Raw genomic sequence first — 144179 nt, 5'->3', positions numbered from 1 at the left:
TCTTATTCTTTGGGAACCAACTTTACATTCCAAATACATTTGGACTTAGGAGACACCTTTTGAAGGAGTGTCATGATCCTCCATGGGCTGGCCACCTAGGGCAGCGTCGTTCTTTGGCGTTATTGGAGAGAGGGTTCTTTTGGGAGAAGATGAAGGATGATGTAGAGGGGTATGTGCGCACATGTATTATTTGTCAGCAGGACAAATCGGACACCCAGAGACATGGAGGATTGTTGCAGCCTTTGTTGATTCCAGAGAGACCATGGATGAGTGTTTCGATGGACTTCATTACTCGGTTACCGCAAGTGCAGGGGTGTAACAGGATTATGGTCATGGTTGATCATTTTTCCAAGTATGTCATCTTCATTCCGACAAAGATACCTTGTGGAGCCAAGAAGACTACGAAGTTGTTATTCAAGAACATAGTGGAGTATTGGGAAATTCCATTGAGCATTGTGTCGGACCGAGATCTGCGTTTTACAAGCAGATTTTGGACCACTTTGTTCAAGTTAGTCAGGATAGATTTGTTGATTAGTTCAAGTTACCATTCGTATACAGATGGGTAGACTAAGCGAATCAACGCATTGCTAGAGGACTACTTGAGACATTATGTTACAGTTGATCAAAAGAACTGGCCTGAGCTCTTGGATGTAGCTCAGTTTAGCTACAACATGCATAAGAGTTCTGCAACAAGGTATAGTCCATTTGAGTTAGTGAATGGACAGTTGTCATTTTCTCCTCATACGATATTGACGAGAGGCCTCTTGAGGAGTCCACATGCGAAGAATTTTATGACAGCAGGGGAGGAGATCTTGGAGTTAGCATGATTGCGCTTGCACGAGGCTAGAAGGAGGATGAAGAAATGGGTAGATAAGGATAGGCGAGATGCACACTTTAGTGTGGGAGATATGGTTTTTCTTAGGATTACCAGAGATCAATTTCAACCACCAAAAAGGACTGCGAGATCTTTGACAAGGAAGTATGAGGGGCCATTTCGAGTGAAGAAGCGAGTGGGAGAAGTTTCATATGAGTTGGAGCTTCCGAACCACATGCATTTGAAACATCCTTTTTTCCATATTAGTTAGTTGAAGAAGTGTTGACTTGATGCAGACCATCCCGACAGGACAAAACCACTGAGAGGACCAACCATGATTGTTGACAGGCCGAACCTTATTTTGAAGAAGATCCTGGATCTTCGAATGACAGGTCTTGGGAGTAACATGCGACAGGAATTCCTCATTAGATGGAAGTATGCACTAGAGGAGGATAGCTAGGAACGGAGGACTCACTGTGGAGGGGGAAGGAGAAGATTGCGAATTATGACAGGAAGCTACGAAGGATAGCTAGATTTCCGAGGACGACAATGACTTCTAGTGGGGGAGGATGTAAGGCCCCTGGGTCATCATCGCACGCTGGCGAGTCAGGCACACATGATGGGTGCATTTAACCGACGAGTTGAGGATGAGTTGTCGGGGCGCACGGTGGGTGACACGAGACGGTCGCACAAAACTGGCAATTTGGCAACGAACGCGCCCGATTGACGAGTCGGGTCAACCAAACAAGCCAAGGGGTGCACCCACACGACAAGTTGGAAAAATGACTAAGTATGGGTGGAGCACATGTTGGTGAGTTTATAGGGGGGAGCAACTTAACATGGGCACCCCAAGTGGGTCAACTTGGTGGTGGCAAGCCCCCACGTATTGGTGGCAAGTCATATAAGTAAACGAGTAGAGAGGTGGCATAAGGCATCAAGCCACAACACAAAATACAAGTCCAATAGTGCATTGGGTGGACAAGTCCAAGCGGAGGGCGGATGCGCCTGGGGTGCAGGCGAAGCAAAAACCATAACAGTGTGAAGGGTGGAGCGGGTAGGCATGCCGTAGTTCAGGTGGAACAGTCACACCGCAGTGGGTAGGTGATCCGTAGGTCTACAGGTGGGTGGACACTTGATAGGCACATAAACTATGGGCAGTCAGAACGATGGGCAGGGCGCCCTGGTGCGAGCTGAACGAGTGGACCGGGTAAGGTGGTGCACCCAGGGCAAGCCGAGTAGGCGAACTGGGTGGGCACTGCACCCAAGACCAGCTGAATGGGCGACACATGGGTAGGGAAACCTGGGCAGCGGGAGGAGTATTGCACATCGCAGTAATTCGGTTAGCTAGGCAGGCCTGCACGTTGCAGCGGTCAAGTCGGGTAGACCGACCGAGCTGCATGGAGGCCATCCTTCTTTGTAAAATTTATAAAATCGGTTGAGTTTAACTCCCGAGGGAAATGTAAAATAGAAATATTATAAATATTATTGTTATACATGTGTTAATGTGTCTCTTGCATATGGTTAAATATTTATGTTTATTCCTGAATTTAATAAGTAAAGATGATGAAAGATGAATGTGTTAGGCGTAGTTCGGAAAATAACTTAGAAAGTAAAATGTTTAAGTGTTTAGTCGGTGCCACACATGGACTAACTTGTGAAAAAAGAGTTGGGGGCATGACAAGTGTTATCATGGTGCTGCACTTATGATCTGCTTTTGAGGTTGTAGCGGGTTTGGGGTTTATGCCATGTTTCCTTCTGCAGGCCTGTTCTGAGGCCTTTTGCTTCGGGTTACTGGATGGCCTATGCCTTGATTATACTCTGGATTTTGGTAGTTTTTCCTTGGCGGAGCATATGTGTTTGTGACATAGGTTTTTTGTCAGTTTTTGTTTTCCCTCTTTGGGGTTTTAGGCTCCTGTTCTATACAGGATTTGCTGGGGTTTTCAACCCATTTATTGTAATGATTCGAAGCCTATTTTTAGGGCTTTTGATGGGTACTCCTTTTGGAGTTTTGCACTGTAAGTGGCTTATGCCCACTATTCTACATATGTTATTAGCATCTACAACATGTAATTTTCTGATATTATCAATGAAAATTATGATTTTTCCATGTGAAAAAAAAAAAAAAAACATAATTTTATATAAAGAAAAATAAAATAAAAAAGAGTTACATTTTCACTTTCCATTATGAGGGAGATGTGTTATTTATGTCATTCCTAATATAGAGTTGATATGTTAACATTTAAAAAATATTAATAACAACAAAAAAAGTGTGAGTTATAAACCATATATTTCAATAATTTAACATCAAATATATAGAGAGAGAAAGAGAGAAAGAGTGAGAAAGTTATTATTCTATTAAGAGGTTATTTTTAATTCAAAATATGAGTGAGATTTGTAATTCCTTCAATTTTTAATTTGGACTTGACATGTAAAATTTTATAGTTAAAACATTTTATTAGTGTGTTGCTCAAAACCAACATTGATTCATATTAACTCCAAATCTACCATGAGATAAGAGGAATCAAATCTCTCAAGGTGAAAACATTTTCTCAAATTTCACATTAGAAAGGAAGTTTGCATTGTAAGAGATTTTATCTCTCTCGGTACCTTGGTAGATCTAGAGTAAAGATGAATATATGCTGATAAATATATGTAAAACTTTAATATTTTCTATAATTAAAATATAAATATAAATAAGATGGTGATGTTGCTTTAAAAAGATAATTTATGATACAAGGGAACCTAGAGGAGACATATTGCCTTCACCTCCACTTATAGGGTTTTGGAGTTCTTACAGGGGAATAAGTCCTTATTGGGTCTAGTAAGCCTATTGTGTGTTACACAAAAATCGTTCAGGCCTGTAACCTGACTCTAAAAATTCCATACTGGCAGCACGGTTCTTTGAGCCATGGATCCAAAAATCAGTAAAGGATTCACTCTTACATAGTGTGGAAAGTCCTGATAATTGGAGCAACTGAAGACAATGGAATCACATCTCGAGACTGAGTTACGTTTTGAGTTGGAGGATGAAGCTTTTTGGAGTGACCTATGTCTATTTAAAAATGATGAGGAATTTATGGAGATTGTTCTACATGATCACCTAAAAAGGGTTATGAAGTGTCGATGGGAAATATTTTTCATAATGATGTAAGCCCATGTCAACAAAATGTGTCAGAACTAGGTTATGATGTGAAAGAATGGAAAGAAGTGTGGTCATGTGAAAGGGTAGTTGTGGATCCTTAATCTCATAAGGGTTTTATGAAAAGCATTCATATGAAGTAAGTAAGATGTATATTGCAGAGGGATCAAACCCTAAGGTATAAGGAAATGCTCTAGAAGTGGATCCCAAGGAGAAATATTGAAACAAGAGAAAATATAAAAGTATTTGGGAAAAATTGGGGCAATTTGACTGTCTTCTAAGGTTTGATTTCAGCATATATTTCACAAAGATTCTTTTTAAAGTCAGAGTCATTGGTAGATTCCTAGATAAAAAATCTAATCGATCAAGCTTGAGTGATTGGATTTCAAATGTTTGGGGACCAAGGTTAGGATATACATCATGCTTTCATATCCTTGTAAAAGGTTGGATTATCTTTCAATTCAGATCAAAGGTGGATTCTGAAGCGATGTTAAAGGGGCTATAGTTATAGGGGGAATCAAGCCTTGTCCTCCATCAGTGGTATCTAAGCTTCGACCCAAGAAATGAAGCATTTTTAGTAGCATGTGTGGCTCCTAATTCTTGGACTCTTACCACATTTTTGGAACAAGAAAGATCTTGGTGCAATCAGGATGTAGTTGGAAAAACTCTATTGGTAAAGGAAGATCAACTAAGGCTAGAAGACTGGTGCATTGCAAGGGTTCTCATGGAAGTCAACATTAGCAAAGAGCTAGGGGAATTGGGTGTTCGACCTCAATAGTGAGGTCGACGACTGGAGCTGGGGGGTTAACTTTTGGCTTTTTGGTAGCCGGCTTTTTGACTTGGGGGGTATGGATAACTTGCTTCTTTTGCAGCTTGGGGATCGGCATTGGGGAGGGAGCCTGGGTTGCGCCCGCGGGAGGTGCCATTGAGAGAGGTGGCATTACAATAGGAAAAATCATGGTGGAACCTTGAAAGTGCTCGGGATAGTCACTCTCACCTGGCTCGAAGCTTGCAACTATCCTCCTTGCTTCGAACATTTTCTCTTCCATTTGGAGCAGCATCAGTTGGAGTACTTCATCTACTGCTCTCTTCTTGCTGCTTTCTACCCCATCTCCCTCTTGGTTCTGTGGCATCAGAGCTCTGAACAGGTATCTGGGCTTCCCTTCTCTCACCTCGTAGGCCACTCCCAGCCAGGACTCCACTTCTCTGCGTAAGGCTTCCTCCATCAGGCTAAACCTTTGTGGACTTAATTTGAATGTGGTGGGGTTGACACACCATGGTCATAGATAAGTGTGCGCGTGGGAGGCTCCAAACCAGAGCTTGCCTGAGAATTCATCCAAGAGAGTCCCAGGTATTCTCTCTGTGGATTGAATGGCGTCGACCATCTGTGTGTACTAGCTCTTGAAAGCTCTTTCGTTGATCTCCTTTGTGTTGGGATCCCCTGATGCCCTCCATGGTTCATACCTAAGGGCAATTGGTTGGTCTTCAACAATGGTTTCCATCTGCCTCTTTGGTGGTGGCCTCCATTTCCACATTGCCATCACCATTACCAAGTATCCGAACACAAAGCCATTGCTCCTTCGGTAGACATCCTCACATGCCTCAAATAGTTCGTTGAGCACGAAAGCTGACCAGTTGAGTATTTCTCCCTGGCACTAGTGTTTCGCTATTGAAACCGTGTCCAGGGTGCACTCGTTCCTCGTGAAATGCCTCATTGTCTTGCCTGAAATAAGGTAGCAGGTGAACCTAATGTTGTCTTTATTGATCTTATCCAGCTTCGCGCCCTTCCCCCCTCACTCTGTCCCATAGCAGGCGTAGAAGTTGTCTTCTGTCTGCTTCTTCCCCCACTTGACCCCAGCCTGGAATGTTGTGTTGACTGCATTCCCCACTTCTTCCAGCCCAGTTAGTCAATATATATCTTCGACATGAATAGGGTATTCCCTGTCCAACCATAGCGAACCTCCATGCATCCTTCTTGCTAGTAATTTGGTGCACTACATGGCAACAAATTGGGTGTTGAATACAAGAAAATTTCGCAGGTTGAATAGCGTGGACCTTTGTATCCCTCTGAAGTCCTCTGTGATTCTATAAGTCCTGGTGCCATTCTCCCTTTGAAATTCTTCTGCGTATACTTCCCTCTTCATCGCTGGAAATTGGAATCCGTCTATGAATTCGTTGTCGATGAGATTCGACCTATCATACTTCCTGTATATATCGTCCACTACTTCAATTCTTGCATCCAGAGTGGTTTGTGGGACTGATATGGTTCCTTTTGTCATTGCTTTTCTTCTACGGTAAACAATTTGTACTGGTAATCTCCTACTTCTCTTCTTCTGCTCCAGTTCTTCCGAGCAATCATGGAATTATTTTGTTGTTTGAAACTCTACCATTCCCTGCATCCTCCTACGATTTATGTAGCTGACTCTGACACGACATCCCCTAGTCGACGAGGCTTTAATCAACTAATTACTCTGGTGACCTTTCCATGTATTCTAGTTATATTTTACCGTCATCAATTGACTGGTACGTGTCAATTGTGATGTGGTTTGGAAGGTATAGAGTGGGCTGCATGGCATCTTTATTCTGTCTTGATGGGCTTATTTATTAACTAATTCTATTCTTAACGGGAAATATTTTGTGACCCTATCTTGACAGTTTCCTTATTGATTACTTAATCGGGAAATAACTACTGGTACGGTGGATGGGACGGGTACTTGTGCGGTCATCAATTCTGGAAAAGGTTCAGACCTACGTGTATTCTGCTGACGGGGTTGACATGCGTGGCTACTGTCCTTGTTGACTAGGCCTACCAATGCGATCTGACACTATATGGCCGTTGACACTACCCCCCCAACCACAAATGGGTTGCAGTATCCCAATCTTGGCCACAACCTTATTATTCGATTTTTTTTTCACTTGTGGAAGAGTTTCAGGCATGTGTCATTCACCCATCCCTGCAACAGGACTCCATCCAGTTATGCAAGTCTTATTGCACCTGACTCTTTTATTTCGGCTATTATGAATGGGCATAACCAGTGCATCTGTAATTTTCCTGGGAACTTGAGGAACTTGTTGTCATAGAGGAGCACTTGGTCGCCGACTTCAAACGATTTCTTCTTGATGTGCCTATCATGCCAAGCATTTTGTCTTCGTTGCTTGACTAATTGATGGAATTCTGCTAGGAACCAGGTTTCATCGAGTTCCAATAGCTAGCTCAATTTGTTTCGCAAGGCATTGTTATCCGTCATTCCTGTAGCCTCTGGGATTAACATGCTGGGCAGTATGAACTCCGCTAGCACCATCACCTCTCTATCGTAGATGAGCTGGAATGGAGTTTGTTTGTGGAATCTTTTAACTATTGTCCTATATTCCCACAGAGTCGCTGGAATTCTTTCATCCCAATCATCCTGATTGGCCGATACGATTTTTGTTAGCCCTTTTTCTAGTATTTTGTTAAATGCCTATACTGCACCATTGCTTGTGGATGATAAGGACTACTCTTGTTATGTTTTACCATAAAAATTTTTAGCAAAACTTCAATAGTTTTGTTCAGAAAGTGAGTGCCCTGGTCACTTGTGAGGCTCCTCGAGCATCTAAACCTTGAAATAATATTTTTAAAAATGAATCTTGTCATTGTTTCTGTCGTGCAGTCTTTCACTGGCGCAGCCTCTGCCCATCTTGTGATGAATTTTGTTGTCATGATTATGTATCGAGCTTGGGAGTGTCTTGCTGGTGGAGAAATTGGCCCGATGAAATATACTACCCACTTATCGAAGATCTGCACCGTATGGACCGGGTGTAGTGGTAGCTTATTGCATTGGCAAGGCTTACCGACCCTCTGAAAAACATCACATTAAACAAATTATTTCTGTAGAAATCGCATGAGAGTATTTGCTCTTTATTTAATCCTTTGCCATGGTTTGCCTCTTCATCTGGTCCTGATGATGAACCACACTTGTTGGTTCGAAACGCGTCGGCCAAAAAATTCTTTCATGTGATTTCTACCGAAATACTTTGTATAATTCATTATGGATCACAGAATCTTGAATACAGACATCACATTCTTTGGCAAACACTTTCGAATCCTTATGGATAGTGGGCCACCACAATCCTGCGTGTAGTATCTTCCTTGCGGTAGCTTTGCCTCCTACATGGCCTCTCGCGACCCCTGCGTGGCACTCCCATAGGACGACTTCTCTTTTGTGTTGTAGAACATAGCGTTTGAGTATTTGGTCCAAGCCCATTTTGTAGAGTTGTCCCGCTATGAGCTAGTAATCTGCTGCTCTGACCATTAAGTGCCTCCTCTATGTTGCCATGTATCCCTGTGGGCAACTGCATGTTGCTAGTAAAGTAGCAATCTCCTCTAGGTTATAAGCAACTGACCATCTATTGCTTCGTTATTCTCCCCTGTTTCCAGGCGAGACAGGTGATCTAGACCTACATTCAATCTATTTGGCTTAACAAGCACTTCAAACATGAATTCTTGAAATAGTAACAGCCACCTCCATATTATTCCTTCTAGTACTGGCTTGTTTACTAGGTACTTCAATGCAGAATGGTCTGTGAAGAATTTGAATGGGGCGCCTAGCAGTTAGTGCCTGAAATTTTGGAGAGAGTAGACCATTTCCAAAGCTTCCCATTCTGTTGTTGTGTAGTTCTTTTTTGTTGTGGAGAGATTTATTCTCACGTAGTATATTGGATGGTCCATCTTTTCTCCTGGTTGCACTAAGACTGCTCCTAGTGCTATTCCAAGCACATCGATGTGTACGTGGAACATTTTGTTCCAGTAGGGGTACACTAATATGGGGGCACTTACTAACCTTTCTTTAAGTTTGTTCAGTGTTGTTTGACAATCCTTGGTCCAGATGAATTCCTCCATCTTCCTTAGTAGTTTCTCCATTGGGGATGTTATGGTTGCATAGTTCCTGATGAACCTTTTGTAGTACCCCGTGTGGCCTAGAGTTGCTCTTAGTTGCTACACATTGGGTGGTGGTTCCATGTGGACAATTGCTACTATTTTGGCAGGGTCTACGCAGACTGCAGACAATATGGCCCAGTAAATTTCCAAAGGGAACTGCGAAAATGCATTTCTTCAAATTTAAAGAGATCTGCAACTGTCTGCATCTTTCAAACATCACTCTCAATAGGCTGGTATGCTTCTTCAGCAAGCTGTATACTATCCAGTCGTCCATGTAAACTTCTAGAAACTTATGAATGTAGTCCCAGAATGTGGCTATTACAATCCTTGAGAAGACTACTGGTGCATTCTTTAATCCGAATGGCATTACATTGTATGCGTACAACCCCCATTCCGTCGTGAAATTTGTTTTCCTTTTATCTTCTTCGGCTATCCGGACCTGGTGGTAGCCTAAGCCTTCATCTATGAATGAGTATGCCTCATTCCCTGCAACATTTCCTACGACTTCGTCACTGAAAGGCGTGGGGAATAGGTCATGCACGTATGCATTGTTCAGGCTTCTGTAGTCGACGCATACCCTGATTTCAATCGCATCCTTTTTGTTCTAAATAACTATGGGGCTTATCCAGTCAGCTTCATCTACCAGAAATATGATCCCTACATCCAACATTTTGTCAATCTCCCTTTTAACTTTCTCTTTTACCCTTGGTTTCAATCGGTATGGTCTGTGCTTTACTGGTCAGACACCTGGTTTTAGAACAATTTTCATCTCTCCCAGGTTACCTTTTATCCCCTTGAGTTTTTCCACTGAAGCTGGGAACAGGTCCTGGTATTCTTGTAATAAATCAAAAATTTATTTGGTGGTCTATTCATCCCAGTAGTCTCCCACTGATGTTATCTTGGGCTTATCTTCCATCCCTACATTCTATTTTCTTAGCTTCACTGGTAGGAGATGGGCACCTTCCGTTGAGGGGTTCTCCTGAATTCCTCTTTCTCCCTATGTTTCTTCAAAGGCTAGGTGTTTAAGCCCCTCCAATCCATCTTCTTCTAGTTCTACACCAATTTTGTCGCAGGTCACAAATCCTGGCGATTCCATATCATACAAGTACTACAGAAAGTTTTCTTCATGCTCCCCTTCAACTAGTGTCTCTAGGCTAAATAGAACCCCCTTTACCACCTAAAGTACCTCTGTCATTTGTGCTTCACTACTTTGGAATGAAAAATCGCCAATGAACTGTGCTTCCAAGGCATCCCAGCTAGCTGTTTGTCATCATAGCTCCTCCTAGATATACCAAGCCTAGGGGATGGTGCTGAGGGTATGCATAAAAGAATGTACCCATAGGTTCCTTGGCAGTCCCCGACTTTCCCAGTTGGTCGTGCAATATTTGATGTGCTCCTCAGGACTTGAATTCCCTGTGTATTCCTTTTCGTCTTGTGGTTGATCTTCTTTCTTGCTAAACCTCTCCTTCATTGCTGGCTTAGCATCCTTCCAGTGTTTTAGTACTTGGCAGTGTGACTTCCACCACCTTGTTGGCGTTGCCATGAGCGCAATGTCTAGCAAGGGAATTCTCTAGTCTTCCGGTACATCCTGGTCCACCCTGTCCAGGAACTGATCTATCGGTCCAGGCCACAGTACTTCGGGTTGTCGCCCCTTTCCATGTCTCCCCAGTTAACTCAGCTTATCATTGCACATCGTCAGGTTTTTAGTTCATATCCACCCTACTGCCATGCATCCCATGCAGCTTCTGAACCAACTTCTAAGCTTTGAATGCTTCTCCAGCTAATTGATCTTCTGGTTGTAGGATTTATGTAGTCCTCCCTTTCTCCTACCGTGAGTATATACTACTGATCTAACACACCTAGTTCCTCCCTGTCATCCGTTGGCTCTGTAAACCTGGGTCCTTGGTAGGGATCCAATGGCGGGATCACCCTTAGCCCTTCTGCTTTGAAAATCATCAGTTCCTTCTTCAAATCTATGACAGCATAGTTTTCGTATGCCCAGTCAATCCCCAAGAGTGTTGGATACGGGTCTTTATCCCCCATAATATCTATTACTTCAAACTCAATGCACGTTTTCACCCCTGCCACATCAAACTCTATGTTTTCCAATCTCCAAATAGGAAATATACAATACTGATTCACCATTCATAATTGAATTGGCGAGTACTTCAGCTAAGACTTCCCCATTGCCTCCCAGGTCTTCCTGGGTAGGATATTTACATCCGACCCTAAATCTAGCATGGTGTCCCTTATCTAGAATCCTACCACCTGCACATTGATTTGGAACTCCTTTCCACTTACTCTCCTGGAGGCTTTCTCTGACCAAGTTTCACATGGTTGTTTCGCGTCCTATTTTTCTATGGATACCGCAGCCTTTAAGCTTTTCTGCAATTCCTTTAGCATGGCGTCATCTTCAATAATTTTTAAGAACAATTTAAACCATTCCCCAATGAGTTGGGTGGGAGTGGGCCCATGGACTTTCGATCTTTAGGTGTCCCTATCTTCAGTCATTCCCTCAAATAATTTGGTTGCTTCTTGATAGTACTACTTTTGGCACTTAGGCTAATATGGCCTTCATGGTGACGCCACTTTAACGATCACAGAGGGTTCCTCGGCGTAGCGATCCTCCTCTGTCTTCTTCCCTCCTCAGGTGACTATATTAATATTTGTCACGGGGAAACCCTCGTCGGCCCGAGGCTCAAAAGTCACCAGGTTGGCCCCTCGTTGTCTGGCTCTCTCTTCCCATTTCACAATAAGCTCTGGGTAGTCCTTCATCGCATGGGTGTTAACTCTGCATTGTGAACACCATGGTCTTCTCGGGAGTGGGCATTCCCTTGCGACATGTCCCTTCTAATCACAGTTGTAGAACCTTAAGAGTCCTCTACCTCCCATTCTTCCTCCGCGTCCATTTCCTCCTCGGCCCCCTTGACTCGCTTCATTGACCCTGAACATGGATCTGTCCAGCCTTTTTGCTAGAGCATCCAGCGCTTGGCACTGATCGGTTTGATGAGTGGTCGATGCGTAAAACTTGCAGTAGTTTTTATTGGGGACATTATAATTCTTTTGTAGAATTGGACACATTCACGACAAGTGTCCATACGTTCTACAAATCTCACAGAAGTCTGTGTTATTCCTTCCTAGGAAGGGTTCCTACGCTCCAATTTCTACAACTCCTGCGGTGGGAGGGGTTCCTAACGACCCTGCCACCCCCCCTATTTGGTTAAGACCCCACAATCGTGGGCACTCCATCACAACATGCCCTTCCACCAGGCAATGGGTGCACCAAACATTGGGCCTGGCTAGTCATACAAGCTGGAGATCCCTCAGCTTCTCAATCGGATTCATGATCTGGCTTTGCAAGCTCGTGATCGTTGGATCTTGCGGACTCGTGCCTCCCCAGTATTCATGAGGATATCCTGTCATTGCTTCTATCCGAGAAGCTTGCTCTAATGCATCATGCAGGGTTCCTATCTTTTGTTGTGTCAGCGGTGTTCTGGTCAGTGGAAATAGTGCCTTGATGAACCAATCCCGCTGGTGGTTTGGGTCCAGGGTGTAACTTAGCTTGGGAATGGAATCCTTAAACCTTTGCATGAGCTCCCAAACCGTCTCACCCTCCCTCTGTTTAATTTCCCACAACTCTGATAACCCCCACTGATCTATCTGTGGTACCTTGAATTCCTGCACAAATCCCCTCTTAACATCATCTATGGTGGGGTTCTGGTTCTTCTCTACCCACTTTATGAATCAGCGTAGAGCCCGTTCCCTTAGCGTGGTCTGGAATTCCACTGTCCAAACGTTATCGGAGTCTGTCGGGCCCTTTAGATGGCTTTGCAAAGGTACCAATGTTGTTCCACACCCTCGTTCCCCTTTCCTGTAAATTTTGGGTATCTAGTAAATGATCCCGCCGTACTGCTCTGAGTATGGGATAACAGCACAAAAACTTTGCTTCACGGCTATAGGGATCCCTGTAGTCCCAAGTTACTGCTATAGCTGGTTCTTGTACTACTTCCAATATTGAGACCGGTCTTGTATTTCTCCCGCACATTGTATACTTGTGCCGCTTTGGCTAAGTTAATGATAAATTCTTCTAGTTTGTGATAAGGTACCAGGGGAAGGTCAAAAAATGCCACTTATATTTTGGGGTTGAGGCTACTGAATTTTGATGGATGCTTGTTCCTCGTCGAACAACCTTCTCATCTCATCGCCCACATTGTCATCATCTTCATGCCAACATGGGTGATGATCTTGCAATCCTACTTCTGAAACCTTCAGGGAGGATTCCCTGTCCATTCCCTAGTGCGATTCCAATTCTGCAACATTCTAAGACAATCCTCCTCCAGTTTCCTGTTGCGATCCTATTTCCACAACCTACAGGGAACATCTTTCCTCCTCTTCCTGATTCCAACATCCCTTCTTCCCACATTCGGGTTTCCTAGCATTGTCTTCTCCCTTCATCTCAACTCGAGGTTTTCCCATCACCACTCCCATTTGGTGAGACCCCCTCCTTCTTTTCCCTAGGGCCTAAGCTGCTTTCCTGCCACTTGTCTGCTAGCAGTGCCCTCCTTTGTGCTCTAACAACCCTATCTCTCTTCAATCCTTCTGCATCCATCCCCTCACAGCATCCCTATCCCCTGGTAGGCAGAATTTCCCCCTTTAACTCCTTCCCCCAATACTGGGGTTTTACACTTCCATCCTGGCAATGGATAAAGATAGCAGTCCTTCTTCTACCAAAAACATCTTAATCCATGTCGGGACTTCCCCTATCAATTCCCCCCTTAGCTCGGAGTTGAAAACCGCTTGTGCCTTTGAGTAGGAATGATAGCTCTCCGCAACGAACTTGACCACATACCCCTCTATCGTAGTCTTCACCCAGAAATCAACTGCTCTCGTCTGCTCATTATCCATCTATTGTAATAATGTAGTGTCAGACGAAGTCCAGCTATGGCGGACTGTCGCCAAGCCACTCGATGGACTTTTCCTCTTCAACTTCCTCAACCAATTGTATAGGTCCTCAGGGAACTTGCACCATAAAATTTCATACTGGTCATCTGAGCTATCAGTGTATAAAATCCCCTCATGTACCTTTCTAATCGGTTGATCCCTGTGAGCAGCTTTCTCTATCACAAATTGATCTACCTTGTTATTCCACCAGTCTCTAATCTCTCTTTTAAATACCCTCGACACCATATTTTGAACGAGTTCTCTTAACTTCGGGTCCCGACAACGGCACCATTTGTTGGCTCGAAAGATTCATCAGGGAAAATACCCTGGGTTCAGGCACAGGAGGCCAACAATGGTCTGTTGTATTCTAGGACAACTCTGGCATTTTCACCCCACCCCGAAGGGCAAGGAGTCTCACCCGAAGCATGCTGCGACCAAAAGGGAGAAGGGTTCAGCATGGGGTCAAGAAAATATCAATCAGGGACCAGCGATAACACATATATGCATCCATAATACATGAAACAAAGATAATAGTACCCATAACTCATACACATGGATCCATCATAAACAACACAGAACTAACAACATCCTTGCATCAATCTATGAATCACCATTTACATGAAACAGGTAGACTATTTAAAATTTTAATAGGCCCACAAAGCACGATGCACAATACATGAGAAGTCTCGACAACCATCAGCTCTGGTTATATTAACTTAACAGAACAGAATACATCATAATTCGACATTTCACCATAAACAATACATAGAATACCCGACCCAGTAGCTCGGGTCAGATCAGCTCCGCAACCCAGTTCCTCGGTTCCCAGCTCTTTCTGCTTCAGCTTCTTCACCTGTGTACCTCCTTGGCAACCAACTCTTCCTGCTTCTAGCAGGTTCAACAACAAGCTTCTTCCTTTCTGTTCTTCCCCTTTTATATCCCTCCTAGCTTCCTAGATTGCCAGTTCTCGCTCGGCTTCTTGCTCCCTTGGTTGCTTTTGCGCCTTCCCATCTCCTCAGCTACCTTTGCCTTCCGCTGCCACCTTTCCTCCACTCCTCTGTAATTGTTCGTTCCACCACCCAACCGTTGCTGCCATTTGTCCTTTCCCGCCCTTCGGTTAGTCAAAACTGGTCAAAATCATTCAAAATTAACGAAGGCTCCAACAGTGCTCCCACATTCTCTCTAGCATCATGCATCAATATGTTAGTTTCTCTGGATCACTTCCTTCCATCTCTGGAAGTATCTGCATGAGTGGGTTCTTCCACTCTGTGCTCCTCTGCATGTGGCTGCTCCACATCATCCTGAAGTTCTTCCTTGGGAGCTAAAAGCTCCTCATTTTCATGTAACTGAAGCTCCTTCTCAAGGGAACATATCATGGCCTACTCTTCATCGAACTTCACATCTCTACGAACCACTATCATCCTGTGAGATGGCAGGTACACCCAATAATTGTGACGAATATCAGTATACCCCACAAATATACCCAACTCAACTCTCGATTCTAGCTTTTTCCTTGCATCCTTGGTAACATGACCTCAAATTGATGAACCAAAGATCCTAAAGTGTGCCACATCTATTTTCTTACCTAAAAAAACTTATTCTAGTGCACTCATCCCAAGAAGCTGATGAAGACTCTTATTCTGCACATATACAGTTGTGTTGCATGCTTCAGCCCACAAGTGCAACGATAGGCCCTGTTCATGTAACATTTCCCATGTAGCTCCCACAATACTTATGTTCTTCCTTTTAGCCTCCCCATTCTTTTATGGGTTATGGGGTGCTATTAATTCTCGTAAAATTCCTTTTGATGCACAGAATTTCTTGAATTCATTTGACACATATTCTCCATCGTTATCGCTCTTAAGAGCCTTCACTTTCCTGTCAGTTTCTTTCTCAACAAGTGTTTTAAATTCAAAAAATTTAGAGAATGTATGATCTTTCTTCTACATGAAGAACATCCAGCACTTACATGATAAATCATCTACAAATATTACATAATACCTATGTGTGGTCGTGGAGGCTATTGAGAACGGTCCACACACATCTGAGTGAACTCTTTCAAGGATCGCTTGCACTCGACTGTCCTTATCATGAAAGGTGGCTTTGGTGTACTTCCCCAATGTAGACCCTTTGCATGTATCTCTCTTCTCTAATGCACCATTGGGAATTCTTGTAGAAATTTGTTGCATGATTTTAAATCTCCAAGGTGAAGATGGCCCAATCTTTTATGCCATAATTCACTGATGTCTTAGCTCTGCACCTTCTCTACTTTTGTGCTCAATGATTCACAATATTCTACAACCAATTTTTATAGGTTCTTTACCTGAACCTCAATCTGCTTCACCTGTCTTGAGGCTATGTGACGAAGGAAGGCCTTTCCTTTGCAAAATATCACCTCTTAGCCGTGGTCCTCCAACATAGAAACTGAAACTAAATTCTTCTTCAGACCCAAAACATACATGACATCTTTTAATATGAAAGGAGAAGCAGACTCCCTCTAAAAAGTAATAGTACTAATGTTAGTCGTGTTATACCTTCCATCATCTCCCATCTTGATGTGAATCTGGAGGTCCTTCTCCTCCAAGTCACTGAAAAAATATTTGTTTTCGGTCATATGGAATGAGGCTCCACTATCCAGATACCACACTACCCATTACCGATGTCACCATGAAAGAAATGAGGGTGAAATCCAACTCTAATTGTGAAGCAAGAGCTTCACCTGCCACTCCTCCTAAGGGCTTCTTGACGGCCTTCTTTGGAGGACACTTCGTGGCTTGGTGTCCTAGATGATGACAGTGAAAACATTTAATCTTCGATAAGTCCTTCTTCTTGCCACCCTAACTGGAATCTCCTTTGTATTGGAATTTATTTCCTTTCCCTTCCTTCACCTTTCCAACTAAGGCACAGTTCTTCTCATCAGCATGTTTGGATGAGGTTCCATGTGTGGTGCTCCGCCTTATCTCTTCTTGCACCAAGTTGGACCACAAATGCTCCCACTTTGGTTGATTCTCCCTCCCATTTTTCGAATCCTAGTAGTTTTGCTAGCTCTTGAGAAGGCCTATAAGTGCTAGGCTGACCAGATAATCTTATGCAATTGTAATATAGACGCTCCCAAGATAATCCCCACATTGGGTGAATCTGCTCAGTTATTCTGGCATTTTTTCGCCCTTCTCCATCTTAATATTCTAAAGATTTTCATTTAGTGCTAGCTTCCTGTGGTCATTGATGTTATGAAACAAGTCGATCAAGGCTTGCCACATTTCATATGGTGTATCCTTCCCATGGAAGTTCGATACAATATGATATCAAACTCCTTCTAGTATGGTCATTCTCACCTTTGCAGCACATTTCCTCCACTCTTCTAGATCTTGATCATTTGTTGTTGAAGGCTTAGGAATATCATTGTCTATGAATTCCTTCAGCCAATTGTCTTCTAACATTGCCTCTATCCTATCCTTCCAAGCAATATAGTTCAAGCTACCCCCAAGGGCATATTCAAGTCTCAATCCATACAACGACATCGTGATGGCTCTGAAGAATGATACTGCATATTCAATTTCACCTGCAAAAGAGAAAATGGTATTCTCCTCTTCTAGAGTGATTTTTTCTCTAACACCATGTAGAAATTCCTTACAGATTCAAACTGCTAATGTAATTTCCTAAAACAAAAGACTTGAATCTACTCTACTCATCAACGGAAATAATTAATTAATCAAGAAATCACAAAGCATACAAGAGAAAGAATTCAATTAACACATTACACAATGATTTCTTGCGGAAATCCATATCTAAAAACCCTTGCTATATGTATATTGTATTAGTCAGAAAATATGAGAATATTACAATGCTTTGCTAAGGCCTGAGCAACCTCTGCATTATCTCTATCTATCTCACAGATTCCTAGACAAGCCTAGGCCAATACTTAACCAGTTTTCTGCTTACCCAAGTCCATATTTCCTTGTGTTGGTTCCTTGGGAATTACCCCCCCATTAATTAGGGAAATTCATCAATATGAATTGTGCAATCCTGATAGGCCTTCCTCTGACTGCATGCACCACCTGTATAATTTGGATGATTATGCAACTAATATTACATTGCCCTTGAACTCCAATATCAACTTGGTAACTCTTAGATTTGGCATGCATGAGTTATTTATGAGTTAATCATCAATTAACTGGTTGAACACATAATGCAGCACCCCACTGTCTAACCTCCTACTAGTTCCTCCATCAGTTAGAACTAGTTTAACTGACTTTAACTCAGTTAAACTTAACTAATTAATTACAACTCAAAATAAACTCAACTAGGGCTCCTATAAAGTATGAGACACCCTACATGACTCAAGTTAGACGCTCAAATCAAATTAACTGAGCTACCCATGTCAAATTAACTTAGTTAACTCATACAAGTTGTCTTGTGATGTAGAATTACAATTTTATTCCTAATTTAATTCAAGGACACAATTAAATTCAGATTTTCTTGTTGCATTTTAAAAATCATGAGGGTGGAGGCCTCAAACCTCCCAACCTCTTGCTTTACTGCCTCCACCTCAACCTCAACCACAACCTCCTCACCAAAATCTACCTAAGAAATCTCAAATTCTACTCAACCCAATATGAACCCAAACAATAAGCAGGAACAACAGGTTTACAGTGGGGAGACATCTTACCCTGCTTATGTTGTGGAAATCTAAGAGATCAACCTTCGGTCTAGGAAGGTGCTCCTAGATCATCACCCCTAGGGTGGTTTCACGAGTCTGGGAAATCCGTCAGGTCTCACTGGTCCCACATCTGAAACATGATCAATATATTTTGTAAGTGTCTTGTCTCATCAAAACTATTTTTAAGTTCATTAAAAACCCAAAAAATCTTAAAAGGTAAAAAATTGTTACCTATGGCACCCCATGCTGCATTCGGTGGTAACACTAAATCTAGATCTCCTCAGAAATCCATCCCGGCATAGGGGTAGTCATCGACTATAATGACTTGTTGATCCCACCATGCGAAAAACTCGTCGTCAAAAGTCATCCTGGGCACATCGCCACCCCCAAGGCATTTCATTAGGTCAGCCCACCTACCCATTCATGGATCTCTAGGGTTGTTGATAGTCGATAATACCTTGGGTCAAAGCCTAGGTACTTTCTCAAAGAAGAATGAGCATAATATTGTGCCATATCTAAAATTCTTTGTTTGACCCTTCTGAATAGAGGTCAGTTGATTCTTCATATTGGTTAGTAGAGGTGTGCACCAATCAAACACTGTGGTGAGACATTCCACTGCTAGGCTCATAGATACTCGTGAGGCCTGATGTAAAGCAGCAGAGCCATTTACCCTGGCAATGGTAAATAGTAAAATCTTCAAGGACAAGCTCTCTATGTGTTTGATTGGAATCTGACTTCCAATCTTTTTAGGATGACTGGGACAGTATATGTGGACATAGTCTTCTACAGTAAGACTACCCCTCGTCCTGCCAGTCGAATGCACCACCTCTCCCCTTCGAGAAAGACTAGTAATAAAGTATATATCTTCGATCTCGATCCTTAGGGGCATCTGATCAATCATGAATGTGTCATCCTCTGCACTCCAGTAATGAATCAAAAGCTCAAGAAATCGTGTGTTGGCTTTCATATTTGGCATCTTAAAGAATTTTAGCAAGCCACAACCTCTTAAAGCATCCAAAGAATTTTGGTCCTCCATTACTTGATTATCTATAGCACTATGCTCTCTTTCTTGCCAAGTGATGGTCATCCTGCCCAAAAAAATGTTTCAAACCATTAGATTTATGTTTTAAAGTTTTTACTCGTGCACACACGGGTTTCCTTTTAACATAGTCGTGTGTAGGGCCCTCGTATATGTGGGTTACCTGTATTCAACCCGCGTGTACGCAGAGTTGAAATTTTTGACATATTTTCCTACGATCAAAACTTGAAAAAACATTTAAAAAGTATCACAAATAATTACAAGTAGGATATAAGGGTTACCTGGAAGTTTTGGAGCGATTTGAATGGTTCAATTGGTCAAAGGAAGCTTGTTTGGGTTTGTCTCCACAGCTCCTTGCTCAAAACACAAATGACAAAACTGTGAGTCCAAAAGTCCTTATATAAGTTGAAAAATAAAAATTATTTTTTCAAAAATTGATTTTTGTCTTATGGACTTTTTGACCTTGTGGCTTGGAGTGTCGAGAATGAGTTGTCTTTTCAGGAAATTTTGGATACTTCTTCGAGACATCATTTTGGTCCCATGACTGCAGACCCATCATGGCAGGTATCATTTTCTTACTGGCATATAGGTTAGAGAATACTACTTTCTGCTACATTTTGCATACTAGCCTCCATACTATGATACGTTAGTCATAGGTTCGACCCCATTGTATCTTGATTTTCAAACCATTTTCACCTGCCAACTTTAAAAATCATGATGTGATGGTAGACCCAATGTTTACATGGGCATCTTAGTTAGATCCTGGCTGACATTGGTTGGCCGTGCTGCTATATTGAGTAGGCTCGGGAGTCCTCTTTAGTCCTGCCATGACTTGTGCGTTGAAGACTCATTCTCATTCTTCTGTGCCACTTTCTGGCCTTATACCCTAGAGGCTCCTTTGTGTTGACTTGTATTGCTACATTGCAGATTGACTACTTGCACCTTTTGGCCTTGAGCCAGCTTCACTTGGACTCATGTTTAAGCCACTTATCGACCATGTATTATGCAAAATCAACCTTGCAATCACTTAGCCTCTGCAACTTGACACACCCTTATACCCTTGTGTTTGGCCAATTTAATGTCTTTAAATTGTCAATCATAATTGTCAACTAGGATGCGTGGACTGATGAAGTACAAGTGCACTATATGTGCTAGAAGTTATTCCTTATGGCATTATGTTCATGTTAGGGTCTAAACTTAAGATTAGTATGGAGATGGTGTCGTCGATTATATTAATGTCTCAATCCCTAAAGTTATTAGCTAATTTCTTAAGAGTTATCCTTTATTAGATTAGTTTATGGATGATATGAGAGTGGTTCTAACTTCTACTTGTGTTAGATTATTTTGGGATTTTTGTCTTAAGTCTTTAGGCTGCAGCTCTAATTCACTAAGTGCAAGAGAAATATATTCTATCAAACTGAAAAGAAGTATTGTCTGAATTCAATTGTTAAGAAAAAGGCTCTCACACTTTTACTTACTCAATCGTATTCAAACAAGATATTCTAAACAGCATCTATACGTATGGAGTAAACACAATTAGACTATTCTAGATAAAAAGCAAATGAAAAAACCATGTTGTACCAGGTAGAAAGCAATTCAAGTAGCAAATTAATCTACGTATAAAGCAGATGAAAGTACTCATGCATATAACGATTCACTAATGAACTCATCATACTGCATTTGTCACACAAAAACATAGTATTTAAAGGAATGAAAAGAAATCTAATTGCATTTAGTTAAATACCTGTCACTGTCGTAGGGGCCCTCGACAGATCAATCCATAATCTTCAATCAACGCAATGCATACACACACAAAACCAATTCTATTTCTTGTAAACGAAATTTAACAAACTGTCTCAAAAATTGATCGAGTTGACCCAGGGGGAGCTCTGATGGGTTTGGCGCGCTGCGTCCGCGTAGGTCAAGGCTAGCCTAGCCGCAGGAACCGCAGGATCATAGGCCACCTCACCTGATCGGCCAGCACAGTAGCAGTTTACGGTAATAGGTTTGGTTCAGGCTCCCGGAACGGTTATCGGCGGTTTGACCGGGATGGAGGACACCGGGTTCACGGACCTCGTGGACTACTCCGAGGATCCATTAGAAGGGCATAATATATTCGGAAACCCTAAGTTCCCGGGTTTCGATACAACAGTTGTTGAAGGGGAAACCACACAGAACATCATTCCTGAAGTCTCCCTGCCGGATCCACTCCCCTCAGCGCATGATCTGGATGCTCCACCACTCTCGCCTGGAACCGCTGCCCTTCTACTCTCCTCGCTTTCACCAGACTCCTTGGCACTCGACCCGCTACCATCTCCGCAATTCGATCCATCACAAGAACAAGCAGAGATTCGGGGGACCGCAGAAATACCCCAGCAAGAAGCAGGGATTCGGCCATCGGGTAGCTTCAGCACTCCGGCACTCAATGTTCAGCCTCCAAAACCCTCCCCCCCGGTTAGGGTTTCAAATCCCCTCATAGATCATCCGAAGGCACCTCGCACGAAGAAGCGGAAGACGAAGTGCATCAGAGCGACGGCAAAAGACATCACAGTAGCCTTCGGAGATCCCACCGACTTCGAAGATTCTATGGCACTGGCTCGAACGGTCCTGGTTGGACATGTGCGGGGGCGTACGTTTACGGCGGAAAGATTGACGCTATGGGTCAAAGAAATCTGGGGTGCTCTTCTCACGGAACTGCCAGAGGTTCAAGAGCTTCCGAGGGGATGGTTCTCACTCCATTTTGCAACCGAGGCATGCACGGACACAGTACTAGCTCAGTATTGGCACATTGAAATGGCACCTGTGCTATTGAAACGATGGAGCCCCCTATTCGATCCTGAGCGTGAACAGATTGGAGCAGGCCCACTGTGGGTGCGACTGCCAGGGCTTCCACTACAATATTGGACGGAGGAAGCTTTTATCAGAATTGGGAACGCGCTGGGCACATACTTGGACCATGATCGATCGTATAAGGATACAAAGAAAAGAACACTAGCAAGAATTCTGGTGCACCTGGATACACGGGAGGGATTGGAAGAAAAAATCACTCTAAAATGGGGGAGATTTAGCAGACTTCAGATCCTGGACTATGAAGGCGTACCCTTCTGCTGCAACCGGTGCCACCAAGTGGGTCATCTATTCAAGGATTGTCCATTGAATAAAAGTCAGGAAGGATCTCCAATCATCTCGCCCGCGGCATCCAGAGGTGTCTCCCCGACCATTCCCCGCCCTCCACAGAGCTGTGCGGCACCTCAAGGCGCTCCAGAGAAAGCAGAAGTGCACAAGACAGCCCCGCCCTCGCCTCCACTGACTAGGGCTAGGGCAGCAGCAGCGGCAGCACAAGCTCCGGGTACATCACTTATTCCTCCCTCTTACTCTCTCGATCTCTCATCTGTATATGTGAATTCAATTGCATGCACCATGGCACAGTGCTCTATCCCCCCGCCCCCTCTGATTCCATCCACTGCTCCGCCCTCATTGCCTCCCACATCTTCACCCTCCTCGATTTCATCCTCCAGATCGGCTCCATCCCATCCATACTCCCTGCGCCCTAGATCCTCCCAATTGGAGGCCTCTGAAACTCAATTCGGGTTGGGCTTGGTTCCACTCGGCCCTGGTTTCCTAACTACCCGGGGTCGCAAATCAAATCTCAACAAAGCCATCAGGCATGCTGGCGCGGAAGTGGCTGCTGGGCGCCAAGCCACCATCGATGGGGTCCTTAGAGCATCAAAACCCCCTAAGATTGGCCCCCCATGAAGTGCCTCTCATTTAATTGCAGGGGCTTGGCTAGTACCCCTAAAAAACTAGCCCTAAAACGACTTTTTGAGGTCGAATCTCCTGATATCATCCTCCTACAAGAAACCCTCGGCTCTGCAGAGTCCATCACACATGCCCTCTCCTCCCTATCGGCAAGATGGAATTTCCTTGCAACTGATGCATTTGGAAGATCGGGAGGGTTGGCGATAGGGTATAACCCCAAATCAATCAGATTGGATTCCTCTTGGGGAGGACAAGGCTTTATGGGTGCAGATATATTCTCTATAGACCTCGGTCTCACCCTTCGTATCATCAATATATATGGACCCTGCCATCAGCGGGAAAATTTCTGGAGTCACCTACTCGGCTGCGACCTAATGACTCTTGACAGTATCATTCTGGGTGGTGACATGAACTTTTCTCTGGGGTTCAGGGAATCATGGGGTTCAATGGCCCAAGTAGATCCTATCACAAACTTCATTAAGAGCTTATTGGAGCAGCATGACTTCACCGACATCCCTATGCAGAAGCCCCTTCCCACATGGAGAAATAGAAGGGTAGGGACCGCTGCTCTGGCCCGTAGACTGGATCGTTTCCTGATGAAAGGCCCGCTGATACAACAGCTTCACTACTATAAACAGCGGGTGGGTAATGGGGGCATATCCGACCACTCCCCAATTATATTGGAGATCCTGGGCACTCATCAGAAGCCAAAAGCGCCATTCAAGTTTAATCATACGTGGCTTCAGGACCAGAGCTTCACAAAATTGGTCTCGGACTACTGGAGAACACATCCCATTGACAGAGAACCATCGATGGCTAGAGGTTTTGTTAAAAACCTAACGGAACTTAAACACATTGTGATTAACTGGGCCAAAGATAAGAAGATAAGGGAAGATGTGCAGCTCACGACAGTGGAAGAAGAACTGCAAGCTCTTCTGGACGAGAGAAATCTGGGATTCATAGCACAAGAAGATAAGGCTCGGCTGGTGGAATTGGAAAATCAGAAGAATAACATACTTAAAAGTAGGGAGGAGTCGCTCAGACTGCGCAGTAGAGCTACTTGGCTTAAAGCCGGAGATGAAAATACAAGATTTTTCCACAATTACGCAAAAGGAAGGAAAGTGACGAACACCATTTGGAACCTCCCCCTACCTGAAGGTGGACTGGCGGATTCTTTTAACAAACTTTCTCAACTCGGGACTGCACACTTCAGGGGATTATACAAAAGCCCTGCTGGCACAAATCTGGCCGAAATCATCAATGTGGCCTCTCACTTCCCCAGATTTGTAGAGGAAGAGGATTCTGATGGTCTAACTGCTCCCGTCACTATGGAAGAACTGGAAAGTACACTCAAATGGTTTCAGAAGGAGAAAAGCCCTGGGCCGGATGGCTGGACAATAGAGTTCTACACCGCCTTTTTTGAACTTCTGGGAGGAGATATCCTTAAGGTGGTTGAGGAGAGCAGAACTTCGGGCAGTCTTTATAATGCCATCAACTCTACTTTCATCGCCCTCATCCCCAAATCTGATTCCCCTGCCTCCTTTGATGATTTCCGTCCCATATCTCTGTGTAATGTGCTCTATAAGATTATTTCGAAGATCATAGCCAATAGGATCAAGCCTATCCTATCTCGACACATCGCCCCCCAACAATTTGCCTTCCTGGAAGATAGACAGATCCATGAAGCTATTGGTTCCGCCCAAGAAGCGATTCATTCCATCTGGACCAAACACCTCAAGTGTATCCTTCTGAAGATAGACCTCTCCAAGGCCTTTGACCGAGTCAGCTGGCTCTTCATCAAAATGATTCTTATCCATATCGGTTTCCCCCTCGCCCTCATCAATTGGATCATGGCCTGCATCACATCTCCCACCTTCAGTATCTTGATCAATGGATCTGCTTCACACTTCTTCCACTCCGAAAGAGGGCTGCGACAGGGCTGTCCTCTCTCACCTCTCCTCTTCCTATTGGTCATGGAAGCTCTAAGCCGGCTAATCATCGCAGCTAAAAGGGATGGGTCAATCAGGGGCCTCAAAATCACTGATGAATGCTACCTCACTCACCTATTGTTTGTAGATGATGTCCTAATCTTATTGGATGGCAGCATACAGGACACATCTACTTTCATCCGCATTCTAGGTCTCTTCTCACAAGCAACAGGTATGGAAGTAAATCGGTTGAAATCCACTATCACTCTGGTGGGTACCTCAGCAAACGAAACCCATATGGCAAGGCAGGCATTTCCATACACTCCTCAGCCATTGGACAGGGGGCTAAAATATCTCGGATATTGGTTAAAGCCGACATGCCAAAAGATCGCAGACTGGGTTTGGCTGATAGCAAAAGTGGAAAAAAGATTAACATGCTGGAGCCACAGATACCTATCCAGGGCTGGGAGATTAACTCTGATCAAATCAGTTCTTGAAGCAACGCCGGTATTTTGGATGGCACTGGCTTGGATACCTCGAAACATCCTGGCAAAACTACAACAATTATGCAACCGATACTTATGGGCAGGCAACCAGGATAAGCGTATCTTTGCCTGGATAGGCTGGAATAAGATTGCTTTACCAAAGAAATGGGGAGGCTGGGGGTTAAAGGAGCTCCCTATATTTGCCAAAGCCCTGGCAGGGAAAATGGGCTGGGCCCTTCTGACGTCCCAAAGCTTATGGACCAGACTCACCTACCACAAATATATCTGGCCACTTAGCATCATCGATTGGGCTAGACTCCCAGCATGGAACAAAACAGGCATTTCATCTATATGGAAGGCCCTCTTACACTCACTGCCATTAATCAGAGATAACTTAGTATGGCGTATCAGAGATGGGAATAGGGCAAGGATTGGGCTCGATCCTTGGGCAGGCAGTGGTGGGAGACATATACTGCCCCGAGAGCTGGTGGAATACCTCTCAGCTCAAGAAATCAATGTAATGTCACAGATCGCGGATCGTGAACAATCTGATATATTCCACCAGGCATGGAAATCCGCACAGCAGCTAAACCTCCCCAGAAGATGGCACCCAGCTTGGAGAGCATACAGAGAAGCTCTGCATGAATCTCACATTCGAATTACAGAGGGGCAGGACGAACTCATTTGGAACTTGGCCGAATCCGGCCTTTACACCCCCAAGGCAGGCTACCTTCAGCTGATCTCTCACAAGAAGCCCGACACCACTGCTAGCTGGTGGCAGAATATCTGGAAATTAGATGCATCACCTCGATCAAAGCTCTTCACCTGGTGCATCCTACGGGATAAAATACCCACCGGAGAACATCTCATGAAAAGGGCACAGTATGGTCCTACCTGGTGCGTTCTTTGCAGAGAAGACTCTGAGTCTACAGAACACATTTTTCTGAGATGTCGGGCGACGCTGAACCTATGGAAAAACCTCAAGAACTTCACGCAATACTCGGGTGAATGGAATGGAACAGACCTCATAAACGCATGGACTGAATGGGATAAGAGAAACAAAGGTTCAAAAAATATTAATCTTCCCATCATCGTTAACTGGTCTATATGGAAAGCCAGAAACCGGTTAATATTTGAAGAAAAGCCGATACATTGGCCCTTGATGGAGGCTGGTATCATCACCGCCCTGAGTGAGCTACCAGACCCGCCCCCTCCAAAATCTCGACATCCCACCCCTCCTCCTCACATCGACCAATGCATCCCTTGGGCTTTTTTCGACGGAGCTGCAAATTCGCAGAGCTGTGGGGGCGGCATAATTATCCATCTATCCGAGCATCACCTTTATAAAATCAAGGCCGGACTGGGAGCCGGAACCAACAACTTCGCAGAACTCATCACACTGCGTCATTTACTCCATTTTGCTCTGAGCCACCAATGCAATAGTATCAACATCTTCGGGGATTCTCAGATCATCATTAATTGGATCAATGGCACATACACACACTCAGCATAATATTGAATGAAGTTCTCGAACTCAAAGCAGCATTTAACAATATCACTGTTTCACACGTCTACAGGGAACATAACAAAGACGCTGATAAATTATCCAAGGAGGCAGCGATGATGGACAGAGGCATGTGGGAGATCTCCGAGATCAAAGACCAACAGGAGCAAAAATTTTACCATCGTCCTTACATAGACCCGGAATATCCAACCACGGGTCACCATACAGCATAAAAGGAACATGCATGCACATGACAGCAGTATATATACAGCCATTTTTGTAATTTTGTGTTTATTTCCAGCTAGATAGATGCCGAAAAGGCATATTGTAAATAGCAACATACTGAATACCCTGCGAGGTAAATACTTACAGCAATCCAAAACTGATAAATTTTGGAAAAGAACAGATACAACAGATTGACTATGGCATATGCTTCATGCATCTACATATGTAAATTTTCATATTAATGAAATTTACGGATTTTTCCAGTGGAAAAAAACAAACTGTCTGAAAATTACATCATCTGACGCGCCCAAATCACAGTACGGCCATAGATTTTATAACAAGTCTTTGGCATCACAGTCATGAGTAATTTAAGCCTAGATATCTTTATTCTAACTAACTATATCGCCAAATCTTTGATTTGCTATTCCGAAATCAAATCAATAAGGCTTTGATGAAACTCGAATTTCATTCCAGTGACAATCCTGTGGTTGACTTGGGGTTTGACCATGATATCCTACGCTCATATTGATGAACTAGTTCATAGGAATAGGAAGGGATCCATGAGGGGACCATTCCTTATCCATCTATATACTTCGTCGCTGACCTGGAGCTTCTAAACCTTGCAAACAATGGAGACAATTGGAAAAATTTGGATTAGCTGCGGAAACGGACCAATTTTGTATCCAATTGCATTCTTTAACAAAACAATAGGGTGTATAGTCAAACATGAAGAAGAAGACATATTATTGCTTACCTTTATCAAAACCTAGTGGACATGGCACTATTTAGGTGGTAAATGTAGGAAGAGAGAGGAAACATAGGCAAAAAGGGGTGTCATGGTAAGACAATATTTGGACTCTACATTCCCCTAGGCTGGAGGTTTTGTATGACCTCATACACTTCATCCTTGTCAGTCACTTGTGTCTTCTGCTCATCACCTCCAAGTTTCATTGTTTTCTTCTTTTTGGAAGCTACTGTCATCCTAGGTTTTCTCATGAGAATTTTGTATTTTAAGTTGATAATGTCTCTTTGCATTATCTTGTTTTCCTTATTCAAATTTTTGTTCTTTTTATACAATAAGCTCAAATAAAGGATGAGATTGTCACTTTTTGCAATCTGGATCTCACTTTGTGCCTTCAATGCTTGATTCTCATTCTTGAGATACATGTTCAATGTTTTTAATTCCAAAATCTCCTGCTTTAAAATGTTTGTGGTTGAGTGTTCCCGTGGTTCATTTAACTGGTTGCTCCCTTCTCCAGGACTCTGATCATTTCCTTGTTTGTTGTGTCTTTTCTTTCCAATGACTCTATATAGTCATATATCTCCTGTTGGATAGGGTCAATACCCGGACTATGCACTGGGCTTCTCAGAAGTGAGTTGCGTAGGTTTTAACCTCATACAGAAATTACCTACGTACGAATTCTAAAACACAGAAAATAAACAATGTGAGAGCATCACACATAAAACACATATACACAAATATTTTCCCCTAGATCCCAAAACCCAGACTACCAGCTTGATTTTTCAGTATATTCCTTTCAATGTTACAATACATATTTATAAATGCCAAATCATCCAATACCATGGACCGAAAACCATCGCGTCCAAAACCATGGACTGAAAACCATAGGTAGGTCCGCCCAACCTAATATAGGGTCGAAAAAAAAAATTCCTGCGGCGTTGCCCCAGACCCAGTAGAGGGGGGCTACCCACCCCCCCTCTAACCTCCTGGTTCACTACGTAGGTTAGTCATGGAAAGAATATAACACAACCCAACATTCTCCCACTTGTTGTTTTGTTTCCACAGGGGGCCACAGGAGAGCTTACTCATTTTTCCAGCCATGAAACACCCATTGTTTCTCTACACCAAGAGAACTTCTCAGAGCTCATAGATTTTTTCAATGCATCTGCAGTATTCTTCAAAGTGTCCACCTTTACCAGCAACACCTTTTTGTCTTCTATCATATCCCTCACAAAGTGATACTAAACATCAATGTTCTTTGTCTTTGAATGATAAGCAGGGTTCTTTGCCAAGAAAATTGCACTTTGGTTGTCACAGTCCATCCTTATAGCTCCCTGTACTAACCCCATACTTGAACACAATCTCTGCAACCAAACTGCTTCCTTGCTTGCATGAGTGGCTGCCATGTATTTTGCCTCTATAGTTGATAGTGCCACTACAGATTGTTTCTTACTCATCTAACTGATTGCACCTCCAAATAGGTTAAACACATACCCACTTGTAGATCTTCTCTGATCCAAATCTCCAGCCTAGTCTACATCAACAAAGCCATGGATATCCAAAACTCTATCCAATCCTAGTCTTCCTTGGTAGCACAAACCATAATCACTAGTGCCACACAAATACCTGAAAACCCACTTCACTGTTGTCCAATGCTCCTTCCTTGGTTTTGACATAAACTTGCTCAATACTCCCACTGCATGTGCAATGTCTGGTCTAGTACAGACCATTGCATACATCAGGCTACCGACTGCACTTGCATATGGAACACAGGACATATCCTCTTCCTCTTCTTGTGTCTTGGGACACTATTCAACAGATAACTTTACACCTACAGGAATAGGAACCTTCACCTGTTTACTATCCTGCATATTAAACCTTTGCAGTATTGTCTCGACATACTTCCTCTAGTTTAACTAGAGCTTCCTCTTTGCCCGATCTCTTTTAATTTCCATGCCCAAAATATAGTTTACAGCACCAAGATCTTTCATGTTGAATTTGGAGGACAATTGGGTCTTCAAATCCTGGATAATTTCTTTGTCATTTCCAACCAGCAGCATATCATCCACATACAAGACCAGATAAATAACATGGCAACAATTAATTTAAAATACACACAGTGATCTTCTTTCTTCTAGTGAAGCTAAATCCCTGTATAAATGTATCAAATTTCTAATACCACATCCTTGGTGACTGTTTTAACCCATACACAGACTTCTTTAACTTTCATACCAGTTCTTTTTTACCCTTCACCGCGAAGCCTTCATGTTGCCTCATGTAGATATCCTCTTCCAGATCCCCGTGAAGAAATGTTGTCTTCACATCCATCTGTTCTACCTCAAAATCAAAAGTGGTAGCAACACATAAAAGTAATCTAATAGAATTTATCTTGGCAACAGGAGAAAAAATATCACCAAAATCAATTCTCAGCACCTGGGAATAACCTTTTGCTACCAACCAAGCTTTCTATTTCTCCACCTTTCCTTCTGCATTCGTCTTCTTCTTGAACACCCATTTTCTGCCAATGGGTTTCCTTCCAGCCGACAACTCCACCAGATCCCAAGCATCATTTTTGTGCAAAGATGCCATTTCATCAACCATGGCCTCTTTCCAGAATTTTCCATCCTCTGAATCTACTACTTCCTTCACAGTTTTGGGATCATCATCAGTAATAGATAAAGAAAATTTTAAACAGAAAGCAAATGGACTAAACCTTTCTCGCTGCCTTCTTTCTCGAACTGATCTTCTTACACCCGGAGTTTGTGGCTCTTCATCTTCTGATTCCTCCTCTACTGTAGAGTCTGGTTCTTCCTCCTTTAGCTCAAACTCTATCTTCTTAGGTTCCTTTGGTTGGACTTCATGTTTAATAACATCTTTCACCTCTCTCATAACCACATCTCGGCTGTACACAACCTTCCTTGTTGCAAGGTTCCAAAGCTTATAACCCTTTAAACCATCCTTATACCCAATAAAGATGCACTTTTCAAATTTATTGTCCAACTTGGTTCATTTCTCCTTTGGAACATATACATATGCATCACATCCAAATACCCTCAGATGTGAAAGAGAGGGTTTCTTACCAGTCCATACCCCTTGTGGGGTCTTATCCTCCAACACTAATGTAGGTGATCTGTTGACCAGGTAACATGCTGTCTCCACTGCCTCTGCCCAAAATTCTTGTCCTAACCCTGCACCACTAAGCATGCTTCTTGCCCTTTCCATCAACATCTTGTTCATTCTTTCTACAACTCCATTTTGATGAGGTGTATATGGAGTATTCTTCTGCTGTGCTATACCACACTTCTTACAGAATTCTTCAAATTCCTTACTGCAAAACTCTCCACTGTTATCTGTCCTCAACACCTTTATCTTCTTCTCTGTCTAGTTTTCTACCAAAGCCTTAAATTCTTTAAACTTGTCAAAGACTTCAAATTTCTTCTTAAGGAAATATATCCATGTATTCCTTGAGAAGTCATCTATAAATGATACATAGTACACAGACTTACCCAGTGATGGAACCTTCACAAGTCCAAACACATCATTGTGCACAAGTGATGAGCCCCAATTTTTGGTACAATTTGGGCTCATTTGGCCTACTTGCTTTGCTCAAACCATTTATCTTTTATTGCTTATGCATTCATTTCTTGGTTTATTCGTGTTGTTTGTAGGAAGAAGGGTAGGCATTCTATCTACGTGACTAATACATGATGATTTCAGGTTTTTGGCATTAAAAGGGAGCAAAGACCACGATAAAGGAGACAAGAAGACAGTAAGGTGGCACTGCTGGTTTTTAGGAGAGGATGTCCACAGTCTTGGGGACCTTCCTCGTGATTCCCACCATAGCTCCGAGCTCCAACCAATCTCCCCACCGAGCTTAGAGGCAGCCAACCGTTCTACAGGAACAGCAGTTACAACTGTTCTACAGGATCAGCAGTTTAACCTTCAGTTGGACAGCCGAGCTCCACAAATCAAGGAAACCTGTTGGATTATCATTTTGCATAAATACTGAGGCCGTAGCCTTTGATAGGGGCTTTTTGAACTTTTTCATTGCTCTTGTAATTTCGAAGTACGAGCTACAGCTCGGTGTTGGTTCTTTTTGTAAGCCAGTTTTGGCATGACATCAGATTTTTGGTTATGAATAAAGGCAGGCAGATTTTGATCTCATTCTGAGTTTCTAAGGGAGCTATATCTCTCAGGTTAGGGCCCAACCTGAGAGCAATAGAGCTCCTCTGTGTTGTAATGTTATTTGCCTTTCGTTCCAGCACTTCGTTTCTTTACTTTGACATGCAATTCGAATTTACAGTTTGCTGATTTAGTTTTTATGAGATTGAATAGGATTAGTTTATGGTGAATTTGCTTCCAGTTGCTTAGGTTAGAAGAGGATAGTTATAATTCATTGGAGCTCCAGAAAAAGGTTGTTAGATATCACTGCCATCTCTGCTTAGGGATTGGGGTGCAGTCCATATCAACCACCAAAAAGAAACGCAGTTCTTTTCACGTCCATGCAAGATGTAACAGTTACTTTAGTCCATGCACTTTGGTCTTGATCATTACTTCTTCATTCCACTTCCATGCACGAGTTTCTTTCACAAATTTCACTGCTGTTCATTGGTTCAAAATAGCACAGTTAACATAGGTTAAAGAGTTCTCGTTTTTGGTGACATTCATAGACAATTTGTTTCATCTACACTGCTCCACACCATTCCATTACCTTCCTCTTCTTGTCAACCACACCTGAAGCCACTCAACCGACCTCTGTTCAGCTCGTTTACCTTCCAGCTCTTCCATTACTCACGTAGCTCCATTTACTTGACCTTTCATTGATCCCATCCTTCCAGCCATCAACCCACCGCATACACTCTTTCTCCATCTGACTTCTCTGCTCCTGAGCCATCACCAGTTCCATCTCCATCTCACCTATCCTCCCACACCACTCCATCACTTCACCATCTCCCAAAACTCCCACGGTCGAACATCCTGTAGAATTTCACAGACTTCCTGTAGAACCCCTGAGTTTCCTGTAGGATCCCCTGCAGACTTCCTGTAGAAGCCTGCAAACTCGGTTGCTGAGCATCCGAACGTGGTAGACTTCTATGGACTGATGCTAGAGACCCTCTGGGACCTCCCCTAGCCATCCTGACCTTGCCCATGCTTTCCTTCCATTTGAACCGCTCCTGCACAGTCAAGCCCTAATCAAAAGCACCATCACAATAAATCCAACCACTTAATGACAAAATACAAAAACATGTCTTTTCAGATGCAAATAGCTTAGATTCATGTATTTCAACTCACTGCAAGTAATGGCATCATTGGTAGAAGTTTCATTCACATTTTTGCATTGTAAGGGTCAAGCTAGTTAAATTAGGGTTTATTAGGGTTTCCATGCTTTGTTGGCTTTCAAATTCATTTTTGCAAAGTAGGTTAGCTTCCTTCAAGATAGCTTTCGTCCATCACTCATAAAGCTTCTTCTGAGAGCATATAGAAGTTGGCTTGAGCCCTAGCAGACTTGTGCCAGCTGACCAAGTGACAGCTGCGACAAGAGCTAGTACTTGTGCATACAACATCGTCGCTTCCAAGTTTGTACGAACTACCGGGTTGATAAAATTAGAGATAGGAAGCTCCAGGAGTTGTAGCATTATTGCTACAATACTGGAGCCCACCATCTTTTTGGCGCCGTTGCCGGGGAAGCGTCAGAGTATTAGTAATTGTTGCTATTCTTCTATTTTCTACTACAACCTTCTACTAAGTAGTTTATTTCATTTCCATTATGCAATTTCATTTATGCAAAAGTAGATTAGCATTTCCTGCTTTCATAGATTAGCATTTCCTGCTTTCATAGATTAGCATTTCCTTTCTGCAAGCGTAGACTAGCATTTCCATTCTTGCAATTTCATTTGAGCAAAGTAGATTAGTTCTTTCCTGCTTTCAGTTTAATTCTGCATCTTTCATAGTTAGTTGTAGATCAATCTGTTTCAGTTTTGCAGGTACCAAAGGAAAAAAAAGCAAAAACAATCAAAAGAAAAAGAAAGTCTTTTCCATTTCATGCCTCGTAGGAACCGAGATAGATCAGGCAAATTCCTACCAAACACCCCTACCACATCACTGAGTCACCCTTCTCTCTTCTTTGGTGACAGTGACCCAGAAGAACCTATAGGTGAACATCCTGAGATATACAAAGATCCTATAGTAGAAGAAGAGTTAGAGACCACTCCATCTGAAGCTATGGCTGACAATAGAAGAGAAGATGAGAGAATAGAAGGTGCCTTCCCCATCCGAGAGACCAATGGAGAGATGAAAATGAAGAACATTAGCCCCTCCGCCTTACCTCACTTCCATGGGCTGACTACTAAAGATCCGGATACCTTCCTGTTTGAGTTTGTTGTCCTTTGTAGAACCTATGACTATACTGAAGATGAGCAAAAGCTGAAACTTTTCCCTTCCACTCTTAAGGATGCAGCATTACGCTGGTTCATGGGCTTACCTGGGAATAGTATCACCACTTGGGCTCAGATGCAGCAAGCTTTCAATACCAAGTACCGGGATTACTGTAGGTCCAAGGAAACAAAGGGGGAAATATTTCGGATGACCATGGGAAATGATGAGTCCTTAGAGGATTATGAGGAGAGGTTCCAACTAAGCTATAAGCGGGCCAGGTGCACACTTGACCCTGAATCCCTCAAGTTGGTCCTGCTCCGAGGAGTCCCTGAAGACCTCTTAGATACCCTTCACATGTTAGCTGGGGGGGACATTTACCAACTGCCTTATGAGGACATCAAGACTGTGTTTAGAAACCACTCCAGGGCAGCTCGGAAACGAGGTAGAGGAAACCTCCTCTCAACTAGTGTCCCTTTCTCCAAACATGAGCTTGCAAATCAATTAGAAGATCTTAAGAGTGAGGTGAGACAGACCATTGCCATGCAGCTTGACACATTCAGGATTCAGCAAAAGAAAGAAGAAGCTGAGAGAGCCTTGGCTGTCTTCTGCCCTAGGTGCACAAGGAGACACCCTAAGAACGAATGTCCATTGCATTCGGTTGAAGTGTGTTTCGTTTGTGAGGAGGACCATCCCACAAATCAGTGTCCCACCTTACCTGGGTTTAAAGCCATGTACCAAGGGACAGAAGCTCCCACTGAACCTCTCTATTACCTCAACCAAAGGAGGCCACAAGGATCTAGACCTTATCAGCAGGGGATGCAAGGGGCATCTCAAGCTTATTACAGCCCCAACCAATCGACTCCTATGCCTTCCTGGGGTCCCCCTGCTCATCCTTCATGGTCCATGCCTCCTCCATGGTCTTATCCACCTCAGTACCCCACTCAACCTACTTCTCATTCATATCACTCACATGCCCAGCCACAGCCTCAATGGAATGCACCTCAGTCGGGGTGGAGGCCCCAATACAACACTCCTCCTGCCATATTGCCTCCACCACCAGTTCAACCTCAGCCATTACCTCCTGCTCCTCCAAGGCAACCTCAAATGCCTGCTCAACCGAACCCGAACCCCAACAATAGACAGGCCCAGCAGGTATACACTGGGGAAACCTCATGCCCTACCTATGCTGTGGAGATCCAGGAGATCAATCTTCGATCTGGAAAGACTCTACCAGATCGCCAACCTCCTCCCCCAGAGGATGAGGAAGATAAACAGGAAAGTGAACCAAAGGCTATTCCACCCTTTCCTGAGAGACTAACAGCCACCACACAACCCAACCCAGAGGAGGATGAGCTTCTGGGTGAGCTCAAGCAGTTGTGTGTAAAAATACCACTTCTCCAAGCCATCAAGGATGTGCCAATATACAACAAACTGGTTAAGGAGAAGTGTTTCAAACACCCAGGCAGACGGAAGAAAGATGCTTCAACTATCAATGTCATAGGACAACTGTCTGACCTTATGTTAGGACAAGTCATCTGCCCAAAGTACCTAGATCCTGGAAGTCCTGTAGTAGATGTCCACATCAATGGCACCATTATACCTCACACCTTGATTGATCTGGGGGCTGCCATTAATGTGATGACCAGGGATACCATGCTTAAACTCAATCTTCAGGGTTCCTTGAGGAAGACCTCGACAGTACTGCAATTAGCAGATCGCTCCACCGTGACTCCCGAAGGGATTGTGGAGGATGTCTTGGTCTCTATTGACTCTTGGGAATACCCTGCAGACTTCCTGGTTCTGCAACCAAAGGAAAAGCTTACTGGATATCCTCTCATTTTGGGAAGGCCTTGGTTAGCTACTGCAGATGCTTACATAAGTTGTCGTGCAGGAAACATGACCATCAAAAATGGTCCCATGTCCAAGCAGCTAGTCCTATACCCTCCTGCCCAACCCTCCTTAGAGCATGACTTACCACTCTGGTTGGAAGAAGGAGAGGAAGACGAGGTGTACTCAGCACCTCTGTGCACCTTAGATACCACTAGAAGAGACCCCCCAACCGAGGATGACTTGATCGAGACCTTGATCCAGAATCCACCTTCCAGTGCACTACCCTTAGAGAAATTGGTGGAGGATGCCCAAGCTAGCACCTTAGTGGATCTTTGTACAACCAACCCTGTTACTCCCAGAGTCAAGAATGTGGAGTTCGGCCCTGAGAAAGCATTGAAGATCAGCTCCTCCCTATCTCCTTCCCAGGAAAAGGAGCTGTGTAGTCTGTTGGCCAACCACCTAGATGCTTTTGCTTGGAGCTATAAGGAAATGAAAGGAGTCCATCCTTCGGTCTGTACCCATCATATATACATCAAAGAGGATTGTAAACCGGTTAGGCAACCTCAGAGGAGAATGAATCCAGCCCTTAAGGACATTGTCAAGGAAGAATTGCAAAAACTGTTGGATGCCGGGTTCATCTACCCCATCTCAGATAGTGAATGGGTGTCCCCTCTAGTGTTGGTTCCCAAGAAAAATGGGAAATGGAGAATCTGTGTGGACTACCGAGAACTGAACAAAGCTACCAAGAAAGACCATTTCCCTCTACCTTTCATAGATCAAGTGTTGGATGGACTGGCAGGAAAGAAGTTCTTCTCTTTCCTGGATGGGTTTAGCGGGTACAACCAAATCCAAATCAGCCCGGAAGACCAAGATAAGACCACCTTCACTTGTCCTTGGGGTACCTTTGCCTACCGAGTCCTTCCCTTTGGGCTATGCAATGCTCCTGCTACCTTCCAGAGAGCTGTCTTGAGCATCTTCTCGGAGCTGGTCCATGATGCAGTAGAAATCTATATGGATGACTTTACTCCTTATGGGGCCAACTTCCAGGAAGCATTGTCCAACCTGGGAAAAGTCCTAACCAAATGCACCGAGATGAACTTGTCCCTTAGTCCTGAAAAATGTGAATTCCTAATGACTGAAGGGACCGTGCTAGGCCATACCATTTCTTGCCAAGGGTTGCAGGTGGATCCTAACAAAATTGCTCTCATCAAGAGGGTTCCACCTCCTCAAAAGGTAAGGGATGTCCGGAGTTTCTTGGGATTAGCAGGATACTACCGGAGATTCATTAAAGATTTCAGCAAGCTAGCCTCGCCATTGTTTGGTCTGTTGGCAAAAGATGTGGAGTTTAAATGGACTGACGATTGTCAGAGGGCTTTAAATGAATTGAAGGACAAGTTGGTGTCAGCCCCAATCCTGAGAGGTCCAAACTGGGCCCTACCTTTCCACATCCACACTGATGCCTCGAACAAAGCCATAGGTGCAGCTTTAGGACAAGTTGAGCAAAAACTTCCATATGCCATTTACTTTGTTAGCAAAAACTTGTCCAAAGCTGAGCTGAATTACACTGTAACCGAGAAAGAATTCTTGGCTGTGGTCCATGCACTGAACAAGTTCCGACATTATATTACTGGTTACCAGACCTTTGTACATACTGACCATGCTGCAATTAGATATTTAATGAATAAACCAGATGTGAATGCTCGTATTATTAGATGGTTACTTTTATTGCAGCAGTTTGATTTGACCATTGTTGACAAACCAGGTAGAGAAAATGTTGTTGCTGACTTTTTATCTAGATTGGATTTGTCTGCAGATGAGGATGGAACAGTGGATGACCAGATGCCCGATGAACATCTGTTTGCTATTTCAGTACTCTCTCCATGGTTTGCTGATATAGCAAACTATCTTGTTTCAGCACAGTTCCCTCCACACCTATCTTCCAGAGAGAAGAGCAGAATCATCAGAAAAAGTGCCTCATTTACTTGGATCGGGGGCAATCTGTTCAAGCTTGGCCCCGATCAGATCTTAAGGCGTTGTGTAAGGGAGGAGGAAGTCTTTGATATCCTCCTCACTTGTCATGATGGGCCTTGTGGAGGACATTTTGCAGCAAAGAGAACTGCCTTCAAAATCCTGCAGGCAGGCTACTATTGGCCCACACTTCATCAAGATGTCAGAAGATATGTCAGTCAGTGTGACCAATGCCAAAGAATGGGGAAACCGACCCAAAGGGATGAGATGCCTCTCCAACCTCAAGTGACTCTTGAGCCATTTGAGAAGTGGGGCATGGACTTTGTGGGCCCAATCAACCCCTCTTCGAGGCAAAGGTCTTACATCATTGTGTGTACTGACTATTTGACAAAGTGGGCAGAGACCAAAGCAATCAAAGCAGCAACAGAAGAAAAGGTGGCCGAGTTCCTAAGAGAAAACATCTTCTATAAGTTTGGCTATCCAAGAGAGCTGGTCACCGATCAAGGGAGCCAGTTCACCTCCAACCTGGTTGAAGATCTACTAGCTCATCACAAGATCAAGCATAGGACTTCCACCCCTTATCACCCTCAAGCAAATGGGCAGGTGGAAGTCACCAATAGAGCATTAGAAGGGATCTTGACTAAGGTGGTGAGCAGCAGCAGAAAGGACTGGGCAGATCGCCTGGTTGAAGCCACATGGGCTTACAACACCACTTGGAAGACCACAACCGGCTTCACACCGTATGAGCTGGTCTATGGGAAGAAAGCTTTGCTGTCCATTGAGTTTGAATACAACACTTTGAGGATGGCAGCTCAGCTGGACCTAGATCTCAGCCATGCACAACAAGAAAGGCTATTGCAGCTGAATGGCCTGGATGAGCACCGAATGCAGGCCCTCCTTCACTCAGAAGTGGTTCAACTTCAGAGAAAGGTGTGGCATGACCAACATCTCCATGACAAGCAATTTCAGCCGGGAGATTGGGCTTTGTTGTATGACTCCAGATACAAAGATTTCAAGGGGAAGCTGAGAACCAGATGGCTAGGACCATATGCAGTGGAAAAATGCCATGACAATGGATCTGTCCTTATTCGAACCATTGATGAGGAAGCCATTCCCATGCTTGTCAATGGGCATCGATTGAAGATCTACAGGAGACCTCTCTCAAGACAAGAGTTCATCAAAACTATGGAGAAATCTGTATTGGTCATAGAGAAGGGTTCTGCCTCTGCGTTTGGCATACCCTGAAGGATATAAAAAAAAAAAAAAGAGAGAGAGAAAAAATAATAAAGATCCTTGGGTGAAAACCTCTCTGAGGCGCCCAAGGCAGGTAGTAGGGGTGAAAACCTCATTGAGGCGCCCCTATTGTCTTTCAAAAAAAAAACAAAAAAAAAAGGGAAAAGGTTTGAAAAAGATCCTTGAGTGAAAACCTCTCTGAGGCGCTCAGGGCAGATGGCACGGGTGAAAACCTCTTTGAGGCACCCCTGTTATCTTTCAAAAAAGAGAAAAGAGAGAAAAAAGAAAAAAAAACAATAAGCAAAATATGGTAAAATTGCATGCAGGTTGCAGATGTTCTATGGAGGAGAGGAAGCCCTTCAACTCAAAGCCAAGGGTCCTTATCATGCTGTCAAGGGACCTCACCAGCACCTCCTCCAAGGATACCCATGTTTTTTCAAGGTATGTGCAATTTTATCATGGTTTGAATCTTCTACAGGAAGATGCAGTCTTTCTACAGGAAGACGCGGATTTTCTACAGGAAAGCGCAGACTTTCTACAGGAAGCTCTGTGTTCTACAGGAAACTTCCTGTAGAAGTTTGGGACGGCCCAGAATTCATTTTAAAAGGAGATCTAGCGACTACAGATCGGTTTGGACGCATGCAAGCCTCTGTTGGCACCTGTGCACATCGCTGTTACCTTGCTCCACCATCCTTGTCGACATGCAACCAAGTCCCCTGCACCAACAAAGCAGATCGATGAGTTCTCGCGGGAAAAGCCATTTTCAAAGATAAACAAGTGCTGAGATCTCATACCACAGGCATCAGAAGCTCCGGGAGCGTGATCGAAAGGCCAGATCCTCCGTCGTGCAGCATGCACCCAAGGAGGAAGAACTGTTACGAGACACCCCGCGGGAATCCTGTAACAGTTAAACCTGCTAGAGTGGATACCATTCACAACACCGCCATCTACAATGAAACGCGGGTGCAGGCAACCAAGGCATCCACTCCATCGTCGGCAGCCTGTAACCATGAGCCTCCGGGTCTGTGTAAGTTCGCATGCAGCAGGTAGATCCACTCACCATCGTCCAAAAACTGGAAAATCGTGTGCAGCCACGCAGGTAAGTGTCTCGACCCTTCCTTCCATCAAATCGCATGAATTTTACTTTGAATTGTTTGCAAAGCGTAAAAGTGAATGGTTGAGCGGCCGTATGGCCAGTCGACTGGCCACGTCGGCTAGTTATGGTATAGTTGGATGTTTGGGTGGCGGCCACGACAAAGAGAATGAGCAGCACGCACGTGAGAACACTCCCGTCGGAAGCAATGAGTTTAACAGAAAGAGGTGGCGGCAGATCTGTGGGAATGGATGCGGCAGCAAGTGAATACGCAGGCGAATGATGGATGACGTCGCCCAACGGTCCGGCGGGGACAGCTCACCCCCCGCGCCACGGATTGCGCCGATTCAAAATCTAATCAGCTAGATTGTGCGCATGCATTTATCAACCACCACTTCAAACTCGAGTGGCTATTCTGATCTCCTCTGCACTTTGATACGCCGAGCTTTTGGCTACCAGAACGCCGGTGAAGCACACCTCGAGCGCAGGCCAACTACAGTCCTCCCCGAAATTTGCGCACTGTTCCTACAGGAACACAGTTTCTACAGGAACGCAGTCTCTACAGGAACGCAGTCTTCTACAGGGAAGCGGGTGCCTCACGAAAAAGGTGGCCAATTAAAGAGGTAACCCTAAACTCTTCATGCAACTGGTTAGTAAGAGTGGCAAGATCATCGTCCACAGTCTGGTCATAAAGATATCAGTGAAATTGTTGTTTGTTGTGCCTATACTGTCGTTCTACAGGATGTCAGTATAATTAGACTGTGTTGAATCTTCTGGATTATGTGCATGCTCTATCTCAATAGACCAAATCTCTTTTGCATTTGCCACCTTTAGTTAAAACAACCGTGTTCATCATGCCGGGTGGGTTTATAAGACGGGAACCCACTGATTCAACCAAATTAAGGGAAAACCAGGAAGTGGTAGAGCTCTTCACACGAGCACAGTGGATATCTTTTTGTGATAAGCTGCAGGGTTACGATGATGAAGTGGCCGAAGAATTCTTGCAGGCTCTGAGGCCGAAATCCCAGACACTGGCCACAGTGAATTTCAGAGGTCTAAGCCTCAAGCTCACCCCGCAACATCTCAGTCGGATCACAGAACTTCCTATGGGTTTGCCATGGGATAAGGACGAAAGAAAGCTGAGCCAGCAGGCAAAGAAAGAATTCTTTCCACCTGAGGAGGAATTCTCGGAGGACAAAAATGGGGTGCGAAGAACGAGTCTGTTGCCACCATGGAATGAAGTCAGTTTGCAAATCATGAAATATATCACTTGTGAAGGCCGTTTTAGCATCGTGTATGCATATCACTTTCGGTTGCTCATTGAATTGAGGCACCGGATTGATCTTCCTGTAGAACAAAAACTGAGCATCCCCTATTTCCTATTGCAGTCTCTAATGGAGTGTGCCACAAAGCTAAGAGAGGGCATACCAGATCAGATAGCCCACCATGGGTTGATCAACCTTCTTGTGGAGGATGCGCTGCATTCATATAAGGTTCCCCTCTCATGGGAATCCTTCCGGAATTTGAAAAAAGATGGAGACATTAAGATGTTGATCGAAGAAACGGGTTCCTCCAGCAGTGAGGAACAAGAAGCAGTGGCCGAGGGACAGAGAGAAAAAGGCCAGAAGACCCCGACCACAGTGCAGAAGAAAGAACAAAAGAAGAAGCATGAGGAAAAGGAGGACAAAGAAAAAGGTGGCACACCTATCTTGTCAGCAAGAGAAAAGAGGCTGAAGAGCAGAATGGACAAAGCTGAGGTGGTCCACGTCAGCCCAAGTACCTCAACAGTACCTGCAACCAAAGAAAAAAGCAAAACTCAGGCAGGTAAGCAAGCAAAGGTGGAGACACCTGTGTCTACAGGAAAGCAGAAACAGGCTTCTACAGGAAGCCCGAAAATCATTGAGAAACAGGTTCCTACAGGAAGCCTGAAGACAGAGAAAGGGTCTTCTACAGGAAGCCCGAAGATTACCAAAGCAGGATCTTCTACAGGAGGCCCGGAAGTGGGCAAAGCAGGGTCTTCTACAGGAAGCCCGAAATCTGAAAAGGAGGGGCCCTCTACAAGGAGCTCTGAGAGAGCAAAACACAAGAAAGAGAAGGCTGGTATTCTCGAAAAGGAGGCAGCAGCAGCGCTGGCCGCCCTCAGTACACCTCCAAAGCCAAAGGAGAAGAGAGAGAGGGAGACCCCTCTACCATCTGAAGCCAGGAGAAGCAAGAGGATAAACACGGGCAAGCCACAACCTCCACCCAGCAGCCAAACCATTTTAGGGGATGTCCCTACTTCACCCAGTGCAAGAACCCCCTCTAAAACATCAGCCACCCCCGAGAGGGGAAGCCCAAAAATAACTTCCTGGACATGAAAAATAGGCCAATCGCCTTCCGAAGCCTGGCTCAAGGAAATGGAAAAGGGGGTAGAAGCGCCACCCTCGTCGCCACCAGGGGCAGAAAAGGCAGGGCCACCAAAAACAAGAAAGGAAGAGCATGCTCTGGGCTCTAGTTCTCGGCCAAAGACGAGGAGCCAGAGCAAAGTTGCTCAAGGATGAGCAAATACTTTAGCTGGGGGGTGATGATGAGCCCCAATTTTTGGTACAATTTGGGCTCATTTGGCCTACTTGCTTTGCTCAAACCATTCATCTTTTATTGCTTATGCATTCATTTCTTGGTTTATTCGTGTTGTTTGTAGGAAGAAGGGTAGGCATTCTATCTACGTGACTAATACATGATGATTTCAGGTTTTTGGCATTAAAAAGGAGCAAAGACCACGAGAAAGGAGACAAGGAGACAGTAAGGTGGCACTGCTGGTTTTTAGGAGAGGATGTCCATAGTCTTGGGGACCTTCCTCGTGATTCCCACCATAGCTCCGAGCTCCAACCAATCTCCCCACCGAGCTTAGAGGCAGCCAACCGTTCTACAGGAACATCAGTTACGACTGTTCTACAGGATCAGCAGTTTAACCTTCAGTTGGACAGCCGAGCTCCACAAATCAAGGAAACCTATTGGATTATCATTTTGCATAAATACTGAGGCCGTAGCCTTTGATAGGGGCTTTTTGAACTTTTTCATTGCTCTTGTAATTTCAAAGTACGAGCTACAGCTCGGTGTTGGTTCTTTTTGTAAGCCAGTTTTGGCATGACATCAGATTTTTGGTTATGAATAAAGGCAGGCAGATTTTGATCTCATTCTGAGTTTCTAAGGGAGCTATAGCTCTCAGGTTAGGGCCCAACCTGAGAGCAATAGAGCTCCTCTGTGTTGTAATGTTATTTGCCTTTCGTTCCAGCACTTCGTTTCTTTACTTTGACATGCAATTCGAATTTACAGTTTGCTGATTTAGTTTTTATGAGATTGAATAGGATTAGTTTATGGTGAATTTGCTTCCAGTTGCTTAGGTTAGAAGAGGATAGTTATAATTCATTGGAGCTCCAGAAAAAGGTTGTTAGAGATCACTGCCATCTCTGCTTAGGGATTGGGGTGCAGTCCATATCAACCACCAAAAAGAAACGCAGTTCTTTTCACGTCCATGCAAGCTGTAACAGTTACTTTAGTCGTAGATCCATCCATGCACTTTGGTCTTGATCATTACTTCTTCATTCCACTTCCATGCACGAGTTTCTTTCACAAATTTCACTGCTGTTCATTGGTTCAAAATATCACAGTTAACATAGGTTAAAGAGTTCTCGTTTTTGGTGACATTCATAGACAATTTGTTTCATCTACACTGCTCCACACCATTCCATTACCTTCCTCTTCTTGTCAACCACACCTGAAGCCACTCAACCGACCTCTGTTCAGCTCGTTTACCTTCCAGCTCTTCCATTACTCACGTAGCTCCATTTACTTGACCTTTCGTTGATCCCATCCTTCCAGCCATCAACCCACCGCATACACTCTTTCTCCATCTGACTTCTCTGCTCCTGAGCCATCACCAGTTCCATCTCCATCTCACCTATCCTCCCACACCACTCCATCACTTCACCATCTCCCAGAACTCCCACGGTCGAACATCCTGTAGAATTTCACAGACTTCCTGTAGAACCCCTGAGTTTCCTGTAGGATCCCCTACAGACTTCCTGTAGAAGCCTGCAAACTCGGTTGCTGAGCATCCGAACGTGGTATACTTCTATGGACTGATGCTAGAGACCCTCTGGGACCTCCCCTAGCCATCCTGACCTTGCCCATGCTTTCCTTCCATTTGAACCGCTCCTGCACAGTCAAGCCCTAATCAAAAGCACCATCACAATAAATCCAACCACTTAATGACAAAATACAAAAACATGTCTTTTCAGATGCAAATAGCTTAGATTCATGTATTTCAACTCACTGCAAGTAATGGCATCATTGGTAGAAGTTTCATTCACATTTTTGCATTGTAAGGGTCAAGCTAGTTAAATTAGGGTTTATTAGGGTTTCCATGCTTTGTTGGCTTTCAAATTCCTTTTTGCAAAGTAGGTTAGCTTCCTTCAAGATAGCTTTTGTCCATCACTCATAAAGCTTCTTCTGAGAGCATATAGAAGTTGGCTTGAGCCCTAGCGGACTTGTGCCAGCTGACCAAGTGACAGCTGCGACAAGAGCTAGTACTTGTGCATACAGCACTGTCGCTTCCAAGTTTGTACGAACTACCGGGTTGATAAAATTAGAGATAGGAAGCTCCAGGAGTTGTAGCATTATTGCTACAATACTGGAGCCCACCAACAAGCTCTAATATCTATTTCACCTTCTTACCACCAGAGGGGAAACTCACCTGATTCTGCTTCCCATATACACAATTTTCATAGACATCAAAATTCAGAGAGCTATTACTCATACCTTCTACCATACCTTTACCATGAAGTATTCTAAGGCCCTTGTCTCCAATATGTCCAAGCCTTTGATGCCACAACATGGTCTTCTCTCCAGAGACCACTAGATTTTCTGCTCCACTTTCAGGAACCACAGAACTGTTGCACCCATCAAAAACAGTGCTACCTTGCAGCTTGTACAGAGTTCCAGTCTGAACTCCCCACATCAATACCTGTGCTCCTCGAACCATCTTGCAGGTATCCTTCTCAAATACTATTTTTACACTTGCATCATCCATCTTGCTTATAGAAATCATATTTCTAGCTAATGCGGGAATATGCAGAACACCTGGAAGTGTTCTAACCCTTCCACCTTGCAACTTCAACTTTACTTTTCCACGACCAACGATTCTAGCCTTCCTATCATCCCCTAAGAAGACATCACCACCATCATATTTATCATACTCGCAGAACCACTCTCTATAGGCAGTGAAGTGAAAGGATGCACCTGATTTATCATCCCCTAAGAAGACATCACCACCATCATATTTATCATACTCGCAGAACCACTCTCTATGGGCAGTGAAGTGAAAGGATGCACCTGATCCAATCAATCATGCCTCATGATCTACATGTGTAATTGAAGAAGCCAAGTACACATCCCCACCTTCATCTGAGGTGGTTTTTGCCTCTGCAGAAGAAGCATCATCAGATCCCTTTCCTTTGTCAGGAGCTTTAGATTTACAATCCCTTTTGTAGTTCCCTTCCTTTCCACATTTCCAGCACACCACTTTTACAGGTTTTCCTGGAGATTTGGATCTCCCTCTAGATTTAGATCTCCCACTCGATGACTTATTTTTGTTTCTGTTCTGGGACTGTCCTCATACAAACAAGGCATCACCATTCTGGCTCTCCATATTTTTCTGTCTCATCTCCTCCATTAGCAAGGATGAGACTATTTCATCAAATTGCAAGGTAGTTGCATTGCTACCTATTGCAATAACCAGACTATCCCACGAATCTGGTAGAGAACACAACAAAATGATGCACTTATCTTCATCTAAAATTTTAATATCAACAAATAATAACTGACTTACCACTATATTAAATGTGTTCAGATGCTCTGTCACCGAGTCTCCATCTTTCATCCTCAGGTTATACAACGTTTTCTGTAGGAACAGTTTATTCACCAAAGACTTAGATTGGTACAAAGTCCCTAACTTGTCCCACAAAGCCTTCGTCGTAGCTTCCCCTGATACATTCAGCAATACTGAATCTGAGACACACAATCATATTGTGCTCTTAGCCTTCCGATCCAACTTCTTCCATTCTTCATCAGACACTCTCGTTGGTTTAGTACCCAGATCTACCACAATCCACTGATATTTATCCACCAATAGATCCCCCATCTTGATTTTCCACAACTCAAAACTCTGACCATTAAATTTCTTGATCTCTATCTTTCCATTGCTCGCCATCTTCTTTCAGCACCAAAATTGATCTCGCAGATCTCCCACTGAACAAGTTCTACCACAGGCCCGAGCAAAACCCCTCAGCAACAAAGGCTTCCCCTTGAAGCCAAAACAGCTCTGATACCAAATGTAGGTTTTAACCCCGTACAGAAATTACCTGCATACGAATTCTAAAACATAGAAAATAAACAATGCGAGAGCATAACACATAAAACACATATACACAGAGATTTTCCCCTGGATTCAAAAATCGGGACTACCAGCTTGATTTTTCATTATATTCCTTACAATGTTACAATACATATTTATACATGCTGAATCATCTAATATCATGGACTGAAAACCATCACGTTCAAAACCATGGACTGAAAACCATAGGTAGGTCCGCCCAACCTAAAATAGGGTCCAAAAAAAAATTCCCGGGGCGTTGCCCCGAACCCTATAGAGGGGGCCTACCCGCCCCCCTCAAACCCCCCTGTGACCCCCCCACTACGCAATCGGTGCAATGAAAGGGGGGCTACGCCCCCCATCTAACCCCCTGGTTCACTACGTAGGTTAGTCATGGAAAGAATATAACACAGCCCAACAAGCTACAAGGTGGTGGTGATACCCTTGGTGATGATTCTGGTGACCCTTTTGAAGGACTTTCATGGTTTTCAGTTGGCTCATTTTCCTCGAGATCAATGTACTTTGTGGCTTTCAAGATTGTCTATTGGAATGTGCTCAACCTTGTGCTCCTTCTTAGTCCTGAGGTTTGTAATCTCTAAACATTCTTTCTTTTAGTTTCTGAGTTTTCTTCTTGAGGAAGGGTCCTAGTTTGTGGTATTTCCTTTACTCTTTCGCTAACTTTATTCCTTTTAAAATTCCCCTTCTTCATTTTCTATAATATGTCTACTATGGGAAACTCTTCTTTTGATAATTCTGCATGAGTCTGGGGTTCCTGCTCTTTTACCCCTTCTATGGTTCTCTTCCTTCCTCTAAGGGTCCTACTGTTGCCAGCGTTTTCTGGGGATCTTTCTTCAAAATGGTTTCTAACCAAGAAACTCTCCCAGTTATCCCCTATACTTCGAAGATGGAACTCAACTAATATCTATATCAGGCCATGATGATACATGGTGTTTTCTATACCTGAATTTTCTTTTGAATGTTTGTAGACATTTTCTTGAGACTATTTAAGAGAAAGTAAGGAAGTTTCATCTAGTGATCTTCAAGAAAATGCATCATCATCCTAACATGGTAAAAATACATATACCCAAACCTACACTCACATGTGACAAATTTTTCAAGTATAAGCAATAAATTTCTCCATTTTCTTTTAAGGGTTGTGTTGGGAATACCTTTCCTGAAGACATTGGTGCCCATATTTGGATTTTTGAGGAAGACCTTCAAATCCTCTCCATTAATTCCCCTGTTATTGAACCATGTTTCGCCACTCGTTGGTAATTTCGTAGCCTCTGCTATCATGGATTCTGTTATGGTGATCTTAATATCTCCTATTTCGACTTCAGTTCCATCAAACGAATGTGCAAATGTCTTGGTCACTTCACTGTGAACACCGTTGAATTTTTTAGTGAACTGCAACCATTGTTTCTTTTGCAGCAACTCCTTGGTCTGAGGGTATCCCTCCAAGAATTTCTTCCCTACTGGCTTAGTTCAAACAATTATCCCCATTATGGAGGATACTTTGCCTCAAAGAATGGTTACCTTGACAGCATAATTATGTTGGTAGGGTTTTGCTAAGTGTCGTAAGGAAGGAGTGGCTATGAAAATTTAGAGGAGTGTAAGAACAGGTGGATTATAATAAGGGTTATAGGAATGAATTGGACCGTTAGGCGCATTTAAAATGATGATATGGTAATTACTTCGACAGATTTGGAATGAGGAGGTGACATGACTTTTTAAGTGGTGGCTTATGATATTTTGTCAGGTGGCCATCACCCTTAAGTTATAATGATTTCGTTTGAATCTTCGGTAGTACTATATCTTCTTAGTCATATATGCAATATATCAATCTCTATTGCTAAATTAAAGTAGCATATACCTTTGATCCACTTTTGCTAACCTTGTTTGTTGTTTTGAGATATCGTGCAGGTACTTTGCTTTGTCAGTTGTCCTTTAATTCAAATCACCAAGTGTCCTTGTAGGCTGAAAAATTATTGGGCTACAGAAACTTGTCATAGCTATGGAAACTTGTCCAAGCTACGGAAACTTGTCCAACTGCAGAAAGTTGTTGATTCTGCATCTGAGAAAGAAAAAAATAATAATAAAGGAACTTTATTATTTTCTTTTGGAAAGGAAAATTTGAAGTGCCAACAAAAATTGGTTTTCACTCTAAATTTTCTATATAAACCTACCAACAGCATGTTGGTATTCATGTTTATACTTTTCTTTTTTTTTTAGAGAGTAAACTAAGTAAAAATTTCTAAGGTGGAAAAGAAGAAGAATTATTCTTGATCATTTTCAGTTCTGAATTATCTTGGAACATTTTAACAAACTCCTCTTTTGTCAATGGCTTCTGGTACAATCTCAGTCGATGTCCATTTACTAATAGAGGAATTTTCCCTTCATCAAGAGTCCTGATTCTAACCACACCATTGTCAAAAACACTTTCAATTTCATAAGGTCCAAGCTAGTGGGTTTGGAATTTCCCTTGAAAATTATTGAACTTTGAATCAAAGAGTAATGCCCAATCTCCTGGATGAAATTTCCTTTCCTTAATGTACTTATCATGCCATCTAGATCTCTGTTGTTGAACTAGGCTAGTTCTCTGGAAGGTTTCTTGTCTAATTTCATCAAGTTCATTTATTTGTGTCATCGTTTGCTTCTGTGCTTCTGATAAGTCAAGATCTAATTGGGTTGTTGTCTTGTAGGTCTGGATCTAGAACTCTATCGGAAGTAAGACTTGCTTCCCATAAACAAGTTCATAAGGAGTATGTCCTATAGTATTTTTCCATGTAGTTTTGTAGGCCCATAAAGCTTCTGGAAGCTTTTCCACCCAATCCTTCCTATGTAGATGTGAAGTCTTGGTAAGGATAGCTTCAATCACCTTATTTGTGGACTCAACTTATCCATTGGCTTGTGGATAGTATGGATTGGACTTCTGATGTTTGATTTTGTATTGTTCCACAAGCTTCTACACTAATCTGGATGTGAACTGTGTTCCTTGATTTGTTACAATTTCTCTTGGAACACCAAAACGAGTAAAAGTATCCGCAAAAAGAAATGAAACTACAACATTTTTAGTAGTGAAAGGAAGTGCTTTAGCTTCTACCCATTTAGTGACATAATCAGTACATACCAGAATATACTTCTTTTTCTTTTAAGGTGGGTTGATTGGTCCAACAAAATCTAGTGCCCACTTCTCAAATGGTTTGATGAGTGCCTGTAGTTGCAGTGGCATTTCATTTGAAAGAGTGGGTTTGCCCATTCTTTGACAACTGTCACATATTTTAACATATTCTTTGGTTTCCCTGAAAATGGAAGGCCAATAATATCCTAAAATCAAGATTTTGTAAGCAGTCCTTCTGTCAAAAAAATGTCCCCCACATGGCTAATCGTGGCAAGGTTTAAGTATTTCTGGTATTTCATCCTCTCAAACACATCTTCTGATGATGAGATCTGGTCCTGTCTTGTATAACTCTTCATTTATCCATGAATAAGATGTGCTATTGTGGACTATTCTTCTCTTTTCTCTAGGAGATAAATGAAATGGCATTTTTCCTGTGGCTAAATAGTTAGCAATATCTGCATACCAAGGTGATTTAGTAGATACTGCAAAAAGATATTCATCGGGAAATTTATCCTCTACGGGTTGATCATTATTTTCATTTTGTATTTTATATAAAAAGTCAGCAATTGTATTCTGTTTTCCTAGCCTATCTAGAATGGTTATGTTGAATTCTTGTAACAGTAAGAGCCATCTGGTTATTCTTCCATTAGTGACTAGTTTATTCATTAGGTATCTAATGGCAGAATGGTCTGTGTGAACAAAAGTTTCATAGCCAGTTATGTAATATATGAACTTGTTAATGGCATGAACTACAGCTAAAAGCTCCTTTTCAGCTACAATATAATTTAACTCTTCAGGAGTTAAATTTTTACTGGTATAATCGATTTCATAAGGAGTAAGATCTTTTTGTCCTAACACAGCTCCTAAGGTTGAATCTGAAGCATCTGTTAAGATATGGAAAGGCAATTTCCAGTTAGGTCCTTTTAAGATAGGTGCTTCAAAAATTCTCTTTTTCAAAGTTTCAAAGGAAGCTTGACATTCAGAATCCCAATTGAATTCACAGTCCTTGGTGAGAAATTTAAAGAGTGGGGATGCAACTTTTGTGAAGTTTTCTATGAATCTTCTATAATATCCAGTAAAACCGAGAAAACTTCTAACATATTTTTGACAACTTGGCACTGATAATTGAGAAATGACTTCAACTTTAGATGAGTCTACCTTGATTCCATCTCCTGAAATATGATGACCTAAAACAATTCCTTTGTTAAACATCATGAAACATTTTTCATGGCTTAACGAGAGATTTGTTTCTTTACATCTTATTAATACCTTTTCCAAATTTTCCAGTGCTTCATTGAAAGAATCTCCATAAACTGTGAAATCATCCATGTTTACTTCCACACAATCATGAATAAGATCAAAGAAAATTCTGAGGACTGCTCCTTGGAATGTTGTTGGAGCATTGCATAATCCAAAGGGAAGTACTCGGTAAGAATAAGTTCCCCATGGACAATTGAATTTGGTTTTATCGTGATCTTCAGGGGCTACCTGAATCTGGTTATATCCAAAAAACCCATCCAAGAAGGAAAAAAAAAAATTCATGCTAGTGTGTCTAAGACCTGATCTATAAAAGGTAGTGGAAAGTGATCTTTTAATGTTGCTTTATTTAGTTCCCTGTAATCGATGCATACTCTCCATTTTCCATTTTTCTTAGGAACAATTACTAGGGGTGAAACCCACTGACTGTCAGATATTGGATAGATGAAATTTACATTTAACAATTTCTGCAATTCCTCCTTAACAATTTCTTTTAAAGTTGGGTTCATTCTCCGTTGAGATTGTCTAATCGGTCTTGCATTTTGTTCAATGTAGATATGATGTATGCAAGTTTTAGGATCAATCCCTCTCATGTCAATGTATTCCCATGCAAAAGTAGAAGAATGTTTCTGTAAAATTTCTATCAACTGATTCTTTTGCACTTCTTCCAGGTTTTCATTGACATTCAAGGTTTTTCCTGGAAAATTTTCTATCAAGGAATTCCCAAATTTTTCCATGGAGAGCAATGATACTTGTTTAGATGAGAGATACTCATTGCAACTACGATCATAATGTGAGGAAGACTCATTATTTTCTAGTAAATTTAGAATTTTGTCTTTCTCTTTTACTTGTTCAGTAGTAAAAATAGGTTGTATATCATCTTCATCTTCTATCGAGTCTTCAGTTTCTGTATCTATTGTTGTTCTTGCAGGAGGATATAATGTAAATTTCTTCGTAGAATTTCCATCTGAGATAAACATGTCACCTGATCTACAACCAATGAAAGCATCAGCTGTAGCTAATCAAGGTCTTCAAAGAATTAATGGATGTCCTCCTAAATTATTCTTGGGTGTTAAGACCATGAAATCAACAGGATATTCCCAAGAATCTAAGGATACACAAACATATTCCAACACACCATCAGGTTTAATCACAGACCTAATTGCAATAAGGTTGGTGTGTATTGAAGGTTAGGAAGCCTAAGTGTGTCCATAACTTGTTTGCTCATTATTTTTATGGTTGCTCCTAGATCAATCAGTGTGTTTGGTATTTCAGTTCCATTGATGTGAATTTTTACAATGGGGCTTTCGGGATCTAAATATTTTTGAATTGTCATCTTCCCCATCATAATATCTACAATTTTTCCAATTAATTGAATTCTTTTTATATCTTTTCTTTTTCTCCCTGATCTTTGTGTACTTAGTTCCTTAATTGGTTTTGCAAAAATTGGTATTACTTTTATGGCTTGTGGTAAAGGAATCTTAATACAAACATTTCTCAAGTCATCCATCATATTGTAATTAGGCAAGATAATTTGTTTTTCTACTCCATCCATTTTCAACCGTTCAAGGAAAGGTGGGCTAATTGATACCGAGGGTTGTTCTATGATGGGAGTGTTTATTGGAACTTCTTATATTTGTTTAATTTCCTTCTGAGGGAGAGAGGTATCCCCTTCTTCTCTTTGGTTTTTGTGTTTTTGAGGATCAAATCTTATTTCCTGAATGACAACAGGTAGTTTTCTTGGTAATACTTTTCCAGACCTTAATTGGACATTATCTAGGTCTAGTGAAGTTATTACATAAGTTTGAGGATTCTACCCCTCCATGTTGTATACCGGTTGTTGTGGTATTTTATTATTAGGATTCAGAAGTGGATGAGCGGGTAATTGATTTGGTTTTTGTGGAAATGGTAGGGAGAGTTGTGGGTTTTGATTTTGAACTGGAATTTGTGGTAATTGGTTAGCTTGGGAAATTTGATTAGATGGAGGTAGAAATTTTGGTGGAAGGTAAGATGGTGAGTATTGTTGATAATGAGCATAGGCTCCATAAGGATTTTTCCATCCTTGATTCAAAGGTTGTGACTGTGGTTGAGCCCAACGTTGCCAGGCTGAATTCCAATTATTTTGTGAAGACTGGGCAAATTGTTGTGGCCTAAATCCTTGTGATTGATTTGGTTGGGGATTTTTCCATGGTCTTTTAGCTATAAAGTAGAGAGGTTCTACTAGTTCTGATATTCCTTCATCATTAAATACAGCCTTAAGACCTGGTAAGGATGGACATTCCTTCGTATCATGATTATCTACACATATGACATAGGTTTCTATGGCTTTTGAATCTAAGGGACGCTCTCTTAGAGCGTGTTTCTTCTAACATTTGGGACAGAAGATAGATAATGCAGCATTTTCGAAATTTTGTTTGTTTTGTATTTTAAGCGTGTCTATCTGGTCACTTAGGCTCCCTAAAATATATGTTTTGAAGGTATCAAGTAAATTTCCTAATTCTGCCCTACTGATTGTCCCAGCTACGGATTTGTTATTTCTTGACAAGAGAGGGTCTTTAAGGCTCCTTCCAACTTGTGCTTTACCTCTTGAGATATGTATACATAAATCACAAATATCTGCAAATGGTAGTTGGGAAATATCTCCTTTCCCAGTTAGGTTAAGGAGATCGATCCACTCATCTTTAATAGCTCTGAGTAAGAGGGCTTTTAAGGTTTCTTCATCCAAATTATCCATTTTTTCTCTTTTTAACGTTGTAAACAAACCTTTCTGCTAAGTCCTCAAGATTTTCATCTTCTTTTTGTGTCATTTTGAAGACTTCATCTTTAAGGTTACTAGGCATACAATAATCTCTATATTTGCCTAAGAAAGCCTCTTTTATTTGTCCCGGGATGTTATAGAATGCACTCCTAGACTCATGAACCATTTTATGCTGAGTCTTTTAATGTGGCAGGGGAAAATTTTAACTTTTGAGCATCATGCAAATAGTCATACGATCTGCATAATACTTCAAATTCGAAGGGAAATGTCTCTGGATCTTCGTTTCTTTTTCCATGGAAATTAGGAAGAATTGAGGGTGATATATTTTTCATTGTGAGGGTTATATATTCATCAAGAATAGGGAATCCAGAAGGATCTTGGTTTCCTCTACCTATACCCCCTCCTCTATTCCTATCTCCACCTCTACCTCTACCTCTACCTCTTCCTCCAATCCTATTTTCTTCACCATGGACATTGTGTACTTCTCCTTCCCCTTATTTAGCCATGATAGATTCTTCAAAACTAATATAGTGTTCTTCTAATCTTTTTGGTTTCTCTATCAATGGTTGCTCAAAATAAGTTTCTGATTCCTCTTCTTCACTAGGAACTTCTAATTTTTCTCCCAAAATTTGCTCACCAGTGGAGGATAGATAAATTACTCCTGTAGCTGGGGATGTAGGATTTTCTTCAATTACAGCTTCAGTAAAGGGAGTGGGTGAAGTTCTGGATTGGATTTCTGATCTTGAGATTTCAGAAAGCCTTTGTCGACCTCTAAAAGGAATTCGGGTTTAAGTAGGTGGTGTGGATTCTCGAAGTCTAGGTGAAGTGAGTGGATTTGTGGGAATTAAACTTCTTCCTTGCCCTACAAAACTACCTCTAGAGTCTCTATCCCTATGCATATCATGTTTTGATTATTTTTTTCTTAAATTCTATTTGTACTTCCCCAACAATGACGCCAAACTGTTTGGCCAATTTAATGTCTTTAAATTGTCAATCATAAATTGTCAACCAGGGTGCGTGGACTGATGAAGTACAAGTGCACTATATGTGCTAGAAGTTATTCCTTATGTCATTATGTTCCTATTAGGGTCTAAACTTAAGATTAGTATGGATATGGTGTCATCGATTATATTAATGTCTCAATCCCTAAAGTTATCAGCTAATTTCTTAAGAGTTATCCTTTATTGGATTAGTTTATGGATGATATGAGAGTGATTCTAACTTCTACTTGTGTTAGATTATTTTGGGATTTTTGTCTTGAGTCTTTAGGCTGCAACTCTAATTCACTAAATGCAAGAGAAATCTATTCTATCAAACTGAAAAGAGGTACTCTATGAAGTAAATTGTTAAGAATAAGGCTCTCACACTTTTACTTAATCTTATTCAAACAAGATATTCTAGACAACATCTATACTTATGGAGTAAACACAATTAGACTATTCTAGATAAAAATAAAATGAAAGAACAATGTTGTACCAAGTAGAAAGAAATTCAAATAGCAAATTAATCTAGGTATAAAGCAGATGAAAGTACTCATGCATATAACGATTCACTGGTGAACTCATCATACTGCATTTCTCACACAAAAACAGAGTATTCAAAGGAACAAAAAGAAATATAATTGAATTTGGTTAAAGACATGTCACTGTTGTAGGGGCCCTCCATAGATCAGTCCATAATCTTCAATCAATGCAACACATACACACACAAAACCAATTCTATTGCTTTTAAACAAAATTTAACAAACTATCTCAAAATTACATCATCCGGTGTGCCCAAATCATAGTGCGGCCATAGTTTTTATAACAAGTCTTTGGCATAACAGTCATGAGTAATTTAAGCCTAGATATCTTTATTCTAACTAACTATATCGCTAAACCTTTGATTTTATATTCCGAAAGAAAATCAATAAGGTTTTGATGAAACTCAAATTTTGTTATGGCGACAATCATGTGGTTGACTTGGGGTTTGACCGTGATATCCTGCGCTAATCTTGATGAACTGGTTCAGAGGGATAGGAAGGGATACATGAGGGGACCATTCCTTATCCATCTGTATACTTAATCACTAACCTGGAGCTTTTGAACCTTGCAAACAATGGAGACCATTGCAGAAATCTGGATTAACTGCAAAAACGGACCAATTCTGTAGCCAATTTCATTCTTTAACAAAACAATAGGGTATATAATCAAACATGAAGAAGAAGACAGATTATTACTTACCTTTATCAAAACCTAGTTGATATGGCACTATTTAGGTGGTAAATGTAGGAAGAGAGAGGAAACATAGGAAAAAAGGGGTGTCATGGTAAGATAATATTTGGACTCTGCACCGTGGAAAGAACATCCCTTTGAGTGTCCTTGACTAGTTTCGTCACCTTGCATTGAGCATATGAATGTTCCCCTCCCAGGAACTAGAGAATCTGCTTTTTTGACACTCGTTCTTTCCACTGTACTATAGCATTCTTTTATTCTTTTTCAAGCTTCATATAAAAGAAAAATACAAAAAATTATATATTCCAAAAAAAAGAGCAGGAACAAGACATTATTTCTATATTTTGAAGGCAACTAGAGTCATTCGTGTCGCCCTTTGTTTCCAGGAAAACTAGTATCTATTCAGATCTGCTAGTCCCACTAAGACAGGTAGCTATCTTAGAAACAAACAATTTAAAATAACTTGTGTTTTCCTTTATGAGAGATAGATGAGAGAGAAGCAGAGAGCACCAACCACAGTCTTTCACTTGGCTCCTTTCTTGTTTCCTCTCTCCCTTGATAGATCTTTCGCCACTCATTTCTCACTTTTCCTGCTTCAAAGAACACCTGTAGAGTCAAGGCAGCAAAATACCATCAAAGCATAGAGATCTATAACCATAAACAATGTAGAATCAGATGTACATTAACCATACAAATTCATACACAAATACAAGATTCAGAAATATACAAGTATATGGAGGAAAACTCAAATAGCTTTATTGATAGAAGTAGTAGAAGAGAGGATTACAACCTAGCTGTCTGGTCCATTGCCATCCTCCCAACATGAAAGCCCTCTTCACATCATGAAAAGCTAGATCACCCAACAATACAATATCTCAAAGAGAAACCAACAACACTTCCTTACAAATTACAAAATTCCAGCCTCTGGATCTCTAGGATGAGGGATCCATATATATCTATTTGCAGGGGGGTGAGTCAGCTTCTGGGATTTTGATTAGTGTCATTTCACTGATAGTTCTTGGTTCCACTTGGAGATTTCATGATCTCTTACTCATCCATGGCCGAATTCAGAGAGGCAAGTGTCACATGAGTAGTTTCTAGAAGATTCTCTGGGTTTCCACCTAGCAAACTGCCTCTACCATTTGTCTTCTCTCGCTCATCACACCCTACAAAAGGGATTTTTAGTATGCATCGCACCCTTTGTGTGTCACAGGTGAGATGCATCACACCCTTAGCACTGAGCAGTCTGTATGGTCCAATTTTGACTAGTTCTGAGTAGTTTTTCAGGGAGAACTTCTGGGAAATGATGTAATCAGTTGACCTTGATCCTTTAGGGTATGAAACAACACTTTTAGGGGTTTATAAGCCCTTGTTTTATGGACATATGTGATTGGGGTTGCAGTGCCCAAATATGTCTATAACAGTTGCCCCCTAAAGCATGAGGTCGTAAATCTTCTGATGTCGGGTGAAATGCTTTATCATGAGGATCCGAGGTTTTTCGAACTGGAAGGTGACCTATAATAAGATACAATACAATACATTATCTTCATAATATTTTCATGATCTAGCTAAGGTGGGCATTCTCATGCTCGGCTTTATAAATTCATTTTCATGTACATAGGACAGACAATCGTCTGTGTGGCAGACTGATGATTCTGGTAGAGCCATCATCCTTTAGCCTAGATGATTATCTGTGCAGCTATGGAGTACATTTGATGTCTTTATTCTCCTGAATATATCGCAGCCTAGATGGATGAAACTAGATCTAGGGTCTTCAAACTCGTTCAATCTTCGCCCGAAGTACAAGTCGATCCATGTGAAAAGATGTTCTGATGTCGAACATGGAAAGACATTGCCTGATTACCAGCCAATGATGTGAGCTGTTAACAGGCGCGAGAGGAATCACTGATAATGATAATGACCCTCAAGGTACTACAGTACAATTCACATGGTGTGAATACATGAGTCGATGTCGAACACCACGCAAAATCTTTCGGTCGAAGGCCATTGATGTAAACCTATCGCCGGAAGTGAGAAACTTGCCATTGAGGCATGCAAGCTTCAAAGTACTGAAAGGGTTGTTCCTAAGTCAACTTCTTGGATAATGAGCTGATGTCGACAAGAAGTGACCTGACGTAGGAGGGCCTTAATGAATCCCACATCTACAACACGGAACGGAGAAAATGATTTTGTGGAGGTGAAAATGATCTGATGATACAAGGTTCAGGGTGGTAGTCATGAAAAATGGAGCGTGAAGGTATTACAGTGGATGAGGCGTTAGCTGGGTTGGTGAATTCTCTAAGCGACTTCTCTTGAACATATCGGCGACATTAAAATGGATTGGTAGTGTTAACCCCAAAAATGGATGGTACGGAGGACCAATGGTGATATGACCAGTGAACGGAATAACCCAACCCGACTCAATCATGATGATGGAGTGAAAGTGTCATGTTCAAGAGCGACCTGCTACCAATGAAGTTCTTCAAGTTTTCTTCCCTTTTTCCCCAGTCATTGCTGACCAGTACCTCTTTATTTTTGTCAAGCTTGAGGAGGATAACATATGCTTGTTCTATAATTTGCCCTTCGGGCAAACCTGTCGCTATGTTTTAGTGAGCCTAGCGACAGTGAAACTCGCTCTTGTCCGTATGGACAAGTTTTTCACTATTGTTTTAACGAGTTTAACGACAAAGATAACTCGGTCCTTTTCAGTTTTAGAGAGTCTGAAAAGAGACGGAAAGGAAACTCCAGTAGTCCTTTTTCGTAGTATAATCCCTTAAGTCCGAAAAAGTATAAAATAGTACAAAAGGGATGACTTTTCCGATCGCTTTAGCGAGCCGAAAACGACAAGCACTCAATATTTTTGTGTAATGATCCCTCAGGTCCAAAAAGATTAAAATATAGAGGAGGGATGGCACTTCCAATCACTTTAACAAGCTGGAGAGGCCAATTGCTCGACAATCTTTTTATATTTTACAAGTCTAAAAAGAGCTTAAAAGAGACTCATTTTTTGAGGAACGAGTGATGTTTTCAGGTACCAGCTGGTTCCAGGTAAGGTTTGGAACTTTTCAATCACAGAAGTGTAAAGAAGGTGGCTAACAGAATCACTCGTCGCAGTTGTTCCTCAAAAGGGTAAACAATCAAGTGGAAGTGTATGATCAGCTAAAAAGTGGAGGTGATGGTAAGAAGACGACCAAGGCTCAAAAGCTGATAGCAGTGCGATCACAAAGGTTATTTACCAAAGGTGGGTTCATTTTTTAATGAGCTTGAACTTTGGGGGAACATATGCTTATTGCTAGGTTTATTTTTTAACAAGCTTGAACTTCGCGTAAACCTACTCGTGATAATAGTCAGAGATGATCAATTCACCATTAACACTATGTTCTTTTGATGGTCGTACTACCTATTCAATTGCTCCATCAAATTGATTAGAAATGTAAATACATGCTTGAAAAATGAGTTAAAAACCAACATCTTACTTGAATTACGTGAACAGTAACAAAAAGTAGTTTTACCTCTCATTTTTACCATTTCATTCAAATTTGGGATTGTTGGAGCTTTGGAGGTGTTTTCCCCCTCGATTTTCATCAGCTGATTTCGGGAGATTTGGTGGGCTATTTTCAGCACCGTCTAGACCAGGTAGGAGCTAACCCTGAGCTCTTCAATTGCATTCTTTCCTTTTCTTATTCTGAGCATCTTTTCCTGTTCTTTTGGGCCTCTGGGGTTTGAACAATTCGTTCTCTCCCCATCACACCTAGTATACATCGAAAGGTGCGATGCATACTGGGCTGGCCATTAGCCAGTCAGTATGCATCCCACCCAGTACACAGCTAGTGTGCAATGGGCGCAAGGAGGAAAGTTTATGCACTATTTTTTCATGGAAATTTTGCCTGTTTTTGCCCAAATCAGGATCCTAATTCTTCTCTTGTTTGTTTTTCAGAGATTCATCGGATCAAGATCGTCGTTACATGGCATGAACATGAGCATGAAGAAGAGGACATGATTGCCTTACATGATCTGGGTATAGTTACTGCATTGCGAGACTGTGGCTTGCTCAAATTCTTCTGCATATCCAGCATGAGGCAACAAATCAATTTGTTGCAATATTTTCTCGATGCATGGGATCCTACCAACCAAGTGTTCCAAATTAGAGGTAAATCCATCCCTTTGACAGTTGAGGATATCTATTTCTTGACTGGGTTATCAAGGCGTGGTTCCCCTCTCTCACTATCAGGATCCGCTCGTGGGGGTGAATCCGTGAGGGATTACATTCGTCGATTCTGTAGAGATGGATCTCAGCTGAGCAAGGACGGAAAAATCAGTATTCGAGATGTCACTGACTGGTCCTTAAGGACTATCTTATTCACCTTTGCTAGATTGGCTGGTAGAGCGGCTCTTCATTTGGCCAACAAGTCCTATATGCAGTATGCCTTGGAATGCCTTGAACCAAAGGTATTCAACTGGTGTGATGAAGTACTTCCGGTTATAAAAGAGTAGCTTACCAAGGTGAAGAACAGAAGATCTAAGAACTTTGGTTATGGTTTTATTCTGACCTCTTTCACCTTGGAGTAGATACCATTGATGCAGCCATAGTACATTTCACTCAGACTGCCAGCGCCGAGAGAACCACGGATGTAGAGATGGGTTGATCTCATGGCTAGACATGCTGGTTAGACGTAGATTTCATTCTCTGATGCCTTCTTTGAGTGGTTCAACTATCAGGAGATGGTCTTCACCAAGTATCCATATGTTGGGATGGATTTCCGGGGTGACCCAGATCTGGTGCTGCCAGCTGGCGAGCAGTGGGGTGTTATAGGTAAAAAGATCTGACCATATCATTGTTTATTGATTTTATAATGTTCTTATGTTTTTTAAATGTTATCAAGACTAATCAAACCCATATATTTGTGTATATATTGGACCAGTGCGACCAGCAGTGCGCCCGAGGCTATCAGTTGTCGTTCCAATAGGAGAGGCTATAGGAAGCACTGTCCTTCATGATCTAGACGTAGCCGACACCCTTACAGTATTGCAGGATCAGATCGAGGGTCTCACCCTTGGTATCCAAGATGTGAGGACCGACGAGTTACCTCTGAGATTACACCACCATACCACTGGCATGCCGAGTCGATGGACTAGGCTCTTACGTATGATCACACAAGCGGATACTTGTTATCACCAACACCATTAGTCTAGGGTGCTTCCTGCATTTTTGAGTTTTTGGGTCGTATGACCGTTTTTGTCTTGGACACAGAACATTTTGTAAAAACTATAAACTGTTATATATATTTTTTATTTTTAGAGCTTTATTTTGGTTAAGTTATATGATCCTAATGCAAATGTTGGTTGAAATGCTTTTTCTTTTATAAATGATGCAAATGTCTATCTATTGTAGAAATTTTGAATAATTTAACACATATTCAACAGAGATTATCGTGATCATGTACTATTGCGGAATACATACACAATACATAAGCTCCTCTACGTTGATCATCAATATAGCAGCATCAATAACAATAAAACATCAAGAGCATTCACACATTAACACAGTATGTAACCCGGGGAAAGCATCTCGCTAAAAACCCCACACTATCTGTACATTAATGATTGAGACCATGTAACATTACAAAGTACAATGCTTATCACAAGCAATCCAGTACCAGCTCCACCTGTTACACACAATACAGCTAAGATCTGATCTCCAAATCTATTACACTGCTTGCCTACCTCCACTGCTCAATACCTGCTCAAGAATGAATGAGAATGGTCTACCAAAATCGTATTTCACCTCCAAAGAATCACTCACAATGTGTAAGACGTGAGCAGAAGCTACAAACTGGGAAAATACATGAGCAAACTCATTGGCATACTCAATCCCTTGATTGTGCAAGATCTGATGCACAACTATAGTCACAACTGATAGCAATCTGATTCTCTAACACCTGTCCCTGCTGAACTGAACATGCACTGACATGCAACTGAGTTAAATGATGTATTCTATAGTTGTATTATGAGTTAATAATTAGTTTAACAACTCATCATTAGTCTATTTGCAGTTAGACTAACTACAACTAGTTTAACCAAGTCAAACTGAACACAACTCCATCAACTCCACAATCAACTCCACCAAACTCAACTGATTGAGTTCTAACTGAACTCATGCATGAAACAACTCAACTGACTCATAAGAAAAGCGTACTTCCTTCTGACAGCTGCATTTGGCACATCTGTAGCTCAAACTGAAGTGCTCCAAGAGAATAAGATCAAGTTTATAGTCCAAATATTATTATGAGACAATAATATTTGACTTTTCTATTTTTGACAGCCAGTCTAAAAATAGAATTTGATCACCCACACTGTGGTCACCCACACTTTGGTCACCCACATTGTGATCACTCACACTGTGATCACCCACACTGTGATCACCCACACTGTGATCATCCACACTGTGATCAAAAATAGAACTTGCGCCATAATTTGCCTGCGGGCCCACTTAGTGAAGGTGACTCTTTTCACTAAGCTCCATCATCTTGTTGCAATCTCAACACTCCCTCTCGACAAGATATGGATTATCAGCAACCCTTATCCTACCTCGGTGGTACTCGAATTTTCTCCTGGTGAGAGCCTTCGTCAGAATATTAGCATCCTGATCCTCCGTTGGAATGTATGAAATCAACATGATCCTCCGCTGCACACAATCTCTCATATGATGGTACCTGATGTCAATATGCTTAGATCTATCATGAAATACAGGATTAGCCGAGATTTTAATGCAACTCTGGTTATAACAGTAAATCACAGTAGGATCCAAATGAGAACCGAACAAACCAACCAGGATCTTCCTCATCCATATAGCCTCGCATGCAGCCAAACTTGCTGCCATATACTCGGCCTCCGCTGAACTGAGTGCCACGGATCTCTGCTTCCTGCTGTACCAAGAAACTACTGTCGATCCAATACTGAAGACCCCTCCTGATGTTCTCTTTCTGTCCGTTGGGCTCCCTGCCCAATCTGCATCCGTGACGCCACATAACTTCACCTCATCCTCCTGTCTGTACCACAAACCATATCCCGATGTGCCTCTCAAGTAGCGCAATACATGCTTGCCCGCCTTCCAGAAGAGCTTGGTAGGCTTAAACATAGCTTGTGAAAGTTGGTTAACTGCATAGCATATATCAGGTCGTGTATTGACCAAATACATCAGCAACCCCACCAACTGTCGATAAACAATGGCATCCACTTCTTCTCCCGAAGTGGCATCCTCCTTCCTCCAACCTCCAGGAAGAGGAGTATCAACAGGCTTGCAGCCATGCATGTTGAACTTCTCCAGTATATCCCGAGCATACTTGCCCTGAGAAACAAACAGTCCACCACTGCGCTGCCATATTTCCAATCCTAGGAAATAGTGAAGGAGGCCCAAGTCCTTCATCTCAAACTCTGTAGCAAGATCCTTCTTGCATGACAGTATCAACAGCTCATCACCCGTTAGAATCAAATCATCAACATACAGTACAATGATAAGCAACTTACCCTCCACCACAATCTGGTATAGGTTAGGATCCGCCTCGCTCTTGGAGAATCCAAGTCCTGTGAAATAGCTGTCTATCCGTGTGTACCAAGCACGTGGTGCTTGCTTCAACCCATACAGCGCTCTCTTGAGCCTGCACACATGTGACTCGCTGCTGAAGACCTCAAAGCCTTCGGGCTGCTCAATGTACACCTCCTCCTCAATGACTCCATTGAGGAATGCAGTCTTCACATCTATCTGATGAATGTGCCATCCCATCTGCGCTGAGAGAGCAAGAATCGTCCGTATGGAAGAATACCTTGTGACAGGTGCAAAGGTCTCCTCATAATCGATCCCCTCTATCTGTGAAAAGCCTCGGGCAACAAATCTTGCCTTGTACTTCTCCACACTCCCGTCAGCTGCTTGCTTGACCTTGTAGATCCATCTCGAACCCACCACTGATTTCCCTTCCGGTCTAGGAACAATCTCCCATGCACTTTTTCTGATAATAGAATCATACTCTTCCACCATGGCGTCTACCCATGCGGGATCCTCCACAGCTTCCTCGAAAGAGGATGGCTCAGTCACAACACACTTGCTCATTAGAGCCATGTATCCAGTGTACCGATCAGGTGACTGTCTCTGCCTGCGTTGGGCTGTAGGTGGTCCTACAACTTTCTCTGCATCTTGAGCCAGTCGCTCATCTTCTGTCAAGCGCTTTCGCCCTCTGATGGTTGGCGCTGCATGAGTGGTCTCTTCCACTCCATGAACCTCATCCTGTGGCTGATCCACGTCCCGAAGTTCATCCTTAGGAACTAATAGCTCCTCATCTGCATGCAAGTGTAGCTCCCTCTCAAGCGAACACTTCATGGCTTTCTCCTCCTGAAATTTTATATCCCGTCGCACAACAGTTTTACCACTGTCTGGCAAATACACACGATAGTTGTGGGGCATATCAGTGTACCCCACAAATATCCCAACCTCTGCGGTCGGCTCCAACTTCTTCCTGGCATCCTTCGTCACATGCATGTAAACGTTAGCAACAAAAATCCTCAAATGAGAAAGATCAGGCTTCTTACCAGAATAAGTCTCCTCAGGTGTACTCATGCCAAGTATCCTATGAGGACAACGGTTTTTCACATAAACTTCTGTATTGCATGCTTCCACCCACAAGTGAAGGGGTAGGCCCTGATCATGCAACATTGCCCGTGCAGCACCCACAATCGTTCTGTTCTTCTGCTCAGCTACCCCGTTCTGTTGTGGGTTATGGGGAGCTATGAGCTCTCTACGAATCCCTTTTGCCTTGCAGAAATCCTTGAACTCGTCCGAGATGTATTCACCACCATTATCGCTCCTAAGAGCCTTCACCTTCTTCCCCGACTCCTTCTCGACCAGTGCTTTGAATTCACAGAACTTTGAATATGTCTCGCTCTTCTTCTGCATGAAGAAGATCCAGCACTTACGAGAGAAATCATCAACAAAAATCACATAATACCTGTGTTTTGCTGTCGAAGCAACTGAGAAAGGTCCACACACGTCTGTGTGAATTCTCTCAAGGATCGTCGTGGCGTGACTATCCTTCTCGTGAAAGGTGGCTTTCACAAACTTCCCCAAAGTACACCCCTTGCACTGATCTGACTGCGCAAGTGTGCCTTTAGGAAGCCCTGTAGTGATCTGCTGCAGCATCTTCAAGGCTCCATGGTGAAGGTGACCCAATCTCCTGTGCCACAACTCGCCATCATCCTGGCTCACCAATCCTTCTGCCTTGCCCGCCATTGCTGCGCATCCATCTACATGCAACTGATAAAGGTTCCTCACTCGAACCCCTATCTTCCAGGTCTCACCAGTTGTCTTGCTGCGCAGGAAAGCCTTTCCCTCACTGAAAACAACATCATACCCCTTGTCTTCTAAGATCGCCACTGAGATGAGATTCTTCGTCAATCCTGGAACATGCATGACTTCCTTCAGTACGAAGGGTTTACCAGACTCCCTCTCAAAGGAAATGGTATCGATACTGGTCGCACTGTATCTACCATCATCGCCCATCTCGATGTGCACTCCAAGATCTTTGTCCTCCAGATCAGAGAACAAATCTCTATCTCCCGTCATGTGAAAAGATGCACCACTGTCCAAGAACCACACTGATCCCATCACACTTGAAACCAAGCATGCGATCAATGAAAAATCAAGCTCAGACTGTGAGGCTAGAGCCTCTCCTGCTGAAGATCCAGTAGCCTGCTTGTTCTTCTTCTTCTGCGGACAATTAGTGGCATAGTGTCCGTGCTGGTGACAGTGAAAACACTTCACCTTGGACATATCCTGCTTCTTGCCTTTCGCACCAGACTGAGAAGCTTTCTTGCTCTTCCCTTTCTTTGCTTTGGTAGCCAAAGCGCAATTCTCTTCATCAGATACCTTTGATGAAGATCCATTCTCACCTTTATTGTTTCTGAGTTTATCCTTGAGCGTCAGGTCACTCTTGCTTTGGAATAACATTCGCAATCCGTTGAAAGACATTTCAACAACACTGCTGCAAATTCGAATTCCACCAGCAACCAACTCAACCGCCTCGGATCTAAGATTCGTGAGAACACAATATTTCTCGTACAGAGATTGACTGTATGGGCATTCACCGGATATCTCACCTTCCAAAGGAAGGATGAATCCAGAGGCTACCTGGCCCGATTACAGACTCTTCCTGAAGAAATAGAATGTAAACACTTCCTGAATAGTAGATCTGATGATCAACAGCTCTGATACCATGTAGAAATTTTGAATAATTTAACACATATTCAACAGATATTATCGTGATCATGTACTATTGCGGAATACATACACAATACATAAGCTCCTCTACGTTGATCATCAATATAGCAACATCAATAACAATAAAACATCAAGAGCATTCACACATTAACACAGTATGTAACCCGGGGAAAGCATCTCGCTAAAAACCCCACACTATCTGTATATTAATGATTAAGACCATGTAACATTACAAAGTACAATGCTTATCACAAGCAATCCAGTACCAGCTCCATTTGTTACACACAATACAGCTAAGATCTAATCTCCAAATCTATTCCACTGCTTGCCTGCCTCCACTGCTCAATACCTGCTCAAGAATGAATGAGAATGGTCTACCAAACTCGTATTTCACCTCCAAAGAATCACTCACAATGTGTAAGACGTGAGCAGAAGCTACAAACTGGGCAAATACATGAGCAAACTCATTGGCATACTCAATCCCTTGATTGTGCAAGATCTGATGCACAACTATAGTCACAACTGATAGCAATCTGATTCTCTAACACCTGTCCCTGCTGAACTGAACATGCACTGACATGCAACTGAGTTAACTGATGTATTCTATAGTTGTATTATGAGTTAATAATTAGTTTAACAACTCATCATTAGTCTATTTGCAGTTAGACTAACTACAACTAGTTTAACCAAGTCAAACTGAACACAACTCCATCAACTCCACAATCAACTCCACCAAACTCAACTGATTGAGTTCTAACTGAAGTCATGCATGCAACAACTCAACTGACTCATAAGAAAAGCATACTTCCTTCTGACAGCTGCATGGGCCACATCTGTAGCTCAAACTGAAGTGCTTCAAGAGAATAAGATCAAGTTTATAGTCCAAATATTATTATGAGACAATAATATTTGACTTTTCTATTTTTGACAGCCAGTCTAAAAATAGACTTTGATCACCCACACTGTGTTCACCCACACTTTGGTCACCCACATTGTGATCACTCACACTGTGATCACTCACACTGTGATCACCCACACTGTGATCATCCACACTGTGATCAAAAATAGAACTTGCGCCATAATTTGCCTACGGGCCCACTTAGTGAAGGCGACTCTTTTCACTAAGCTCCATCATCTTGTTGCAATCTCAACATCTATCACATAATTTGCTAATGAATTAGTTAATGTGTTTAATATTCTGGAAATGTGTTGATATTGAATAGAATCAAACTGCCTTTCCAAAATATTGACCCTTAGGAACATACGATAGATAGCTAGATTTCGAACAGAATAGATGCCAGTAAGTTGTAGGATGACGAGTTGCGAGTCTAGCCTGACAACAAGTCGGTATGCCATGTGCGATGGCATCAGAGAGAAGTTCTATCAATGTGCTGTACTCAGCGATGTTGTTCATTGATCGACCAATACATACCCCTCTAAAACTCACTAACTCGTCGCTTGGATCAAAAATGGTCGAGGTTGCAGAAGATAGGTTCTGCATACTACGACTGGCTCCGTCGGCGTATCCAACAAATGATTCCAATAGGTCCGACATCTGCAACAAATGAAAAAGTGGATTACCTAACCAAAACGATCACTCTTGACGAAAACAAAAACACAACAAAAGCATATGAGGAGATTACTACACTTAGTCAAGCATAGTAACGCTTAAGGTACAACTCGTTTCGAGGTTGCGACAATGGAATCCCATCGTAATCTACTAGCTCGTAGGTGCCTTTTGCTAATACTCGTTTAACAATGTAGGGACCCATTTACAATGATTAGAACTTAGCTGCTCCCAATTTATCGGATTCTTGATCGTAAAGTAAGACCAGATCACCCTCTGAGAAGACATGGGGTTTGACATTTTTGTCAAACTGCGCCTTGACTCGTTTCTTATGGGATTCGTTATCCAAGGCGGCGTCACGACGAGTTTCATCCAATTGGATTAGTTCCAAGAAACAAGCTTCTTCCTCTGAAGTTCCGGGGAGAAGGTCGACTGCGACTTGAGAGATGAAATTTCACACTGAACCGGCAAGATTGCTTCCAGGCCATACACCAGCTGAAAGGGTGTAAATCCGATTGCATTTCTCACCGATGTCCTATATGCCCACAAGGCTGAGTACAGGATTAGGTGCCAACTCCGTTTGTGGACTCCAATCATCCTTTGCAACATGCGCTTCAGGACTTTGTTGATGGCCTCAACTTGTCCATTAGCTTGCGAATAATACCGAGTAGAACTATCACGGGACATTCCTAATTTGGCAGCCAATTCAACCATCATGTGATTGTGGAAATGTGATCCATGATCTGTGACTATAGCCTATGGAATACCAAATCTAGAGACTACATGATTGAAAAAGAAAAGAACAGTCGTTTCACCGCTGTTGTTTAATGTAGGCATCGCCTCGGCCCATTCTGTAAAATAGTCAATTGCGACTATGATATACCCATGCCCCTCGGCCGAGGTGGGGTTACATGTCATGAAATCTATGCCCCATTTGGTGAATGGCCCAACAACAACTACTAGATGCAGAGGTGCGGGTGGTATTATGATTTTGCGGTCGAAGATTTGACAAGCATGGCAACTTCTGACTGCGATTATGCAATCTTTGAACATAGTAGGCCAGAAGTAACCTGCTCGTAAGATTTTTTGTGTCGTAGCGTAACTAGATTGATGCCCCCCACATGCGCCTAAATGGCAATCATTCAAGACTTTTTCAGCATCCTCATGGGTGAGGCACCTTCGCAGAACTGTATCGATACCACGACGGTAAAGGGTATCACCGATGATCATGTAGTCTTTTTCTTGGTATCGAGTACGTCGTTATTCAGAGCGAGAGGTATTAGGCTCGTATGTTTGGGTTTGGAGATAGATTATTATATCTCCGTACCATGGATCGCTCGACAATATCAGAAACAAAGATTCATCCATGATTGATGCTTTGGATGTTGAATCGTTGGACGACGATGGGAGGTCGCATAGTAACTCCGTGAAAACCAGAGATTTCTTTGATTTGGATTTTACGAATTCCAAATCAAACTCTTGCAAAATGGCTATCCATTTCAAATATTTTCCCCCAAGTAACTGACGCGATAGAATGTAAGTCATAGGGTTGCAATCTGACAAAATTGTAGTTTTGCGAAAGAGGATATAGTGTCGAAATCTCTGTATTGCTTGAACAGCTACAAGAGCCAGCTTTTCAACATAGGAGTACTTGCTTTCTATATCATTAAATTTTTGACTTAAATAATAGACAGGATGTTCGATTCCATTGTCTTCTTGAACTAAAACCATTGCAATGGTCGTATCTGTTGTAGCTAGATAGAGGTTAAAGTCTTTTTGATAGTCAGGAGCGTACATTAATGATGCTTTTATTAGGGATTCCTTTAGAGCATCAAAGGAAGCTTGTGCAACCTGATCCCAGTTAAAGGGTACTTCTTTTTTCAAAAGACGTGTATAACCTTTAGCAAGTTTGGCATAATTTTGGAATGAACCTCCTCAGAAAGTTTGCTTTCCCTTGGATTTTCTGAATCTGAAGCAAATTTGAAGGTGGAGGCATGTCGATGATTGCCTGAACCTTACATGTTTCGAGTCGAATCCCATCCTCAGAAACCATGAAACCAAGTAAACGACCATAACTGACACAAAACACACACTTATGTGGATTGAGTCGTATCTTGTAGTGTCGGCAATGTAGAAATATATCTCTCAATTGCTGCGGATGGTCAGTCCGCTTTTGCGAATGATCCGGTAGATCATTGAGATATGGTTGAACGATGTTCTTGATGTCATGGAAGGCATAGTTCATAGCCCTATGAAAAGTTGCCCCTGCGTTCTTCAAACCGAAAGGTAGTTTGCGATATGAAAATGTGCCCCACGGACATATAAATGCAGTCTTCGACTGGTCCTGTGGGCGGATATTTATTTGATTATACCTAGAAAATCCATCCATGAATGAAAAGATTTCACATCCGGTGCATTCATCAATTATCTGGTTGATGAAGGGTGTAGGGTAGTTGTCCTTTGGACAAGCTTGATTTACATCCCTATAATCAATGCACACTCTGATCGTTCCTTGCTTTTTCATCACAGGAACAATATTTGATACCCAATCAATTAGAGGAACTGGGTAAATGAAACCAGCATGTAAAAGTTTTTCAACTTCTGCCTTGATGGCAGCGGCTTTCTTCGGGTGTACCTGCCGAAGCCGTTGTCGTACCGGTTTGACATCTGGATACATCTTGATTTTGTGTTCAACTATGCTCGAGTCTATGCCTGTCATTTCTTCATATGACCATGCAAAGACATCTCTGAACTCATGAAAGAGAGTGCAATATATTTCCATTTTTGAAGAAGAGCAAGATTTGTCGACATGAATATTCTCTACAACATTTGGTTTGGTCAAGATATTTATGGCGATAGTTTCTTCAATATTGGACAGATTTCGCTCAGAATCCACCATATTTGCAGTATTTGATAGAAAATCAAAAATTGAAGGATGATTAAGGTCGCTAGAATAATCTTCGTTGTAATCCGGAAGATGGGAAAGATGGTGGTAATCTTCCCATGGTGCCTCTCCTATCATCATTGACTAAATTATTCCTTCGTCTGTAGAATGTACATGCGACCAAGGATCTGAAGAGGTTCCATATTCCTTAGACCTATCTATCCAAACACTTGATGAGCATTGATTCGGGTTTGCCGCCCATGCCAAGAAAATTGATTGCTACAAAATTTCTATTGGGCTTGGAGGCAAAACCTGGCGATGATCCATGCTAACAAAATGTTTGGAAATCTTCTGAATCTTTGTAGATATAGAAGATATCATATTACAGGTTTCCACCATGGCCACTTCCGCCAGATTACTCAGAGGCGGTAGGGAAAAAGTACCCACTAAGGTAGGGTATTTTAGGAGGCCTACTTCGATATTTTGAAGCGATGGAGAGCTTCCATGGATCATTGGAATGCTTCCCGTAACTTGTGAACTGTTGGGGAGGAAGGTTTGTTGGTCAACGATTGTAATTCCTCCTTGGAAGGGAAATGCAATATTTCTAAAATATGTTGACACAATAGCAACCATAGCATAAATCCAGGGCCATCCTAGTAGGATATTGTAATCGAGGTTTTCATCGATAACTTCCACGTCAATTTCTACTATCTTGCCCCCCAATTCAACTTGCAAGTTACTTAAAATCCAGTACGGGGTGTATGTTCGTCCATTGAATGCTTTTAATGTCATTGATGATCTTGACAAGGGTGGTGAGCCTAAAGTTTTCTAGCAACTCATTGACATAATGTAGGTAGTTGCCCCCTCATCAATGATTGTTCGATGAAAAGTTTTGTTGAGGGCTTTCACTTGTACGAGGAAAGCGAGTTGAGCTGGTAACTGAGGTTGATATCCTTTATGATTAAAGGCCGCAAGATTGGAATCCGCTGGGTCAATCCCACCTATTGCTGATAATAGAGCCTGCTTTTGGGAGGGGAAATTTTGCAGTACTTGTAGTGTCAACATAGCGGACAGCGATTGGGCCAGATCCTCTACTATATTATAATTCTGTGTTGCTCGAGCACAAGGATTAAACATCGATTTGTGTACTACTCCCTTTGGTGGCTTTATCGTTAGCTCAGGAATGATGGGTGGCACAACTTCAGTCGAAGTTGTTGTCGAACTACTAGGTTGATCAGTAGCCTTGTTTTTCGACAGCTGTGGATTCCCATAATCTTTATTCCTTGTCGATATCAAAGCATCATTTTGCTATTTTGAAATGGACAACATGAGCACTTGGGATGGGGAAGCATTGTTGCTAGCAACCAGATTGGTTTCTGGGTTTGGAAATGGATTAGTCAACACCTCTAAGGTATTTGAACTCTTAAAGAACTTCTTGATCTCAGCTTTATGCGAACAATCTTTCGTCCAATGGTCCTCATCACATATAAAACATGGATGACTAGGTTTCTTTTGCCCAGAAGGGTTTCCAGAAGATTTTTCAGGAGTCGAATAGTCCTGTTTCTTCTTTTTGTTTTTCCCTTTCTACTTGCCCCCTAGTTTCTTCAATTCTTTGCCTTTGTCAGTCAACAAGGCATTAACCTCTAAGGCAAGAAGTTTGTCATTTTCTTTTTTACTGGAAACTACGAGGGCTTTACTAGATGGGGCCTTTGCAGTTGCTGTACTTGAGGTGCCAATCATGCTGTTGCCAGCATGAGAGTCCATGTTTTATTTAGGAGGAGGAGGAACGGAAAACTCTGGTCAAGGAGCATCAAGAATTTTGTCATAGAGCATGCCAGACTGAGTATAGATCAAGTCTAGATATTGTGCACAAGCAATGACTTGCTCTTCAGTGACAACTCCTCCCTTGGCCATATCTTCTGTAATAGAAGGTAACAATGACTTAATAAACCATTCAGCTAGAAGCTAATCAAGAACATATGTCTTTACCATTCGACGACGACGTCGCCACTCATGAATATGATCAGATATGTGAGTGGTTGTTGTCTGTTTAAAATTGGTAAGGAGCTCTATTCCTATTTCGTACCTTATGGGTAACTGAAAATGGGTTAAAAAGGTGGTGGCGAGGGTGCTGAAGTTATCGAATGAAGTTCTAGGCAATTCGATGTACCATTTTGCTGCCGAACCAGTTAACATTCACTGAAAAAGGCGAAGCCTAATCGAATCATCGTTGAGGGTGTTGGACGAACACCACAGATGAAAATTCATCACATGATTCGATGGATCTTCACCCGGATTTCCATTGAATTTAGGAATATCTGACGGAAGTTTATGAGGAATCGCTGGCCACCAAGGGGCGTAAGCAATTGGATCATTTGTTAGCCAATTCAGATCTAGTAATTCTAAAGTTGCTATGAAGGGCAATTGTTGATTCAGGTTTGGCGAAGCATACCCAGGATAAGATGGGATCCCCTGAGCAGTGGGTCTTTGCATACTAGCATAATGTATTTGATGCTGATAAATTTGATAAGGTTTATGGGCATAACCATTATAATATGATTGTTGGTAACCATTTTAAATATACGGTTGCCCATTTCCCACAAAGCTTTGTTGCTCAGGTCCTTGGTAAGCTTGCTGGAATTGCAGTTGTTGATATTACACCAGCCATGGTTGTGAGACCATTTGCTGTTGTCCGATACTGGATGTTTGACCAAGATGAGGGGTGATAGTACCCGTTTGAGCCTGAGTCGCTTCAGTTAGGGAGCCACTAATCGGTGGCTGTGATTGAGTTGTGGATACAAGAGGCTGTTGTATGACGACCTGAGAGACTTGAGGTTGACATACAATAGGTAGCGCTTGTACTTGCGACACCGTCACAATAACCGGTGTAGTGGGAATGTTCGACATACAACTCTTGGCTGTTGAGGCAGTATTGGCACCCAACCACTGGATGTAATTCCATCTTGACCTGAATTTTGTTGTGAACTCTCATATGGTTGTTCTCCCGAAGGGAACAATGAAAAGGCATACTGCCCCCCATATGGCTGCAATCCAGTGTTCAAAGGGTAAATTGGTCTTTGGAGACTGGACTGCCCAAATTGATACTAATGTGAAGGATCAATTTGTTGAGTCTCAACATAAGAAATTCCAAATAAGATTCCGGATGAACAAATAGGAATATACCATGCTGTCGAAACAGTACCTGGGTGGACTCCATCTAGTGGTTGAGAACGACAGATGGTATACCAGTGAACATTGTTGGAGTAGCAGCGGGAAGTTTTGTTGCTGTTGTGTCAAATGACACAGTCCTAGATGTCGATGTTTGTTTAGACATATCGAGTCTATCCAAAAGATTGCCTAGCAATTCAACAGGAACTTGCGATGAAGGGTGATCAAAAGAACTAACTTCTGTAGTAGAAGGATATAGGTGGATCCCAGTTCCAAAATGCAATGGGGTACTAGATGGAAGATCCTCCGTAATCTCCTCTATAGCAATTAGTCCAGGTGGAAGAGGTAGACTGTCAGGTCCGTAAAATATCTCCGGTGCCAAAGAAGGTATAGACTCTGCAACGACAGATGTTGGAGGGGTGACACCTTCCGAATCAGCCCTAGATGGAGCTGGTTCAGGAATAGAAGTGTTTACTATTACACTAGGATCAGCTCTAATGTCCTCTTGTAACTGCAGAACTTCTTCTGTAGAGGTAGGGATACTAGAAATAGTCAGAGTAACCAGAGTCTCTGATGATGTTGAAACACAAGTTTCAAATAAACTAGGAGACTTTGATCCAATTAAGCGAGATCACTTGGCGCCAAGGGTTTCATTTCCGGAGTCAAAGACAGTTGACTCGTTAGTCTCCGCGAACGATGGGGTTTTGATTGACTTTCTTCCACGATTGCAGATTACTCAATCAACTCAAAATTAAAAGGGGAAAATCTTATTCCGATTTAAATGAATTTTATGACGCTGTGACACAACTTGCTTTTTCAATTTTTAAGAGTCGAGAAAAAGCTAAAGGTGACTCTAGTCACCTTCGATTTTTAATGAGCCTAAAGTGATAAGTGCTCAGATGGACCTTTTCTTTTAAGTAGTCTGAAAAGGAACAAAAGTGACTACTCTGGAAGTCTAAACAGAGGGATTACCAAACCAATCGCAAAACTGCAATACACACCTTGGTGGTAAATTATAGAGAAATTACCGAGGACTTTACGTACGGCAGTCAATCTTCTCGAATGCTATGTTTAGTGCATTATGATCGATAGGGTGACAGACATGGCTTCCTGAGGATAAAGGATATTAGCCTATTGTGGTCTCCCAATATATACTCAACAGTACGTGGGAGCACAAGTCCGTACTGGCACTTGTCGTATCAAAGAGTAGGAATCACCCAACCTACGATGAAAATGATAGTTACCAGGCTTTACGACGCCGGAATACGTCTCTAGCCTAGACTTCTAGATGTTGTGCGTTAGGTTCCAAAGAATTTTTATGTTCATTGAGGTTTATTTTACAGTTGATCTTTCTTAAGAATTTTGCCTTTCAAGGTTCATCGCTTGATGTAGATGTACAATTCCTAAATATGCAATCTAAGATGATAAACAATCGTTTATTTTATTTTAGCAATGAAAATCCTAGCTACTAAGGAAAGAAGAGTAAAATTCTTTCAACATAGAGCAGAGAGCACACACTAAATGCACTTTCCTAAATCAATTTCCGCATGCATTCTAAATGCAAATGCACATTCATGTATTTGTTTTTCCTCTTTCTTAATGTGAGAATGACAAAAAGAAAACTAAGTATAGATTTGAACTACTTTTCTTCAAAGTAACACTTTAGCAATTTCTTTTTAAAAACGAAAGGAAGACTAAGACGACACTTTCACTTTTGAATGGAAAACTATTTTCGACACTTTAAAGAATTGATAATTCAAATCAAATACAATGGCAAAAGTACAATCGACTATCTAAAAGAGGAAGACTTTACGACACTCTTTTTCTTGACTGAAAACAACAGTTGCGACACTTTCGAATCAAAATACGACAATTCGATTAAGATACTATTTGCAAAGGAGGACTGTAAATGATGAAAAATACATAAAAAAAAACATTCACAAGTCCTTATCAATGGAGGCTGAATAATGTAAAGGAAGAGAGTTTTAACAGTGATATACTTATCATAGAAGCAAAACTACTGAATAGAGTTGAAAACAATGAAGAAAAAACCATAATCTGGAGGCAGAAACAGTCTCACTCAATCATCGCACCTGTCCTTAAGGGAAACAGGGATGCATCTCACCTACAGCACATAGGAGGTGCAATGCATCCAGACTGCTAATGAGAGACAATGCGATGGTCCAGGGATGAGACTAAGCTTGGTTTTCACTCATAGTTTGCAGCTAAGTTCAGGGATTTTGGTTGAGCTTATGATAGGCAGTAAACTCAAAGTATAGGGGTTGATCTAATGAGGTTATTGAGCTACCACCATGGCTCTTAGGATGTTTTCAAGTCAATTGTTCAGTTCATAAACAAACCCGGAGATTGACTAAAGCAGCGTTGATCGACTTTGCACTTGCATAGCAAATGTAGTTCAAAGGCTAGCTGGCTTAACTTCAGGCTCTGTCTGTAGTTTATAAAGCAAACAAATAGAAACAAACAAACAAACTATTCGCTCCCCAGTGGAGTCACCATTTTGTTTCCAGGAAAACTAGTGTCTATTGAAATCTGTTAGTCCCACTAAGATGGGTAGCTATCTTAGAAACAAACAATTTAAAGTAACTTGTGTTTTCCTTTATGAGAGATAGATGAGAGAGATGCAGAGAGCACCAACCTCAATCTTTTGCTTGGCTCCTTGCTTGTTTCCTCTCTCCCTTGATAGAGCTTTCGCCACTCCTTTCTCACTTGTCCTACTTCAAAGAACATCGGTAGAGTCAACGCAACAAAATACCATCAAAGCATAGAGATCTATAACCATAAAAAATGTAGAATCGGATGTACATTAATCATACAAATGCATACACAAATACAAGATTCAGAAATATACAAGTATATGGAGGAAAACTCAAATAGCTTTATTGATAGAAGTAGTAGAAGAGAGGATTACAACCCAGCTATCTGATCCATTGCCATCCTCCCAGCATGAAAGCCCTCTTCACCTCATGAAAAGCTAGATCACCCAACAATACAATGTCTCAAAGAGAAACCAATAGCACTTCCTTAAAAATTACAAAATTCCAGCCTCTGGATCTCTAGGATGAGGGATCCATATATATATATATATTTGCAGGGGAGTGAGTCAGCTTCTGGGATTTTGATTAGTGTCATTTCACTGATAGTTCTTGGTTCCACTTGGAGATTTCATGATCTCTTACTCATCCCTGGGCGAATTCAGAGAGGCAAGTGTCACATGAGCAGTTTCTAGAAGATTCTCTGGGTTTCCACCTAGCAAACTGCCTCTGCCATTTGTCTACTCTTGCTCATCGCACCCTACAGAAGGGCTTTTCAATATGCATCACACACTTTGTGTGTCACAGGTGAGATGCATCGCACCCTTAGCACTGAGCAGTCTATATGGTCCAATTTTGACCAGTTCTGAGTAGTTTTTCAGGGAGAACTTCTGGGAAATGATGTAATCAGTTGACCTTGATCCTTTAGGGTATGAAACAACACTTTTAGGGGTTTAGAAGCCCTTGGTTTATGGACATATGTGATTGGGGTTGTAGTGCCCAAATATGTCTATAACACCCTTAAACAAACCACTTAAAAGAAAGTCTTTCCTCCATTGGGGTGGGCTTTAGTTTGACTTAGGAGAGCCTTAACCTTTGTATTGAGTCAGTCCTCCTCTGATTGGTTACCTCTTCCAATCATATGGAGAATTTTCTTATTCCTCCTGCATGAAAAACTTATATAAAGTTATCATATGCTGTCATGTAGTCACAGTTGAGTCGTGCTTTTGTTCAAGGGAAGTAAACCCAAGTCGGCCTCTCTACGGTGTCTCTTGACCTATTTTTCAATTGGCCATCCCTGGTTGTCAGCATTATGTTCGTAATCACATCATTTTTATTGGTCCTTTGCTTGTGATGGTTTGAGAAGGTCTCCATTGACTTCTTATTAGCGGGTCTTGTCCTTATCGACTATGAAAAATTGCTCTGAGGATAAATCTAGAGCTGCACCCTAGCCCTATTTTCATTATTGATCAGTCGCCTTGTTCTCAGCATCAATCAGTATCATGGGTCTTTGACTGGGTGGTTTCCCTTTTTTTTGACATCAGCTTTCATTATCACACATTGGGATTTGTGCAGTGCCTTGGTTTCCATTTGACCCTATTGGTGGATTCCTCGCCTCTATGTCAGCTTTCATTATTGGTTGGTTCAGAGGGTTTCTATCGTGCGCTAGCCACATCTTGTGTACGCCGGAAACATGCTTCGGTTGGGTTACTACATCTTTGTTCATCTGATTCCTTCCACATTATTGGCCTATGGGTTACACTCATGCTAGATTGATGAAGGATGCCTTAATGCCTTCCTTCTAGCGAATCTTTTCCCATTGACTTCAACTCATTGCTCTAGGAAAAGGATCTAGATTCCATTTGGCAGTACCTTAGGGTTTGTAGTCATCAGTGGCAGATTCCTTTGCTATCGACAGTGGGAAAACATCATTGTCTCCTGATTGATAGATTCTTTCAAGTGTTCGACTACAGCTCATTTATTCGCACTTGTTAGATTGTACTGGGTACCTTGACTCTCATCATCATTATCAATGAGTAGTCTCACGTTTTTTAATGGTATACATCAATGACCAGTAATCAAATGATTTATGACATGGTCAACTTCAGATCATTCATTCCCATTATGTAGAAATGTACCACGGCGGTCGGTGAAGACCTCGGGTTTGCATCAACATGTCCTGGTTCACTTGTCAGTTGCTCCTGTTTCTACTAGTTGACACCATCCACATTATATGTTGTAGTTCCTTACAGCAACATCTTATATGCTGGCACCCAAGTTGCGGTGTAGTACCATTTATTCCATCATGTTCACTTGGTACTATTTGGATCAGTTTCTTAGCTTCAGTGATCAACTTCATACTTCAGCATCATTGATCATCTCTTTATATGTGATATTCAGACATGTACTTTCTTGATTATGATCAGATGATCCGTTATGCATTTCCAATTCCTTTATACTTGTATGCATATTGGATCCACTTTTGTACTTGACATTCGAACATGCTTTACTATTTCTAAGCATGGGTATGCCCGCCTCAAACAGCAGTTCCTTTCTGATCTCTTTCAATGGCTTAGCAAGCTGAATTCTGGTGAAATCCTCCTCAGTCTCGGCATGATTCCTTCCATAAACTTAATACGTTTCGGCCATCCTGTACCCCTTCTGATCTCATATATTAGGGGGCATCTATTATAGCACCATTTACCACTCTCCATAGATCTGATGTCTGATTATGGCTTAGGGCAACCCTTCCTTCCAAACTTGGTCCAAAATCTAAAGAACAGTGTTCTATTCCCTATACGCTACTTTTCCACGTGATAAAAGCGTGTACACATGGGTCAGCATATATCCAACCCGCGTACATATGTTAAAACACTTTAAAAAAAAAATTCCTTAATTTCGGGCGGAGTTCACGGGTTTTACCTGTTACTCACCTCCTATTTCCCATGGCCCAATTGTTTCCCAGCTGAAAAAACTAATTTGGAGAGCTATAAATAAACCTCCATGGGAAGGCCTTAAAGGAGAAAGGATGAGATATTGATACTATAGTGAGATTATCCCTGATCGAGTCTGAAGAATCCCTATGCCTCGTGCACTCCCCAAAGCTTAAGGAAACCTGTGTTTCCTTGATTATAGATATCCCCCATCTTGCTTGAGATATCCTTGTATTGGTGATGGAGGAAGATTGTTGAAGGTCAGGAAAGGATGGATCTGGAGGACAGTTCTGCTTGGAGCCAGAGAAAGACTCAGGTCGTATTTCTCCACTTTACTTGTAGCTTACTTCAATAAAAGGAATGTTGTTCTATTTCCGATATTAAATGTGTTTATGCATCAAATTATGTTTTAATTCATTTATGAATCTTATATTGATGAATAATTAGTCACTCATTTATATTAATTTAAGATAATATCATGTTGGCTTGTTGGGGCCTAACCCAGGTTCAGAGGTGATTTAGCCAAACAAATCCCAGTACTACTGGCCCTTTCGGCAACAGTTCGCAGAGTGCGGACTAAGGTCTCACCCGAAGTAGTATGGGAGGGTGATAGAACTAGGTTTCCACACCCTGGAGATGTCTGATGAGTTCAAGTGGTCCATAGTTCAACCTTGCGCGCACGTCGTTACGCGCACTTATCGGTACCTCGTAGCCTGAGATGTTGCCTTCGCGCAGCCCTACTCGGGGGCCGAATGCTATTATTAGTCAAGTCCTTACTAGTATTCCATCGTTAGTTGATTAACTTAGCTTATTTGCATGTGTAAAGTATACTTAGCAATGTAAATCATTCATACAAGCGCGCGCAGTAAATAAATAGTATATTTGCAATTGATATCAAACATGTAATAACTCAAGAACAAATACACAGAATTTGGATAAAACTTCTCTTTATTATTCGCTTCTTCGGTTACAGACTCAACTCTGTCCTGCACACTCAGCTGCAAACAACTAGGCCTCTACGCACTCAGCTGCAGAGCCTTCTCCTACTCTACGACCCAAGATACACTTAGAAACTTGCTTCGTAATTCTACTTCTCTATCTCATACTTTGTTTTCTTCCTCTATATTTTACACTTAGAGCCTCGTTCTATTTATACAATCCCATGGTCCGCGGACCATGGGTAGGCCGACATTACATTACAAACTAGGGTGGACAACCCTATGACTCTAACATACTTCCACGCCCGCAATTCACGGGGCTTTACATCATTTTTTAGTCAAAACATGGGCTTTGAGCCCCAAAACATGCCTCGGGGGGGATTCCATGCCCAACAGACCCCCAAAAAAAACATCGTGACTCGCCCTTGAGTCACTATGTCGATGCGGAAATCTTGGCACGGAGTTCCTCCAACTGTCCTGGAACTGTGCTGATGCCAACAGCGCACTAAGTCATTGCTTGCTGGATCTGTTGCATCCTCTATTCTGAGACCCCTGTATCTGAATTGTTTCCATACATCTGTACCAGTATTTGCTGCATATGTTTATAGTCCCGCACCTTTTTCCAGCTCCTCAGAGTGTGAAGACTGTGCTTCGACCAACTAGTCAGATAGTCGGCCCACCCATGTAGGGCTTCAAGCAGCTACCATTTACTTTGCCTAGGAAGGGTTCTCCATTTAGTTTGACTAGCTAGATCGTGCCTCCGTCTATGACCTCCTTAACCACGTATGGTCCTAGCCAATGCATTCTGAATTTTCTTGGAAAAGTTTCAAACTTACTGTCATATAGCAACACTAAGTCATTTATCTTGGAGGTGCGTGGCTTAATATGGCGATCGTGTCAGGCCTTTTCACACTGCTTTTGTACCTACTGATGAAAACTAGTCAAGAACCATTCCTCCTCCAGTTCTTCCAATTGCGCAAGCCATTCCTCTAAAGCTTCATAGTCCGTCATCCCTATGAGTGCTGCTATGTGCGGACTAGGTACGATATATTCCATCAGCATGACAGCTTCCACGTCGTAAACTAACCAGAAAGGTGTTTGTCCCATCAGTTTCTTGCACGTTGTCCTATAAGCCCATAGTACTACAGGTATGTGTGGCTCCCAATCGCTTCGCTGCACATTGCACACTTTGGTCAGCGTAGTCTCCAGTATTTTGTTGAATGCTTCTACAGTCCCATTGGCTTGTGGGTGATATGGTGTACTTTTCTGATGATACACCTGGAACTCTTCTGTGAGCGCGTTGATGGTTTCATTCAGGAAATGTGTTCCGTGATCACTCATTAATATTTTCGGACAGCCAAATTGAGTAAACACATTTTCAAACAAAAACTTCGCAACCGTAGCAGTCGTGCAGTCTTTGACCGGCTGCGCTTCCGCCCATCGTGTCAGGTACTCTGTTGCGGTGATGATGTAGCGCGCGCCTGTCTTTCCCTGAGGTTTGATAGGTCCCACAAAGTCAATTGCCCATTTCTCGAACAGTTGCAGTGTCATTTGTGGATTCAACGGCATCTTGTCCCTTCGCGATGGTTTTCCGGTCCTTTGACATATATCGCAGGCCTTATAGTATGCTTTTGAATCCTGGTGAAGGGTTGGCCACCATAACCCTGCGCGAAGAATATTTTGTGTGGTTGCACATCCTGCATAGTGTCCTCCTGCAACACCCCCATGAGCTTCCGCGAGGATCTAATTTCGTTCAAATTCAAGTACGTATCTTTGCAATATCTCGTCATTTCCCATTTTGTATAGGTGCCCCGCGATGACAGAAAAATCCACCGCGCACCACCAATTCCTTCTTTTGTTGGACGGAGTATTCCTTCGGCGCAATCCCTGATGTCAGAAAGTGGATTATATCTTCGAAGTTCCCATCTGCGACACACACTGCAAAGAGCTGTGCATCAAGTAATCCTTCCTCAAAATTAGTAGGTTCCTCACCCATCTCAATACGTGACAAGTGATCCAGTCCTGCGTTCAGGCGCCCAGGTTTGACCACAACCTCAAAATCATATTCTTGGAACAATAAGAGCCACCTACATATGTGCTCCCCCCCAACACAGGCTTATTGACCAAGTATTTCAATGCGGAATGGTCTATATATATATTGAAATGTCCTCCTAGTAGATAGTGCCGGTATTTTTGGAGCTCATACACCATCGCCAACCCCTCACAGTCAGTTGTGGAATAGTTCTTCTCAGCTTTGGACAGTCTACGACTTGCAAATGCGATAGGATGATCCAAGCGCTTTCCACCCTCTTGTGTGAGCACTGCTCCCAGTGCGATACATGACACATCAACATGTACATGAAAATACACATCCCATTTTGGGAAGACCACGATTGGAGCAGAAGCCAATTTCCCCTTTAGGAAATCCAAGCTCTTCATGCAATCATCATTCCAGTAGAATGTGACATCTTTTTCCAATAGTTTCTCCATCGGCGTAGTGATTTGGGCATAGATTTTGATGAACTTCCTGTAGTATCCTGTGTGTCCCAAGGTAGCACGCAACTACTTAACACTTTGCGGTGCTTCCAAATTTAGATTTACTGCAATCTTCACAAGGTCCACCATCAGTCCCTGTTTGCAAACCACGTGTCCCAACAGGTTTAAAAAAGGGAACAAGGAATGTGCACTTCTTAAGGTTTAGCGCAATCTAGTGTTGTCGACAAGTGTCCAGCATCAAGCACAAGCTTGCTACATGGTTCTTAACTAATTCGAAGACAGTCCAATCGTCTAGATAGACCTCCAGGAACTTGTGGATGTATTATTTGAAGGCGGCAACAATGATGCGCGAAAAGATGGTTGGCGCATTCTTCAATCCAAAAGGCATAGCGGTGTATTTGAAAGCAGCCCCATTCCGTTGCGAAGGTCGTCTTGCTCCTGTCTTCCAACGCGATTTTGATCTGGTGGTACCCTGAGAACCCATCCATGAACGAGTATGCTTTTTTTCCGCCAACATTTCCCAATACTTCATTGGTGAACGATGTCGGAAATGGATCATGTACACAGGTGTCATTCAGCTTTCTAAGGTCCACGCATATTCTTATTTCACCCTTCTTGTTTTTCTCTTGTACTACCATAGGGCTCACCCACTTCTGGCTGTGAGCATTTTGTCTACTTCTACACAGACCTTTTCCTTATACTTCGAATTCAAGTGGTAAGGCCTTTGCTTTATCGGCTTCGCATCAGGTTTTAGGGTGATCTTCATCAACTCTAAGTCGCCAATGATCCCTTGGTCGGGAATAAGTCCTGGTACTTGTGGAGTAACTCAGCGACCTTATCCACTGTGGCATCATCCCAATAGTCACCGAGCATTGCATACTTTGGTTTCGCCTCCGTCCCAATTTTTTCTTGCTTCGTTTTCAATAGCACAGTGATTTCAGGATCCTCAATCAATGGTCCTTGAACCTCGCGATAGCCTTCAGTTTCTGGAATGTTAATATTCCGTGGATCCTCATCATCCTCCTCAATATTTACATTGTAGCACTCCAGCACGTAGCTCAGCTAGGTCACCCATTCCGACTGAAACACTTCCATTGGCTCCTAGGGTATTTTGAAGATAGTTGCTTTGACTGCTTATAGTGCATCATCCACAGTATACCACCAACGATCTTCAAACATGAAGGTTAACAGGAATCCTTCGTGCAAGATATCCCATTTGCTCGTGCCATGGATGAGCTCCGTCTCAGTATATCAATTTATGGGTATGACAGAACAAATGCACCCATTCAGGTTGTGGCTCTTCCGCATAGACCTTGGTCCATTTTACGAGGTGTGCACGTGGATCATCCTGTCCATCATACTTGTCTGTTAGCCACATCTGTGGTTTCCCAAACCATAGGCGCGTCATCCTTCTGCACCCCCACCAGTCCTTAAAACTTCTTTGATGTGTACCCCACCGTCTTGCGGGCATAACGCACAGTGCCCATTTCAAAGCATCAAAATACTGTTGTTCTGGAACCTCTCTTTCAAATTTGTTCAGGAATTCATCCACCACTATCAACCCATCATACATAGGCAGATCCCTTACCTCTGTTGTCACGCGGCACAATGATATTACCATCATGTTGCAATTGAGCATGGTTACCTTGTGTAACTGGTTCTGCCATCATTCTATTTCCTCATCTGAATCCGATGTGCGAGAGCTTTCACGCTCCCATGAAATCCTGCCATCTGTTATAGGATTCACCCAATCCTGTTCCTGAGCAGTTATCTTGTAGATACAGTCTAGATTGTCGTCGCACATTGGCTCCATTTAGTGCAATCCTTTAGCAGGGTCTAAAGGTACCACTACGCATAGTGACTTTTTCTCAAAAATCATTTTGCACTTCTTCAGATTTATCACTCCATTCATATCAGTGGCCCAATCTATTCCTAGTAGTGCGGGATAGGGATTGTTATCATCAACAATCTCTATCACTTCAAAATCTTCAAGCGTGCTCGCACCTTCGATATCTACTATTATTCCCTATAATCTTCCCATCGATAGGATCTTTTGTTGGTTCGCCATTCGCAATTGAATAGGGGATCATTGCAACGTGGGCTTGCCCATGCGCTCCCATGTCTACTTTGGCAGTACATTCGCGTCCGATCCTAAATCTAGAATCACTTGATCCATTTCATATTCCCCGATTTGCGCAGTCAATCTCATCTCCCTTCATGTTCGCATTGTGTGCTTCCCGAGCTTCCGAACTACACGTGGTTCTCCTGTCCTAGTGCACCTAGTGATGAGTTCCTGCAGTCCCTTCACAGCCTTGCTATCGCACAACAACTTCATGCATGTCTCCAGAAAGGTAGTAAGCATTGATGGGTCCATCTCTAGTTCTAGTTTGTCTTTACTACCTGATGTGGAGGCCTTCATGAAGCTCTTCTTAACTTCCATGAATGTCTCCTTTGCGTGCTCCAAATCGAACTCTGGTTCCTTTCTAGGAGCCTTGTGAACCCAAGCACTTTCTTTGGGTTTCTTACCCTTGTCATCTCTTTTCATAATACCGCTTCGGAGCACAATGTTTACATTTGGGTCCTCTTCGCGTGGCTCAGACCTCATCATTTGCAGATTCTGAGTCGGGGGAGACTAGAGTATTCCTTTATCGCACAACCTCGCTATTAGTGTAGGGCAATCCTCCATCTCATGATCAAATTGGGTACAATATAAACATGATGCTCTCGTCAGATTTGTACAATCGCAGGCATAATGCCCTGGCCCTCCGCAATTATAACAAATCAGCTGTCTGCGACCCCTTCCTGGTCCCATTCCACTCAACCTCATCTGCACCCCTGAAATCCAGTGCGTGCCATCCCTACATTTTGATCGAGGGCTCACGTTTCGGTCTGAACTCTATAGGTAGGAGTCTGATCCATCATTAGTTCATAACTTCTATAGGTGCATTCATCATGGTCTACTGACCTGTAGAAATTATAGAACAACTGCTAGGACATCTACATATACTTTTGTAATAGGTGGCAGTTATCGATAGCGTGCTTCCCTCCTATCTAACAAATCATGCACCATAATGCAAGCACCACACTCGGTCCTGCTTGTGCCTTTGGTATCAATGGAATCAACCCTCCTCCCGCTAGGTAGTTCGCGAAGACTAGACAATGGTCCTTGTCATGCCCCTAGCCTTTTCATTTTATGCACCATACCTCCTCACATGCCTCTCGGTGAGTTGTCCTATCCTGTTTCAAACTCTGCATTTCCAGACACAAGTTTTTCAGTTGCGTGTGGATTTGTTGGACTCCCGGGCCAGGATCTTATATTGGGGTCTCGTGCAGTCTCATTGCAATCTCCAAAGCCTCGACCTAGGTGGATAAATTCTGTTGCGACATCGCCATCCTTAGATGCGGTATTAGTGATGCTACAAACCATGTGCGGTGTTATCCATCCGCCAAGGTCATGTTGGCTTTGTGAATCATGCCCTTCAGTCTCTGATCCAACTCCCACCTGGAAGCATCGCGATTTCCTTAAACCCGATAATCGACTATCTCTAATTTTTTCCTGCTAAATTCCCTATTCAGCATAGCCTGGATATCTGCGATCCCCACGTTTGGATGGTCATTAGAATGCTTAATGTACCATGTTAGTGCATGATCCTGCAACGCGCTAACTAGTGTTGTCTTCTTGATATTATCATTTGTGACTCCTTGTGCTTCCCATACAGATTTTACTACGAACCAAAATTGGTCCGGATCTTCGTTCCCTACTCCTTTGAACACTGGAAATTTTATCGCACTCGCCATATTGAACTGTGGTGGTGCCGGAGTTGGTGTGGGCAGAGATGGGGGTGAAGATGGTGAGACTGGTGGTGGTGTAGGTGGAGGTGGTACGTGAGGAATTCGATGCCTTATCAGACTGATCGCACTTCTTGGTGAAAATTTCGTGAGCTCTTCCTCACTTTCTTGCCGAGGTGAAATCAAGGGGCTATTCTCTATCTCTACGCTACCTTTGTTTCTATAGATCCTCCCACTTTGCGTAGCCCCAAACATCAATTTATTTGCATAACCTGATTTTCACACAATATCATTTTAATCCTAGTGTGCAAAGATTTAATGTACTTACCTCGTGGTCCTTTGAGGAAGCGTCGTTCTGCCTCATTGTAGCTGACTGAAGTATCTATTACGAACTCGATGATAAACCCTCCTATAATTCGATCGAGCCAATGGTCTACAGCGTGTGCGATCTTATCTTCCGATGCTTCTAGTCTACACACCAACTCTGGAGTCCACATAATCGGTTTGTCGAGCCTACACCTTCCCTGACTATCTGCTAGCTTAGCGATCCACTCTTACAACTCAGAGGGGAAGGATGCAAAAAAAAATCATGGATTTCCATATATAAGTAGCGCTCTAACCATTGTTCCTTCAACATTCATGGATTCCTATATTCCTGTGCCACAAACTCGTGAATTTTTCTGTCCAACCACCCTTCAATTTATTTCTTTGTCGGATTCCAATGACACAACATCAGACATCCCTTATGCAAATCCCGATCCCGGCAACAGAACCATTTGTTGGCTTGATGGGGCCTAACTCAGGTTCATAGGTGATTTAGCCAAACAAATCCTGGTACTAGTGGCCCTTTCGGCAACAGTCCGTAGAGTGCGGACTGAGGTCTCACCCGAAGTAGTATGGGAGGGTGCTAGGACCAGGTTTCCGCACCCTGTAGATGTCTGATGAGTGCAAGTGGTTCGCAGTTCGACCCTGCACGCACATCGCTACGTGCGCTTACCGGTACCTCGCAGCCTGAGATGTTGCCTTCGCACAGCCCTACTCGAGGGCTGAACGCTATTATTACTCAAGTCCTTACTAGTATTCCATAGTTAGTTGATTAACTTAGCTTATTTGCATGTGTAAAATATACTTAGCAATATAAATCATTCATACAAGTGTGCGCAGTAAATAAACAGTATATTTGCAATTGATATCAAACATGTAATAACTCAAGAACAGATACATAGAATTTGGATAAAACTTCTCTTTATTATTATCTTCTTCGGTTATAGACTCGACTCCACCCTACGCACTCAGTTGCAGGGGTTTGTGCACTTAGCTGCGGACAACTAGGCCTCTATGCACTCAGCTGCAGAGCCTTCTCCTACTCTACAACCCAAGATACACTTAGACACCTGCTTCGTGCTTCTACTTCTCTATCTCATACTTCGCTCTCTTCCTCTATATTTTACACTTAGAGCCTCACTCTATTTATACAATCTCATGGTCCATGGACCATGGGTAGGCCGACATTACATTACAAACTAGGGCGGACAACCCTATGACTCTAACATACTTCTACGCTCGCAATTCGCGGAGCTTTACAACATTATTCTGTAAAAACATGGGCTTTGAGCCCAAAAACATGCCTCAGGGGGATACCGTGCCCAACATATCATGAACATGCTTTATGTTTCTACTGTCATGTATGTTCCATTTGAATAATTTTCAGGTTTCAAGAACATCGGGAGAAGCTGAGGGTTTGCACCCTGCGGGATCTACCCAAACGAAGGACATCCGGGTAAGGGTACTCCTACGCGATTTAGTAGAATAAGTATTTTTTATGATTGTTTGAGCATTTCTTGTTGAGGTTTGCCCTCTACTCTGTTGGGGTTCTCAACCCAAAGCCCTAGGGTGGTTTCACTTGTAACACAAGCCACTGCACCTCCTTATCCTAAAAGGTTGGTCCACCCTAAACAACACACCCCAAAAGAGATTGAACTCTTGGGAGAATTGAAAAACTTGTGTGTTAAGATACCCCTTCTCTAGGCCATCAAGTATGTTCCCATTTACAATTATCAAGGAGGAATGTTTCAAAATGCATAGTATGAGAATAAGAGATACCCCCACAATCAATGTTGTTGGACAACTATCTGATCTGATGCTTGGGAGGGTGATCTCTCCAAAGTACTTGGATCTTAGTAGCCCGGTAGTGGATGTGCACATTGATGGCATTATGGTCCCTAATACCTTGATTGATCTTAGGGCTGTAATCAATGTAATGACCAGGGAAACCATGTTGAAGCTCAACCTCCAAGGGGATTTGAGGAAGACCACTACAGTGTTGTAGCTTGCAGACAGATCCACAGTAGCTCCTGAGGGAGTTATTGAGGATGTGATGGTCTCCATTGACTCTTGGGAGTACCCCACTAATTTCTTGGTCCTCCATCCCAAAACCAAGTTTAATGGCTATCCTCTCATCCTAGGAAGACCTTGGTTGGCCACTGTTGATGCCTACATTAGTTGCAAGGTTGGGAACATGACTATTAAGAATGGACATTTATCAAAACAACTTGTGTTGTATCCTCCTGCTCAGCCTTCTATTGAGCATGATTTACCCTTATGGTTAGAGGATGAGGAAGAGGAAGAATTTTATCAGACATCCCTCTACCCAATTTGCATTATAGACATTATTATAGGAGGGGTCAACTTAATGAAGATGACCTTATTGACCATATCTTATAGAATCAACCTCCCATTTCTATACCAATTGATGAATTGATGAAAGAATATGAAAAAAAAGTCCTTAGATTATTTTTTTCTATGTTAACTATAGCCTTGTTATAGACAATTTTGTGCCTTGCAGCATCAGGCATGAATTGTCAATAATCCAAGGGATCCAAAGTCCCTAAACATGATGTTCCTACCCCTAGAGGAACAAGGTCAGCAAACCAACAGCTCTCAGATCAGTTCTCCACCTGAAAACACTCAAAAACAAGCAATCCTGAAATCAAAGCAGGTGCTCCACTAGGCTTCTGCGCTGAAACTCAACTCCTCCATGGTGTACCTGCGTTGCAAAGCAAGTGGAACAAAGGCCACCTGCGCTGAGCGAGATGGGACAAGTGGCACACTGAGTCATTGCTCTGGAATCTTCCAAAAATGACACTTGGATCAGGGATTTCGCCTTGTGATGAGTCAGAGGCTCTGTTTCTCCAAGTGGAAGCAAGGTTCTCCAAGTGGACTCAAGAACTGAAGATCAACTGAAGAGAGAGAGGACACAAGGCAGCTACACATCAGTTGCAAGATGACTCATCCTTTCTCAATTCATCTATATATTGAGCTCTCTCCTATGAGCTCAAGAGGCTGGAATTTTGTGCAAAGTAATGATATGCTGTTGGTTTCACTATAGAACTATTGGGTGATTGCTTGAAGGAGGTGAAGAGGAGAAATTCTTTTTGCCAGGAGGTGTTGCTGGATTGGGGCCTTCAATGGTTGTAACACTCTCAGAACTTTACTTCTTCTATTAATAAAAGCTATTGAGGTTCTTCTATATACATTTGTTTCAATGATGTGTTGTGATAATTGTATATTTGATTTATGCTAATCCTTCAATCAGTTATGATTGCATGCTTCTTGTAGTTTCCTTCTTTGTTATTTTACAGGATCTCATTGTAGCTGGGCCAGTAAAAGAGCAAGGAGCTGGGAGCAAGCAAGCAAAGAGAAGAGTTTGGATCCGACATTAAGCGCAAGGCAACGGTTAGTGCATTTCTTCATTCTCCCTTGCTTTCATAAAGAAGTAAACCTTAAGTAGTTTTCTTTACAGTTGTTGCTGAGGTACTATCACCCTTAGAGTGGGATAGGGTCATCCGAACCGGATACTTTTCCCTACAACAAGCCTAGAACATGCCAAGATTGTGGAGATTGGCCCATCCAAAACTCTAAAGATCTACTCCTCTCTTTCTGATGAACAAGAAGAACAATTATGTAGGTTGTTGAGGCAACACCTGGATGCTTTTGCTTGAGATTATAAGGAAATGAAAGGTGTGCATCCCTCAGTCTGTACTCATCATATTTACATCAAAAAGGGATGTAAGTCTGTGCACCAACCCCAGAGAAGGATGAACCTAGCTCTTAAGGACATTGTGAAAGAAGAATTGCAAAATTTACTAGATGCAAGGTTCATATATCCCATTTCAGATAGTGAGTGGGTGTCACCTCTTGTTTTAGTCCCCAAGAAGTATGTGAAGTGGAGGATCTTTGTTGATTATCAAGAACTTAACAAGGCTACAAAGAAGGACCATTTTCCTTTTCCCTTCATTGACCATGTCCTAGATGACCTTGCAGGAAAGAAATGCTTATCCTTCCTAGATGGATTTAGTGGATATAATCAAATCTAGATCAGCCCTGAAGACCACGATAATACCACACTTACATGTCCTTTGGGTACCTTTTCCTACAGAGTCCTTTCATTCGATATGTGCAATGCCCTTGCTACTTTCCAAAGAGTAGTTCTAAGTGTCTTTGATGAACTTATTCATGACTCTATTGAGATATACATGGATGATTTCACTCCTTATAGATGTGACTTCCAGGAAGCTCTTTCTAATCTGCGCAGATTCTTAAAGAAATGCATTGAAATGAATCTTTCATTGAGTCCCGAGAAATGTGATTGTTTTATGAATGCAGGGACTACCCTTGGCCATTCTATATCCAAGGAAGAGATACAGGTTGACCCAAACAAAAGTTTCATCATCAAAAGGGTCTCCATCCCTAAAAAACAAAGAGATGTTAGGAGTTTCTTTGGATTAGATGGGTATTATAGAAGGTTCGTTAAAGACAATAACCAATTGGCTTCACCCTTGTCATTAGGGGAATTTTGAGGTCTAAAATGGGCCTCCTAAGAAAAATGTACAACCAAAATAAACTTTATAAGAACCAATAGGATTCAAGATGATGATGTCAACCATGGGGGATGATTCACCGTTTTTGGAGTAAAAAAGTAAAAAGATTAAAAAATAATAAAATAATAAAACTACTTTTTCAACTCGTATTTTCAGCTTCTCTCCCTAAGGTTTTACTCAAATTTCGAGCAGGCGTGCTCATTGGATGTAAAATTTAATTCCTCATCCAAGGAGTACTCATGTTGCGTACTTTCGATGGACCTTGATACAAAAAAAATGAGAAATACATGAAAAAACATGATTGCAATCACGTTTTTCATGTATTTCCCATTTTTTGTGTAGCAGGGTCCATCGAAAGTATGCAACATGGGTATACCTTGAATGAGGAATCAAATTTTGCATCCAACGAGTGTTTCTGCTTGAAATTTAAGAAACCCATAGGGAGATAAGTTGAAAATACGAGTTGAAAAAATAGTTTTTTCTTTTTTCCTTCTAAAATTTGATGGTGTAATCTAATCTTATTTTCTTATTTCCACTATTATTTTATAATTTCCTTATAAGGCCCATTTCCAGTTGGATTCTTGGCTAAAGATTCATATTTTTGTTGGACAAACAACTTTCAAGAAGCTTTCGAAGTACTGAAATAAAAGTTGAACATTTCACCTATCCTTAGGGGTCCCAACTGGGCATTATCATTCCATATACATACAGATGCCTAAGACAAAGTTGTAGGGATTGCCTTAGGACAAGTGGAAGACAAATTGCCTTATGTTATCTATTTCATCTATAAGAACCATTTCAAATATGAGTTAAATTATATTGTCACTGAATAGGAACTCTTGGCAACAGCACATTCTTTGAACAAGTTTACGAATTATATCATTGGTTATCCAATTTTTGTTCACACTAATCATGCAGCCATTAATTATTTAACGAATAAACCTGATGTCAATGCTAGGATAATTAGATGGTTGTTATTATTGCAACAATTTGATTTGACTATTATTGATAGACCAAGGAAAGAGAATGTGGTTGTAGATTTCTTGTCAAGACTAACCCTACCTACAGAAAATGAAGAAATGGTGGATGATCAACTTCCAGATGAACATCTACTTTCCACCTCGATGTCTTCTCCTTGGTTTTCAGATATAGCCAACTACTTGGTTGTTGGTAGGTTCCCTCCTAATTTATCCTCCAAGGAGAAGAGCAATATTGTTAGGAAAATTATCCCATTTACTTGGATTGGGGAGAATCTTTACAAATTGGGACCAGATCAGATCCTGAGGAGATGCGTGATAGAAGAGCAGGTCTTTGACATCCTCTTAGCATGCCATGATGGACCTTGTGGGGGTCACTTTGTTTCTAAGAGGACAGCCTTCAAAGTTCTACAATCAGGTTATTATTGGCCCACTTTACATCAGGATGTAAGGAGGCACACCACTAGGTGTGATCAGTGCTAAAGGATGGGTAAACCCACACCCAAGGAAGAAATTCCCTTACAACCTAAAGTGACTCTAGAGTCATTTGAGAAGTGGGGCATGGATTTCATTGGACCTATTGATCCCCCGTTAGGACAGAAGAAATATATCATTTTGTGCATTGATTACTTGACTAAATCGGTTGAAACAAAGGCAGTAAAGGAAGTAACTGAGAAAAGAGTAGTTGAATTTCTAAGGGATAACATCTTCTATAATTCTGGTTTTCCAAGGGAGTTAGTCACCGATCAAGGAACACAATTTACATTAAATATGATTGAAGATATCATGAAGCAACACCACATTAAGCACAGGACATCCACTGCCTATCACCCTAAAGCAAATAAATAAAATGAACAGGTGGAGGTCACAAACATATCATTGGAGAACATTCTAACCAAGGTTGTTAGCAGCAGCAAAAAAGATTGGCTAGATAGACTTGTGGAAGCCATTAAGGCCTACAAAACCACTTGGAATACCACCACTAGATTCACTCCATTTGAACTAGTCTATGGGAATAAGGCCCTGTTATCTATTGAATTTGAATACAACACCTTGAACACAACACCTTAATTTGAATAAAAAAAATCTAACAAATGTCACAAGTAATTATCATGTAAGGAGAATCAACTTTAATCTACAAACACCTTGATTTTCCAACAAGTAAGAGGCTCGAGTCTGAGGCTAGTATAAATACTAATATATAATAAATTTAAAAATTTACAAAAAAAGCATTAAGAAAATTTACAAAATGTTTTTCAAATTTCAAAATAAAAAACTAACTAAAAAATTTTGGGGGCATGGGGGTTGAGGGATCCATGCCCCTCCCCGCTACAGTGACAAAGGGTCACGAAAAGGGCGGTTGGAGCGGTGTTTCCACTCTAGCTTCCTTATTTGCGACCCTTTGGCGCTAGGGGCGAGGTGGCCTATTGTTGTGTGTGCAAGTTATCGATTCTGGGAATCAATAGGCCACCTGGCCCTTGTGCTAAAGGGTCGTGGGCAAGGTAGCTGAATTTTATTCAGTTTTTTTCTTTTTAATTTTCTTAATGTTTTTTCTTCTAAATGTTTTTAATGTCTTTTTTAATATTTACTTTTTAACTCTCTTTTTTTAAATTGTAATATTTTTTATTTGTTATGTAATTTAATATTTATTATGTAGCCACCACATCTCTTATTACAGATAAGCTACCATCTCCCAAGTTAGTTCATTTCCATTCTGTATGTAAGCATATTTTAATTCTTTGATATTAATGAAATGAAGTTTTACTTCTAGTGCATCTCTTTGTTTATTTTTATATTTTTATTATGTTTTGTTCCTATATAATTTTGGATCAGTGGTATTAGAGCGGTCTTCTCTTTCTTTGTTTTTCTTTGCATGTCCCCAATAAGGTCAAGGTATAAGGAATTAGGGCTTAAACTGGTTGAACCTTTGAAACACTAACCTCGCAAACCCAAACGGCCTCCCATGGCGGAAGAAAAGAAAGATGAGGGAAAAGTAGATCCTTTCAAAATATTTCTCAAAGAATCCCTCGAGTGACAAAGGAACGTGATGATGGACAACTTTTCCCATATCCTTTAGCGGATGCCCACAGGCGACGCATCTTCATCCCACAGCCACTCTAGGGGCACCACTCCCTTTAAGGTACAAGTCAACTTTGACATTCCCACATTATAAGGCCAGATAGATGCAGATTCCATAGATAAATGGTTAAATTTGTTTGAAGGATATTTTTTAGTTCATGATTTTTTCGTTAGGGAAAAGATTACTTTTTCACTCCTAAAAGTCGCCCCCCACGACAAGGACTAGTGGGAAACCTATTGTGACTGGAAGGACGAGAGGGAACGCTCAATGTTCTTGGTCGCACCCACTTGGAATTATTTCTGAGATGTCATCAAGGAACAGTGCTACATTACATACAATGGACTATGTTGCGATAGCAAAGGGATCAAGATGTGCATGAGATGGAGAATCTTCTCCATACTATGTAGAAAAAGCTAGGTATCAAAGATTCTAAGAAACATCTAGTGCTCAAGTATTGTGGTTGTTTACACAAATACATTCAAGAGGAGATGAAGTTCCTGGACATCGTCTCGCTTGGTACAGCATACCAATACTCTTCCAAGATTGAGAAAAAATTCAAGCAGAAGAAGCGATACTTTGGATCTGCGAACCAAAAGAAAGGCCCCCAAGCCACAGAGCAAAGGGCAGAGCCCATCTGGGACACTCCAGGGAAAATTTTAGAAGCCACAAGCCAAGGGTGATGGGAAGGAAAAGAAGGACAATGACAAGTGGTGTGAGTTCCATAAAAATCCCATTCACAATACGAATGAATGTCGTGAAAATTTGGTGCTCGTGCCCGAGCTGAAGGACTCAGAGACAGATGCATGCTCTAATTCTAAGCCGAAACCTGACAAGGGAACTAAAAATGGTAAGAAAATCATCGATGAAAAACCCACTATAACGATAGTCACCACCATGCTCCAAAAGGCAGAATCTAAAGATCCAGAGGAGGGGGAGTGCCTCTTCGCTGGCAGATGTGGGTAAAAGGTTCACCGGTGCAGTTCATCGTTGACATTGGGAGCTAGAAGAACCTGATCTTGGTTGAGGTCATTAAGATATTGACGTTGCCAAGAACGTTGCACTCACAGCCATACACCATCAGGTGCCCAACCAAGGGCGAGATCTTCGTGTCAACCAATAGTGTCGCCTACCTTATAGCATCAAGTCCTTTGTAGATGAGGTATTGTGCAATGTTTCCCCTCTGGAAGTCTGTGATGTTTTCTTAGGTCAGCCATACCTATGGAAGCATCATGTTGTATATGAATCTATACCTTGTTCTATTATTATTACTTTCGGCCAAAAATTGTACAAGATATCGGAGGTAGCGCCATCTACCACCCTTTCTTTGATCTTTGTGTAGAAATTTTGAATAATTAAACACTTATTCACAAAGATTATCCCGATTATACACTATTGCCGAATACATGCACAATACATAACCTCCTCTACGTTGATCATCAATTTAGCAGCATTAAAAACCATGAAACATCAATCGCAAACACATTAACACAATATGTAACCCGGGGAAAGCATACAGCTGAAAACCCCACACTATCTATATATTATAATGATAGAGAACATGTAACAATACATAGTACAATACTCCTCACAAGTGCTCAGTATTATCTCCACTTGTTACACATAAAACTAGCTCAGATCTCATCAATCACAGCTCAAATTTCCTCCACTGCTTTGCCTACCTCCACTGCGCAATCCTGCATGAGAATCAATCACTCTGTGAAATCGAATTCCTTTGGTTATACTACGCAGGCCTCATGGGAAATCTCCATCCATGCATGTGCAAATCTCATGCACAACTATAGTCACATCTATAGTCACAACTGATAGCAATCTCAACCTCTAACACCTGTCTCCACTGAACTGTACATGCACTGAGTTAACTGATGTATTCTTTAGTTGCTTTATGAGTTAATAATTAGTGAATTAATTAATATTTAATTCACACAACTCATCACTAGTGTATTCTTTAGTTACACTAAAATACAACTAGTTCAACCAAATCAAACTGAACACAACTCCATCAACTCCACAATCAACTCCACCAAACTCAACCACATGAGTTCTAACTGAAGTCCTGCATGTAATAACTCAACTGACCCACAAGAAAAGCGTATTTCCTTCTGACAGCTGCATCTGCCACATCTGTAGCTCAAACTGAAGTGCTCCAAGAGGATAAGATAATGTTTATAGTCCAAATATTATTATGAGGCAATAATATTCGACTGTTCTATTTTTAGCCTGGCAGTCTAAAAATAGAATCCGCCCATATGTCTAAAAATAGAAGTCCATCTATTTTTACCAACATGACCAATCATCCACAAATATCATCCTGCAACTCATAGACCATGATCCATATGTCTAAAAATAGACATAGTCTAAAAATAGACTTTGCGCCAAAAATAGCCTGCGGGCCCACTTAGTGAAGGCGACTCCTTTCCACTAAGCTCCATCATCTTGTTGCATTTTCAACACTCCCTCTCAACAAGATATGGATTATCAGCAACCCCTATCCTGCAACTCTAGAATGTTCTACACGCAACACGTTTGCCCGATCCACTTGCTCCAACAACACTTGGAACAAAAACACTCCCAACTGACCACTCTGTTGGGCTAGGAACATACTCTGATGTTGAAGCTCTACCTGCTATTGAAAAGTGCTCCCTCTCTGACATCTACGCTACTGCAACATCTCCATGCATCTCGCACCATTGCACACCTCTCTGTGCCACCTAGCACTATGCAAAACACTTGTGCCTCTCGCATTGCTGCAGCCTACTAGCTATGTGCTGTCCTGGGATTCCCTACATTGTCACTCTCTCTGCCGCTCCATCCGCATCTATCTCTACCCAATCATTCAGTTCCTGCTACTCTACATCGGGGCTCCCATAGCAAGGTCTCATCCAAGAGGTTGGGTACCTCAAGGATCCTGCCCCTCCTCCTTGGGACGATCAATCCACATCACCCCACCTCCTACCTGGAGGTATGGCTGCATGTGATACCTTAGCCCACCTAGCTCGAATTTTCCCCCTAATGGAGGTCTCTGCATGAGTAGATGTCTCTACTCGATCTCCTCTCAGCTTCCCTTGTTGTGGCTACTCCACAACCTCCTGAAGTTGATGCACCAATCGTGGCTCCTCCACAATCGTCTAAGACTTCTTCTAGCTCTGCATGTTCAGAGGTAATATACGCTCCCTCTCAACCACCAAGTCTCCATCAGTTGCCTCGCTACTCAAGGCTTTGCATGCATCTTGAACCTCAAGAGCATATAGGTTCTTGACCCGTGAACCAATCTGCTTCACCTGTCTAGTGATGATGTGTCTAAGGAAAACCTTTCCCTTACTGAAGACTACATCACAGCCTCTGTCTTCCAGCATCGTGATCAACACCAAGTTTCTCTTCAGTCCTGGTACATACTTAACATCGGTCAAGGTAAGGCGAGCTCCATGCTCCCTCTGAAAAATAACCGTGCCTACACCTGAGACACTATACTTCTCATCATTACCCATCGCTATGAGTATCTGGAGATCTTTCTCCTCCAAAGTACTGAACAAACTCTTGTCACCGGTCATGTGGAAAGAAGCTCCACTGTTAAGAAACCAACCACTTCCCACCATGGATGAAACCATGCATGCGAAGAGTGTGAAATCCAACTCAATTTGTGAAGCAAGTGCCTCACCTTCAGATCCTTCCCCGGATCCCTTCTTGGACTTCTTCTTTGGGAAATTAGTAGCATAATGGCCCAACTCATGACAACGAAATAATTTCACCTTCGACTTGTCAACCTTCTTCCCATCATTGGAAGAACTGGATTCGAAAAGAGAACCCTTCTCCTTCCCCTTCTTCACCTTACTCGCTAAGGCACAATTCTCCTCATCATGCATGCATGAAGAACTGTCTTTGGTGCTCCGTCTGATCTCCTCTTGCACAAGATCCGACCAAAGTCTCTCCCATCCTGGCAATTTCTCCCGACCATTGATAGAGTCCTGATAGGAATTCCAACTCTTCAGAAGACCAAGGAGAGCCAAGCTCACCAAGTCCTCATCATCGACAGTCACCCCCACACTTCCCAGCTCATCCCGGCACTGGGTGAACTTCGTGAGATACCTGGGCATACTGTCTCCATTCTCACACTTAATGTTTCTGAGTTTATCCTTGAGCGCCAACTTCCTCTGGTCACTCTTGCTTTGGAATAGATCTGTCAACGCTTTCCACATCAAGTATGGAGAAGCCTTTCCATGCAGGCTGGACACAATGTGATCCTTCACGCCCTCCAACAGAATCCTTCGACACTTTGCTGTCTTCTTTTGCCAAACCACATCTGCAGCAGCATCAGTAGGTTTTGGGACCTTAGCCTCTATGAACTCCTTCAGCCCATTGTCATTTAACACCGCCTCCATCCTGTCTTTCCATGCAATATAGCTCAAGCTGCCTTCAAGAGTATACTCCAATCGCAATCCGTTGAAAGACATTTCAACTTTGACACCAAGAAAACATTGTTGCAAATTCGAATTCCACCAGCTCAAAACTCAACCGCTTCTTATCTAAAATTCGTGAGAACAAAGTATTTCTCGTACAGAGATTGACTGTATGGGCTTTTACCGGATATCTCACCTTCCAAAGGAAGGATGAATCCAGAGGCTACCTGGCCTGATTACAGACTCTGCCTGAAGAAATAAAATGTAAACACTTTATGAATAATAAATCTGATGATCAACAACTATGATACCATGTAGAAATTTTGAATAATTAAACACTTATTCACAGAGATTATCTCGATTATACACTATTGCGGAATACATGCACAATACATAACCTCCTCTACGTTGGTCATCAATTTAGCAGCATTAAAAACCATGAAACATCAATTGCATGCACACATTAACATAGTATGTAACCCGGGGAAAGCATACAGCTGAAAACCCCACACTATCTATATATTATAATGATAGAGAACATGTAACAATACATAGTACAATACTCCTCACAAGTACTCAGTACTATCTCCACCTGTTACACACAAAACTAGCTCAGATCTGATCAATCACAGCTCAAATCTCCTCCACTACTTTGCCTGCCTCCACTGCGCAATCCTGCATGAGAATCAATCACTCTGTGAAATCGAATTCCTTTGGTTATACTATGCAAGCCTCATGGGAAATCTCCATCCATGCATGTGCAAATCTCATGCACAACTATAGTCACATCTATAGTCACAACTGATAGCAATCTCAACCTCTAACACCTGTCTCCACTGAACTGTACATGCACTGAGTTAACTGATGTAGTATTTAGTTGCTTTATGAGTTAATAATTAGTGAATTAATTATTATTTAATTCACACAACTCATCACTAGTGTATTATTTAGTTACACTAAAATACAACTAGTTCAACCAAGTCAAACTGAACACAACTCCATCAACTCCACAATCAACTCCACCAAACTAAACCACATGAGTTCTAACTGAAGTCCTGCATGTAATAGCTCAACTAACCCACAAGAAAATAATATTTCCTTCTGACAGCTGCATCTACCACATCTGTAGCTCAAACTGAAGTGCTCCAAGAGGATAAGATCATGTTTATAGTCCAAATATTATTATGAGGCAATAATATTCGACTATTCTATTTTTAGCCTGGCAGTCTAAAAATAGAATCCGCCCATATGTCTAAAAATAGAAGTCCATCTATTGTTACCAACATGACCAATCATCCACAAATAGCATCCTGCAACTCATAGACCATGATCCATATGTCTAAAAATAGACATAGTCTAAAAATAGACTTTGCGCCAAAAATAGCCTGCGGGCCCACTTAGTGAAGGCGACTCCTTTCCACTAAGCTCCATCATCTTGTTGCATTTTCAACACTCCCTCTCAACAAGATATGGATTATCAGAAACCCCTATCCTGCAACTCTGGAATGTTCTGCACGCAACACGTTTGCCCGGTCCACTTGCTCCAACAACACTTGGAACAAAAACACTCCCAACTGACCACTCTGTTGGGCTAGGAACATACTCTGATGTTGAAGCTCTACCTTCTATTGAAAAGTGCTCCCTCTCTGACATCTACACTACTGCAACATCTCCATGCATCTCGCACCATTGCACACCTCTTTGTGCCACCTAGCACTGTGCAAAACACTTGTGCCTCTCGCATTGTTGCAGCCTGCTAGCTATGCGCTGTCCTGGGATTCCCTACACTGTCGCTCTCTCTACCGCTCCATCCGCATCTATCTCTACCCAATCAGTCAGTTCCTGCTACTCCACATCGGGGCTCCCGTAGCAAGGTCTCATCCAAGAGGTTGGGTACCTCAAGGATCCTGCCCCTCCTCCTTGGGACGATCAATCCACATCACCCCACCTCCTACCTGGTGGTATGGCTGCATGTGATACCTTAGCCCACCTAGCTCGAAGTTTCCCCCTAATGGAGGTCTCTGCATGAGTAGATGTCTCTACTCGATCTCCTCTCAGCTTCCCTTGTTGTGGCTGCTCCACAACCTCCTGAAGCTGATGCATCAATCGTGGCTCCTCCATAATTGTCTGAGACTTCTTCTGGCTCTGCATGTCAAGAGGTAATATACGCTCCCTCTCAACCACCAAGTCTCCATCAGTTGCCTCGCTACTCAAGGCTTTGCATGCATCTTGAACCAATCTGCTTCACCTGTCTAGTGATGATGTGTCTAAGGAAAAACTTTCCCTTATTGAAGACTACATCACAGCCTCTGTCTTCCAGCATCGCGATCGACACCAAGTTTCTCTTCAGTCCTGGTACATACTTGACATCGGTCAAGGTAAGGCGAGCTCCATGCTCCCTCTGAAAAATAACCGTGCCTACACCTGAGACACTATACTTCTCATCATTACCCATCGCTATGAGTATCTGGAGATCTTTCTCCTCCAAAGTACTGAACAAACTCTTGTCACCGGTCATGTGGAAAGAAGCTCCACTGTCAAGAAACCAACCACTTCCCACCATGGATGAAACCATGCATGCGAAGAGTGTGAAATCCAACTCAATTTGTGAAGCAAGTGCCTCACCTTCAGATCCTTCCCCGGATCCCTTCTTGGACTTCTTCTTTGGGAAATTAGTAGCATAATGGCCCAACTCATGACAACGAAATAATTTCACCTTCGACTTGCCAACCTTCTTCCCATCATTGGAAGAACTGGATTCGAAAAGAGAACCCTTCTCCTTCCCCTTCTTCACCTTACTCGCTAAGGCATAGTTCTCCTCATCATGCATGCATGAAGAACTGTCTCTGGTGCTTCGTATGATCTCCTATTACACAAGATCCGACCAAAGTCTCTCCCATTCTGGAAATTTCTCCCAACCATTGACAGAGTCCTGATAGGAATTCCAACTCTTCAGAAGACCAAGGAGAGCCAAGCTCACCAAGTCCTCATCATCAACAGTCACCCCCACACTTCCCAGCTCATCCCGGCACTGGGTGAACTTCGTGAGATACCTGGGCATACTGTCTCCATTCTCACACTTAATGTTTATGAGTTTATCCTTGAGCGCCAACTTCCTCTGGTCGCTCTTGCTTTGGAATAGATCTGTCAATGCTTTCCACATCAAGTATGGAGAAGCCTTTCCATGCAGGCTGGACACAATGTGATCCTTCACGCCCTCCAACAGAATCCTTCGACACTTTGCTGTCTTCTTTTGCCAAACCACAACTTCAGCAGCATCAGTAGGTTTTGGGACCTCAGCCTCTATGAACTCCTTCAGTCCATTGTCATCTAACACCGCCTCCATCCTGTCTTTCCATGCAATATAGCTCGAGCTGCCTTCAAGAGTATACTCCAATCGCAATCCGTTGAAAGACCTTTCAACTTTGACACCAAGAAAACACTGTTGCAAATTCGAATTCCACCAGCTCAAAACTCAACCGCTTCTGATCTAAAATTCTTGAGAACAAAGTATTTCTCGTACAGAGATTGACTGTATGGTCTTTTACCGGATATCTCACCTTCCAAAGGAAGGATGAATCCAGAGGCTACCTGGCCCGATTACAAACTTTGCCTGAAGAAATAAAATGTAAACACTTTATGAATAATAAATCTGATGATCAACAGCTATGATACCATGTAGAAATTTTGAATAATTAAACACTTATTCACAGAGATTATCTCGATTATACACTATTGCGGAATACATGCACAATACATAACCTCCTCTACGTTGATCATCAATTTAGCAGCATTAAAAACCATGAAACATCAATCGCATGCACACATTAACACAGTATGTAACCCGGGGAAAGCATACAGCTGAAAGCCCCACACTATCTATATATTATAATGATAGAGAACATGTAACAATACATAGTACAATACTCCTCACAAGTACTCAGTACTATCTCCACCTGTTACACACAAAACTAGCTCAGATCTGATCAATCACAGCTCAAATCTCCTCCACTACTTTGCCTGCCTCCACTGCGCAATCCTGCATGAGAATCAATCACTCTGTGAAATCGAATTCCTTTGGTTATACTACGCAAGCCTCATGGGAAATCTCGATCCATGCATGTGAAAATCTCATGCACAACTATAGTCACATCTATAGTCACAACTGATAGCAATCTCAACCTCTAACACCTGTCTCCACTGAACTGTACATGCACTGAGTTAACTGATGTATTCTTTAGTTTGCTTTATGAGTTAATAATTAGTGAATTAATTAATATTTAATTCACACAACTCATCACTAGTGTATTCTTTAGTTAGACTAAAATACAACTAGTTCAACCAAGTCAAACTGAACACAACTCCATCAACTCCACAATCAACTCCACCAAACTAAACCACATGAGTTCTAACTGAAGTCCTGCATGTAATAGCTCAACTAACCCACAAGAAAAGCGTATTTCCTTCTGACAGCTGCATCTGCCACATCTGTAGCTCAAACTGAAGTGCTCCAAGAGGATAAGATAATGTTTATAGTCCAAATATTATTATGAGACAATAATATTCGACTGTTCTATTTTTAGCCTGGCAATCTAATAATAGAATCCGCCCATATGTCTAAAAATAGAAGTCCATCTATTTTTACCAACATGACCAATCATCCACAAATAGCATCCTGCAACTCATAGACCATGATCCATATGTCTAAAAATAGACATAGTCTAAAAATAGACTTTGCGCCAAAAATAGCCTACGGGCCCACTTAGTGAAAGCGACTCCTTTCCACTAAGCTCCATCATCTTGTTGCATTTTCAACACTTCGCTAAAAAATGAAGTAATATCATGTCCCAGACTATGTCCCCATCCACAGCCTCTAGACAAGGCTCCTCCGCATAATAGCAGCAGATGAACAAGGTCATGGAATAGTATAGGGACATCTTCACCTCAGCCACAGGAGTACCCTTATATTGTCAGGTCAAGCACTCCATTGATCTGACCTTGGGCGCACTGCTACCTAATGGACTGATCTACCAATGCTCTGTTATGGATAGTAATGAAATCAGGAGGAAAATTCAGGAGTTGTTGTAGAAAGGGCACATCAAGAAAATTTCCTCACCCTATGGGAGCCTGATCATGTTGGTAAAGAAGAAGGATGGAACCTGGAGGCTCTGTATTGACTATCAGGTGAGGAATAAGATCACTATCCAGAATAGGTATCCAATCCCACAAATTTATGACCTTTTGGACCAGCTCAAGGGGGCCAAATATTTCAAAAATATTGATTTGAAGTCTAGTTATCACTAGGTACCATTCAAACCCATTGATGTGTGGAAGACTGCGTTCAAATCCAAGGAGGGCCTTTTCGAATAGTTGGTCATGCTCTTTGGGTTGATGAATGCCCCCAATGATGAGGATGATGTACAACATATTGCGGCCCTTCACCAACTCATTTGTGGTAGTGTATTTGATCTAAAATGATCGTTCATTAAAACTGATGCAGAATTGATTAGCCATTATTGAATTGAATGTTAGCTGAAAAGTGTGGAAATCGAGGAAAACTGCTTGAGAAGATGACTTTACGACAGCTGATTAAATACAAGATAGATGCATAACCTAAATGAAAATAGTAAAAACATAGCTATACTAGAGAACAAGTTTGATTATGGAGTTCATCCCTATGGACTACATCTCTGAGTCCGCTTTCAAGATGGGAGACCACTTTATTAGGATTGAAACAAGAGAAGTTGATTACATAGAGAAAAGACCAGATTGAATGTGCATGCAAACACTTTTTATCACTGTCAATAGATAGCCCTCTGAACCAGCTTCCCAACACCCATCACGGTTCCCAATTCCGACTCTGGATGCTCCTGTTACACTAAAAACAAAACTGCTTGTAACCTCCAGAATTTGCAAACAAAAAACCAAAACCACTCTCCCTGATCAATGAAGAAAAACTGCCTCTTATAGGCCTACAGGTACATCAAAACCTCCTTGGATGAATTCAAGATGGATTTGGTTGCTTCTGGATGAGTTTGGGAACTCGGTCTGGTTGTTTAATGACACATAGGCTAGGTTCTAGGTCTTCGCATTAGTTGTTTTCATGAAACTGTTAACAAAACCCATAATTAACCATATAATAAAACACAGAACCGTTGGCAGCTTACCAACTGGGTGGAGGAGGTTGACCACCCGCATGTGAATGGGGCGGTCTAACCATGGTCTGCCATCTGGTGGCTGTCCCGACAGTTATGGTCGACGGTTCCGGTAGCCAACGCTCACATGTGATAACTCCGATGGTTTATTCTCCGCAGGTTCCGGTTTGCAGTTAACGTAACCTCCAACAACTTGTTCAAATGTTACGGTCTGACACGATAAACGTTGTGGTTAGTCCAACCTGGTGGTTAACTCCTAACTACCCAGTCGTTGGAACCCGCGTTCACATGTGACGCTGTTGCGGTTAGAGGTAGCGGTTAACTCCAAGCCCGATAGTTATAGCTTTGACGGTGTACAGTTAGCTGATCACATGTCACTGTTGCAGTTAGGACCTTTGACGCAGTTACAGTTGGTAGTTTAGGACTGTATTGCATTTGTAATGTTTTTTATTTGTTTTACAATGTTTTTGTTATGGCCGAGGGGGTTTTAGAACTAGGGTTTTGGTAATAAGTTTATCATTAGGACTTTTACACATAGTTCTAATGCACTTAGGCTTAGGCATTAGTTTTAGTATTAGATTTTTCATCATAGGTTTGAAGCATGGTTAATTACAATGACTTAGGTTCCTTTAAGGGTGGTCACATTTAATAAACCATATCAACAAATTGTCACATTGTGACATTTCCACCATGAAGATCTAACGACGAAACCAACCCCGGAAGAACTGAAGAACACTGGCAAAACTGACGAGGCCGAAGATGACCAGACTTCTCTAGATACTTTGGACTAACAGATCCTCCTGGATTAATCCTCTCCACTTGAAAGCTTTTGGACCACAAAAGTTTGATTTTAAGCAAATACCAGGTGAGAGTATAGTTCCCTCACTTTTCCGATCTCCATCCACCTTGCCTTGCTCAGATTCATGCCCTTGAGTCCTACTCGAAGATATTCAACATCTCCACACCTCGAAGATCGAATCTTCCTGTCCAAGATGATATCTTCCTGCAACTCATTCATGTACTCAGGTGCCAAATCATCAATAGTCGGAATCTGTGTATCTTCCTCGAGATCCATGATCATCAGAGGTTCATACAATTTTAGATTTTCCACATTTACAACTGAGTAAATTTGCATGTAAGGAGGTAAATTTAATCGAAAAGAATTATTTCCAATCTTTTCCATAATCTTGAAAGGGCCATACCTGATGGGTTTCAGTTTCTTACCTTCTCCTTTCAACCTGTCTTTACTGATATACAACCATACCTAATCACTAACCTGGAAATGATGATCGACTCGATGCTTGTCATGGTGCATTTTGTATTTGGCCTAACTCTTCTCTAACTGATCCTGCACTGCTGCATGTATCTGTTGTATCCGTTGAATGAACTTAATTGCTTTGTTCGCATCATCATGTTCACCCACTTTGTCCTCTTCACCAAACATGAAATCCATTGGTGACTTCGGTAGATACCCAAAACATGTTTCAAATGGCGATCGATTAGTCGACTAATGTAAGGCTCGATTGTAAGCATGTTGCACATAAGATAAAGATTCATCCCACAATTTAGGATGTTCACTGCAATACCCTCGGAGAATATGTATAACTGTCCTATTTACCACTTCAGTTTGTCCGTTGGTTTGTGGGTGAAAGGTTGTGCTCTTTTTCAACTTTGTGTCCATGAGTTCCCATAAGGTGGACCAAAATTCTCCTACAAAACGAGTGTCTCAATCAAAAATAATAGAAGTAGGTAATCCAAAATGAACCCATACCTGATCGAAGAACATCTTTGCAGTCTGTTTAGCTGTCACTTGCTTTTTGCAGGGAATAAGAATACACATTTTGCTGAATTTGTCGACCACAACATACAAGTAATCATGCCCTCTCCTGGACATAGGAAGTCCTCCAACAAAATCCATGGAAATGTTGTCCCATGGTTGCAAAGGAATTGGAAGTGGCATGTATAAACCAATCTTTCGATTGCTTGGTTTGTTGGTCGAACACATCACACATCCTTTAATGTATTTAACAACAATTTCACACATATGAGGCCAGTAACAATACCTTTGAACTTGTGCCATTGTTTTGCTTACTCCAAAATGCCCTAAAATGCGAGAAGAATGTGCTTCTCGAACAACATGTGCTCTTTATGTTTGTGGTATGCATAACTTACCCAGATGATATAACAACCTATCATGAACATGATAATTGATCTCTTCCACCTGAGCACCATGAGTTAGTGATTCATAAATTTCTTTGAAATCAACATCCGTTCTATATTTTTCTATATAACTTTCATGTTTTAAAGAACTACTATGTAGAACTATAGAAGCATTCAAAGATGGCATAGATAACATATCAGCTACTTTGTTTGTAACACCTTTCTTGTACTTAACTATTAAGTGAAATTGCTGAAGAAACCCCATCCATCTGTAATGACGAGATTGTTGCAACTTAGTTTGAGATTCTAAGTACTGAAGCGGCTGATGATATGTGTGAATCACTGTTTCCTTACCCATTAAATAATGTTTCCATTTCTTAACACTTTCGACCAAAGCAAATAGTTCTTTATCATATGTCGGATAATTCATTACTGCTTTAGAAAAAATTTCTAAATGAAAACAAATTGGTTTCCCTTTCTGAAGTAAGACTGCACCCATTACATAACCACTAGCATATGTTTCAATTTCAAATGGTTGTTGAATGTCTGGTAAAGCTAAGATTGGTGTTGTGACTATTTTCTGCTTAAGTGCATCAAAAGATTTTTGTTGTTTTCCTCCCCACTGAAAGGAAACTTTAGAACCTGTTAAAGCATGTAATGGCGAAGCAATCAAAGAAAACTGAGCAATGAATTTTCTCCAATACTAAATTGCACCTAAAAAACTTCTAACTTCAGTCACATTCTGTGGTCTTGGCCACTTAACAATCACATCAATTTTAGCTGGATCTATTTTTAAACTTCCACCTCCAACTATGTAACCAAGATAATTTAGTGAAGTTTTCCCAAACTCACATTTGGAAAGTTTAAGGTACAACTGTTCTCTGTTTAATACTTCAAAAACCTGCTTAACATGTTTAACATGTTCTTCTATACTGGAACTGAAAATCAGAATGTCATCTAAGTAGATTATGACAAATTTATCAATGTATGGGCGGAAAACATCATTCATAACCCGCATGAAAGTTGTTGGTGCATTACACAAACCAAAAGGCATTACCAACCATTCAAATAGTCCCTGTCTAGTTTTGAATGCAGTCTTCCAAATGCCATTTTCTGTTATCCAGATTTGATGATACCCACTTCTTAAATCTAACTTAGTGAAATAGATAGCATTTTTCAGCTGATCAAGTAAATCATCTATCCTGGGAAGAGGATACCTGTTTTTGATTGTTATTTTGCTTAAAGCCCTAGAGTCAACGCACATTCTCCATGTCCCGTCTTTCTTAGGAACCAAAATTATGGGTGAGCCACATGGAGATGAACTAGGGCAAATAAAACCTTTTCCAACCAATTCCTGTATTTGTTTCTTTATTTCTTCGTTCTCTATAATTGATAGGCGATACTTTCCAATCTTAAGAAGAGGGGCATCTGACATTAGGTGTATCTCATGTTGTATTTCTCTTTTTGGAGGAATATTTTTTGGTTCCTTAAATAGATTTTGAAAATAATCTACCACTTTAACCAAACTATCTTTAAACTGAGATTCACAACCTAAAAAAGCATCTTTTCGATCCTTATGTTGCTCTTTCACAACCATAAGTACATATTTCTTACTTGAACTTATTAATCTCTTCATTTGATTAAATGAAACTAAATCCAAGTGTGTTTTAAGTTTATGTGCCCTAACAATAAATTCAATCCCATCTTTCTTAAGATGATATTTATTCTCTTTCCTATAAAACATTGCATCACGATCATAGAGATAAGGACTTGCCAACACTACTCCACATATATCAGCTAGAATCACATCTAAATCTACTTCATCAATGTAATGATTTGTAATGGAAAATTTTAATCAACACTTATTTGTGACATTATTCTGAGTTTCTTTATTCAGCCAACCTAGAGGGTATGGTCTTGGATGATTATGTGTCTCCAAACCCAATTTCTTAACTAAATCTTCAGATATTAAATTTGCATGTGATCCACTGTCAAATAATGTATCTATCTTTGTGTGCTTAGAATTTATCCTGATGTGAAATAATTCAACCCTTGTATCCTCATTTAGATGACTTCGATTGGACGAAGGTATAGAATTATTAGAACTTGAACCAGTATCAAAAGTTTTACCTGTTGAAACCATTGTGGTTATTTTACCTTCATCACATGATTCGGAACCCAAATCTTGCTGGATTGATGTATTGGCCTTCTTCTCACCTTTCTTCTTTAGAAACTTCTTCGGTTTGAGTTCTGGGTGAAATTTCCAACATTTGGACTCATCATGTCTGATCCTCTGGCAATGAGTACAAGTAGGTCTTTCACCTTCCTTCTGAGCTGTTGATGTTCTCTTTCCCTTCAAATTACCCTTCTTCTTGTTGTCTTTGGAATCCTTGATTTCCAATTGTCTAGTTGGTGTTTATGAAAACTTGAATGGCCTACCACCTAATCCAATATGTATGGCCTGAACACACACCTCATCAAAATCATCAGGATTAAACATCAAAAAAGTATGCTGCAAATATGAATGTAAACTTCCGATGTATTTTAACAAAGTTTCATGTGTATCCAATGAAATACCAAGTTCCAATGCTTTCTTTTTGAACTCCTAAGTAAACTCCTGAACATTCTGCCCTTTACCTTGCCTCAGATGCTACCAATCAATCACAACTTGTTGCATATAGCCTAAAGGATAGAACTATTTCCTAAGAGCTTTCAAAACTTAGACCATGAAGAAATGATTTTTCCTTTTCGCTTTACATCTATTTGAGTTTTACTTTCCCACCATATTAAAGATTTTCACCCCATTCTAAGTGTAGCTAACTGAATTTCATTTTATCATTAGAGATGTTCGGAATACGATAATACACTTCTATCTGCTTAATCTAGTTATCCAACTTTTCAAGATTCATTTCACCAGCATAAATAGGTAATTCAAATTTTACATCAAGTTTCAAGAGAGATGTTTTCTTAGGTTTCTTTTCCGTTTCCGATTCTGAACTGGAAGAAGAGGAAGAAGAATATGATGATGGAGATGATGGGGGTGAAGGAGGTTTATCATCCTTGCCTTTACCTTTGTCCTTCTTCGATGTCTTTGATGAAGAAGTTGCATCTCTCGCCTTCTTGTCTTTGTACAATTCTCCCAACATCTACTGCATAGTCAAGAATTCTTGTTGAAACTTTTCTTCACTCATCTTAGTTTCAGTGTTTTCACCTGCATCAGATCCTGACATGGTCGATTTATGAACAACTCGTCGCTTTCCAATCTCTGGATTGATCTACTCAAGGATCCCTTCTCCTCGTTGCGACTTTGACTTGGTTAACATTCAATGGAAAATTCTACAAATGCAACCTACTCTGATACCAAATTATATGATATGAAATGATCATTCATTAAAAATAATGCAGAACTGATTAGCCATTATTGAATTGAATGTTAGCTGAAAAGTGCGGAAATCAAGGAAAACTGCTTGAGAAGATGACTTTACGATAGCTGATTAAATACAAGAGAGATGCATAACAGAAATGAAAATAGTAAAAACACAATGATACCAGACATCAAGTTTGATTACAGAGTTCGTCCCTGATGGGCTACGTCTCCAGGTCTACTTTCAAGATGGGCAACCGCTTTATTAGGATTGAAACAGGAGAAGTTGATTACACAGAGAAAAGACCAGACTAAATGTGCACACAGGAACTTCTGATCAATATCAATAGATATCCCTCTAAACAAGCTTTCCAATGCCTGTCACGGTTCCCAATTCTGACTCTAGATGCTCCTATTACATTGAAAACAAAACTGCCTATAACCTCCAGAATCTACAAACAAAAAACCAAAACCACTCTCCTTGATCAATGAAGAAAAACTGCCTCTTATAGGCCTGTAGGTCTATCAAAACCTCCTTGGCTGAATTCGAGATGGATTTGGTTGCTTCTGGATGAGTTTGGGAACTAGGCCTGGTTGTTTAATGACACATAGGCTAGGTTTTAGGTCTTCGCATTAGTTTTTTTCATGTTGGGATTCTCTCATATCACTTGGCTTTTGAGTCAAGTCACCAAGGGTGGAGCGAGAGAAAAATTATTTTGGTCTAAATCCCAACATCTGGTGTTTTCCAATTTGAAGCATCGCATCTACTCTGCACCAGTGTTGACATTACCAAACCTTCAACAACCATTTGAAATTGAGACAGATGCCTTTGACTATGCTATTGGTGTAGTTCTTACCCAACAGGGGCATCCGGTGGCATATCTCAGTGAGACACTTTCAGAGGCAATCCAAAAGTATCCCACCTGTGACAAAGAGATGTATTCCATTATGTAGGTCTGCCGAAAATGGAAGCATTACATTTTGGGGAAGGAAATTATCATCCACACAGACCATCGATCCCTATAGTTCATACAGACACAAGGAAAGATGCAGATTGGTAGCCATCAGAAATGGTCCACATATCTGTAACAATTCCATTTGAAAATTAAGTAGAAAAAGGGCAGCACTAATAATGTTGTGGACCGCCTCAACCGACCATCATTTATGGCGCTGACTACAATTCTCAGTTGTTATGGACACGATACTTTTGGATGGTCGCATCTTTACAAGAGTGATCCAAAATTCGGCATCACATACCATATGTTCCTGGAAGGCAAGCAAGTTCCAAACTTTCACCTCCAGGACACACTATTGTGCCACCTGGGACACCTTGGTGTTCCTTCAAGCGAGCATGCCAAGATGATTTGGGAGGCACACTATAGTTGGATCACTGCACATTTTCGAGTAGACAAAATAGTGGAAGTGTTGCAGAAGTATTTTTATTGGCCGAACCTTCGACAGGATGTTGCGAAGTACAACATATCCTACACTGCCTACGCCATTTCCAAACCTACAATCAAGAACCAAGGCATGTATACTCCTATGCCTACTCCTAGCCATCCCTGAGAATATATCTCCATGGATTACATGACAAGCCTCCCTTCTACCAAGCATGGAAACGATTGTGTTTTCGTGGTCGTCGATAGATTCGCTAGGATCACCATTTTGGCAGCCTGAAAAAAGAGTATCACAGCAGAAGCCACTGCCAAACTCTTCTTTGAACGAGTATGAGTACACTTTTGGATCCCATAGTCCATTATCTTAGATCAGGATAGTAGGTTCCTAAGTACATTATGGTCAAGCCTTTGATCATTGTTTGATACCAAGCTCACTAAGTCCACGTCCTTCCACCCCAAAATTGATGGCCAAATTAAGGTTGTTAACAGAATGGTTGTGCACATCCTGCGCAAGTACAACTCAAAGCATCCATACACATGGGATGAAATCTTCCCCTATTTCCAGCACAACTACAATATGGCTCTTCAAAGCTCCAATAGATACAACCCCTTTCAAGTAGGATTGGCATTCCAGCCATTGTGTCCCATTGATGTCGCCATACCACTTGCAGTTACTCATGCAACTTCGGCTCATGTCTATTCTAAAGCTGACAAAGCTACCAGATTCATTGAACACATTAAACACATATGCCAGTAGATCCACGACATATTGGACAGAGTAAATGCTAAGTACAAACAACATCATGATCAGCATCGGGTGCCACACAATTTCCATGTGGATGACAAATTTCGGTTACATTTACAGAAGGAACACCTCGTTGGGGCCCACCACAAGCTTCACCCGCTTCAATATGGGACTTACACCATCACCAAGGTTGTAGGAGATAATTCTTTCGAGCTCATCATTCCACCATTCCTTGTCCTGCTCCCAATATTCAATGTGGACCGGTTGCATCCATACTTTCCCACATTACTGTATAATTCAGACATTGTTGAGCAGTTGACACCAACAGAGCTCAACCCAAGTTATATCGAACAGGCACAACTTATAGGATCACAGATATAGAAATCAATAAACTCACTAGCATAACATCCAACTATATCGGGCTGTCAAAGTTGGCCAACTCCTGCAACAAGACAAATGGCTCACCAGGGACCAAGTTGAGAAAAAGTTTCCCCATCTCATAAAGGCACTCAATGCAATGGGGACAATTTCTTCCTAGGGGGGACGACTGATCCAGGTGGCTATTAGTGGCCACCTACCTATTCCACTTGGACCCCCACCATTATTATTTTCATTTTTTCATTTTCCTTAATTGTAGCACAGTTTACTATTTTTGGCAGTTTTTTGAGTTGTGAACTTTCGAAGCCGTTTTAAGGCTCTAAATCATGATTTCTTAGAAAATGGGAAATTAAAAGTCTTTCACAACATTTGTAGTTGGAAGTTGTATTCCTCGGTTAGATATTTCTAACGAGGTATCGTGTGCATCAAACTAAGATCATATGCCAAAGTTACAACCCTGGGAAGATGATGTACCAATTTACCCCAACAGGGCCCATAGCTACAATGGGGATCTCCATAGATCCACTTCATTGAACACATTTGACACATGTCCAATAGGTCCAAGACATATTGGACAGAGAAAATGCTAAGTAAAAACATTGGCATGATCAACATCGAGTGCCACACAATTTCTAGGTGGGTGACAAAGTTTGGTTACATTTGCAAAGGGAGTACCTCGTTGAGGCCCACCGCAAGCTTCACCCGCTCTGATATGGGCCTTACACCATCAACAAGGTTGTAGGAGATAATTCTTTCGAGATCAAAATTCCACCATTCATTTTCCTGCACCTAATATTCAATGTGGACCGGTTACATCCATACTTTCCCCCATTATTGGATACATCAAACGTTGTTGAGCAACTAACACCAACAGAGCTCAACTCAAGTTGTATTGAATAGGCCACAATTGATAGGATCATGGTTACACAGATCAAGAACACTCGCTAGCAGAATATCCAAATGTATTGGGTTGTCAAAGTTGGCCAACTCCTACACCAAGGCAAGTGACTCACTAGGGACCAAGTTCAATAGAAGTTTCCCCATCTCATGGGGGAACTCAACGTAATGGGGACCATTGCTTCCTAAGGGGGTAGGAATGGTCCAGGTTGGTATTGTGGCCACCTGCCTATTCCACTTGGACCCCCACCATTGTTTCTTTCACTTTTTCAATTTCCTTAATTGTAGCACAGTTTACTATTTTTTTCAGTTTTTTGGGTCTTGGACTGCCGGAGTCATTTTGAGGCCCTAAACAATGTTTTTTTGGAAAAATGGGAAAATGGGTCATAAATTGATATTAGTAGTTGAAAGTTTTATTTCTCAATTATGTATTTCTAACGAGGTATCGTGCACGTCAAATGGAGATAGTATGCCAAAGTTATGACCCTGGGACGTTGATGTACCAATTTACCCCAACGGGGCCCACAATTTTGGCATTTAATCTATTAGGGTTATTTTTTTGGATGTTTAGGGTTTTCCATTATTTATCAATAATAAATAGGCCTTAGAGCCTCATTGTAACATAGTTCAGAGGCATGTAGCCACCACATCTCTTCTCAGACATAAGCTACCATCCCTTGAGCTAGTTCATTTCCATTCTGTATGTAAGCATATTTTAGTTATTTGATATTAATGAAATGAATTTTTACTTATGCTGCATCTATGTGTTTATTTTTATATATGTATTTTGTTGTGTTTCTATATAAGTCTGGATCAGTGGTATCAGAGTGGTCTGCTCTTTCTCTTTTTTTCTTTCCATGTCCCCAACGAGGTTAGGGTATAACGATTTAGGGCTTGAACTCGTTGAACCTTTGCAAGACCAGCCTCGCAAACCCTAAAAGCCTCCCATGGCGGAAGAAAAGAAAGATGAGTGAGAAGGATATTCTTTCAAAATATTGATTGAATAAGCCCTCGAGTGACAAAGGAACATGATGATGGCAAACGTTTCCCAGATCCTATGGTGGATGCCCACTAGAAACGCATCTTCATCCAGAAGCCACTCTGGAGGTGCCACTCCCTTTAAGGTACAAGTCAAATTTGACATTCCCACATTTCAAGGAAAAATAGATGTATATGTCATAGATAAATGGTTAAATTTGTTGGAAGGATATTTTTCGGTTCATGATTTTTCCAATAGGGAAAAATTTACTTTTGCACTCTTGAAAGCCGCCCCCCGTATCAAGGACTGGTGGGAAACCTACTGTGAGTGGAAGGACAAGAGGGAACCCTCACTGTTCTCAATTGCACCCACTTGGAATTCTTTCTTATATGCCATCATGGAATAGTACTACCTTGTCGAGAGCTATGACGACAAGTACATACAATGGACTACGTTGCAGAAGCAGAGGGATCAAGATGTGCATGAGCTGACGAATCTTTTCCATACCCTACGCACAAATATGGGTATCAAATATTCTAAGAAACATATGGTGCTCAAGTACCACAGTTGTTTACAAAAATACATTCAAGAGGATATGGAGTTCCTGGACATCTCCTCGCTTGGTGCAGCATACTGATACACTGCCAAGATTGAGCATAAATTCAAGTAGAATAAGCGAGACTTTGAATCTGTGAACCCAAATTAGAGAAAAGGCACTTCCAAGCCATAGAGAAAATGGAAAATCCTAGCTGAGACGCCCCCGAGGAACTCCTCGAAGCAACAAGCAAAGGGTGACAGGAAGGAAAATAAGGACACCAGAAAGTGGTGTGAGTTCCATAAAACTCTCACTCGCAACATGAATGAATGTCGCGCAAAGTAGGCGTTGGTGGTTGAGCTTAAAGACTCAGAGAGGGTTGCATGTTCTAATTATGGGCCAGAACACAACAAGGGTAAGCATATCATTGACTCAAAACCCACTGAATGGTAGCCACAACCAAGCTCCAAACAACGGAACTCGAAGATCCATAGGAGGGGGAGTGCCTCTTTCACTCACAAATGTGGGTACAAGGTTCATCGGTGCAATTCATCGTTGATAGTGGGAGCTAGAAGAACCTGATATAAACAAAGTTAATTAAGAGATTGAAGTTTCCAAAAACATCACACCCACATCCGTACACCATCAGGTGGCTCCACCAAGGGCAAGATATTCGTGTCATCCAACAGTCTCATGTGCCTTATAGCATCAAGCCCTTTGTAGACAAGGTGTTGTGCAATGTTTCCCCTCTGGAAGTCTGTGATGTTTTGTTAAGTCATCCATACCTATGGAAGAATCATGTTGTATATGAATCCAAACCTCATTCTATTATTATTACTTTGGGTCAGAAATTGTACAAGATACTGAAGGTAGTTACATCTACCGCCCTTTCTTTGATCTTTGTTAAACAATGTATTAAGATCATCTCCCAGACATGGAAATTTATCTTCCTTATGATTCACCCTCAAAGCAAGAGGAATACAATGGCCAAATTCACAGCCTCCAAACAAGGCTCCTCTACAAAACAACAGCAGATGGACAAGGTCATGGAATAGTACAGGGACATCTTCACCTTACCCACGTGGATACCCCTACACTGTTAGGTTAAGCACTCCACCGATTTGACCCCAAGCGCGCCGCTACCCAATGGACTGATCTACTGACGCTTTGTTCTGGAGAATGATGAAATCAAGAGGAAGATTTGTGAGTTGTTGCATAAAGGGCACATCAGGCCAAGTTCCTCACTCTGCGTGAGCCAGATTGTGTTGGTATAGAAGAATGATGGAACATGGAGGCTATGTATTGACTATCAGGCGCTGAATAAGATCCCTATCCAGAAAAGGTATCCAATCCCACGGATTGATGACCTTCTAGACTATCTCAAGGGGGGCAAATATTTCCGCAAGATTAACTTGAATTCCAGTTATCACTAGGTACCAATCGAACCCTCTGATGTGTGGAAGACTACCTTCAAATCCAAGAAGGGTTTTTTACAATGGTTGGTCATGCCTTTCGGTTGATGAATTCCCCCACAACCTTCATGAGGATGATAGATGACATATTGTGTATGTTCACAAACTTGTTCATGGTAGCTTATTTGGACGACATCTTGGTCTTCATCCGGAGTTGGGAAGAGCACCTACACCATATTCAACGGGTCCTCCAAACCCTGCGACAGCAAAAATTGTGTGTGAATTTGGCAAAAGAACTTTTGGTAATAACCCAGGTTCAATATATGGGGTACATCATTGATGAGTGAGGTGTGCATGTGGACTCAGCCAAGATAGAAGTTATTCGGGATTGGCTAGCCCCAACCACTCTAACATAGCTCTACATTTTTCTAGGTCTTTCCAATTTCTATCGCAGGTTCGTGTTGGGATTCTCTTATGTTGCTTGGCCTCTAAGTCAAGTCACCAAGGGTGAAGCAAGAGAAAATTTCTTTGCACTAGTTCTCACATTACTAGACCTACAACAACCATTTGAAATTGAGACAGATGCCTTTGATTATGCTCTTAGTGCAGTTCTTACCAAGTAGGGGCATCTAATGACATATGATAGTGAGACACTTTCAAATACAGTCCGAAAGTATCCCACCTATGAAAATATATATGTATTCCATTGTGGAGACCTTCCAACAATGGAAGCATTACATTCTGGGGAAGGAAATGGTCATCCACATGGAACATTAACCCTTGTAGTTCATACAAACACAATGAAAGTTGCAGAATGATAGCCATCAGAAATGGTCCAAATATCTGCAACAGTTTGATTTAAACATTAAGTAAAAGAAAGGAAGCACCAATAATGTTGAAGATTGCCTAAGCCAACTGTCTGTATGGCGTTGACCACAGTGCTCAATTATTTTGGACATGAGACTTCGGGATGGCCACACAGTGTACAAGAGTGATCCACAATTCGGAACCACATACTAGATATTCCTCGAAGGCAAGCAGGTTACAAAATTTCACCTCCATGACACATTTGTGTGCCACATGGGACACCTCTGTGTTCCCTCAATCAAGTGTGCCAAGGTGATTTTGGAGGCACACTACAGTCAGGTCTCTGCACATTTTCGGGTAGAGAAAATAGTGGCAGTGCTACAAAATTATTTTTATTGTCCGAACCTTCGATGGGATGTTGGGAAGTACATCAGATCCTACACTGCCTGTCTTATTACCAAACCTACAATCAAGAAGCAAGGCCTGTATACTCCTCTTCCTACTCCAAGTCATCCCTGGGAATCTATCTTTGTGGATTACATGTTGGTCCTCCATTCTACCAAGCATGCAAATGACTTTGTTTTCATGGTCGTCGATAGATTCTTTAAGATGGTCATTTTGGCGGCCTACGAGAAGAGTATCACAGTAGAATCCACTACCAAACTCTTCTTTGAACTAGAATTTGTACACATTGGTATCCCACAATCCATTATCTTGGATTGGGACAGTAGGTTCTAAAGTACATTATGTTCAATCCTCTGGTCCCTATTGGATACCAAGCTCACTAAGTCCACAGCCTTCCACCCCCAAATTGATGGCCAAATAGAGGTCATCAATAGAATGGTTGTGGACATCCTATGCATGTACAACTTGAAGCGTCCATGCACATGGGATGAAAGCCTCCCTAATGTTTAGCAGAGATACAACAGGGATCTCCACATCTCCACTATCCATAGCCCCTTTCACTTATGATTTGGATTCCAGCCACTGTGTGCCATTGATGTCACCATACCACTTGCAGTTACTCATGCAACTTTGACTCATGTCGAGTCTAAAGTTGAAAAAGATACTAGCTTCATTGAACGCATTCAACACATCTTCCAGTAGGCCCACGACATATTGGAAAGAGAAAATGCTAAGTACAAATAGTGTCATGATTAGCATCAAGTGCCACACAATTTCCAGGTGGATGACAAAGCTTGGTTACATTTGCAGAAGGAGCGCCCCGCTAGGGCCCACCGCAAGCTTCACCCACTCTGATATGGGCATTACACCATCACCAAGGCTATAGGAGGCAATTATTTTGAGCTCATCATTCCACCATTCCTTGGTCTACACCCAGTATTCAAATTGGTTCGGTTGCGGCCATACATTCTCCCATTTCTGGATACGTCAGACATTATTGAGCAGATGACACCAACATAGCTCAACCCAAGTTGTACTGAATAGGCCATGACGGATGGGATCATGGATACACATATCAAGAACACTATCCAATAGAATATAACGCAGTTGAATCCCAAAAATGATATCTAATATAATGCACTGCGTAAATCCCCCATACTTAAATTCAAAAAGAGTCAAGGGATCTCTACTTGAATGGTTCATGAGGCACAATACTTGCTAAGGTTTTGCAAATGGGGTAGCAAGCTAAGTGGGCTTGATTGTGGGGAAAAACTCCACAGTTAAGCGCGCTTGAGCCAGAGGAGTTCTGGGATGGGTGACCTCCTGGGAAGTCCTGGTTACCGGGTGCAAGCCCTGAAGTGATGATTGATGCTATGTGATTCGTTCTCCACATTTCACTAGTTTCAATCCCACTTCTTCACCCCTGTGAGCATCACCCGATGCAATGAGTGCTAAGTGAACTATTCAAAAATCATGAGAAATTAGTCAGTTACGACTACCTCTCATGGAAATGGTCATACGTTTGAATGACTTACTTAACGCAGTTGAATCCCAAAAATGATATCTAATATAATGCACTGCGTAAATCCCCCATACTTAAAAAAATAAATAGGCCTTTAAGCCTCATTGTAATATAATTCAGAGGCATGTAGCCACCACATCTATTCTCGGACATAAGCTACCATCGCTCGAGCTAGTTCATTGCCATTCTATATGTAAGCATATTTCAGTTCTTTGATATTAATGAAATGAAGCTTTACTTCTATTGCATCTCTATGTTAATTTTTATATTTTTAATATGTTTTGTTCTTGTATAAGTTTGGATCAAGTGTATCAGAGAGGTATGTTGTTTCTTTATTTTTCTTTGCATGTCCCCAATGAGGTCAGGGTATAAGGAGTTAGGGCTCGAACTGGTTGAACCTTTGCAAGACCAACCTCGAAAAACTGAGGGCCACCCATGGAGGAAGAAAATAAATATGAGAGAGCAGGAGATCCTTTCAAATATTTCTAAAAGAAGCTCTTGAGCGAGAAAGGAACGCGATGATGGACAACTTTGCCTAGATCCTTCGACGGATGCCCACAGGTGACGCATCTTCATCTGACATCCACTCTAGAGTTGCCACTCCCTTTAAGGTACAAGTCAACTTTGGCATTCCCACATTTCAAGGCTAGATAGATGAAAATGACGTAGGTAAATGCTTAAATCTGTTGGAAGGATATTTTTCGGTTCATAATTTTTCCAATAGGGAAAAGATTACTTTTTCACTCCTGAAATCTACCCCCCACTTCAAGGACTGGTGGGAAACATACTGTGAGCAGAAGGACGAGAGGGAACCCTCACTATTCTATGTCATAAACCCTTGTAATTATTTCCGAGATGCCACCAAGGAATAGTACTACCCTGTTGGGAGATATGAAGATAAGTACATATAATGGACTATGCAACGGCAGCAGAGGGATCAAAATTTGCATGAGCTAACAAATCTTTTCCATACCCTATGCACAAAGTTGGGTATCAAATATCATGAGAAACATCTAGTGCTCAAGTAAAGCAATTTTTTACACAAATACATTCAAGAGGAGATGGAGTTCCTAGACATATCCTCACATGGTGCAACATACAGATACGCTGCCAGGATTGAGCATAAATTCAAGAAGAAGAAGCGAGACTTTATATTTGAGAACCCAAAATAGAGAAAAAGCACTCCCAAGCCACAGAGAAAAAGGTAGATCCTGGCCAAGACCCCCCATGGAAACTCCTTTAAGATACAAGCCAAGGGTGACGAGAAGGAAAAGAAGGACACCAAAAATTGGTGTGAGTTCCATAAAACTCCCACTCACAACAGGAATGAATGTCGCACAAAGAAAGCGTTGGTGGTTGAGCTAAAAGACTCAGAGATGGATGCATGCTTTGATTCTAAGATGGAACCTAACAAGGGAACTAACAAGGGTAAGAAGATCATTGACAGAGAACCCACTATGACGATAGCCACCGCCAAGATCCAAGAGGCGGAACCTGAAGATCTAGAGGAGGGGGGGCACCTCTTTCACTATAAGATGTGGGTAAAAGTTTCACCGGTGCAGTTCATCGTTGACAGTGGGAGCCAAAAGAGCCTAATCTTGAATGAGGTCATTAAGAGATTAAAGCTTCCAACAATGTTGCACCCACAGTCATACACCATCAGGTGGCTCCACCAAGGGTGAGATCTTCATGTTTACTAGAAGTTTCGCTTGCCTTATAGCATCAAGCCCTTTGTAGACGAGGTATTGTGCGATGTTACCCCTCTAGAAGTTTGTGATGTTTTTTTAGGTCAGCCATACCTATGGAAGTGTTATGATGTATATGAATCCAGACCTCATTATGTTATTATTAATTTGGTTCAGAAATTATACAGGATACCGAAGGTAGCACCATCTACCGCCCTTTCTCTGATCTATGTTAAACAATGCAGTAAGATCATCTCCCAAACTGGGAAATTTGTCTTCTTTATGATTCTCCCTCAAAGCAAGACGAAGACTGTGCCCACATCCACAGCCTCCAGACAAGGCTCCTCCGCATAACAACAATAGACTGAAAAGGTCGTGGAAGAGTATAGGGACATCTTCACCTCACCCACAAGGGTACCCCTACACTTTTAGGTCAAGCACTCCATCGATATGACCCTGGGCGCGCTGCTAACTAATGGAATGATCTACCGACTCTCTTATTTTAACAATGATAAAATCAAGAGGCATACTCAAGAGCTATTTCAGAAAGGACACATCAGGCCAAGTTCCTCATCTTGTGGGAGCCTGGTCGTGTTGGTACACAAGAAGGATGAAACCTGGAGGCTTTGTATTGACTATCCGGCACTGAATAATATTGTTGTCTGGAATAGGTATCCAATCCCACATATTGATGACCTTCTGGACTAGATCAAGGGGGCGAAAATATTTTAGTAATATTGACTTCAAGTCTGGTTAACACTAGGTACCAATAAAACCCTCTGATGTATGTAAGACTTCCTTCAAATCCAAGGAGGGCCTTTTCGAATGGTTGGTCATGCCTTTCAGGATGACGAATGCCCCTCAACCTTCATGAGGCTGATGGATGACATACTGCATACCTTTACCAACTCATTCATGGTTATGTATTTGGATGACATCCTGATCTTCAACCAGAGTTGGGAAGAGCACCTACACAATATTTGACAGGTCCTCCAAACCCTGCGATGGCACAAATTGTGCCAATTTGGAGAAATGAATATTTCTTAAGACCCAAGTTCAATATCTGGGGTAAATCATTGATTAGTGGGGTGTGCATCTGGACCCAACCAAGATAAAAGTTGTTCAAGATTGGCTAGCCCCAACCACTCTAACAGAGCTCCGCAGCTTTCTGAGCATTGCCAATTTCTATCATAGGTTCATGTTGGGATTATCTCATATCACTTGGCCTTTGAGTCAAGTCACCAAGGGCGGAGTGAGAGCAAAGTTATTTTGGTATAAATCCCATCAGAAGGATTTTTCCATGTTGAATCATTGCCTTTGCTCTGCACTAGTTCTCACATTACCAAACCTACAACAACCATTTGAAATTGAGAAAGATGACTCTGACTATGTTATTGGTCAAGTTCTTACCCAATAGGGGCATCCGATGGCATATCATAGTGAGACACTTTCAGATATAGTCTGAGAGTATCCCACCTATGAAAAAGAGATGTATTCCATTATGTAGGCCTGACAACAATGGAAGCATTACATTATGGGGAAGGAAAAGTTCATCCACACAGACCATCGACCCTTACCATTCATACATACACAAGGAAAGTTGCAAAATGATTTCCATCAAAAATAGTCTACATATCTACAAAATTTCCATTTTAACATTAAGTACTAGAGTCCTCAACTCTTTTGGACATGAGACTTCAATATGGCCACATATTTACAAGAGTGATCCAGAATTCAGCACCACATACTAGATGATCCTAGAAGGCAAGCAAGTTCCAAACTTTCACCTCTAGGACACATTGTATTTCCACCTAGGACACTTTCATTTTTTCAAGCGAACATGCCAAGATGATTTAGGAGGCTTACTATAGTTAGGTCGTTGCACATTTTCAGGTAAATGAAATGGTGGTAGTGTTATAGAATTATTTTTATTGGTCAAACCTTCGACAAGATTTTGGGAAGTAAATCAGATCATGCACTTCCTGCTCCATTGCCAAACCTACAATCAAGAATCAAGGCATGTATACTTTATGCCTACTCCTATCCAACCCTAGTAATCGATCTCCATGGATTGCATGTCAGGCCTCCCTTTTACCAAGCATGACAATAACTGTGTTTTTGTGGTCATCGACAGATTCTCTAAGATGGCCATTCTAGCAACCTGCTAGAAGAGTATCAATATAGAAGCCACTGCCAAACTCATCTCTCAATGAGTATGGGTACGCTTTGGGATCCCACAGTCCATTATCTCAGATCGGGACAAAAATTTCCTAAGTACATTCTTGTCAAGTCTCTGATCGGTGTTGGATACCAAGCTCTCTAAGTCCATGTCCTTCCACCCCTAAATTGATGGCCAAACAGAGGTCATCAACAGAATGGTTGTGCACATCCTGCGCATGTACAACTCGAAGCATCCATCCACATGTGATGAAATCCTACCCTATGTCTAGAATAGCTACAACATGGCTCTCCACAACTCCACTAGCCACAACTCCATTGATGTCTCTATACCACTTGATGTTACTCAGGAAAATTTGTCTTATGTCCAGTCTGAAGCTGACAAAGCTACTAGCTTCATTTAACGCATTCAACACATCTATTAGCAGGTCCACAACAAATTGGACAACACAAATTCTAAGTACAAACATCGTCATGATCAGCATCAGGTGCCACATAATTTCTAGGTGAGCGACAAAGTTTGGTTACATTTCCAGAAGCAGTGCCTTGCAAGGGCCCACCACAAGATTTTCCTGCTTTGATATGGGCCTTACACCATCACCAAGACGATAGGAGAAAATGCTATCAATCTCAGCATTCCACCATTCCTTGGCCTACACCCAGTTTTCAATATGGACCGATTGCAGCCATACTTTCCTCCATTGTTGGATACAACAGACATTGTTGAGCAGTTGACACCAACAGATATCAACCCAAGTTGTATCGAATAGGTGACAACTGATAGGATCATTGATAAACATATAAGGAACACTAGCCAATAGAATATACAACTGTATTGGGTTTTCAAAGATGGCCAAATCCTACACCAAGGCAAGTGGCTCACCAGGGACCAAGTTCAGCAGAAGTTTCCCCATCTCATGGAGGCATTCAACGAAATGGAGACCATTGGTTCCTAAGGGGGGAGGATTGATTCAGGTGGATATTGGTGGCCACCCACCTATTCCACTTGGACCCCCACCATTGTTTCTTTCATTTTTTCAGTTTCCTTAATTGTAGCATAGTTTATATTTTTTACAGTTTTTTGGGTCCTAAAATTTTGGAGCCGTTTTGAGGCCCTAAAAAACGTTTTTTTTGGAAAACAGGAAAATGGTAGTCATTAACTATATTTGGATTTGAAAGTTGTAGTCCTTGGTTATATATTTCTAACAAGGTATCGTGTGTGTCAAACGGAGATCGTATGCCAAAGTTAAGACCTAGGGAAGTTGATGTACCAATTTACCCCAATGGGGCCCACATTTTTCATGCTTCATCTCCTAGGGTTAGGTTTTTTGATGTTTAGTGTTTTCCATTGTTTCTCAATAATAAATAAGCCTTCCAGCCTCATTGTAACATAGTTCATGTTAGGTTATTCCAACACATAGGAAATAGTTAAGTACAACTTGGTCTAGTATAGAGTTAGGTATAGAGTTAGGTAAAGTGTGTTTCTTTACTATGTACATTTTGTAACTTACAATCCGACGGTCACGATATGTAGTGATCCGACGGTTCATTCTCTCCTCGGTATTACCGACACTTGATCTGTGGCTTAACACCCGATTGGTCCATGATCTCTATTTAAAGAGCATGGAGGGTCATTTGTAGGGCAATCCGTCTATGAGAGAAGCATATGTAAATTTTCATTCTTTTATTAATAAATTGCCTGAAGTGGCCGCGTTGGCTCAGGCTGTGGACTGTTTCCCTCTTTGAGGGTTTTAACCACGTCAAAAGTACTGGTGTATTGATCTGTGATCTGTCTGTGAGCGGTGTCCTTTGGTGTTCTGTCTGAGGAACTTACCCTGTAAATTCCTACATGGTATCAGAGCTATTTGAGGGCCGCGTCCATTGGTGATCCAAATCTGAAGCCGTAGAACTGCATCCGACTACCGTTTCCTAGATCTACTGTTTCTGACTGCTTTCAGGCCGAGAGGACTGCTCTGTTGTGTTGGGAGCATCTGTTCCAGTGAGGAACCCCTTTCGTTTAACGCAAAAAGGTTTCCGGTAGCCCTAGCTGCGTCATTTTTAAGATCTGGAGGTATACAGTGTTTATTTGCAGTTTACAGTTATTTTCTCTCTATTTATTTCGGTTTTCGGTTTATTTAGCTTTTTTTTATTACCGGATCTATACCTTTCATTTCTACGTATGCTCTTTGCCCTGCGACTCTGTGCGATCTGGGCAAATCAGAAACAGAAAGGAAGGATTTTTCTCATGCGTATGCTCTTTTCCGCTGCGCCTTAGTGTGATCTCGGAAAATCAGAAACATTGAGGAAAATATTTAGTTTCCGGCTAAAGCTAACTTCGAGCCGCAAGGTTCGTTTTTTTTTGTATGTCCGTGTTGGGTTTTGTGTTTTTTGTTTTGTAGGGAAAAAGAGCTTTCTCAAAGCAAGCACGCAACCCAAAGCATCAACCCCCCCCCCTCTCTCTCTCTCTCTCAAACTTTTTGTATAGCTCACTTGGTGCAAAGCTAATTTATGAGAGTAGAGGTCTTGGGTTCAAGTCTCCATTTTGTGGGGGTGGATTTTTCATTTCCGCACATTCCCGCACTTCGTCGGCGACTTCATCAAATTTTCTTCAAAAAGCCATAACTTCTTCATCCGGAAGCCGTTTTCAGAACCGTTTTTTTGAAACAGCCTAATTTTTCGAGATCTTTCCATTGAAACACTTAGTTTCAACATCTATAGCTTCAGTTTTTTTTTAAATGGAAAGTCCATGCCAAGTTATTCTTGACAGCACCAACTACTTCCAATGGTGGTCCTACATTGTGGATTTACTTAGAAGTAAAGGTCTTTACAGAATAGCCACAAGCCAAGAGACCAAACTGAAAGATGAAGACAAGGCAGCTAAATGGGAAAATAGACAAGACCAAGCACGTGGGTTGATAGGGATGTCTATTTCTCCAGATCTTAGATTCCATATTGCAGAACTTGATACTCCTGATGAAACAATGAAACAGATTACTAAATTCTTTGGAATTAAAAATGAACTTAAAGCCCATCAACTTGAAAATGAATTGCTTACATTGGACCCCAATAATTTTTCTTGCATTGAAGATTTTTTGTCCAAGTTCAAGACCCTTAGACTTCTCTTGGAAGGTGTTAAGGTTAAGAAAGAAGATAGTAGCCTTATCTACTCCATTCTTACTAAGTTGGGACCAGCCTATTCTGTGTTTGTTTCCACCTTCCATTCTACAAGAGAAGCCTTCATTTCTCAAGGACAAACCTACAAGTCCCCTTCCTTTGATTCCTTTTGTGATTCTTTAATAAGAGAACAAGAAAAACTCTTACACCTTGGTCTTCTTCATCTTGGAAACTCTTCTAAGAAAGCGTTAGCCGCCCAGCAGCAACCAAATCCAAAGAATCCTAAGAAGTTGTATCCTAAAAAGAATGGTCCTAAACCAAACAAGGGTCCTAAGCAATTTCAGCCTCAAAATGAAAAATCATTTCAACAAAATGATAAGACAAATAAAAACAAAGGGAAGAATACTGATAGACATTGCAACTTTTGTAATCGAGATGGCCACTTAGAATCCAAATGCTTTAAGAAGATGGAAGCCTTGGAAGCAGCAATGAAGAAGCATAACATCCATTTGGAGCAATCTTCAACTTCAACTTCATCTTCAGGAATGGCACTTTCTGCATGTGGTTGTCAAGCATCTCGGTCTGGCTATGCACTAAATGTATCTTCTTCTTCTCATTCTCATGAGTGGCTCATTGATTCTGGAGCTTCTTATCACATGGCCAAAAACAAAGCCATGTTTTCTTCTTTAAATGATTGTAACACCAAAAATATATATGTTGGTGATGATAGATCTCTTAGTGTTGTAGGGACTGGAACTGTTCATCTAGACAATGGTCAGTTTAATGATGTATTATGTGTTCTAACCTTATCCTGCAACCTTCTATCTGTATATCAGATAACCCATTCAGGTGAAGGTAAAATCGTTGAATTTTCACCTCACAATGTTGTAATTAAGGATCTAAGAGATCCTAGACAGATTTTAGCTACTGGCATTGCTGGTGATTCTACAAGGTTGTATAAGTTTCACGACTTTGGGTCATCAAATCTTCCCTCAGTATTTGTTGCTCATAATGATGAAGTGAGCAAACTTTGGCATGAGCGATTTGGTCACTTAAACTATCGCTCTCTTCAGAATCTATGTAAAGAAAATATGGTGACAGGTCTTCCAATGGTATCTTGCAGAGATGGTGTTTGTTCCGGATGTATACTCGGAAAACATCATCGGGACGTTTTTGAAAAACGTGCTTCTTGGCACGCCTCAGCCCCTTTACAGCTCGTGCATAGTGATTTATGTGGTCCACTTCCAGTTGCTTCATTCTCTGGCTACAAGTATTTCTTAACTTTCATTGATGATTTCTCCAGACGCACTTGGGTATACTTCTTAAAACTCAAGAGTGAAGTATTTAACATGTTCTTGGCCTTTAAGGCCTTTGTTGAAAAACAATCTGGACATCAAATTCTTAAGCTAAGATCTGATAATGGCGGAGAATATGTTAAAAACACATTCATCAACTTTTGCACTGAGAATGGAATTCAAATGCAACATACTGTTCCATATACTCCACAACAAAATGGTGTAGCTGAAAGGAAGAATCGCACCTTAAAGGAAATGGCTAATTGTATGCTTCAATCTAAAGGACTAAGTCTTAATTATTGGGCAGAAGCAATTAACTGTGCAAATTACATAATAAATCGCACTGCTACTAAGGTTTTAAAGAATATCACTCCAGAAGAAGCATGGAGCTCAATCAAACCAGATGTAAGTCACTTTCGTGTTTTTGGAAGTGAAGCATGGGCCCATATTCCAGATGAGAAACATAAAGCTTTAGAACCTAAGAGTGAAAAATGTATTTTTGTTGGATATTCTGAAGATGTCAAAGGATATAGACTTATTCCACTTAAGTCCAAAAATGTTATCATTAGAAGAGATGTAAAGTTTGATGAAAATATATCGGCCTGCGAGCCTAGTTCGGCGGATGTGCCACCTCTCCCTATCTCTTCTACTTTTGAAAATATTTCTTCTTCAGATGATGAAAGCGAGGATGAAAATCCTCCCCACCTTCTCAGGATCTTCCTTCAGCTCCTCAGCTTCCAAAATGGGTCTGTGCTACTCGGGATGCAGCAGGTGATCTTGCCGGTGATCCTACAGATCAGCGACGTACACGTTCTCAGTTCGAGAGAGCCTCTTCTTTACTGGCTCAAGTTTCAGTGAATTATGATCCTGACACCTTTGCAGAAGCTTCAGGCCATCCAAATTGGGAAGCAGCTATGAATGAAGAATATCATTCATTATTGGCAAATGATACATGGGATCTTGTTCCTCTACCAAAGGGACGAAAACTTGTTAGATGCAAATGGGTTTACAGAACCAAGTATGGACCAGATGGGAAAGTTGATAAACATAAAGCTCGTCTTGTTGCTAAGGGTTTTTCACAAGTTGAAGGCATTGACTATACTGAAACCTTCTCCCCTGTTGCCAAAATGAACTCTATCCGCCTTGTTCTTTCCCTTGTTGCCTCTTTCAAATGGGAAGTCCATCAGATGGATGTTAAATCCGCCTTCTTGCATGGGGACTTGCATGAAGAAATCTATATGGAACAACCTATTGGCTTTATACAAACAGACTCTAGCCTTGTATGTCGGCTTAAGAAATCCCTTTATGGTCTCAAGCAAGCTCCTCGAGCTTGGTATGCCAAAATGGATAACTTTCTTTTAGAAAATGGCTTTTCTAGGTGTCATTCTGACAATACTGTCTACACCAAGAAAGTGGGCAAGTCTCTTATCATTCTTGTTCCTTATGTTGATGATCTTATCCTGACTGGTAGTGATCCCAACCTTATAAACCATGTGAAGTCTAGCCTTAAAAGGAAGTTTGAAATGACAGACTTAGGACACTTACATTATTTTCTTGGTCTTCAAGTCTTGCAATCCAAGGAAGGTATTTCCCTTTCCCAATCCAAGTATGCCTGTGATATTCTACGCCATTTTCACATGGAAGACTGTAAGCCAGCCCCTTCTCCCTTTCAGTCTGGAGTCAAACTTTCAGTCACTTGTACTTCTCCTGAAGTTGATGCTACCTTATACCGTCAACTTGTAGGAAAACTTTTGTATCTAACCCATACTCGTCCTGACCTTTCCTTTGTTGTTGGCCTTGTTGCTCGGTTTATGCAAAACCCACGTGAAAGTCATTGGAAAGCAGCTAAAAGAATACTTCGTTATGTTCGAGGTACAGTTCAGTTTGGGATTCATTACAGTGCCGAAGCATCTCCTCTATTGGTTGGTTTCACTGATTCCGATTGGGCTGGTGACCCTGATGATCGGAAGTCTACTGCAGGTTATGTGTTCACTCTTGGTTCAGGACCTATTACATGGGCTTGCAAGAAACAAGGTGCCATTTCTCTTTCTTCAGCAGAAGCAGAGTATCGTGGTGCCGTAGAAGCTAGTAAGGAAGCCTTGTGGCTTCGTCAGATCCTGTCAGAGTTTGGCTTTCAGCAGCAGCATCCGACTACACTTTGGTGTGATAATCAAAGTGCCATTCAACTATGCAAAGATCCAGTCCAACATCAGCGCAGCAAACACATTGAACTGCACATGCACTTCATCAGAAAGCTCATTCATGACCATGTTCTTGAAGTGCAATATTGTTCAACAGATGATCAAGTTGCAGACATCTTTACAAAGGTTCTCACAGAGGCGAAGTTCACTAAACTTCGATTTATGGTTGGAGTTCAGGAAGTTGTCACTAAGGGGGGATAGGCTCTAGTGCCTCCTTCCTTCTCCTATTGTGTCATATTTGTAAATCCTTCAATCCTATCCCAAGTTGTTCTTAAGGGGGGATGTTAGGATATTCCGACACATAGGAAATAGTTAAGTACAACTTGGTCTAGTATAGAGTTAGGTATAGAGTTAGGTAAAGTTTGTTTCTTTACTATGTACATTTTGTAACTTACAATTCGACGGTCACGATATGTAGTGATCTGACGGTTCATTCTCTCCTCGGTATTACCGACACTTGATCTGTGGCTTAACACCCGATTGGTCCATGATCTCTATTTAAAGAGCATGGAGGGTCATTTGTAGGGCAATCCGTCTATGAGAGAAGCATATGTAAATTTTCATTCTTTTATTAATAAATTGCCTGAAGTGGCCGCGTTGGCTCAGGCCGTGGACTGTTTCCCTCTTTGAGGGTTTTAACCACGTCAAAAGTACTGGTGTATTGATCTGCGATCTGTTTGTGAGCGGTGTCCTTTGGTGTTCTGTCTGAGGAACTTACCCTGTAAATTCCTACAGTTCATAGGCATGTAGCCACCACATCTCTTCTCTGAGATAAGCTACCATTATTCAAGTCAGTTCATTTCCATTATGTATGTAAGCATATTTCAGTTCTTTGATATTAATGAAATGAAGTTTTACTTTTGTTGCATCTCTGTTTATTTTTATATTTGTATTATGTTGCATTCCTGTATAAGTCTGTACCAGTGGTATCAGCAATCTGCACTTTCTCTGTTTTCCTTTGCATGTCCCCAACAAGCTCATAGTATAAGGAGTTAGGGCTCGAACTGGTTGAAAATTTTCAAACCCAACATCACAAACCCTGATGGCCTCCCATGGCAGAAGAAAATAAAGATGATGGAGCATGAGATCTTTTTGAAATATTTCTCGAAGAACCCCTCGAGTGACAAAGGAACATGATGATGGAAAACTTTGCCTATATCCTTTGGCGGATGCCCATAGGTGACGCATCTTCATCTGGTAGCCACTTTGGAGGCACCACTCCCTTTAAGGTACAATTCAACTTTGACATTCCCACATTTGAAGTTCCAATAGATGTAGATGTCATAGATAAATGGTTAAATCATTTGGAAGGATATTTTTCGATTCATGATTTTTCCAATAGGGACATGATTACTTTTACACTCCTGAAATTCGCCCCCAACGTCAAGGACTAGTGGGAAACCTACTATGAGTGGAAGTATGAGAGGTAACCTTCATTGTTCTCGGTCGCACCCGCTTGCAATTCTCTCGGAGACATCATCAAGGAACAGTACTACCCTATCATGAGCTATGAGGACAAGTACATACAATGGACTATGTTGCGGTAGCATAGGGATCAAGATGTGCATGAGCTGACGAATATGGGTATCAAATATTTATGAGAAACATATAGTGTTCAAGTACTGCGATTGTATACACAAATACATTCAAGAGGATATGGATTTCCTGGGCATCTCCTCTCTTGGTGTAGCATACCGATACGCGACCAAGATTGAATAGAAATTCAAGAATAAGAAGCAAGACTTCGGATCTAGGAACCCAAAGCAGAGAAAAGGCAACCCCAAGCCACAGAGCAAAAGGCAAAGCCCGACTGGGACCCCCTAGGGAAACTCCTCGAAGTCGCAAACCAAGGGTGGCAGGAAGGAAAAGGACACCGGCAAGTGGTGTGAGTTCCATAAAACTCCCACTCATAACACGAATGAATGTCATGCAAAGAAGGCGTTGGTGGTCGAGCTGAAACACTCAGAGACAGATGCATGCTCTAATTCTGAGTCAGAACCCAACAAGGGAACCAACAAGTGTAAGCAACTCATTGACACATAATCCATTGCAACCATAGCCCCTACCAAACTCCAAAAGGTGGAACGCAAAGATCTGGGGGGGTGCCTCTTTCACTTGTAGATGTAGGTAAAAGGTTCACTGGTGCAGTTCATCACTAACAGTGGGAGCTAGAAGAACCTGATCTCAGTCAAGGTCATTAAGATATTGAAACTGACAACGACATCGTACCGATAGTTGTACACTATTGGGTGGATCCACCAAAGGCGAGATCTTTGTGTCAGCCAACAGTGTCATTTGCCTTATAGCATCAAGCCCTTTGTAAACGAGGTATTGTGTGATGTTTCCCCTATATAAGTTTGTGATGTTTTGTTAGGTCAACCATACCTATGGAAGCTACATGTGGTATATGAATCTAGACTTCATTCTATTATTATTACTTTGGATCATAAATTTTACAAGATACCATAGGTAGCGCCATCTTCCACCCTTTCTTTGATCTCTGCTAAACAATGCAATAATATCATCCACCATATTGGGAAATTTGTCTTCCTTATGATTCACCCTTAAAGAAAGAGGAGGATTGTGGCCACTTCCACGGCCTCTAGATAGGGATCATTTGCACAACAACAGCAGATGGACAAGGTCGTGGAAGAGTACAGGGACATGTTCACCTCACCCACAGGGGTACCCCTACACTGTCAAGTTAAGGACACCATCGATATGACCGTGGGAACGTCACTACCTAATGGACCGATCTATCAACGCTATGTTCTAGAGAATGATGAAATCAAGAGGAAGGTTCAGGATGTAGAATTTTCTCTACAAATCAGCTAGCTCACTGATATCATGTAGAAATTTCACCTACAGATCCAACTGATATATGCAATGTACAAAAGCATAATACTAGATCTACATCTACCATAAACTTTGTGGAAGCTAATCAACCATGAGCAACATCAAGCATGAACACATATAACTGATAAGAAGGAATCAATCACATAACACAGAATATATCAATGGGGAAAGCACCAGCATAAAACCCCAACACTGTATTATCAATCAAGTGGAAATCCTCAACAACATACAAAAAGAATCAGCTCAATAGTTATCCTGCTCTTTCTGTACTCTGATGATGATGATCATAGACTACCTAGGCCTCAATATATAGGCCACAAGTCCTCCAATCCCCTATTTCCTTGCGCAATTTTGATTGGGGTCCAATTACAAAACATATGTGAACTGGCCCCAAATCATACCTGCTGTCAACCTCAGGTCCAACTACGCAATCCTTGAGGACACTAGTTCCACCTGCATGCAAGGAATATTCACTAGGAAGATCCAAGCATCTGATAGTACACTGTCCCTCATCTGATCTCAACTGGGTCTCTGTCTGAACTGACATGCATTAGTTATCCATGAGAAAATACTCAGTTATCTGAAAATAATAGTTGTCACATGCATGCAAGCATCAACAAACTATATCTCATTACTTTAACAACTTGTTAAATTAATCTCACTGAACTTGACTAGCTAGAACTAAGTCAATTGATTCTCTCATTATAGAACTCATACTTAATTCCTCAATTAGTGGAGAGAATCAATTGCATGTTCTCACAACGACTTTAAGTTTAATTTTTACAACTAATTAACTCATGGAGACTAATCAGTTAATATTTTAAACTGTTGTTAAGAGCAAATTCGATTTTACTTCCTATAGATAGACCAAGGACTACTATAAATAGGAAGGGACCCAGAAATGATATTTTTAGAACTTTCTATTTTTAGCAGTTTCACCTCTCACCCAAGGTGGCCAATGACCTCACTGGCCAAACTGTTATTTTTAGACATGCTATTTTTAGGAGTCCTATTAGCACATTCGAAATTTAACATTTCTTGTTGCACATTTTTCAACACTCCCTCTCAACAAGAAAGGCTTCCTCTCTAACTTGATCCTATAACTCTGGAATGTTCTGCATGCAACACATCTACTTGGTCCACTTGCTCCAATAACACTTGGAAAAAAAACACTCCCAACTGACCACTCTGTTGGGCTAGGAACATACTCTAATGCTGAAGCTCTACCTACTACTGACAAGTGCTCCCTCTCTGACATCTGTGCTACTGCAACATCTCCATGCATCTCACACCATTGCACACCTCTCTGTGCCACCTATCACTATGCAAAACACTTATGCCTCTCGCATTGCTGCATCCTGCTAGCTATGCACTGTCCTAGGATTCCCTGCACTTTAGCTCTCTCTGTCACTCCATCCTCATCTGTCTCTACTCAATCAGTCAGTTCCTGCTACTCCACATTGGGGCTCCCGTAGCAAGGTCTCATCCAAGAGGTTGGGTACCTCAAGGATCCTGCCCCTCCTCCTTGGGACGATTAATCCACATCACCCCACCTCCTACCTGGAGGTATGGCTGCATTTGATCCCTCTGCCCACCTGACTCGAAGTTTCCCCCTACTGGAGATCTCTGCATGAGTAGATGTCTCCACTCAATCTCCTCTCAGCTCCCCCTATTGTGGCTACTCCACACCCTCTTGAAGCTGCTGCACCAATCGTGGCTCCTCCACAATCGTTTGAGACTTATTCTAGCGTTGCATGTTGAGAGGTAACATACCCTCCCTCTCAACCACCAAGTCTCACTCAGTTGCCTTGCTGCTCAAGGATTTTCATGCATCTTGAACCTCAAGAGCATACAGGTTCTTGACCCGTGAACCAATCTGCTTCACCTATCTAGTGATGATGTGTCTAAGGAAAACCTTTCCCTTACTAAAGACTACATCATAGCCTCCATCTTCCAACATTGCGATCAACACCAAGTTTCTCTTCAGTCGTGGTACATACTTTACATCGGTCAAGGCAAGGCGAGCTCCATGCTCCCTCTGAAAAATAACCATGCCTACACTTGAGACACTATACTTCTCATCATCACCCATCGCTATGAGTATCTGGAGATCTTTCTCCTCCAAAGTACTGAACAAACTCTTGTCGTCGATCATGTGGAAAGAAGCTCCACTATCAAGAAACCAACCACTTCCCACCATGGATGAAACCATGCATGCGAAGAGTGTGAAATCCAACTCAAACTGTGAAGCAAGTGCCTCACCTTCAGATCCTTCCCCAGATCCCTTCTTGGATTTCTTCCGTGGAAAATTTGCAACATAATGGCCCACCTCATGACAATGAAAGCATCGCACTTTCGATTTGTCAACCTTCTTCCCATCATTGGAAGAACTAGATTCAAAAAGAGAAACCTTCTCCTTCCCCTTCTTTGCCTTACTCACTAAGGCACAGTTCTCCTCATCCACCAAGGATGAGGAACCATCTCTAGTGCTCCGTCTGATCTCCTCCTGCATCAAATCCGACCATAGTCGTTCCCAATCTGGCAGTTTCTCCCTTCCATTAACTGAGTCCTGGTAGCTATGCCAGCTCTTAGGAAGGCCAAGGAGTGCTAGACTCACCATATCATCATCAGTTGTCACAACCCCTACACTTGCAAGCTCATCCCTGCATGTGATGAGCTTGGTCAGATACATAGAGATCGTCTCACCCTTTTCACACTTGATCTTTCGAAGTTTTTCCTTCAGTGCCAACTTCCTCTGATCACTGCAATTCTGATATAAATCTTTCAATGTCTTCCACATTGAATGCGGATTCTCCTTCCCATGGAGACTCGAAACAATGTGATCTCAAACTCCCTCCAAGAGAATTCTCCTAGCTCTAGCCACACACTTCTTCCAGTCTGCAACCTGAGTAGCATCAGTAGGCTTAGGGACATCTTGATCAATGAAGTCCTTAAGGCCATTATCTTCCAATACTGCCTCCATGCGATCCTTCCAAGCTATATAGCTTGAGCTGCCATCAAGGGCATACTCAAGCCTCAAACCATAGAAAGCCAGCAATGAACTGGATGTGATAAGAACTAAGATCTATATCCCGAATAATAAACTTTGAATTCCTTCTTCTATATTGTTCTTCCTTGATCACCAGTGCTCTGATACCATGCAGAATTTTCTCTACAAATCAGCTAGCTCATTGATATCATGTAGAAATTTCACCTGCAGATCTAACTGATATATGCAATGTACTAAAGCATAATACTAGATCTACATCTACCATAAACTTTGCGGAAGCTAATCAACCATGAGCAACATCAAGCATGAACACATATAACTGATAAGAAGGAATCAATCACATAACACAGAATATATCACTGGGGAAAGCACTAGCATAAAACCCCAACACTGTATTATCAATCACGTGGAAATCCTCAACAACATACAAAAAGAATCAGCTCAATAGCTTTCCTACTCTCTCTGTACTCTAATGATTATGATCATAGACTACCTAGGCCTCAATATATAGGCCACAAGTCCTCCAATCCCCTATTTCCTTGCGCAATTTTGATTGGGGTCCAATTATAAAACATATGTGAATTGGCCCTAGATCATACCTGTTGTCAACCTCATGTCCAACTACACAATCCTTGAGGACACTAGTTCCACCTGCATGCAAGGAATATTCACTAGGAAGATCCAAGCATCTGATAGTACATTGTCCCTCATCTGATCTCAATTGGGTCTCTGTCTAAACTGACATGCATCAGTTATCCATGAGAAAATACTTAGTTATCTGAAAATAATAGTTGTCACATGCATGCAAGCATCAACAAACTATATCTCATTAATTTGTTAAATTAATCTAACTGAACTTGACTAGTTAGAACTAAGTCAATTGATTCTCTCATTATAGAACTCATACTTAATTCCTCAATCAGTGGAGAGAATTAATTGCATGTTCTCACAAAGACTTCAAGTTTAATTTTTACAACTAATTAACTCATGGAGATTAATCAATTAATATTTTAAACTGCTGTTAAGACCAAATTCGATTTTACTTCCTATAGATAGACCAAGGACTGCTATAAATAGGAAGGGACCCAGAAATGCTATTTTTAGAACTTTCTATTTTTAGCAGTTTCACCTCTCACCCAAGGTGGCCAATGACCTCACTGGCCAAACTGCTATTTCTAGACATGTTATTTTTAGGAGTCGTATTTTTAGCACATTCTAAATTTAACATTTCTGGTTGCACATTTTTCAACACAGGATTTGTTGCAGAAAGGGCACATCATGACAAGTTCCTCACCCTACGAGAGCTCGATCGTGTTGGTACAGAAGAAGGACGGAACCTGGAGGCTCTGTATTGAATATCGGGTGTTGAATAAGATCATTATTCTGAATAGGTATCTAATCTCATGGATTGATGACCTTCTGGACCTGTTCAAGGTGATCAAATATTTCAGCAACATTGACTTGAAGTTTGGTTATCACCAAGTACCAATCGAACCCTCCAATGTTTGGAATACTACCTTTAAATCCAAGGAGGGCCTTTTTGAATGGTTGGTCATGCCTTTCAGGTTGATGAATTCCCTCGCAAACTTCATGATTCTGATGAACGACATATTGTGGCCCTTCACCAACTCGTTCATGGTATTTTATTTGAGCGACATCCTCATCTCCAGCTAGATGTAGGAAGAGCACCTACACCATATTTGATAAGTCCTCCAAACCCTACGACAGCACAAATTTTGTGCCAATTTGGAGAAATGCACTTTTCATATGACCCAAGTTCAACATATGGGGTACATAATTGATGAATGGGGTGTGCATGTGGACCTAACCAAGATACAAGTTATTCGGGATTATCCAACCCCAACCAATCTATCAGAGATCCGCAACTCTCTGGGCCTTGCCAATTTCTATCGTAGGCTCTATTTGGATTCTCTCATATCACTTGGCATTTGAGTCAAGGCACAAAGGGCAGACCAAGAGAAACATTCTTTTGGTCTGAATCCCAACAAAAGGAATTTTCCAAGTTGAAGCATTGCCTCCGCTCTACACTAGTGCTCACATTACGAGACCTACAACAACCATTTGAAATCAAGACAAATGCCTCTGACTATGTTATTGGTGTATTTTTTACCCAGTAGGGGCATCCGGTGGCATATCACAGTGAGACACTTTCGAATACAGTCTAAAAGTATCCCACCTATGACAAAGGAATGTATTCCATTGTGCAGGACTACCGACAATGGAAGCATTACATTCTAGGGAAGGAAAAAGTCATCCACACATACCATCAACCCCTACAGTTCATACAGACACAAGGAAAGTTACAGAATGGTCATCATAAGAAATGGTCCACATATCTGTGACAGTTTAATTTGAACATTAAGTACAAGAAGGGAATCACCAATAATGTTGCGGACTACCTTAGCCAACCATCGGTTATGGCAATGACCATATTGCTCCACTCTTGTGGACACGAGACTTCAGGATGGTTGCATCTTTATAAGAGTGATCCAAGATTAGGCACCCCATACTTGATGCTCCTCAAAGGAAATCAAGTTCCAAGCTTTCACCTCCATGACACATTTTTGTTCCACCTAGGACACCTTTATGTTCCTTTAAGTGAGCGTGCCAAGATGATTTCGAAGGCACACTGTAGTCAGGTCGCTGCACATTTTCGGGTAGAGAAAACAGTGGCATTGTTTCATAAGTATTTTTATTGGCCAAACCTTCTACATGATGTTGGGAAGTACATCAAATCTTGCACTTCCTCCACCATTTCCAAACCTACAATCAAGAAGAAAGGCCTTTATGCTCCTCTGCCTAGTGTTAGTCGGCCCTGGAAATCTATCTCCATGGATTACATATCAGACCTCCCTTCTACCAAGCATGGTATTGACTGTGTTTTCATGGTCATCGACAAATTCTCTAAGATGGCCATCCTAGTGACCTGCTAGAAGAGTATCACAGCAGAAGCCATTGCCAAACTATTTTTTAACAAGTATTGGTACTATTTTGGATCCCACATTCAATTATCTCAGATCGGGACAGCAGGTTCCTAAGTACATTCTGGTCAAGCCTATGTTCATTTTTGGATACCAAGCTCACTAATTCCATAGCCTTCCACCCCCAAACTGATGGCCAAATAGAGGTTGTCAACAAAATGGTCATGCACATCTTGCACATGTAGAACTCGAAGAATCCATGCACATGGGATGTAAGCCTCCCCTATGTCCAACACAGCTACAACAGATCTCTCCACAACTCCACTGGCCACAACCCCTTTCAAGTAGGATTTGGATTCCACCCACTATGTCCCATTTATGTCTCCATACCACTTGCAATTACTCAGGAAACTTCTGCTCATGTCCAGTCTAAAGCTGACAAAGCTAACAGCTTCATTAAACGCATTCAACAAATCTTCCAGGAGGTCCATGACATATTGGATAGATCAAATGCTAAGTAAAAATAGTGTCATGATCAGCATCAGGTGTCACACAATTTCCAGGTGGGTGACAAAGTTTGGTTACATTTGGAAAACGAGTTCTTCGTTGGGGCCCACCGCAAGCTTCGCTCGCTCCAATATGGGACTTAAACCATCACCAAGGATATAGGAAACAATGATTTCGAGCTCAAAATTCCACCATTCCTTGGCTTGCACCCGGTGTTCAATGTGGACTGGTTGCAGCCATACTTTCCCCCATTACTGGATACAAGAAATTGCTAAGCATCTTACACCAACAGAGCTCAACCCAAGTTGTATAAAAAAAACCATGATTGATAGGATCATGAATAAATAGATAAAGAACACTCACCATTATAAGATCCAACTATATCAGGTTTTCAAAGTTGGCCAACTCCTGCACCAAGGCAAATGGCTCACCAGGGACCAAATTCAGCAGAGTTTCCCCATCTCATGGAGGCATTCAATTCAATGGGGACCATTACTTCCTAAGCGGGGAGGACTAATCCCGGTGGATATTGGTGGCCACCCACCTATTCCACTTGGACCCCTACCATTATTTGTTTCAGTTTTTTAGTTTCCTTAATTGTAGCACAATTTACTATCTTTGGTAGTTTTTCGGGTCCCGAAATTCCAGAGCCGTTTTGAGGCCCCTAAACGACTTTTTTTTGGAAAATGGGCTACACATGTCATTGACTACATTTGCATTCTAAATTTGTATTCCTCAATTAGATATTTGTAATGAGGTATCGTGCACGTCAAACAGAGATCAAATGCCAAAGTTACGACCCCAGGAAGTTGATGTACCAATTTACGCTAACGGGCCCACAATTTTGGCACATAATCTCCTAGGGTTAGGTTTTTGGATGTTTATAGTTTTCCATTGTTTCTCAATAATAAATAGTCCTTCGAGCCTAATTGTAACATAGTTTAGAGGCATGTTGTCGCCACATCTCTTCTCAAAGATAAGCTAACATCGTTCGAGCTAGCTCATTTCCATTTTGTATGTAAGCATATTTAAGTTCTTTGATATTAATGAAATGAATTTTTACTTTTGTTGCATCTCTATGTTTATTTTTATATCTGTATTTTGTTGCATTCCTATATAAGTCTGGATCAACTCACTTACAATGTTGAGTTACCTCATTTCTCTCTTTCTTTTCTCCAAATAAATCCTTCTTGATAAGTGCAAATATTTCATCTATGGTCCTCTACATTATTACTTTATACTCCCGTTAGATGATGGAGGATTCTTTAAATCCTTCCTTCTAACAAGTCTTGACCTATCCACTTCAACACATTATCTAGGTTGGAGACTAGAGTTCTTTTTAGTACGTTGAGGCTTGCATCTCTTAATGGTAGGTTCTCTCGCCAATAAATAGTGGGAATACATCAATGTCCCTTGTTTGTGGGATATTCTAGGTGATTTGACTTCAACTCATTTATGCATACTTAGTAAGATGTACTTGGTCATCTTGACTATCATTAACATTAATTGTGGGTAGTCTCATGTTGGTTAACAACATTCATTAATGGCTGGTAATCCAACAATTTCTTTCTATGTCTGACATCAACAACAAAAAATTCACATATGTAAGGATTATGCGACGATGTGGATATGAATGAAGATTGTATGATTTCAGCAACCTGCAGCAATGTTACAATAAATCAAGATTCGATTTTAGAGTTCAGCAATAGTAGCTGAGTTCCAACAATAAGAAGGCACAAAGATTCCAATTTCATATTTCATCCACTAATCATACAACCAAGTGATGAACACTGTTGTAGCTCCCAGAGGCAGCCTTGGATTGCTTACAAGACCAGTGCCTGGGCAAATATAGATTTGAGGGTCTCAAATGATTGTCAATAAAATGGAGACCTCACACATACTCTATATGTATAAAACGAGATATAATGGGTTAGTTCATACATCTAAAGGAGTAAGACATGGATTTCTGGTACTTCTTCACATGTACAAATCTCAGAGATATATGCATAAAACAGTGGAGGATGAGTAGTTCGAGGACTTACAATTTAATAAGCTTTAACATAGAAATGAGAGAGGACAAGAAGAAAGAGCAACTCATCACATAGAGATTAAAGCTTCAAGAATTCTACCTTTAACACATGGAGCTTGAAGCATTAAGGATTTCTACACTTGTTTGAATTACAGGTGGAAATAATGGATAAACGAGGGATTGAATGCTATGATTCATGGAGATTAGCTTTTAAAGATATAATTTCAATGATCCATATAGGCACATGCATTAACGATGTCAATACAAATGAATCTGTGAGTATGTTATAGGCACATGCATTAACATATCAATACAAATGAATCTGTGAGGTGGTTTGAAATATTTATAGCAGCTATGATTACATGAATTCAGAGAAGAACATGAACATAATGGGTTTTAACATAGGAATAACATATTGTAATACCGAAAGGGGGAATCACCACCATATGCTTGATATTCTGAAAAACCTATATCATAAATCCACAGAGTCTAAAAATAACATGTAGTGTTTTCTTTAAAATTTCTAAACCTTTGTTAAGTGTTGCTTCCCCCTATTTATCTAGAGAGGAGGAGCATGGAACATTAATTACATCAAATATCTTAGATCGAGTCTCAGTTGTCAGGTTGACTAGTTGTCTCGGCCAGGGATGGCTCTACGGCCCAAAAACATTACAAAACTTTAATTGCCTCATTGAAGGGAGGCACATTACAGGATAAAAAAAATTAGTCAATCACATAAGAATGTCAGCAAAATATCCCCGTGCTCATCTTGTGCTCACTTCTGCTTCATGTTGTAATTTGCTCATGGTGTGGCCTCCTGTGTTACTCAGTTGCCTCCTGTCGCTTCATCCTTTACTACTTGTATCATCCCTCCTTTAAAGTTGGGAGTGGGCACTATCATTTTCATGTCGTAGTACTGAAGTGGAGGACCCTTGGGTGGTACCTTGTTCCCCTTTGTATGGGAGTCCATGCCTGATAATTAAATCCTCCTGAGGTACTAAGTCCCTTTTTACTCTTGTCAGTGCCGACCCTGGTTCCTTGTCACAATGGGCTTTTCTGGATCAGCCCATTCCCAGTTTTAGTGCACCACCTATTTTCTTAAAATCCACAACTTCCAACCCATCATGCCTTTAAAGTCCTGCACTGCACTATTGGTGCCCTGATATGCCTAGTGATGTGCTTATGGTGTGATATGGAGGAATTTCCAGTGCTAGCCCCTCTCTGTACTATTCTTCATATGACCGGGGTCTTGAACCAGGTGCTTATCCCCAAGGTGCTAGAGCCTTTAAAAGATTGTCCGAGGGCCTTTTTCCTTTAATAAATGAAATCCCGCACTTCGACAATTTATGTTGTTTGCCATTGATATTTCCTCTAGATCCTTGCGATTGTCGATCTGCGAGGTTGGGCCCACCAAATGTATTGCAATTGCAACATGGGAGAGGGAGTTGAGGATGAGTGGTTTTTGGAGGGGGGCATGAGTGGTAAGCGGTAAGTGAAGGGGGGGGTGGGGTGCGAAATAATATGAGAGGGACACGTGGCAGAGGGGCCTAGTGGGGAAACCACTTTTTGGACCCCCACTCGCTGATAAATGAAAACATGGCCGGGGGGGGGGGGGTCGAAAATGCTTGGGATCCGTTGATCTGGGCGAAGAAAATCTGGGTCGTCCAGGGATGGGGGGTGTTAAATGAGCCTGCGGCCTTTGAATGGGATGGACCCGTCAGCTTTAAAACTCCATTGTATAAAATATCACGTCCGAGGAGTTCCCGCATATCGCAATCACAAGCTGGGAGGGACTTCAGCAGAGGAGGGGCTTAGATTTGTGTGATCACCGATTGCAATATTGATGATGTCATCAGTGCCACGTGGCACCTACTAAGTGGTGACATGTGTCACCCGGAAATGCCCCCATAGGACCCTTAAAAATGACGAATATGCGTGCCACGTGTCCTCCATACTGCCGCGTCATGCTGAAGTCAGCTACCATGTAGATTCATTTGGACCAATGGTGCTTTGCCATGTGGTCCCCTGGAGGAGAGAGAAAATGCTGACTTGCCTCTGGTTTTGTGTCGATTTCCTTTGTTAAATGTTTTCAACCTTCCCCGGTGATTTCACACTATATCAAAGCTTTTCCACTTCGCAGTATTTTTAACCCTGGTCCCGTCTAGAATCATCGATCGTCGATATTGTGGGAGGGCCGATATGCGAGACCAATGATATTCCACCACGTGGCCCCTTGGAGGAGAGAG

The sequence above is a fragment of the Pinus tabuliformis genome, chromosome 6 (genome assembly GCF_031772625.1).
Source record: "Pinus tabuliformis cultivar Carrire ecotype Pingquan chromosome 6, CPIR1, whole genome shotgun sequence".
NCBI lineage: Eukaryota > Viridiplantae > Streptophyta > Pinopsida > Pinales > Pinaceae > Pinus > Pinus tabuliformis.
This window is presented reverse-complemented; position numbering follows the sequence as displayed.